The sequence below is a fragment of the Balaenoptera acutorostrata genome, chromosome 12 (assembly GCF_949987535.1).
Source record: "Balaenoptera acutorostrata chromosome 12, mBalAcu1.1, whole genome shotgun sequence".
In the NCBI taxonomy this organism is placed as follows: Eukaryota; Metazoa; Chordata; class Mammalia; order Artiodactyla; family Balaenopteridae; genus Balaenoptera; species Balaenoptera acutorostrata.
This window is the reverse complement of record NC_080075.1, coordinates 12,360,670-12,472,982: the sequence shown is the minus strand read 5'-3', so window position 1 is coordinate 12,472,982 and position 112,313 is coordinate 12,360,670. Positions and strand designations below refer to the sequence as shown.

Below are 112,313 nucleotides of genomic sequence, written 5' to 3'. Positions count from 1 at the left end.
ACAGCTCCCCAGCCACTCTTTATCCAACCTTGTGGAGTTTCACTCCACAAATTCACATTTTAGTGTTCAACAAAGACTCAAGGGGACCCCTACGTGTATTTCTGGAATTCTGTTTCTGCTAGCTCTCTCCTCTCCAGAACTCTGCCACACAGCTGCCTCTGCCTCCTGCTTCCATCTTTGCCTCCATTTAGTGAGACTGCTGTGCACTGCCTGGGATCCTCCTCCCTACTCTGTGGTCCAGAATGTAATGACAGGCAAAGAGCTGGGGTGATTGCAGGGCTTCCTTAGTTGTTTTTCTTCTCTTAAATATCAATGTCTTTCATGGACTATGGTCCAATGTCTAATAGAGTAATTTCATATATTTTTGTCCAGTTTTCTAGTTGTTTAAAGGAGGAGGATAAATCCAGTCCCTGTTACAACATTATGACCAGAAGCAGAAGTCATGTTCAGTAGTTTTCACTGGAGGGATATAGCACACATGTAGGTGAAGTTGCTGCCATACAGAGACTGAACAGAGAAGGGATGCCTGGAAAAGCAAATCCTTAGGGGAAGGAGGAGACAAATCAAGATTTGAAACTGGGAGGTAGGATGGACAATCCCTTCTCTAAAACAAAATGAAGTAAAAACTGGTAAAAACCTAGGTATGGCTGGAGATCAAAAAACAGAAGAGGGCAGGAGGAGGGGACTTAGAAGGAGTGGACCGGCAGGCCAGTCTTCCTCCTCCTCACAACCCTGCACACTGAAACTGGAACACGCAGGAACTTGTATGTTGAGGAGACAGAAAACATTCTTTCCCTTCTACATTTCTTAACATTATCATGGGACTTAGTAGCCTCCTGAGATAATTTACACTTAATTCACAGAAGAATATTAGGGTGCTTCTCTTAACTTCCTACATTTAACTCTGGACTGAGCTGGTACCTTGTCCTGCTTATCTGGACCTAATAGGCAACTGGCACCGATTCCAAAACTAAACTAAACACTGGGACATCTGGTATGTCAGCACAACACACACACACACACACACACACACACAAACAAAAAATGGACACAGAGATCCAGAAACATACATATTTATAATTTTGAATCTGGAACAAGAAATTTCGTTCCTCAAATTAAATGCATTATTTTACTGAGGAGACAACCAAATCCCATAGACGGGGCCTTGATATAATACCAACTTAAGATTCCCAAACCAGTCTTAGAGCAGTTGTAAAAACGAATGCAAACCTTTGTGAGGCTGTCTCACTGCTTCCGAGGTCAACTATGTCCATTTTAGTTGTACTTAAACTTGTATTCAGGGCTTCCCTGGTGGTGCAGTGGTTCAGAATCTGCCTGCCAAGGCAGGGGACACGGGTTCGAGCCCTGGTCTGGGAAGATCCCACATGCCGCGGAGCAACTAGGCCCGTGAGCCACAACTACTGAAGTAGCGCGTCTGGAGCCTGTGCTCCGCACCAAGAGAGGCCGCGACAGTGAGAGGCCCGCGCACCGCGATGAAGAGTGGCCCCCGCTTGCCACAACTAGAGAAAGCCCTCGCGCAGAAACGAAGACCCAACACAGCCACAAATAAATAAATTAATTTTTAAAAAAAACAAAAAACTTGTATTCAGTTCATTAAATGAAACCACAGTTTAGCCTTATTCATAGCCTTTATTTTTCCTCTGAGACTCATTTAATTTTCTATCTAACCTATCTTACAACTATGCTTGCTTGGCCTCACCCATGACACTCTCTTCCTTTCTATGTATACTGAAGCCCTCTTGAACAACACATTGCCAAATTTCAGGGTCTGCTGCCTTCCTGGAAATGGATGGCAGTAACTAAACTGCCAACACCGCCTCCTGGAACATGTAATGAGATATTGTCTCAGTAAACTCTTGGGCTCTGTGTAAGAATTGTACACCTGGTGAACTCTCTCTGAGCCAGTGTTCAATGGAAATAGTGGACGAGGCCTCAGACTAAACACTGAACTTCTGTTGCCCCGTCTGCTGCTGTGAGCTTGGGGGAACTACAAACTCCAGATGCTTGATGGAAAGTAAGCTGCTCTTCAGTAAGTATCTCTTGGGTTGCAGATTTTAGCTCACACAACTCAGATATGGAAAGGTTTTTCGTTTGCTTATTTTGTCTATAACCTGTCTGGCCTTTCTCCTGAGCTCACACCCAATGATCAGCAGGAGAAAATTAGATGTCCAAGCTGGTTTAAAAGCTTAGTAGGATTCAGTCTCTCCTAAGATGGCATCTAGGGTGTGTGTGTGTGTGTGTGTGTGTGTGTGTGTGTGTGTATGTGTGTGTGTGTGTGGCGCGGAGGGGGGGAGGTGGGGGGGTTCGGTAGTGAGCCCTGTAGCTTTGCTCATACATGTTTTGGCTTGGGGGTGGGGTAGTGAGCCCTGTAGCTTTGCTCATACATGTTTTGGCTTGGGGATGGGGTAGTGAGCCCTGTAGCTTTGCTCATACGTGTTTTGGTTTGGGGGTGGGGTAGTGAGCCCTGTAGCTTTGCTCATACATGTTGTGGCTTGGGGGTGGGGTAGTGAGCCCTGTAGCTTTGCTCATACATGTTTTGGCTTGGGGGTAGGGGTAGTGAGCCCTGTAGCTTTGCTCATACATGTTTTGGCTTGGGGGTGGGGTAGTGAGCCCTGTAGCTTTGCTCATACATTTTTTGGCTCGGGGGTAGGGGTAGTGAGCCCTGCAGCTTTGTGCTGACCCTGGAGTGGCCACTGGTTGAAATCCATTGCTCTGATCTCTGTCCACAACACCTGCTGGCCTCTCATGCCACATCTACAGCTGGGTAAACTGTGGCCCTTTCTTCGGCTTGGGAAGTGCTCCCAGGGAGCATAAAACCACTGCCCTCACAGCCTTTGCTTCTCCTTGGCTCCTAATGGCTTAAGCTCTTAATGACCCCTTCCTTGGCTTCTGCTGTGTGGTCACCACATCTTATCACAGAGGGCACCCATGGACACACAGGTTTGAGAGTGCCCCAGGAGAATCAGGACATCCTGAGCAAATACTTCCATGTAACCTTGGCTGCCCCACATCAGTGATGGGACCTCTGCACTACAGTCTCCTCCCAGAATCTCAGACAGAAATCAAAGCTCTCGATACCCACAACCCCCAAGAAAACGATTCTGGACATCCATCTGATCAATCCCCTCTTCTCCTTTCCTCTTATGCTTTTTCTTAGAATTTTCCAGGCACAGAAAGAAAAAGGCTTCCTTCCTCCACCACATTTCTCTTTTGCTTGCCCCTTTTTTAAGCAAAACTCTGGTCATTGATATATTGAAGGGGTGATAAAGGAATTCAGACAATTATTTCAAACCAGGTTATGATATTGCTGCAAAATCCCATTTTTGAGTGTTAAAGCTGAATATTACCTTCATTCTCTTTGTATTCCTTGTAACAAGCCATAATGGTCTCTTCTCTTTCACTCCACTATCCCAGTTGGATGGCTGTCACAAGCCAATGAGGCAAGAGTTTGCAAACTCCAAAAGACAAAAGAGAAAGTCCATTAATAATTTGAAAAGTGACACATCTTTTAATGACTGTTTCTGATGCTACTTAGGGGGAGGAGGTAGATATCAGGGATGTAGAGAGGCTTGGCTCACTTTTGGGAAAAGAGCTTCTAAGGATAATTAAAGACACTTAGGGATCCTTGAGAGACCTGCCGGGTTACATGCCTGTAAGATCAATGGAAACATGTGCTCGTCTGTGGTTATGGCTAATAAATCCTATGTTGGAATTTTGCTTTGTTTTATAGGAACACTTTGGTCTTTTCACTTCCTTGGATGCCATCAATATGACAGTGGTGACCATATTGCACTGGTCTAATTCCAGCTTCAGCAGCTGATTGGAGATCTGAGAACAAGACCAATCTGCATTCTTTCTCACTCACTAGGTACTCCACATACAGTAGAAGATAACTGCAAGTGTGTGAGTCTTTCCAAAGCTTTTCTAAGTTGAAATTAGTCTATTCAGTCAATAAATATTTATCGGCCATCAACAAAATGAAAAGGCAGCCTGCAGAATGGGAAAAAATACTCGCAAACCATCCATCTGATAAGGGGTTAATATTTAAAATATATAAAGAACTCATGCAACTGAATAGCAAAAGAAAAAAAAACAATCTGATTAAAATATGGGCAGAAGATCTGAATAGACATTCTTCCAAAGAAGACGTACAGATGGCCAACAGGTACATGATAAGGTGCTCAATATCGCTAACCATCAGAGAAGCGCAAATCCAACCCACAAGATAGCACCTCACCCCTGTCGGAATGGCTATTGTCAAAAATACAAGAAATAACAAGTGTTAGTGGAAATGTGGAGAAAAAAGAATCATTGTGCACTACTGGTGGGAAAGTAAATTGCTTCAACCACTACGGAAAACAGTATGGAGGTTCTTTAAAGAATTAAAAATAGAACTACCAATGGTCCAGCAATTCCACTTCTGGATATCTATCTGAAGGAAACAAACAAACAAAACTAACAGGAAAAGGTCTATGCGCCTTGATGTTCACTGCAGCATTATTTGCAATAGCTGAGACATGGAAGCAACTTAAGTGTTCATCAATGGATGAATGGATAAAGAAAATGTGGTCCATATGCATAATGTGAAATATTATTCAGCCATAAAAAAAGGAAATCCTGCTATTTGTGACAACACGGATGGACTTTGAGGGCATTATGCTAAGTGAGGTTAAGACAGACAAAGACAAATACTGAATGATCTCACTTATATGTGGAATTTAAAAAACAAAAACAAAAAGCCAACTCAGAGATACAGAGAACATATTAGTGGTTACCAGAGGCAGGCCGGGGCAGGGAGGGGTGGGGTGCAAAGCTGGTGAAGGGGGTCAAAAGGGACAAACTTCCAGTTATAAAATAAATAAGTCCTGGGATGTAATATACAGCATGGTGACTATAGTTAATAACACTGTATTGTATATCTGAAAGTTGTTGAGAGTAGATAAAAAATTTGTAACTGCGGGGTGATGGATGTTAGCTAGACTTACTGTGGTGATCATTTTACAATACATACATAAACTGAATCATTATGTTATACACCTGAAACTAATAGAATGTTCTATGTCAATTATATCTCAATAAAAATATTTGTTGGTTATTTTATTGATGGGGTATCCAAGAATATATTGTAGTAAAAAAAAAGTCACCAGCATGTTTGTCACATGGTGAATAGTTAATTAATCCCCAAGCACACTGCCCATCACTAAACTAGCATGTACTGAGGTTTTACTGTAATTATCATAAACACTTTTAGGCTCTAAAATGCTGGGCAGACGAATGTGCCATTGTGGAGGAGGAAGTCAAAGGGGCAGAGCCACCACCAATGTGAGGATGTTAGAGACGGGCATGGTTTGCTTTGAAAGAATTATGTAACATTATGTCCACCATACTTTGTTTTGTTCCTTATAATTTTCCAAAATATATCCTTGTGCACTTGACCCTTTGATATTAGCCGCAAAGCACTGTGCCTTCACTCACTTTGTAGTAAGTCTGATTTAAAAAGCAGTCTATCTTACCTATCTCTGCACTCAAAAACATAATAGCAAATGCTAAGTGCTCAAACAATCTTTCTTAAATAAGTGATGAGTCCCCATTTTGTCCATGAGGAAAGTGATACTCACTGAAGTCCTAACTTGCCCCGCGTTGCACAGCTCAGGAGAGACTGCACCAGGATCAGATCATGCTAGCTCTCAAGGAAGAAGTTTCTGATCATCTGAGTTGCTCTGTAATTAAATCCAGTAATCTACTAGGTTCCCTTATTTGAGACAGGGTGCCCTTGGCCATTGAACATACTAGAACAGAAGTCAGAAAACACCTTTTAATGATACTTCCTGACCTTTGAGGGAAGCATGACTAGCCACTTCTTCTTTGTTGCTCCTGATCTTGGAGGGAAGAATGACCAGTTGCTCTCTGAGAGGCTTTCCTGCAATGAGATCCTATTTTGACCCTGAAGAGCTCTTGTTCTACTACTCTAAGCATTACATTTGCTAGCAACCTCTCAGATTCAGATCTTTTAACAGAAAATTAATTTAAGCTAATGTAAGAGATACTTTCTTACGCAGGATAGGGCCTTAAATGCTGTTAATCTCTGTGGTTAAGTGAAGCACACTCTCTGTGCACTAAGGATAACCTGAAGGACAGTTTACTGCTGTCCCCTTCTTTCAGGAAGACCTGGAGGTGTTCCATTTACAAACTCTCATACGAGTACACGGCTCCCCAGTGCTCTATCTTTAACTACTGAAGATTTATTAAAGCAAAGCAATGCACTGCCAGACAGATATTATTAGAAACATTTTTATTTAAAGTCAGACAATAGAAAGATGTCACAGAAGAAAACTACAGAAACTTGCAACAACAGAATGCAACTTGGAAAAGTTTTTAGTAAATGAGAAGGGGGAAAAAAAGATATTCCTGATGTTACCAAGGGATCTGTTAGTCCTCATGTAGAATAATTTATCAATTCAGCAAAGTATACCCTTTGCTGGTGTCTTTCGAACAGACAGTAGATTAATAATTTAGTTAATCTACTAAATTGGTATCTATTAAAACCCTCCAAAGTGAAACAGTCAAGGCAGCATTTCCCCACCATTTGAGATACAATGTGGGGAACTGAAATAATAACAGTAGGAAGTTTAAAAAAAAAACACTACTTCATACTGCATAGGTTTAATCTGGATTTCAGCCTACCCTACAGATGGTGCTTGTAAATCTGAGAGAAAGTGGGCGACCAGGAATCTGGACACAACACCACCTCCTACCAAACACACAAACACATGACGTCCTAGGACACAAGTGCCATCAATGCCCTTACCATGTGCAAGCATAGCAGCCCTGGACTAAAAACAAAATGGCCTAGAATCCTGGATTTATACTGAGCCCTTTCTGAATCCTTGGTGGAGGAGTACTGGGTTTACGCTAAGACACATAAAATTTTTAAAAACTTTGGCAAGGAAGTATAGAAATGACTATTTCTTGATTGTCACTTTTAAAGGAAATTTCATTCTACTTCAGGAAAAGATATTCTCCTATCTTATTTGACTTCTCTCTCAAACATTTGGAGGGCAAATTCCTATAAAATAGAGGTGGATTAAAACCTCTTATCTGTAATACTAGTTAATTATTTTTCACCTTCTCTATTTAAAAAGCACATAAAATGTATAGTCTATCACTGACAACAAACCCCAAGATCTTGCTTGTAATGGAAGTTTGGGAACAACATGACTAATTTTCAAAAACTGGGTCTGTATGTATTTAATTCCTTTACAATAACCTACATATCACATCACTGACAAAATAATATTATCTAACACAAATTTCGCCATTCCTCTCAACCTTAATGCCCTCACAGAGGTATTAAAATCAGTGGAGTAATGAGCCAAGGAGCATGGAGCCTGATAATTCACAGAGTTGATTTTTTTCTAAAATGCTATAACAAGCTATATATTAACTTTTTTCTCATAAATTCTAAGTTTAAAAAACAAGAGATTCAGTGATAACCCAAGCTACAAGTTATTATTCCAAGAACTCGTAGTTGTTTGAAAAAACAGATTTCCTTTATGCTCACAACTGTAGCACATGACTGTTCTATTCTAAAGGGTAATGAAGGGTGTTTAAGGACAAGACACAAGACCCAGATTTAGAGTCCAATTCATGACTTGAAAGGGTAAGTTAATGTTAATGGTCTTAGGAAAAAAATGCTATTTGAAATTCACTAGGTTAGGCATATTTTCATAATTTTGGTTGAATTTTGAGGAGAATAGGAAGGGGGAAATTAGAGAAATATATTTTAAAATAAAAACATAAGATTCTAGCATGTAGTTCTTTCAGATTACAGAAAGAATCCTTCAGAGATCTATGGGGATAAGTTATTGATCTATTCAAACTTCCACAATGAAGTAGTAAAATTATCTTGTAAGTCTGGAGGACTCTTAGAATTACAAACTATTGTAGAAACATATAACTCCTAAGTAAAGCTGCCATAACCCTACTTTCACATTGTTTGGGTGGGAGGTGGGGAGGGGAGACAAAAAAAGAGAAGGCTGGTGCCCTGTGTCTACTGAAGGAGGTATAATTTATGATTGTACTCTTTCTAATACGATCATGGAATGGTTCTGTCGCACCTACTCTAACAGATGACAGCACCTGTAAAATCTAAACTTGGATGGACGTTGGGAACAAAGCACCCACTGTGTGCATAGAAGTAGGCTTGCTGCAATGGGAAAACAGGAAAGCAAGGAGACACATATGGGTTCTGCCTCCAAAAGCATAAAATACAGTTTAAAATGTGCTTTTTATTTCTTATTTTAAAATGAGAAATTCTGAATGTTATGTTGACATTATAACTTAAAGTCCTTTCTTAGGTATGTATCCTTTCCAAGAAAGGCAGGTTAATTTGGATTTTGTTACAACTGGCAGATACTGCTAATAAATAACATACTCGAAAACATAACGCCAGCAATAACAGTGATTGGTAGCTACTGGCGCTGGTTCTGCAAATCACATAAGCTACTTCGGGAAAAGACATTACATAAACACTAAGTCCTAACACATAAGTGAGAAAAGCAGCTTTAAACACTCAGACCCTGTTTGGTTACATTTTGTCAAAGCTTAAATTTCCTAACTCAGCCTTATTTAAACTAATTAAATTTACTAATGACCACTAAATTTTGAACATAACATTATCAAGTGCTGCCAAACCATTTCTGAAAAGATAATTACAACTCTTCATTCTAGAAATTCACAGAAAGCCCAATATTGAAGGTTGCAGGCACCCTATCAGTGGACTGCTTGACTGCAGACCACCTTGCCGAGGTACAGCCTTTAGCACAGACAACCCCTCTGAGGTGCAGCCCTCAGCCCAGAAGGGTGAACTCAGGGAGAACATCTCCACCGTAAGACTCTGTCCTGTGCAAATGGAAATACATTGACAAGCCCTCACATCTAGATCCCTAGGAACTTCCGAATGTCAAGATGCCATTAACCAAAGGAAAATGTACCTTTATCAATATCAAGCAAATGGTCACTAAGAAAGACGTCAAGGTCACATGCTTGCAGAAATATATATTAAGAGGTGGGAGTAAATATCCCTAGTGTTTCTAAAAGCCAACAGCCCTTATACTGACTGAGTTGGCCACTTCGCCCACAACACACATGCTATGATTCAAGCAAATACGTCATACAACACTGATTATCAGAGGATTTTCACCCTCCATCAATATCCAACTTGTATAAAATGGGCAGAGCGGTCGGATCTTGAATAGACACTACAAGTCCATAGAGTTCTAAAATAGGAAAGTCCTGTGTTTTACTGATACACAAAATGTTTAAGGAAATTGCCAACTTGATGGGTTAATATTCTCTGGAACAACTTCTCAGGCAATTCTACTGTGTCTTGAATGTGTATCATCTGAAACTTCATAGAACTGGTGAACCACACAAACCATATCATGTTATTCTGAAATCTGTACAACTTAATGCAAACCCAGTGGGAACGTAATGATTATGTTTGTGAAAGTCATAAAGCAATTTTATATTTACAAATACTTAAAAATGATAATTACTTCGCTCCTTACATCAAATCTGTGAACAGTCAAAATTATACCCATTTCACAGAAAATGAACTAGACATTAAGATAAAACACCTATAAATCAATTCAGAACAAGAATATGAATCCATTGTCATAAACCTCTAGCCCTCATAAGTTCTCCTTTCCTCCCTCTCTCTCTTCTAATTAATTTAGCCAAGTAGCTTATACGAACACTCATACAGGATTTTTTTTTTTACTAATCTACTATTCTTCTACTCTTAAAGTAAGTACGACTAGCAAGGAAAACAACGAAACTCCTACGGCAAGTTAAAAGACAAACAAACCTAAGCAAACATCATTTCATAATTAGGCTACTTTGGTTGCAACCTAATTCTGGGGTTCAGTGCATATGGCTGGGTAACACAGAGGGTCTGTACAGCAATAGACCTAACTGCTGAGGCAGAGTTTGAAATCACTCCAATATCTGGTTCATTTTCAAGATTCAGAATGAGGTCCTAACTAGGAAAGCTCCAGAGATAGGAGTTGGGAGCAAACTAAACAAGACATGGGAAAGTAACTGCTCAATCTAAATTATGATTATCTGGGTATCCCAATTCAACACCCTGATATATCCCACTCTATTCAACATCAAAGGGAACAGGTATAAAACTCTCACACACCAGTATGAATAGTTAAGTTACATCTCAACCAATGAGTCTAGCAGACTCTTTAAAGACACAGTTATTTCTGTTATCTGTAAATGTTTGGCTTCTAAGAATAGGGACATAATGTATTTTTCAGTGTAATAGTGTAAATCAAATTAGATGGATTCTAAAAACACCAATTCACCTTACGAGGACCTTATTAATTAGAGAGAATGGCTACTTATTAAATTTTGGTAAGAAAATGGGAAAAAAAGAATATTAAGATAATCCAGGTTGATAGGATATAATAGAATATTCCCTAAAGTTATGTCAATTAAAAAGCATTACAAATAAAAATCATTATTTTAATCATAAATAAAACATTTTCATAAAAAATATATTGTTAAATTTGAAGGTAAGTTTAAACTTTCTTGTAAAATAGCCTCTAGGCCACTAGCCGATGTAATAGGGGCTCAAGAATACTAAGTAAATGAACTTACTTAGTAAGTAAGTATTAATGGTTTTTAAACCTTACTTTTAAATTAATCTTTTAATATCTCTCTTAGTAAAAAGGATTTTCTGTTAAGAATCTGGAAAAAAATCTGGATTCCATTTTGATCTTTAACAAGCCAAATTATCTTTTTTGTGTGTGATATTTTAAATGTAAACAGCATCACTTACAATAATTATAAAATCATGAATTAAAGATTTGCTAAAATTATCGATTTAATTACTAAAATTCAGCAATTTTACTGATTTTATGCTGATAAAGGAATATTATTCTTAGGAATATAGATGTGTCTATATATTTTTTTCTGTCAGTTTTATCCATTTTATTGACTTTTCAATTAACAATAAAGTTCGTTTGGACAGTAAGTCAGAAAATTCTTTCTATAATGGCTTTAAACTGCATTTTTTAACCCAAAAATATTATCCAGAACCATTTTAGGCTACAATGTAACCAAAGTATAAATAGTAGGAACTCACATTCCCTTGAACAACTGTCCTTCCACTTAGAACACAATGAACTTCTTAGGTAGGCAGGCAGAATTCTTGTTCACTTAACTGCAACCTCATTTAAGCATGGAATCAGAGCAAAACAAGTAAAAAGTGAAGAAGGGAATAGAAAGGATATACATTAGTATTAAACCATATGCTATCTGAGTGTTAGGTTCCCACATAAATATTTTGCTGTATATTTAAAAAATCACTTCTCAAGGACTGATTTCCTCTACTTCCATTATCTTTTATAATGAAATACTCCTTTTCAAGTTACTTATTAGAGTTGTTACTAGCAAATACTGTCACATACCTCTAGTTCAAGATATTAATACATACACTTAGCCTGAAACTAAGCGTACTACTTAGTTTTAGTTATAAATAATATATGTATAAAACAGGTAGGGTTGCCATTATTTATATACTGCAATAAATATACAAGAATGAGTACAAATTATTTTTCATAAAAATACAACCTCTAATCAATTCAGGAGGTTTCCGAACTATGAAGACATTGAATACATTAAAACACCAGGCAGTCTCCTCTGTTATAGAATGCCAGTCAGGTGAGATCTGAAAGAGATTCTTTATTGGTAGCCATATACAGTTGACTATACCATCTCTGTGTGTTCTTGCTATTTAAGAAAAAATATAGAACCTGGACATTTAAAACATTATCAATGCAATAATCACCACAGACTCACTGATCTTTTAAAATTTTGTTAAAAATTGCCAAAGTCATGATGAATACAATTATTGCAGCTACATCATTTGAAAAAGTAATATAAATTATGCTGCTAAAGACAAAAAACATCGAAACGCATAAACATCATAACGTATAACACAGCAGTAACTCATAACTATTAATATGAAAAATTAAATTTAAAAAGTTATGTTAGAGAACTCGGAAATTTTTCACTTTAGCAAAACATTCTATTTATATATCTCCAACTTCTATGATACAGTATACCATAAAATACTTTTAAAAGGTACAACATTCAAATGCTCCATTTACACAAATAATATTGCCAGTACTAACAAAAGTGATGCCCTTAAACATGAACTGCTCTGCTAATTATGATTTTAAAAATGTTTTACTTCATTTTACATTTTAGCTAGCAGTTAGCATTACATATTAATCAGTTCTGTGTTGACAAATAGGATCCTAGTCAAAATACTGTTTCTGAAAAGTAATGTACATTATATTGCTTGAAACTAATAACCATATAAAAGTGGTAATCATTTATCTAAACACTGATTATGAAAGACAACTGGCATATATTCAGGCAGAGTGTTGAGTTCATGACGGTTTATTTACAATAAGAGTATTTTTACTGAAGCTAACTTGATATATAGGTTTCTATGTCAATTACTACAGTCTCTTAAAATTATAAAAATATTATATAAAATACCACAGGCTTTAGAGGATATAACTTCATGTGGTTCTGATACTAGCAGCTGAAAAGTGTTTATAATTTAAAAATAAATAAACTATAGAGGTAAACCAGTTACAAAACAGCAGGGGACTGCAATAGTCACAAGAGTGAAAAGAACTGCTTAATTACACAATAGCTAACAAAACGGTGAAGCAGTTGGATCAAAAGTTTTAAAAACCTCTTTCAGAGATTTGTCATCTGTTGCTCTACGAGGATCATCATCTGGGGTGGGGCTCACCTGACCCGGCTGCTTTGACTGTCTTGGATCGCTGTACTGGGGTCTAATTAAGCCTGTTAATGCCTGAATCGGAAGACTGTGCACTGCTGGGACCTGAACGGTACCGGAACTCCCAAGAATATCTGCCTGTGGGTCAGCTGGCCCATCAACAGTGACGTCCACGTTTGGAGCGATTTTCTGTGGTAGGACTGCTTCTCCAGGAGGCGGCTCGTTTTTATCACTACTTTTTAAACCACCACTTTTTTTCTGGTTCTCTGCATTTTCTGTTGCTAGCTCTGATGTAGATGATGAACTATGCTCCCTAGGGTCATACAAACTAATACCACTAAGAACTGAACCTGGAGTTCCCAGGGGAAGGCCAGCTGAAGATGAGAGTTTAGGGGCATATGGAGGCAAAGCCCCGGGACCAGAATTGCTAGATACTGCCCCTAAGGGCTGTGATGAACCAGAGTTTGATCTGGCTAAATGAGGGGCACCCTTTGATGTATGTGAATCCTTCATAACTGCTTGATGAGACTCTGTATTATGCAGTCTGTGAAGTCTAGGATCAAAATTTTTTTGCAGCCTAGGATCTCCTAATTTACTTCCTGAACTATGTAAGTCTCCAAATTGTTCTAGGTAGCCTTCTCTGTTTGCTGTGTTAATTTTGGCCTTGGCTGCTAGTTTTGCATCAGTGGCCACTGTGCTTTGACGAAGATCACTTTTTGTGTTCCATAACCTACTGAGCCTCTGATCAGCTATAAGAGGGGGCAGAGGTAAATTGATTGAAGATACTGGGTCAGGTTTAGGTAAAGGGACTGGAAGTAAGTCTTCTGGAGCCCACACGATGTGTTTTGCAAAGTTGGGTTTGGTTAGGGTAATATCCATTTTAATGTGACTAAACTGTCTCAGTTGTGACCTTGGATCCTGGAGCGTTATACCAGGGGGAGAATCCAAAGGTATTAGGAAAGCTTTTTCTCTCAGTTCTCTTTCTGTATCTTCATCATCATCGTCTCCTCTTTTGTGTTTGACATTAGGGCCAGCATTTCCATGATGTAAATCAAACTTTGCTCCACCAACAGAAGAACCTACATGACCACTTCCATTCCCTCTTAATTTCCTGGGATCCCATGCAAGTCTAAGATCCAGCGGGGTAGACTCAGAAGATTTTCTAACGTCTTGCCTTGAGATAGTCCTAAGTCTAGGGTCAACAACTTGGCTTCCTTTATTTTTCTCTTTAGCAAGTCTTGGATCAGTAGGAGTGCTGAGTTCTGTGGAAGGTTGTTGTTGACTCCTTAAAGTTTCTGTTTGTTTCTGCAATGTTTTCAGTATTGACTTGACACTGCTTCCTTCCTCCTCTTCACTACTGGAATACCAGTTAACGGTATCATCTAAATGCAGACAAAAACTATGGTAAAGAATGAAGCATTCATATTTGGCCTTAATTAAGATGAAAAAAAACACATATACTATTTCTGAAATAAGTGTAGTCTAACTTCAAGAAAACGCATCATAGAAATGACAGAGTTTCAACACTGGAACAAGATAAGATGTGGTATAACAATTAACAATTCAGTCACTATACTTTATAAAGAAAGAAGTATGATATTAGAACATGTGTAATGTCCTTCTAGTCAGAGAACAGTCTGAACCTTTCATTCCAACTGGCCAAAGGGAGCTCAGAAATGTGTGGTAAGACAGAGCTGGGGGAGAAGGGAAAACACTCTTGAAAAGGAATACCCAAATGTTTTGGCTCTCTTTAATTCAAGCAATCCCTTAAACTTCATAGCTCTGGATTTATCGGGATAACAAGGGAGAGCTATAAGAAAAAATACCTGGAAAGAAAACAAAACACTAACAATGATGGTTAAGGAAGCAAAGGGAACTGAGCAAGTGTGGGCTCAGGTGGGGACTTTTCACTCATACTATATTTTTAGATGTTTGACCTGTGTGAATATATTAATTATTCAAACATTAAGTTAAAAGCAACAAAGAAAACTAACAGCCTAAAATTTATATGCTTTAACTTTACGAGAACACTTTGGGCCTTACTCTTAAAGCCTATGTAACCCTAGTGTATTAGGCACAATGTTAAGACACTTAACCATCAGAGGTCTTCTCTCTAGTAGAGAAGGGAATAAAAACTGATGCTTCAGGAGGGCGAGTCTCCTTCCTCTCCATTAAAACACACATAGGTTATCTCTGAATTGGCCATATATATATATGTGTGTGTGTATATATATATATATATATATACACACACACATATATATATACCAATACAGGAACATATGTACACACACATATTCATACACATCCTAGAATATCTTGGATCAATAGAATAGCATATATATTCTCACTTTTACCTCATCTCACTGCTCACTAATGTGTTTCCACAGCATCGAACTTTAGTGTTACACACTTAGTTTGAACAGAACAGTGCTGACAAAACAAGCACTCGGTAAAGCAGTTATACTCCAATAAAGATGTTAAAAAAAAAAAAAAATACATAGAACAGATCCTTCCCTCACAGCCCTCAGAAGGAATCCACCCTGCCGACACCTAGATCTCAGACTTCTGGCCCCCAGAACTGTGAGACAATAAATATCTGTTGTTGAAGCCAAAACCACCACCACCACCACCACCACCACCACCACAAGCACTCGTATTTAGGGCGGGGATGTGGCTTAAAATAGTGTATGTCAATATTATAATCACAACGGCAAAAAGTTTTACTCCCATCTCAGTGTCTGAAAAAACTACTTCTAGACGCCGGATCTCTTTTTTTTTTTTTCTTTGACTTCCAGGAAGTCTCGAGCAGGCTAGACTTGTGATTCACTTTCAGCTGTTGTAGTTATTTTAAATATTTCTGTGTAGGAGTTTCACTCCTCATAGAATTTGGTACTTGACCCAGACAGGTAAGACAATCCAAATCTGATCCAAGTAGGTAAGATGCTATTTTATTTTCACTTTCATATCAATATATTTTATAAGCCGTCTTAAATTCTTTCTGGAATAAGAATGAACATAGAGCAGAAAGAAAGTAGAACAGTAGAGAAAGGCCAGTGGAAAGCAGATATTAGATAGAAAATGATAGTTGAGAGATTTGTATCAGCATTTTATCAAAGGACAAACAAAATTTATAAAGGCAATAAAATTTCTAACAATGAACAAAAACACAAAAAAACCTAGCCGTTTAAGACGTTTTCTGTATTCCGAGAAAACCAGCCTCATAAAACATTACCAATTTTATAGTATTATAGTATAGAATTTTATATCATGTAGAAAAGTTTTAATTTTCTTATTTATGAAAACATAAAGCTTTGTTACACTTTAAAGAAAGATTACCATTAAAATGGTTGTGTATTAAAATTAGCACCTAAAAGAGTACACATAAATTTTACAGGAAATTAACTTATTAGAAATTCCTCATTTCCCTCTCATGCTAAATAAATGAAGAGTTAATAACACCTTTTTTGAAAACATAACAAACAATGTTTATATAATAGCTTGTAGCTACCTAGTGTTATCTAGTTTTACACAGTTATTCATAAATTTCATGGGGTTTTTTGGGGGTTTTTTTTTTGGCTGCACCTCGAGGTATGCGAAACTTCCCAGACCAGGGATCAAACCCATCTCCCCTGCAGTGGAAGTGCAGGGTCTTAACCACTGGACTGCCAGGCAAGCCCTAAATTTCATGTTTAAGAGTGGCCAAACACATCAATTTCGTAATTCATAAGAAGAACTGGGTGATTTAAAGTTCTCTGCCCTTAACTGAGTTAACTAATTGCTGTACACTTATCAATATCAAAAATACTAAGGGAAACTTAGTGTCCCCACGTAGTCTTTTACATTAAAAATAATATTCCTTAATAACATAGCAGAACCTGAAGTATACAGCCTCTGCCCCTAAAAATAATATTCCCTAATAACATAGCAGAACCTGAAGTATACAGCCTCTGCCCATGAATATCTAATAATCAAATAACTTTGAGCTTGAGTTACAAGTTAAAATTCCTGAACTGGAAGGTATCTTGTTCCTGTTCTATTTCTTTTCTTTAAAAAAAAAAAGAAAAGAAAAAAGGCTTAATAGCAAGTCTGCTTGCCCAGGCCTCACACTCCAGCTTCAGATCTCTTTATTGCTTCAAATCAAAACCTTTGCAATTAACTACTAATTCATCAATGGCACTGGAAACTACAATCAATCCCAAGAAGATAGGAGCTATGAGATAAATTGGAAATAGAATAGATAGTTCCCACGAACTCATTTTTCAAATTTTAACTTATTCAAGACCATTTCAGGAACTGAGTGATCCAAATAGGTAAGATGCTATCATACCACCTGACACACCTTCTTCCTTGCTTGGTGCCCTCTGAGGTTGGGTGCTGCCTGGCTCTTCATCTTCTTGGTATTTCTGAGTAAGTCTAACAAAAAGAGCTCTCTGCACTGCAGGGAGGAGACCTGGTGCAGGCAGGGGGCCATGGCCTGTCACATTACCGCTGCTGTCCGACCCACTCCCACGGGTAGGTGAGTCTTGAACGATAGGAGGCTGATGCTGGGCAAATTCACCATGCCACGTCCCATCTACATACATAACACGGAAAGAGACACTGATTTAGCATAAAACTCCACTAGACAAGTACCACTGTGAGTTGTAAGAAATTGAGTTACAATAATATCACATTTGATTATCAGATTATTATGTGATTGTAAGCACTTTTTAAGGTTATCTAAAGGTCTATTGTTACAAATATTTGGTTAAATTTAAATCATATTTTAATGTTTCAATTTCATCACATTTTACGTTGCTTTATTTAAAACATGCATTCTTTTCATGCTTTTAAAGAAAAATAGGACTCCAGATATTTTAAATTAGAAATGAGTTATTTCAAAAGGTAAGCTTACCACCAGAGTTACTGGGAGGCTGAAAATTATGTACAGCATGCTGTGAATAGTAATTATCATAAAACTCAGCTGGGTTTTGTAAGGACTCATAATTAGTACTGAGCTGCATTTCACCAGGACTTTGCAGGTGTGATGAACCTGGAGAACAGTGATTCTCTCTAGGTACTTTCATCATGTGTTCTGGAAAGCCAGGGCAATGGTAAGCGCCACTCATATTTGGTGGTGTCAAAGGTGTATCCGGTTGAACAAGTACTCCCGCTTGACTGTGAGGGCCTACAATTCCAGGTGGACCAGGTGGCAAAGGTGGGCTCTGCGGCATTGGTAGACCAGGAGGTCCTGCGCATGGATGATGTCCAGGGGAGCCTGGGTGCATCACAGGACTATTGTGTCCCTGAGACATATTAGGTCCGGGACATGGACTTGACCCCGAACTATACATATGTTGAGTATGTGGGCTGCTTTCCTGAAATTGTGGTCCTGGTGGTGAGGCACTGTTATAAAATGCTGGTGGCCTGTAGACAAAAGAATAATATTTCTTAGTTCAAAGAAAAGAGGCAAACAAGAATGTTACATTTCTAAATAGATAGATATTGGTTGAATGTTTTACGGTACCAGAAGAGAAAACTATATTTTTAAGAAGCAATTTATTCCATATTATCTATAAGCAGAAATACCAACATATGTATCTTGCCTTCATTTCAGCCCACAGTTTTCTTAATTGCTGCTTACTATTATCCGTTCTAAAACTTAATATTGATGTTTTGAAAAATATAGAAAAATACAAAGATAAATAAGATTCATCTCTAATCCTATCACCCAGAGATAAAATTTTTGATTGGTTCTCTTCTTATCCTTTTTCTAGGCGCACACAGACCTTTTTATAACAAAATTAGAATTATACTCTATAAACGTACCGCTTGTATTACAATTTCTAATTGGTTATTGCTTGCATATAAAAAGATTTTAGTTTTTGAATGTTGCTCTTCTTTCTGGGCATCTTACTAATTTAATTACAGTTGGCCCTCCATATCAGCAGGTTCTGCATCCACAGATTCAACCAACTGCAGACCGAAAATATTCAGAAGAAAAAAATTGCAAAAAGTTCCGAAAGCAAAACTTGATTTGCTGTACTCCAGCAACTATTTACATAGTATCTACAGTGTATTTACAACTATTTACATAACATTTGCATTGTATTAGGTATTATAGATAATCCAGAGATTATTTAAAGTATACGGGAGTATGTATGAAGGTTATATGCAAATACTTCACCAGTTTAATATAAAGGACTTGAGCATCTGTGGATTTTGGTATCCATGGAGTTCCTGGAACCAATCCTCCTCAGACACCCAGGAACAACTGTACAACTTCTAATAGTTTTGTCAGTGATTCCTTTGGGTTCACTAAGGGAAAATGCCCAAGTAATGAATCTGCCCCACCATTTCTAATCATATCTATTATCATATCAATTATATCTTTCTCTTTTTGCATTGACTAGGATCTAATCTATAATATTTAGCCAAGCAGTGGACAGACTTGTCTTCTTCTTGACTTTCATAGAAATACTTTTAATGGCTCACATTAACTGTGATATTTGCTACAGATTTCTTATTCCTCAATTGCTGAGATCTCATTACTTCCCTGAGTCTTCAGGATTAAAAGAATAATCAACAATGGGACTTAGAGCCCAGGTGCACAGACCCTGGAGGATGGGAAGCAAGACTGGAAAATGCAAACCTGGACGCAGCCTCATCCAGACGTTTCCCTCTAATAGCCCAAGGAACAACTTCTCTAAAAGAATGAATACACTGGAGACATATTACCCACTATTTGAAGATGTTATCAATGACAGTGCTGCCTCGTAACAAGGTGGTAGGAATGCCAGTTCCATCCACCTGGCAGTGCCCTTCAGGATTAGTGTGTGGAGAGGTTTCTGAAGCTGTGTTAAGGATTCTGTACAGAAAAGCACTGATGGCAGGCAGCAGAGGGTGGGGCAAAAAGGAAGCGGGAAGAAGCAGTTGGGGTGCATGCCAGATATCTGCTACCTCTACCTAAGTTTAATTATATGATTGACATGGAATACAAGTTAGTTTCTTAATAAGAATTTTTAGGGGGAAAATGCAGCCATTTTTTTGAAAAATTTAACTTACTTCTTCCCAATTTTATGTGCTAAATCCACAGTAGGTTTTACAACTATTTCAAAGAGAGATGGAATTTTCTTGAAATCATCAGAGAGATCTGTCTGAAAATCATCTTCGGGATCAGAAAAGGGAAAATGCTCTGGTGGGGTTGGCAGAAGCCCAACTCCTGGAGGCGGTTTGGGAAGAGGAGTTATGCCACGCTTTCTAAGTTCTTCTAACTCTCTTTCGTCTTCATTTGTAGCTTCTTCTTCAGTATTCAACACCTAAAAATAATTGGCAAGGATTACTATTTCAAACCAAGCTTTCTTCCTCACATTTAAAACTGTGAAGACTTGAGTAAACTAAACTAGCTTTGTTAATAGAAGAATACAATATTAAAGTTGAAATAGATCAGAGATAGCTAACTAATTTTTTATAAAGAATATGAGGTTCAAAGAGGTAAGGGATATTTCTTAAAGTAAATTAGCTTTTGTAGAAATCAAATTTTGTGGTTACCAAGGTAGTGGGAGGAAGAACTGGATGAAGGTACTAAAAAGGTACAAACTTTGAGCTATAAGATAAATAAGTACTAGGGATATAAAGTACAACATGGTAAATGTAATTAACAGTGCTGTATATTATATATAAAAGCCGTTAAGAGAGTAAATCCCAAGAGTTTTCATCACAAGGAAAAAAATCTTTTCTACTTCTTTAATTTTGTATCTATAGGAGATGATGGATGTTTACTAAACTCCCTGTGATCATCATTTCAAGATGTATGTAAGTCAGATCATTATGTTGTACACCTTGAATTTATACAGTGCTGCATGCCAATTATATCTCAATAAAACTGGAAAATAAATAAACTGCATTTGAACAGAAGTTCAACTGAGAGAAATAAAATTTATGAGGGACTGGTTGAAAAAATTAGGTTTTTTAATGGCAGAACAATGATAAGAACAAAAGATTCTGGTTTTTTTTAAGGTTAAGGCAATTATATTACTTACTATCATTAATAAGTAAAGGATACTATAATAGGTGCCACTATTGAGCATTTACTATTTACTAGGAGTGGTATGAAGTGTTTCATATACATCACATAATTTAATCTTTTAAGAACAAAAGATTCTTAATTCTTAGTCCAATATTCCTGCTTTTCTAGCACATTACGTTAATAGAATAAAACATAAACTAACAAGTCCTTGATCTCTCAGCAGAGTTTTATAAACTATGACTTATAAAAACATGATTCAAGTCAAATGAATCTGTAATCAAGGTGCAAAAATATTACTCACTTTGTCCAAAAGTTTCTTTGTTTCTTTAGTCAGATCATCATGTGAAAATTTACAGTTGTCTCCTTGGTAACATTTTGCTCCACTATGATAGAACTTGCATGGAAATTCATGTAAATAAAAATATTAAGGAATAGACCACGTAAAGTCAAACTCTCATATTTTTAAACCAAAAAAACATAACTGCTGAATCAATAAGACTTTATTACTATATATTGTACTAAATTTTCTATAATCACACAATTTATTTAATTTTTAATTTTAAGATTAAATATTTTAAATACATGGCAAAACATTCAAAAAATTTTAAGTCTCCTCTACTCTATTAAAACTAGAAAACATTTTTTTAAGAGCTTAACTTTTTATTTTAAAAAAACTTGACTGTACAAACTATATTACCTGTTATTTTTTTCTGTCAGTGATAGATGTTTATATCTTCTATCATAGCAGAGTTAGTAATGTAGGTAATTAACACAGACTTCCTTAGGAAGAGCTTTGGGTCAAGATTTCACAAATCATCTCCCAAATTACCATAATATAAATTATGCCAAAAATTCTGTGCAAAATCTAGATGCTTTCATCACTGATCAAAAGAGTCATGTTAAAGTTTCAATAGTTTGTTGAGAGTACCATGATACTGAAATGTTAAGTATAAATGTTAAGCTTGGATAATTAGCTAATTCCATTAATATTCTTTTTTCTCAATAACCATTTTTTAAATTGAAGTATAGTTAATTTACAATGTTGTGTAAGCTTCGGGTATACAGCAAAGTGATTCAGTTATACATATATATATCTATTCTTTTTCAAGAAAACAATTTTTTAAAGTAAAAATATTTATAATGGCTATAGCAAATATTATAGTGTAATTTAATTATGTAAACTCTGTTACTTTACTCAATAAAATAAAATATAGAACAAATAAATTTTGTAGCAAGAGCTCATATCTATGAAGAAAATAAAGGGGTCTGATATGTCAAATATCCCAAAAATGAAAACTACAGGCTAATCTTACTTAAAATTTTGGAGACAAACTTCTAAAGAAAATATTAAATCTAGAAGTATAGTGAAAAATATACCATTTTCAGGTAGTGTATGTTCTGGAAATTTCTGGGTAGTCTTAGGAAATTTATTACTGTAATCATCACATTGATAAGGTCAAGAGAGAAAAATCATGTGATCATCTTAGCAGATACAAAAGGCAACTGATAAAATTCAAGATCTTTTTTTGATATTAAAAACTCTTAGTAAAATAAGGATATACATACTTAACTTGATTTTTTTAAAAAATCAATCTTAAAACTATAGCCATAAGCCAAAGCAAAAGGGCATTATCTTTGAAACATATATTATGCTGCCACAATCACTATTATTTAACATTTTTCTGGAAGTATAGACAATACAGTTGAAACTGTCATGCCACAGATGGCATGACTATGGAGAAAAACATAAGAATAGATGGAAAGCTTTACGAAACAGTTCAGTAAGGTATCTGGTTTCTAAAGAAGTACGTCAAATCTGAAAAAAAATTTTCTTTGCTTGAATAAGACGAATTTATCATAACATTTTGGTAAAGAAAAAAGGAGTATGTGCCCTAGTAAATATCAAATATAATATTACAGAGGGGAATGGTCAAAGAGCACAATGTGTAATAGTAGTATAGAAGCAGAATTATGCACAGAGGAAAATTTAGAATATGGTTAAGGTGACCTTTTAAATCTGTGAAGAGGGGACAGTGAGCTAACCATTTGGAAAAAAATAAGGTCCTTACTGAAGGACAGTATATATATATATATATATATATTTTAAAGGACCATATATAGTGAAATGCCATAGGGGTAGAGGTAGGAATACAACTGGAATGTATAGATTTCCAAAGGGAGAAGTAGGGAAGAATATATAGTGCTTATCATTAGGTGGTAAGATTTGAGAAGACTTTGATTTTATAATTTCCAACAATGATAATTTATTACTTATGAACCTAAGTAAATAATCATTTAGTCACAGAATAACTATGTTGCGAACTACTCCTTCAGGAAGCACGGTCTCTTGAAATACTTATAAGCTGAATATATTAAATATAAAGTACATTTATTTCATAGATTTTTTTCCAAAGGGAAGTTATTTCATTTCCCTAAAGAAAACAACTCAGTTTGCCCTTTTGAAGTGCAAGGGCTGATTAGACCTGGTTTATATAACGTGCTATCTTAAATTTAAAACCAAACTAGGCTTTCCGGGTTGTACTTATGATTTTTAAAACCTCAGTGATGCTTGAAAACTGCAATATTTTGGTTAACATGTTTTTAATAAAGGATATTATGCATATAAATGCAGTTCTCGCCTTTGGTACAATATCCTTGTAAATAAAATTTGCAGATCTCTTTTCTCTTCTCCAACTCTGCATCATGATCAAATTTACATTGATCTCCCTGTTCACAAAAAAAGAAAAGAAGAAAGAGGAAAAAAAAAGAAACCACTGAATTGAATTTTCTCCGTGGTGTTTCATGGTAGGACTATGGTCATATCTCTAGTCTTTAAATAATGAGCTAATGATAATTCAAACAGTCCTTAGAATTCTTGCCCAAGACAGTGGATGTGGCTGTGTGCAGAGAGCCAGCACAGGCAGCATGCCCTCAGGATACTGCCTGGCTCCGCCAGCACTCCCCATTTCTAGCTGAGCTGCTCTGGGGACTTATTTAACCTCCTCGTTTGGCCATGTTAAAAACAAGCATAATAACATTAACTACAGTTCACTGTGTCACTGTAAAGACTAAAACATTTAATATTAGTAATCTACTTTGAACAGTGCTTGCCATACAGTCAGCATCATGTGTTTGTTAAATAAGATCTCAAGTTATATTACTGCCCCAGAATATAATTAAATGAGTTCTGATATACAGTATTCAACGCAAGATACATTTCGAAGAACCAGTTTTATTACAACTATATGAGAAATGAAAAAACTAACCACCCCCTAAAATGACTTTAAAGATTATTTCAGAAGTTAAAATGATTTATGATACCCCTATAAATTTACCTTAATACATCTCCCTTCCAGAAAGTATTTACAGATTTGTTTTCCTTTATGTTCCACTGTGTGCTGATTAATAAATTCCTGAGTCATAACCTTCCATTTTTTCCCTGGTTTACTATACTGCAAGAAAAAAAATTATTTAAATAAAACATATGCAGTAGTAAAAAGGTATTAAAATTTATAGTCAAATGAGTCTAGAAAGCAGTATACACTGATTATTAAAAGTAGTGAAGACTGGACATTCTGATGCTATTCATTTACTTGGAGAGAGAGATGCTTCTAGAAAGGTGCTTATTGCTACACTAGTAGTTGCAAAGAACCCTATTTCTAATTAAATGAGGACACACAACTACGTTTTTCAAAATAAAATTATGAAAATCTTGAAAATTAACAATATTTTGGCAAAGATACAATAAAATATTTACTCTCATGTACTGTTGATAGAAGACGTAAAATATCCATACTGTTTGACACAAAATTTGTACTTTTCAGGATTATTCTGAAGGAATTATCAGGAAGGCACACAAAGATTTATTCACAAAAATAACTACTGCAGAATTATTTACAAGTAAAACAAACAAACAAAACAAAATCTAGAAATACTGTACCCATCCAAAACTAGGAGACAAGTCAAACACATTATGATACATTTAGGTGGTAGAATATTATACTGTCATTAAAAAATCATGGGATGGAAAGACAATTTGGGGACATAAGAAAATGTTCACAATACCTTACCAAGTGAAAATGTGACCCCAGTTTATAATAATAAAGACAAAGAAAAAGACTAAAAGAATATACCCCAACCTTTAACAGTGTATGTCTCTAGATGTACCTCTAAAAAATTATAGATTGCTTGCGTGTGTGGTTATTTTGTACTTTCTATAGGAAAAAAATGGAGGATGTATTATCTTTAACTTTTAAATTAAAAAAATTAAGAAAAACTAGTATGTGGTAGAAAATCTCACAGCCCTACTTATTTTTCTTAGTTTTTCTCCTCAGTCCTCTATTCAACTTTTGCTACAAGTATAAGAGGGTTGAGTAGCAAGAGAGTATGATGCTTAGCCAAGCTAAGGACTTCCACTCATGAGCGCTATAAAACACCACTGTTTTTCAGGCTCTTAGCATGCATAGTGCCTTGAACATCGAGGAGCTTAATAACTATTGATATTTGCTCTTCTGATTTGATATCAGTTTTCCCTTTTCCCTCAATTTGTTAGAAGATGGAGAACAAAGCACCATCTACTGAAAACAGGAAACTGCCTCACAGCAAACACTTAAGGAAATAGATGGCTAAACTTAAATCTGATCCTCAGCACTCCCAACTGATGAAATATATATTTTACTAGAAGAATTCTGAAAAAAAGTATAAGAATACCAGGAAAATAGATAATCTTTGAGGTTCTTTTAAAAATATATATATATACCCAAATTGCCCAAGGAAAACGCAAAGAAACTGCTTATACTCTACTCTGATAGGATCATTTAAAATGTCTTAAATCTATGTAAATTTTACTTACAAACATTTTCTATTTCTAGGCTCACTTAGAACAAGTAGATATAAATGACCAGTTCACATATGCCTTCTGTACAAGGAATTGTGGCTGTAATAAAATAGGCAGTCAAAGAGAGTGCATTGTGCAAAGTCAATGAGCCAACTTGAGGAATATAACTCTGAAATTAAGAAGTAAATATATTAGGTAATCAACCTCCCCCTAAAAAAAACGCTGAAAAAATGTACCAAGTTGTACCTATGTTTCGTTAATAACTCACCCTTTCTGTCTATGTTACTTTCTAATGATACACCTCGTTGTCTTAACGGAGGACCGCGGGGGGGCTGTGTTTTTTTCCAGTTTAGTTCTGTTTAAACGAGTAGTAAGTATCGCAGTACCCATAACTATGGGAAACCTGACTATAATCAAGGTATTCTAGAACATCTAAAGCAACTTAAACAAAATTTCAGGATAAAATAAAGTGCCTAGAAGATCTGATCTTTTAAGCTTGAGCCTATAGAAGAACCACAATGTCCTCTATCCTTTTTTTTAATTTTTAATTTAATTTTTATTTTACATAGGAGTATAGTTGATTCACAATGTTGTGTTGTCCTCTATCCTTAAGATCTTTTATGAGCTATAAGAGCTGGAAGAACGACAGAAGTAATCTAGTTCATCACCCTCATCGGACAAATATGAAAACTGAAGATTAGTGAAGTTAGTGACTTGCCAAAGGTTACGTTTCATGTTAGTAGAATCAAGATAGAACTCTTTGCACTATATCACACTGTTTCAAAGAAAACACAATTCAAGAAAGAGGGAGAAGGAATTCCCTGGTGGTCCAGGGTCAGGACTCTGGGCTTCTACCGCAGTGGGGCATGGGTTTGATCCCTGGTCAGGGAACTAGGATCCCGCAAGCTGTGTGGTGTGGCCAGAAAAAAAAAAGAAAGAAAGAAAGAAAGAGGGAGAGAAGGAAAAGACAGAGAAAGGGAGGGAAAAACCAAACTACCCACTTGGTGATTTTAAAATTTATTTACTCTAGAGGATGTATTATATTGGTATAGGGAACAAGAGCATAAAAGATTTTTTAAATATACTAAAAGGAGGAGGAAATTAAGGATCTACTGGGAAAAGAATATGTATTTATAAAAAAATTTAATAGCTACTATAAAGACTAAAAAATTTTAGGAGTTTTATGGCCAAAAGAATGAATAAGGCTTTAAAATCCATCAAAAGTTTGCATGTTCTGTGACTATACTTGAGTTTTCAAGAAAATTAGTGTGAACATGCAGGTATTCCTAAATTTATCTGGCCTTTGGAGGATCTTAATACTCCTTGAAAAGGCAAGGGTAAAAATGGATCTATGTTGGCCACTCCAGGTATGTTCACTCTACCCTGGATGGGCCTCCGCCAAAGCACTCCTGAACATGAGCTGCTTCCTTGGACTCTGACACGCTCCTGCTTGTTTCTGGACCGTAAGAAGAAATCTCTCATGAAAGCCAATAAACTGACATAGTGTTGATAACATATTTTAATCTTGATAAAGAAAGGAAAAATATTCTAAATCTGATAAATGCAAAAGAAAGAATTTATTCTGATTTTCTACTACATGATAAATAAATCTTTTAGTTGCACCCCAGATCTGCAAACATCTAAAATGTTAGTGCTTAAAGAGGCCATTAGAGTTAATACTGTACTCTAATTTTACTGATTGAGCAAACTGAGGCTCAGAGATAGGCAGTAACATGATCAACACCATACTTTCTTGGAAGCTAATTTTTTTTCACATATAGGGTATAAGTACTGAATATAGGAGAAGGCTTACTTAGAAAACATTCATATTAATTTGGTCTAGTGAAAGCAGCACATCCTAGACATCTACACGTGTCTAGAAAGATGGACAGGCAGGTTATAGTCACCCAGAAATTCTAAGCTTGTTTCCATGGAACGGTGAGTTAAGAGTAAATGTTAGTAGGTGTGTAGGAAAAAAAGAGTTCACGGTCAAGTAAATTTTGAAAATGATGGGTTGAACAAAGTAAAACAGACTTCTTTATGCCTAACCTGCTCAGAGTGTTTAATACATTAATGTTGACTGAGAATCCCCAAGAGTAGCGTAGCATGTGCTGGGTTTCACAAATTCATTTGGGCCCAAACTTCTTTTTTCTGTTAACAACTCCCTAAGTAGTACATTAATGAGTACATATTAAGAAATCTTTGCCCATTATCTTTAAACCCAGAAATGAGAAAACTGAGCATTTTCCAATTACAATATGCTACTATCCCTTTCCTTTTTTTTTTAATTTTTAAAAAATTTTGGCCCCATTGGGGCTTCGTTGCTGTGCACAGGCTTTCTCTAGTTGTGGTGAGCGGGGGCTACTCTTCGTTGCAGTGCATGGGCTTCTCATCGCGGTGGCTTCTCTTGTTGCAGAGCACGGGTTCTAGGCGTGTGGGCTTCAATAGTTGTGGCACGTGGGCTTCAGTTGTTGTGGCACGTGGGCTCAGTAGTTGTGGCGCACGGGCTTAGTTGCTCTGCGGCATGTGGGATCTTCCCAGACCAGGGCTCGAACCCGTGTCCCCTGCATTGGCAAGCGGATTCTTAGCCACTGCACCACCAGGGAAGCCCCTACTATCCCTTTTCTATCAATCAAGGTTGCAGCTACTGATAACCCACCCTTGCTCTGTACAAGTCAATCAAATCTTACTGGAACAGTGGCAGAATACAGGAATTGGACCACTCTAATCCAGAAAGTCGCTACAAGGTTGAAATGTACTGTTCAGAGTTCAGTTCAATTCAACGTATATTTATTCAATATCTACTATACACATAGTTCATAAATTCATCTTTCCAACCATTTATACCTCCTTTCTTCTCTTTTAATGATTTCAACTGTAATAAGTAAGTGAATTTACCGCTATCTCCTTTCTTGGTCCTGCTACGTATTGAGCTATTAGCATTTTATTGCTATTTGCATCTAGGGACCATGACTCCTAGGAAAGGAAAGTACAACAGAGAACTAATAGAACAAAAGTGTTTGCTTTCAGACATATCAATTTTATTTTGAGGTGCTTTCCAACTTACCGATTTTATTTCGAGGGCACCAAAACGTTCATCTGTGTACTACTATCAAAACTAATTAAAACAATACTTCTTTTCTGGAATTCATCTATACTCATTTGATCTGAACTGGAAAATTTTCATTTACTAGGAAAGTAGCATTAAAATCACAATGCTGGGCTTCCCTGGTGGCACAGTCGTTAAGAATCCGCCTGCCAACGCAGGGGACATGGGTTCGAGCCCTGGGCCGGGAAGATCCCACATGCCGCGGAGCAACTAAGCCCGTGCACTACAACTACTGAGCCCATGTGCCACAACTACTGAGCCCGCGCACCTAGAGCCCGTGCTCCGCAACAAGAAGCCACCACAGTGAGAAGCCCGCACACCGCAACGAAGAGTAGCCCCCGCTCACCGCAACTAGAGAAAGCCCGCGCGCAGCAACGAAGACCCAGTACAGCCAAAAGTAAATAAATAAAATAAATAAATTTTAAAAAGAATCACAATGCTTTCTTTTGCAGCCAAATAAGTTACAAAATGGAAAAGCTCCTCTCCTCATTATATATAAATTCTCAGTACCTCTTGAAAGTCATCCGTTCCTGAAAACACATGAGGCCCTTTATTGGCCCTTCCTCCACGGTCTTTGCGTTTGATTTTCTTCGGTAAGCCGCGTCCACGAGCAACATTAAAACTTTTAACCCTCTGTTCAATACCTAAAAAAGTTAAAATGTACTTCAGATAGTTAAAAAAACAGCACACTAGACAATCTACTAGTTTACAGGGAATAGCATATTTTAAATAGTCTATAGCGTACAGTGTATTCTTTTTTTCCCTTTAGATTCAGTGAAAAAAATTAATTCAGTCTTTACATTTTACTTCGTGGGTACTGCTCCTTATTGTTTTGTTTCTTAAGGGATGTTAACAACATAAGGAAAGCAAGAAACAAGGATATATATACATGGCTGGAGAGGTCAAATCTAGTTTTATTCTCAATTTTCCTTAGAATAAGCAATTAACAAGGTTTTCTGTTTTTAAGAGAATTAAATATTACATTCATCTCTAAGGAAGACATTGTAGGTATTAGTGATTAATTTGTGGCAAATTGAGTTTCTATTGATAATGTTGAATAGACATCACATATATCTCCAAGCAAAATTTATACTTGTCTTTTACTTTTGAAAAACTTGATATTTAAAAGTCTCTAAAGAGATACTCAAATGACTAAAATTATATATCAGGGCAGTAAGTTACAATACAAAGTGATTTCTCATTATACCAGAGTCATATTGAACTAATAAGTTTTCTAATGATATTAAACCTACAAAATAGCCAATAGATATATAGAAAAAAGTTTCACTTCATGAAAGAAATCAAAGAAATTAAAAATTTAAAGATAACATGACTATTTTCACCTCAAAGAATAATGTTGGTAGGGATTTGGAGAAATTGGCATTTGCACACACTGGCAGGGGTGTTATAAATTGCTACATCACCTTTTTGGATATCAACTTGGTATATGGATCAAAAATCTTCAAATGTAGCTATGTTTTTTGACTCAATTCTACATTTTAGCATTTACTCTCAAAAAAAAAAATGTTTGCCAAGATATGTATAAATATGCAGGGTTAATCACAGAATTTTTAAAAATGGGTGCAACTTAGATCCCAAATAATTACTAACAAACAAACCTAACACTTTATTAGACAAATTATGGCATATCTATTTAATTGAATAGAATGTAGACATTAAAATCTACTCATTAACATAAGAATGACTGAGATACAATTCACAGTTAAGGGAAAAAACCAAGTTATAACAGTGTATAGTTTTTTGTTAAAAAGTAATTGTCAAAAAATTCTAGACGAATGTATACCGGGGAATTCCCTGGCAGTCCAGTGGTTAGGACTCCGTGCTTCTACTGCAGGGGGCCTGGGTTTGATCCCTGGTTGGGGAACTAAGATCCCACAAGCCGGGGCACAGCCAAAAACAAAAAAAAAGTATACCAAAAATATTAATAGTAATTGTCTCTGGGAGTAGGGATTCAAACTGCTTTTGTTTTATCTTTGATCTTTGCTGGGTTATCTTTTCTACACATAGAAAAAGTTTTCTACATTTGAGCATATATTATTTTCATAATTCTGGGGGAAAAAATGAAAGTCAAAATAAAATGCAATACTCAATTCTTTAACAGAACAAACAGAAAGAGTTTGAAAGGAAGAACCCCAGGTGGGAAAGGATAAACAAGGCCTCTACATTCCCCTTATTCCCCAAGTGGAATGATCCCTGACACCACTATGTCTGGACTCCAGGAACTAATTACTAATTACAATAGCATATGCATAGACAAATTCCTGTCTCTTTAGTTCAACAAAGCCTAGATCCACATTTTTCAAAGGAATTTTGCTTGGAAATCAAGAAAAAATAAAGCCATAAAAATAACCAAATTTACTCGTAACTGATTCCTTTTTTCAATGATAATTAAATGATAGTTACATAGGGCTTGGGTGCTCACTACTTCACCTCAGCCTCATCTCGCTCTAGTTTTCTTGAAGCAGACATATTGAATGGACAGTTCTTAAGGCTGATTTGACCCTGATGTGACCCATAATTTCTATGGCAATCTTGTACTGGTCTCTCCAGGGACGATGTACCTCAATATAGCAGATGAATAGGTTATCACTCCAGAAATTTCTTTAGATTATGTTCTTATTTCTCATCCTGAAGAATGTCTATAGTCCTGAGTACATTTACATAGAAAAGATGATCACTACATTTTACCCTCATTCTTTTTTTTTTTTTTTTTTAAAGAACAGCTTTATTTTTATTTTTTTTTTTATAGCTACTTTATTTATTTATTTATTTATTTTTGGCTGTGTTGGGTCTTCGGTTCGTGCGAGGGCTTTCTCCAGTTACGGCAAGTGGGGGCCACTCCTCATCGCGGTGCAGGGACCGCTCTTCATCGCGGTGCGCGGGCCTTTCACTATCGCGGCCCCTCCCGTTGCGGGGCACAGGCTCCAGACGCGCAGGCTCAGTAGTTGTGGCTCACGGGCCCAGCCGCTCCGCGGCATGTGGGATCTTCCCAGACCAGGGCTCGAACCCGTGTCCCCTGCATTAGCAGGCAGATTCTCAACCACTGCGCCACCAGGGAAGCCCAGATCACTACATTTTAAAGCCTAATAAAAGAATAGCTTCCCAGGATTCTGTCCTTACAGGTCTAAAACATAAAGTAATACAGAGTAACAGAGACAGCTGAAAAAGGTAGGTTATTTCTTTCAGTATACTGATACCATATAGAAGGGAGGGGAAAAACATAACAGGAAAGTTGTTTTACATTTTTATGCACTTTAAAAATATTAAGAAATCTTTTAAATTCAAATTTTAAGATATCATGCAGATTGAAATATTTGTAGATTTTTGTCCTCAAGGTCTACAAAATAAATAAAAACAAATTCAGGAAGCACAGGAATAAGCTGATCATGGGAAAGGACAAAGAAATTTAAGATTTTACTTCATATTTACCTGTTTTAATAAGGTTCTCATATTAAAAAACAGACAATTTCAAACTTACCTTGCTGAATTCCTTTCAATCTTTGTTTTTTCCCTGGTTCTTTAGAAAATGATGATCCTAAAGCAGTATTTGAGGTTTCTTTAGCTTGCCTGTATTGTTTCAGCTGACTGGCAAAATCTTCCTCTGTTTCCTGACTGTAGTTACCAAAGTTCTCATCACTGTAGTTACCAAAGTTCTCATCACTGTAGGTACTGTACTCATCATATTCTTTACTTTTAAATTTTCTGTTATGTTGACTCTTCTTTGATGCCATGTAGCTTCCTGATATATGTCCATGCTAAGTGAAAACGCACAACCATTATCAAGATTTTTCAGTTATATATAAGAATTGATAGTAACACAGGACAACTTTTTCCCCCCAGAAAGTTGGGAGAAAGAAGGGGAAAAGACAGTTATTAGTTCTGCCTCTTGGTTAGAACTTATCTATGGCACTGTTTAAAACTAAATTCAAAAAGCTAAATGCTACTCTGATGTTATTAAACATTATAATGTTCATAGAACATTGCTGGAGAGTGTGTCTTGTTCACCTTCTGTTTTCCATGTCCATGTCTTATGTTTCTCATGCTCCATGCCTCAATATTTATACACATAACAGAACTTTAAAATCCATACTGTCATACAGGAATTCCGTCTCCAAAAAAACTGAAGAGGTCTTTTTGAAAACAGAAAAAAAAAAATAGTAAAACAGCTTGGAGCAAGGGTAGAAAATATATAGAGTCTCCTAAGATTCAAAAATTCCCAAATGACACGTTTAAGCACATTATATTTAATTAAAAAACCATATGTAAAGTGAAATTTGTAAAAAGACAATATATTTGAGGTCTAATAGAAAAAACAGAGATTTCCCTAATTGTAAAAATCATCTAATGAATAAATTGCTCATTAGAAACTATTTATTGCACTTATACATTATTAATTTTAATGCTTTTTACTAAAGCATGTAAAAACAAAAAATACATTGTAGTCCTAGAAGTTCATTTAATGATAGTAATTCAAGTATATCTCTATTCACTGAAATATTTTTATTACTTCTATCATATCTATTGTCAATTTTTTTATAAGAAAGCAAGAAAAAATTGCACATAATTACAGCTTGAGGATCTAGAAAAAGTCAGACCATGACTCATTTTCAGTTTAGTACATTTTAAATGTGATATAAAAATACTGCCCTGGCAGAATACTAACATGAGACTGTGTTTTTAATAAAATGCAGAGAACATACAGAGTGAAGTAAGTCAGAAAGAGAAAAACAAATATCGTATATTAACTCATATATGTGGAACCTAGAAAAATGGTACAGATGAACCGGTTTGCAGGGCAGAAATAGAGACACAGATGTAGAGAACAAACGTATGGACACCATGGGGGGAAAGCGGGGCGGGGTGGTGGTGGTGGTGGTGGGATGAACTGGGAGATTGGTATTGACATATATACACTAATATGTATAAAATAGATAACTAATGAGAACCTGCTGTATAAAAAATAACAATAAAATAAAATTCAAAAATTCAAAAAAAATAAAAAGTAAAATTCAGAGAAATACTAAGTCCTTTTCAGCAATTATAAAATAGAGAAAAAGTATATAACTAAAGCAATCAAGAAAATCAATTAGCTCATCAATTTTAAATTTTGAAGACATTATATTAGATTTCCAAATTTTTTTAAGCAACATTTTTTTTTTTAAAACGTGATGATCCATTTATTTATTTATTTATTTATTTATTTATTTATTTATTTATTTATGGCTGTGTTGGGTCTTCGTTTCTGTGCGAGGGCTTTCTCTAGTTATGGCAAGTGGGGACCACTCTTCATCGCAGTGCGCCGGCCTCTCACTATCGCGGCCTCTCTTGTTGCGGAGCACAGGCTCCAGACGCGCAGCCTCAGTAGTTGTGACTCACAGGCCTAGTTGCTCCGTGGCATGTGGGATCTTCCCAGACCAGGGCTCGAACCCGTGTCCCCTGCATTGGCAGGCAGACTCTCAACCACTGCGCCACCAGGGAAGCCCTAAGCAACATTTTTAAAGTTTATAAACTGTTCTCAGTCTAGCACTTCAGAAATTCAGAAGGGGATTGATAACTGTAACCAAAAGGCAGTTTCTTACATTTAAAAAAAAGCCACTATGAAAATAAAACAAAAAATAATTGCTTTGATTAAGTTGAAGATTAATTAATTAGCTGAATGGTACTTACATTTCCTTTTATAAAAAATGTGATTACATTAATTCTTCAATGATATATTTCAACGCCTAATGAGCAAGGATTACTCTGTTAATGGCCAAGTATGAATTTTTCTCTAGAGATTAGATGCTTTTCACAAAAGCTTTAAGTCTTAATCCAATTCTCTGATTTTTCACAGCCTTTACAAAAATAATCTCCATAATTCCTACTTTTTCAAGCAGAATTATCCCTAAACTTTCAATTCATCCCTCGTTTTCCCAACTGCAAATAATCCTAATAGCCCTCTAATTATGCAAACCTCAGGGCTCCTTCTGCAGTGACAGACTCTAATGTGGCTTGCTGCAGTGCTTAGTGTTTGCATCAGGGCACCACCCATGCGGTGCAAGCTCTCCAGGAAGCGCTAAATGAATGAGGGGTTACAGAGCAGCCCCAGTTCTCTAGGAGAGTATCTCCTCGTGCTTCACATGTTCACCATTTGGAATGAACAAAATGAACTCACCAGCAAGGATCTAGCAAGTATTTTTAAAAGCCCTCCTAAAGATAAAAGAAATGAAAAAGACTATAAATTTTACTGAAGGATATAGTTTCTCCAATCACTCTGCTTATTGATTATTAGGCTATCTACCTGCTAGAATGTCTGTGGGGGCAGATTTGGTTTCTGTTACACAGGCTGTCACTCTAAGCATGAAATAAGAGAACAGGAGACCCTGAGCAAGGATGAGGAAAAAGGAGATATATTAAGTCCTCTAATTTAACAGCTAGACGCTGATACTATATTCTATTGTCGGCCTATACAGTAGATACTTGTTATCTAATTACATGAGATTTTTAGGATATACTTTCTAACCTCAATGAGTCAACCCTAAAGCATATGTGAAGGAAATGATCCTGAACTTTCTCTTCTAATGGCAGACTAGGTAATTTAATTCAGATCAGTCCTCCTCCTAAAAAAATGCAGCAAAGATAGACAAGATATTTTTTTCAGACCACTGTAGACATCAGAGAGCTAACAAATTAGTGAAGGATTACTGGACCATTACCCATGGAGTAGATGAAAATCCCCAGAAGTGAGCAGTATTTGGAGCTGTTTTTGCTGTGAAAGCATCAGCCCAGCATGAAAAATCATCTGAAAGGTTCAACAGCACTTTTGACTATCCTTTCAATCTTTGGGAACAAAAGGAGTCCAGAGTCTGGAAAAAGCGGAAGCCTTAGCGACCCCCACCCACCAGAACTCAGGAAGTCTGGGGTTTTTCAGATACATGCACACTGACCCGAATACTCCTCAGTGCTCCTGAAAGCATCAGGATTTTTCTAGCGCAAAATAATATTCAGATTGAAGATTCTGTTCATACAGTGCAACATATTTAAGGAAGACATAAAGTATATCATGTTGTTTTAAATTTTTTTTCTGTTTAAAACACATCAAATGATGTTTGCACTTGAAGAGGTAGGTGGCACAAAATTCATATACTGAAGCCCTAACCCCCAGTACCTCAAAATATGACAGTGTTTAGAGAAAGGGCCTTTAAAGAGGTGATTAAGTTGAAATGAGGATGTTAGGGTGGGCCCTCATCCAATTTGACTGCTGCCCTTAGAAGGGGAAATTTGGACACCCAGAGACACCAAGAGTCCACGTGCACAGAGGAGTGACCATGTGAGGACAAAGCAGCATGAAGGTGACCATCTACAAGCCAAGGAGAAAGGCCTAAACAGATCCTTCCCCTGTGGCCCTCAGAGGAAACCAAACCTGCCAGCACCTCGCTCTTGGACTCAGATCCAGCCTCCAGACAGTGAGAAAATAAATGTCTGTTGTTTAAGCCACCAGTCTGTGGTATGTTGTTATGGCAGCCCCAGCAAACAAATACATGGCATATTCTTTATTTTCAAAGATTTAGAATTTGTAGCATATGTCTTATAAAATATTTTTTTAAATATCAGAAAGCAAAGAAGGAAATTGAAAGTTTAATTTTTCTCTTTAAAAAGCAGTAACTCAAAACCACAGTGAGATACCATTTCACACCAATTAGGAAGGCTGTTATCCAAAACAAAACAAACAAACAAAAACAGAAAATAACAAGCTTGACAAGGATGTGGAGAAATCAGAAAAATCTCATGCATCGTTGGTGGAAATGTAAAATGGTGCAGCCTTTGTGGGAAACAGTTGGTAGTTCCTCAGAAAGTTAAATGTAGAAATAACATGTCATCAAGCAATTCCACTCCTAGGTCTATACTCCAAAGAATTGAGAGCAGAGTCTCAAAGAGATACCTATACACCCACGTTCATAGCAGCATTATTCACAATATGCAAAAGGTGGAAGCAGTCCAAGTATCTATTGACAAAATGTGGTATATACATATAATTGAATATTATCCAGCTTTGAAAAGGAAGGAAATTCTGATACGTACTACAACACAGATGAACCCTGAAAAAATTATGGTAAGTGAAATAAGCCAGGCACAAAAGGACAAATACGGCATGATTCCACCTATATGAAGTACCTAGAGCAGGCAAATTCATAGAGATGGAAAGTAGAATAGTGGTTACCAGGAGTGGAGGGAGGGGGAAATTAGGTATTATTGCTTGATAGGTACATGGCTTCTATTTAGGAAGATGAAAAAGTTCCGGAAATGGACAGAAGTGATGGTTGCACAACATCATAAATAAACTTAATGTCACTGAACTGTATATTTTAAAATGGTGAAAACAGTGAATTTTTCCAAAGACATACAAATGGCCAACAGACACATGAAAAGATGCTCAACATCACTAATCATCAGGGAAATGCAAATCAAAACCACAAGGATAGGGCTCCCCTGGTGGCGCAGTGGTTAAGAACCCGCCTGCCAATGCAGGGGACACGGGTTCGAGCCCTGGACCAGGAAGATCCCACATGCCGCAGAGCAACTAAGCCCATGCGCCACAACTACTGAGCCTGCACTGTAGAGTCCACAAGCCACAACTACTGAGCCCACGTGCCACAACTACTGAAGCCCGTGTGCCTAGAGCCCGTGCTCCACAACAAGAGAAGCCACCGCGCACCGCAACGAAGAGTAGCCCCCACTCCCTGCAACTAGAGAAAGCCGGCGCACAGCAACAAAGACCCAATGCAACCAAAAGTAATTAATTACTTAATTAAAAAAAAACACACAAGGATATATCTATCACCTCACACCTGGCAGAATGGCTATCATCAAAAAGACAAGAAATAACAAATGTTGGTGAAAATGTGGAGAAAAGGGAACACTTGTACACTGTTAGTGGGAATGTAAATTGGTGCAGCCACTGTGGAAAACAGTACGGAGGTTTCTCAAAATATTAAAAATAATTAAAATTATTTTCTCCCAGAGAAAATAAAAACACTAATTCGAAAAGATATATGTACCCCTATGTTCACTGCTGCATTGTTTATAATAGACAAGATATGGAAGCAACCTAAGTGTCCATTAATAGATGAACAGATAAAAAAGATGCAATATATATATATATATATATATATATATATGCAGTATATGCAGTATATATACAATGGAATATTACTCAGCCATAAAAAAGAATGAAATCTTGCCATTTGTGACAATAAGGACGGACTTAGAGGGCATTATGCTAAGTGAAATAAGGCAGATAGAGAAAGACAAATATCACTATTATTTCTCTTATACGTGGAATCTAAAAACCAAAACAAATGAGCAAACATAACAAAACAGGAACAGATTCACAGATAGAACAAACAAGTGGTTACCAGAGGGGAATGGGGATGAAATAGGTGAGGGAGATTAAGAGGTATAAACTTCCAGTTGCAAAATAAAGGAGTCACAGGGATGAAATGTACAGCATAGGGAAAACAGTTAATAATAATGTAATATCTTTGTATGGCGACAGATGGTAACCAAACTTATTGTGGTGATCGTTTTGTTATGTATAGAAATATTGAATCCTATGTTGTGCACCTGGAACTAACACAGTGTTATAGGTCAATTATACTCCAATTTAAAAAAAAAAAGAGAGAGAAAAAGAAATAGTTAAAATGGTAAATTTTATGTTAGGTATATTTTATGACAATAAAAATAAAGGCAATACCTGAGGAAATGGAATGTCATAATCCCTGTAGAAACCACTTCTTTTTCTGTGGGAACTTTCTGTATGTTCGACCTCTGAATCAAGGCTGTAGTCTGAACTATCATCACTGGATGGAGAATTATGCTAAAAGAAGGAAAAACCAAAAATGTTACATTTACAAAAGGAAGAAAATTTAACTAGTAACTAGATAAGCTTGTTTCAGCCAGAGGTGCCAACCAATAGATTATATTATCCTAGTAGGTTCTGAAGTATTAACTGGAAAATTCTTGCTCCAAAGACCACCTCCACCCCAACTTCTCTGAAATTTTCTGAGGAATAGTACATTTTCCTCTTTTCTCGGGGATTTTAATGGCAGCATTTTCCTCATCATCCCTTTGGCCCAAGGACTTCAAATAGAAAATACTGCACCTCTAGGCTCTAAAGTGGTCTTAACTTTAAGTTAATCTTTATTTTTAAAATTTTTTTAAATTTTTGGCTGCGTTGGGTCTTCGCTGCTGTGCGCGGGCTTTTAGTTGCTGCGAGCGGGGGCTACTCTTCGTTGCAGTGCACGGCTTCTCACTGCGGTGGCTTCTCTTGTTGTGGAGCATGGGCTCTAGGCACGTGGGCTTCAGTAGTTGTGGCACACGGGCTCTAGAGCGCAGGCTCAGTAGTTGTGGCTCACGGGCTTAGTTGCTCCGTGGCATGTGGGATCTTCCCGGACCAGGGCTCGAACCCGTGTCCCCTGCATTGGCAGGCGGATTCTTAACCACTGCACCACCAGGGAAGCCCCTAAGTTAACCTTAAAGGAAATAAAATTGGTTCCTCATCACCAAAAAGAGTCCTAGAACATGAATAGAGTATGAATTTATTTTTTACCTAAAACAGCTTTAGAGTTCTTAATCTATTACATAAGTACCCTAAATCTAAAAGATATCAAAACATTCCAAATTATAAATATAACATAAATCCAACCCACAAAATTGAACAAAGATGAAATGCAAACCACAAGTAATTGACAGTGATTGACAAATATAAGAATAAGCTTTTTCAAGTATGAATGCAATTTCAAAAAAAAAATCACTAAATATCCTCTATCTAGCCAAAATAATTACCTTCCCAGGTTAAGCACCCTCTTTAAAAAAATTTTTTGAAGTTCTTATCAACAAAGACACTGGCTCTGTATTTTATCATCCTTGCATTCCCAGCATCTAAGACTAGAACAAACTCAGTAAAAATGTGCTGAACTAAATTGACCTCTTGATACTTTCAGAGTAGAAGGATCCGTTTTCTTCTACTCCATTCTTAAATGCTGGTTTAAGAAGACAAACTTTTCCTCCACCTTGTTCTTAAATGTTCTGGGGTTTAGTTTTGGGGTGCTGTTAATTCTGCTTTTGTTGATTTGATAGGTGATATGAAGATCTTTTTATAATTATGCTATGAAATGCTTCAAGCTTAACTACCTAATCTTTTTGGTTAGGACTTGAAATAAATATTGTCCATTTAAAAGCCAAGTTTGCTCTGTTACTAGCAGAAGTCAGCTCTGGCTCAAAAGAAAACCTTTCACTTGAAGAACACTAAAGGGGTAAGGCTTGCTTAAGAAGAAGTTCAAACAAAGGCATTGCTTCAGGAAGAGCCATCAGAGAAGAGAAGATTCTGTTTAAGGGAGAAGATTCTTCAGGCTAGCCCCCAAAAATGAGTCTAGAACACAGACTTTAAGAAGTCATTAGGAAGGCTATTATAAAATAATACGTATGTGGCTCACCTACAGTAATAAGAAGTAGAGTAATTATTAACCCAAAATTAGCAATTGGACTACATTAAAAATAGCTGGAAGTAGTAGAGAGTAATTAAAAATTATTAAATTTTTAAATTTTTAAGTGAAAAGGATAGTATACTTTTTTTATTTCAGAATTTTTGAGTTTCTTTTTTTTGGTTATTGTTTGGTATCTGTTTAGTGTTTGAAAGTGTTCCTTTAATTTTGTTATTTTACCTATAATACACTGGTGGATTATTTCTTTCAATACACTTGGTTGGTAAGTACTAAAGTTCAAGTCTAGGGACTTCCCTGGTGGTCCAGTGGGTAAGACTCCATGCTCCCAATGCAGGGGGCCCTGGTTCGATCCCTGGTTGGGGAACTAGATCCCTCATGGCGCAACTAAGAGTCCGTATGCCACAACTAAGAAGTCTGCATGCCCCAACTAAGAAGTCCGCATGCCCCAACTAAAGATCCCACATGCTGCAACAAAGATCCTGCATGCCACAACTAAGACCCGGCCCAGCCAAATAAATAAATGTTTTAAAAATAAATAGGGCTTCCCTGGTGGTGCAGTGGTTGAGAATCTGCCTGCCAATGCAGGGATCACGGGTTCGAGCCCTGGTCTGGGAAGATCCCACATGCCGCGGAGTAACGAGGCCCGTGAGCCACAACTACTGAGCCTGTGCGTCTGGAGCCTGTGCTCTGCAACAAGAGAGGCCATGATAGTGAGAGGCCCGCGCACCGCGATGAAGAGTGGCCCCCACTTGCCGCAACTAGAGAAAGCCCTCGCGCAGAAACGAAGACCCAACACAGCCAAAAATAAATAAATAAAATAAAAGTCACGGCTTTAAAAATAAATAAAGTTCAAGTCTCAGTGATTATCCTTTCTATAGAACTCTTAACAAACATGACACCACAACGTGGTGAGTAAAGAGGGCAAAAGACATAGTCAAGAACTAATTAATAGGATAGCCATTTAGTGACCCCTTTAAATATTCAAACAGTAACAGAAAGAATTTAGGGACTTCAGTGACTTCCCCAAACCATGCCAGCCTTTTCACACCTTTTTGCTTTTGTATTCTCTGTGTCTCTTTGGTCAACGAGCTAATGCCTACCTGTCCTTCAAGATTTATCACAAAAAATCTCCATGTCCAATAATAAGAGAACGATACTAAAGTATAATACAATACAGAGGAATCAATTAAAATGGTATTTTAGAAGATTTTATAGAAACAACAAAATGTTTATCTGTACTATTAAGTGAAAATGGAAAATATAAAATCAATTAAATGGCATTTCTCTAATAATAACTGTCCACAAATTCATTAGTACTCCTACCCTCAAGAGGTGGAGATTAATTCCTCTCCCTTTGAGTGTGGACTAGACTTAGAAGCTTGCTTCTAGCAAACAGAATTTGTCAGAAGTGATTAGGTTATAAAAAAGACTGTAGCTTTCATACTGGGTGCTCTCTCTTGCTCTCTTGCTTTGGAGGAAGCCAGCCAAAGCACGAGGTCGAAGAAGTGGTGTGTAAAGGGGTCCACATGGTGAGGAACGGAGGCCTGCCAAGAGCCACATGACCGAACTTGGAAGAGGATCCTGCCTTAGTCAGGAGATGACTGCAACCTCGCGGGAAGCACTGAGCCAGAATACCAAGTTAAGCCGTGACCACGTTCCTGACCCACAGAAACTAGGACACAAAGCTTTGTTGCTTTAAGCTTCTAAGTTTGGGGTAATATGTTGCGCAGCAATAGTTAACTAATACAGATTTTGGTATCTGGAAATGCGGTGCTGCCAGTACAAATATCTAAAAGGTAGAACTGGTTTTGGAACCAGGCGGTGGATAGAAACTGGAATGATTTTATGAGGGCGCTAGTGAAAGCCTAGATCACCCTTAATGATTCTTAGTAAAATTGTGGACTTTGGGGCGACTTAAAGGAAAGTGACAGACATCTTATTAAAACTGGAAAAAGGGAGATCCTTGTTATGCAGTGGCAGAAATCTAGCAACACTGTTACCTTCAGCAATATGTAAAGTAGAAAATGTGTCTAATGAACTAGGTGATCTAGTTAAGATTTTCAAGCAAAATGTTGAAAGTACCTATCTATGAGGGAAGATAGATGAATTAAAGGAAGAACTGTTAAAAAGGAACCAGGACTTGATGGTTTTAGAAGTTCTTAGTCTCAAAATATCTAACTTTGTTTTTGCGCTTCCCTGTTTTTCTTAATTAGTTTGGCCAACCCGTGCTGCAGGGGGCACAGGTTCGATCCCTTATGGGAGAACTAAGATCCTGTGTGCCGTGCGGCATGGCCAAAAAAATAAAAAAAACTACTGACTTTTCATTCTAATTTGTTAAATTCTGCTTATAACTTTATTAAGCCCTTCCTTTTTGTTTCTGTCTTACTTTGCTGTTTTCTAGATTTTAATATTATAATAATTTTTCTTCTGATAATTTTTTAGCTATCTTCCATATGTCAAATTCTATTATTATTTTCTTGAAATTCGGCAGATTTAGTCTGCATTCAAAGGTGTTTCTGTTTTTTGACTTTGTTATTAATGTCTAGTTTTATTGCATTGTGGTTTGAGATTGCTCTTTGTACTATTTCTACTCTATCAAATTAATTGGAGTTTTCTTTGTTGCCTATGACATGGCCTGTTTTTATGAATATTCCAAGTATACTTGAGAGGAAGATATATTCTCAGGATTCAGAGCTTACTATATATTTATAATATTTCTTTAATATCCTTACCACCTTTTCATCCATTTGATTAATCTCTTTGGGTTAAGAGAGATATACTGGTGTATCTCCTGTTATTACTGTATTCCTGTCTATTTCTTTCATCGTTCCTATAGTTCCTGCTTTATGAAAACTGATGTTTAAGGGGATATTAAATATTAATAACAAATCGTCACTATGAATTATAACCTTAACTTTACAAAATGCCCTTCTTTGTTTCTTTCAATGCCTTTTTGACCTAAACTTGATTTTTCATATATCAACACTGTGATTTCTCCCTTCTCTTTCTTTGCATCTGCCTGGTATAGCTTTACCCACTTTTCATTATTTTATTTTTTATTTTTTTCACATCTTTATTGGAGTATAATTGTTTTACAATGGTTTTACCCACTTTTTAAATCTTTCTCTTTTACATAACTTAGAGTTGGATTTTGCATTGTTGGGAGGTATATCTTTTGGTATTAGAAAGATTATATTTTTGTTTCAGTTATTTCTTTCAAGTTGTCTTCTTCCAATAACCTTAGTCCCTATCCCTTCTTTGCATACTATTTGTTTACTAGTAGGACCAATATTGAAATTAGGCAGTAACCTCTTCTTCTACTTTCTCTCTTTCATTCCCAGGATAATAATTTGAAGTACATTTAAAAATTCTCAGTTAATAACTAAAAAACTACCAATAAGGTTATCCTGCTTACCATATATTCTTCTGCTTTCCCTGACATTTTTTACAGCTGTAATGTTTCGATACATAATATACTGCACCCCATGTCCATCATTTAGTCTTAGCTTTACAGACTAATATGTAGTGTATGTAGATCACTCTCACTTTTTCACCCAGTCATTTTGGTTATCTGAACATGTGCTCTAGGAGATTCTATGAGAAGTCTTATGATAATAAGTATTTCCTGACTTCTATTATATACAGTTTTCCTGAGGACTTTATATTTGAAGTTCGGTATTTAGCTGGATATAAAATGCTTGGCTTGCATTTTATTCAAATATGTTACTCCATTATCTTCTGGCATAAAATGTTGATATCAAAATTTTTTCTATAAATCTGACTTTCCTTTCTTAATAAGTGACTTGGTCTTTTTGCCTAAATGACCAAAGGATTCCCTTTTCCCCCACTTCTGCTGATGCTGTTTGATCATAGTCTGTATTATTTTCTTAATTTTTAAAAATCATTTTGAAATGTTAGGTTAAGTTTTTCATGTTTTGTGGGCATTCTTTCCTTTCTGGAAGAATATTATTCTCCCCATTTTCCTCTTTTTTTTAATAATAATAACTTATATGGAATGTGATCATGGTCCAATCTTGTTGCTCATGTGTCAAAGGAGGAATGAGCCAGGAAAACTTTCCTAGCTTCACTCTCTAGGGTTATTTCTTCTGTTGTTAGCACATGAAGTATTAAAAAACATGGCTGTGTATCTTCTGAGACATGCCACCCCTGCTCCCTTCCCCCAATTTCTTTCCTTGGCCCTAGTATTCTTGTCCTCTCAACTTAGATTCTACTCCTAGCAGTTATCTCCTCAGGGTGGGACTCTGTCCTAGAAGAGATTTAGTTGATTAGTATTCATCAGGCACAGACCATTGTAGCACCATCCAATTTTACGTGGTCACCTTATACTCATGTGGGAATTGGGAGCTAGTAAAGCCCCCTCTCAGTTTCCATTGCTGTTTCTCAGTTTAGCCGACAGGCTTTCCATGTTCACTGGGGACTCCTTCATTGAGATGAATACCGGTTGGTAATTTGTTTTCTGGAAGTTCTTTTTACCTTTCCTCTGCTTCATTTCACACAACTGCTGATCCTGCTCCGGTCTTGCTGCTGTCTGTGGTTTGGCCTTATCCATTTTTATTTTTGAGGTTTGTGAAGATAACTTGTTACTTCATTTTTTTGGTAGATGTTGCCAATGAATTTTTGGTTTTGCTATCCTAATTGCTCTGTTTTTATGGGGGAAATTCAGGGAGTTTCAAAAACTACCCCACCACTGCTGCCAACTTTTCTCTGAGTTCTCTGTCAGTATAGGTTTCCCTTCTTCTCAACCGCAATCCACATTATTCTGTATCCAGCACCCAACTGTTCTCTTGATAGCATTTGTTTTTCAATTGTTTACTGCCTCTCTCCTTCCCTTGTCAATGTAATCTCTATAACAGCAGAGACCATTTCATTCACTGCTATAACCCCCAGCATATAGCACAGAGATTTCCACAGCAAGCACGCAATAATACTTACAAATGAATAAATAAATGAATGGATGGACAATGCCAGTGCTGTTAATCTACATCTGTAGAGAATGAAACTTTCTTTCCTTAAGCTTTCAGTATTCTTGCATACAATCTTCCATCAATTTAAAAGATTTATTCTAATTTGCATTAAAAGTTACTTTATTTAATTTTTTTATTGGAGTAGAGTTGCTATACACTGTTGTGTTAGTTTCTGCTATACAGCAAAGTGAATCAGCCATACGTATACATATGTCCCCTCTTTTTTGGATTTCCTTCCCATTTAGGTCATCACAGAGAACCGAGTAGAGTTCCCTGTGCTATACAGTAAGGTTCTCATGAATATTTTTTAAATCTTTAAAATATTTCATATAATCTTTATGTTCAGAAAATTTCTTAAGCACATAAAAAGATCTAATCCATATATTTTATAAGAAAATAGGCAATGATTTATACTTTATAATTTTCAGTGTTTTATATTTTATAAAAGTTTACCAAAAGAATAAAAAATAGATTCTAACTAACCTTATGTTTCTCACGTTTTCTCCTTTTGGACTTTTTCTTCTCTTTTTCTTTCTTGTGTTTTTTCCTTGATTTTCTGTAGGCTTTCTCATTTTTCTGCTTTTCATCCTCTTTTGCTTCCTGTTCTTGAGTTTCTTCAAATCCTGCATCATCTATTTCACCATCTTCTAATTCACCATCTTCTCTGTAAAAGACAATGAAAATTTTAATTTTCAAATGTCAATTCTAAAGAGAATCTTACAGAAACAGTTCCAAAAGAAAAAAAAAGCATGAGCCAAGAATTTAAGTTATACTCATTTAGATCAGGGGTTGGCCAATTTTCTATAAAGGGCTAGATAGTAAACATTTTAAATTTGCAGGCCACATATGGTTTCTGTTGCAAAATCTCTCTTTTTTTAAAACACCCTTCAAGAATGTAAGAAGCAATTTCAGCAGCCATAGTTTGCCAACCTCTGATTTAGAGTAAGAGCATTGACTCTCACTCAATAAACGAATGAATGCATGAATGCAATACTATCCCAAGGTAATACTGCAATAGTTACCATCTATAATACTAAGCTATCATAAGAAAGAAAGAAAGAAGGAAAGAAAGAAGGAAAGAAAGAAAGAAGGAAAGAAAGAAAGAAAGAAAGAAAGGAAGGAAGGAAGGAAGGAAGGAAGGAAGGAAGGAAGGAAGAAAGAAAAAGAGGGAGAGAGGGAGGGAGGGAGGAAGAAAGGGAGGAAGAAAGAAATTAAAACACTTTAGGAAGCAAACATTCTAACTACAGGAAGGAATTTAACTTAGTGGCCTGTAGACAGCTATAAATAGCTTTAAAATAAAAGCAATGTAATATATTAATTCTCACCATAAGAGTAAACTTCAATAAGAAGACAAATTTCAATAGGTAGATAAGTAATCTACCTACTGAAACCTGAACCACAAAAGCAGAATAATAAATTCCTCAATTTGAATCTGTAAAAAATATTCATAGTAAAACCAAAAATCTACAAATCTTTATATTAATTATGACATTTTTATAGTTATAGAAGCCCAAATGTTCACTAATATTTTAAAATGCAAATTAACCAACTGATCTACATGGGAAGATAAATACATAAAATAATTTTAATATTTTAACCTGTTTCCATACAGTTTGAAAAAATGCAAACAACTACAAATATTACATGGTGATACAGAAAGATAAATGTCTTTTGTGACTGGAAGCAAATGAGAAGCACACAAACTATGGTGTGTGCATTTTAAAGATACTTTTAAATTACTAGAAATGTGTGATTTCTAAAATGCAAAACTGATCATGTAGCACTCTCCTGCTAAAAATCTTCAATGATGATGTGATGTCTCAAATTTGCTTCAAACAATCCACTGAGGAGGAAGGAAGTGGTCTCAACAACATTGGCCATGAGTTGGTAACTGCTGAAACTGTGGGATGTGTATATGAGGATTCATTCTACCATTCTATCAATATGTGTTTGAAGTTTTCCATAATAAAAAAGACAATATCAGTGATTCCCTTCTGACCTGAGGATGATGTCAAAACTCCTTGACTCCAAAATGCCCTTTATAATTGAGTCCCTGATTAACCAGCTAATTTCAATTCCTCAAGTCCCCAAGCCTTAAACATTGCCTTAAAAACTCATTGCCCTGCTCCTCTCAACATCCACCCTCTCACCTCCTTCACCTGGCTAAGTCCAATTCAATCTTTAGGACCCGGTTTAGATGTCCCTTCCTACAAGATGCCTCCACTGACTACTCAGGATTAGGTGAGCTGCTCCATCCTAAGCACTCCCCTAATAATTCTCATTTCTTTATCTCTGCACTCTACACGTTATGTTTGAATGACTTGCTTATTGGTTGGTGAAAGCGGGGTATGTGACTGTGTCTTTCATAGCTGTATCTCTAACCCCTAGCACGGTGCCCTGCTTTTTACTGAATGACTGAATGTAAAATATCCATAACCCTTGCCATTATAGAACAGGCACATAATATCACCCTGTATTGACTGTGAAGTCAATGTTGTTTTTCTCCAGTTTCCATCATAAAATCAGAAGTATATGTCTATTTAGGTGGACATGAAAATTTCATGTGAGGCAGGTTCAGCATACTGGCTGTTTTAATTTAAAAAGTTTTGAGCTTTCATAACACTATAATACCTATGGCCCAAGAAAAATGAGTGCATATATTCACCCAAGGACAAGTATAAGAAAGTTTTTTAACAGCTTTAGTCATGATGGTAAAAAACTGTAAACAACCCAAATCTCCATGAACAAGTGAATGGATAAATAGTGTTTTATTTATATAATGGAATACTATAAAGCCAAAACAAAATTAACTACTGTACTGCTACACACAATACGATGAATGTTATAGACATAAGCAAAAGAAGCCAGACACAAGGGACTATTGTCTGACTCCATTTATATGCACTTCAAGAACAGGCAAAACTAATCTATGGTGATGTGAGTTAGAACAGCGATTACCTCTTGGAGGGTTATAGCTGACAAAAAAGGAGTACTAAGAAGCCTCCTAGGATGTTAAAATATTCTCTATAGATGGGTATGGTGATTACTACACATACATATGTGTAAAAATTCATCAATTCTTAAAAATTCATTTAAGAATTGTGCATTTTGGGCTTCCCTGGTGGCGCAGTGGTTGGGAGTCTGCCTGCCAATGCAGGGGACACGGGTTCGAGCCTTGGTCTGGGAAGATCCCACATGCCGCGGAGCAACTGGCCCGTGAGCCACAACTACTGAGCCTGCACGTCTGGAGCCTGTGCTCCGCAACAAGAGAGGCCGCGACAGTGAGAGGCCCGCGCACCGCGATGAAGAGTGGCCCCCACTTGCCACAACTAGAGAAAGCCCTCGCACAGAAACGAAGACCCAACACAGCCAAAAAATAAAGTAAATAAATAAATAAATAAGTCAGGAGCTCTTTAAAAAAAAAAAAAAGAATTGTGCATTTTACTGTCTATATGTAAAATCTAAATGCAAACAACAACAAAATCTACAGGTGTTCATCCTTTCTTTTACCACCATTCTCCTCCAGCTTGAGCTCCTTAAAGCATACCTTAAAACCACTAATTCATAATTAGCATTTTTGACTAGAGCTATTTAAATAAAGTACTCAAGCTGAAAATGCTGCACATGATTATGTTCTACTTAAATTCTTTACCTGTGACATACGGGAATTTATATTTGTTATTAAACATAAAACACTGAAAGTTTTTAAATTTTTCTTTCTTTTCCTTTAGCCTCTTTATCATTTCAACATTCATACAATAACACATTTAAATTTGTAAATTTATGTTTGGTTACAAAAAAAAAGGAGAGTAAAAGGAAATGAAGAACAATGATCCACACTTCTATGAGCTGCTTCCAACGCTTTAAAAAATCACCTTTGGGCACATATGGAAAGCATGTGTGGCATAATGGAAAGAGGAGACTTAGTAGGAGGAAACCTGGATTCTAATTCTAGCTCTGTCACCAAAATAAAATAAAGCTTTCTTGATTGAGCACCTACCAATGTATCAGATACTAATCCAGCTCTGTGAAAAATCAAAAATAGAAGAGATAATAGAAGTAATTAAGAGTGCTTGGGGCTTCCCTGGTGGCGCAGTGGTTGAGAATCCGCCTGCCAATGCAGGAGACGCGGGTTCGAGCCCTGGTCTGGGAAGGTCCCACATGCCGCGGAGCAACTAGGCCCGTGCGCCACAACTACTGAGCCTGCGCGTCTGGAGCCTGTGCTCTACGACAAGAGAGGCCGCGACAGTGAGAGGCCCGCGCACCGCGATGAAGAGTGGCCCCCGCTTGCCGCAACTGGAGAAAGCCTTCACACAGAAATGAAGACCCAACACAGCCAAAAATAAATAAATAAATAAATAAATTTAAAAAAAAAAAAAAAAAAAAAAGAGTGCTTGGCAGTCTCTAGATTTTGAATTAACACTATTATGAAAGCTGTTGTGGTTACTAAACCCAAGATAATTTTTTTAAATTTAATAAATAAAAAATAAAAGTTCCTAAGTCAACCATATATGGGTGACTTTTTATTAATGTAAAAATAATAGAATGATTATGTCCTTTTTAGAAGGAGTCATATTCATGTCACAGACATGTACATAACTGTCCAGTTAATAAACAAAATTATTTTTAAAAGAATTTCTCTCAGGCAAATCCATAAAGACAGACTAGAGGGAAGAATGGGGAATGATTGTCAATAGGTACAGAGTTTTTTTTAGGAGTGATGAAAGTGTTCTAAAATTAGATAGTGGTAGCAGTTGCACAACTCTGGAACATCCTAAAGATCAGTGAATTGTATACTTTAAAAGGCGAATTCTATCTCAATAAAGCTGTCATTTTAAAAAATAATAAAATAAAATTGTAAAAGATTTTATCTCTAGATTTAAATATCCAGACTGGAGACAACTAGAGAAAATCATAATACACTGTAGTATAAATTAAAGACTCTGAAACTGGTCAATGCCCTCACTGTTCTTATTCTGAGGTAACTAGTCACTAAATCCTTACAAATTGATATGCCTCAACAGAGAATTCTACTTTTCTCCATTTTGATATTGTTGGCTATTAAAATAAATTAACCTGAACCATTCAGTCTTACCTCCACAGGTAGTGTCTGCTTTTTCTTTATGCTTGCCTAAAGGCTCCTATTACAAGCTACAGATCAGAAACTGAGTCTTCTGGAAGAAACACAAAAGCCTCAATAAAAGACTATACAAGTGCTCCTGATGGATGATATTACAAAGATATTACTCATGAACACAGGTTTCCTGGGATAAGCTGATACGATCACTACAAAAAAGGTATTTTTCAGAGTAGACAAGTTTATAGAAGTAGACTGCTTATCCTAAAACCAAGAGAACACAAATTTTCTAGATGCTTGAAGATTATTGCTTGTAGCACTTTTCATGCTTTGTTCTAATTCATCCTGTCATTTCTCCCTTACCATGGATAATGTAGGGGAACTGCTCTGTACCAGCGCCCTGGCAGCCCTACATGTCTCCACAGAGGCCACACAGGCAAGGCTCAACCACAGGCTGACCTAAACCTTAGCAGACGCCCTGTGGTCCCCCCAAAGTATGGAAAGATAGGTGCTGCTGCAAGGCTATTTCTCACCCACCTCCTTATTTCGTGGGAGGCTGCTATAAGGCAATTTCTCATCCACCTTCCCTGCTTCTGGTGAGGACTCAGATTTTCCACCTTGCCCACTCCTAAGTGTACAGCTGCAGGCTAAAAAAACTGCGTAGCTGCAGTATGGAAACTGTTCCTCAGCAACAAGAGTGCCCTACCACTCACATTACCTATGATCCTCTGGCCTCTTTGATTTCAGTGTTATCCTGTAGGACAAGGGACACAAGAAGCTGACCCCATGCTGATGTTTAATTTGTCGTCTATGTATGAAATAAACTCTCTGAATCTTACACGCTGAACCTGTAAGCAGGTGTCACAAAAAACTTGCTTGGGTCTAGGATTTGCCCATGCCTACTCTGATTGTTTCCCTCAATCTGTATAGCTTATGTATGATCCTCTTGATTAAGCCTTAACCTAACTCCCTACCTTATACCTCCAAAACTAGGTATTTCCCCTCAAGGAAAACACTGGCTGGCCATATTGGGGTCATGGAAGAGCTACCTAACTTGAGTTTTTATGCTTTTATGTTTATCCCAAACTGGACCTTGAACATTTACATCCTAGATGGTTTATCACCATTTGTTTCAGAAAAAGTTTGTCTTTACAAATTACCAGTGGTAAAATCTGGATACCTACCAGCCTTCAAATCACTTTTATCCTTATCCTTTACCCAAATACATTCTTATACCCTCTGGAATGTATTGGTATTGGTTTGCAGAAACTCAGCTTATCCCTTTATGACTATCTACAGCCATGGCAATTTTCACTTGGTTTGTTTTACTCCCCAAGCCAGTCTTAGAACTTAGTCAAAGTCTCAACCCAAATACAAATTCCTTCAGGAATGGGATTTTGTACAAATATAGGGGCAAAATTATATATTTTAATTAGCCTAATAGCCTTCATAGTCCTATGACAACCTTTGCAAATTTTAATTCTATGTGTTATCTGTACCCCAGAGATAACTGAGAATTCCTTTGTTACTTTTGTTACAAGTAATTGCTCTTTTGTTTTTAAAACTATATGTGGCCCTCTAATCTCTATTTCCTGAATCAACAACATGCTTTCTCATATTTACTTCATCAAAACCTAACTTGCATATATAAATAAAAAGTATATATAACAATGTAATAATTAGACATTTTTAGATATTTCCTTCCTATCTCCTTCAGGAGACCATGCTTCTCTGGGAGTGTCTGAAGGGACACTGATCTCCCTAGAGAAAACAAACAAACAAAAAAACTGTTACTCCCTTAAAGCTAGAATCCTTAGGGCTCTATCTTCAACTAAGGGGGTCATATAACTTGAAAAATATATCAAAAATGTGTTATTAACATTGACTGAAAGAATAAATAATACTGTAAAGCCCTAAAAGTACAACAAACTAAAGTCATTGATCCAAGTGGTTGTAGGTAACAGCATAGCCCTGGACTTCTTCCTGGCAAGCCAAGAAAAATATACAATATGGCTGATACTTCCTGCTTCTTATGCAATAATTCCATAAGGAAAGTTGACCAATCTATACTCAAACTAAAAGACAACTTGGCTATCAAATGTGGACTCAGCAGGCGCCTTAACATCTGCCCTCCTGGTCAAGTGAGGAATCTTTGGTCATCGTTCTCAAGTGCCTTCCAGTTTCTCCTTTTAACAGTCAGGGCTACTCTTACTTTTCTTTCAATGCCTGGTCTCCAGAGTCAGATATGCTACTGCACAGCTGTTATTTCATGAGATGGTACAAAAATTTATTTTTATAACAGAAGGAAAACAAAGGGACTCAGTTAAGCCAAGGCCTTTAATCAGGTTCCTACAAGATCGTAGCGTACATGTTAACTTGCTGTTTATGTGAGTAGGACAAGGGGCGACTGTTAAAACTCTGCAAAGTTCCCAACATGCGCATACAAAAAAAGTGCTGACTGTGTGTCCTTGAGCCTAACACTTTCATATCCCTCCTCAGACATCGTCATAAAGCAATGCCTGTGCTTTTGTGACAGAAGCAGAAAAAAATCAAAAGGAAGAATTTCTATTTCCCAAATGAACCAATCAGAACTTAATACCTAGAATTCCTCCCAATATGTAATAAACATTTTACATTCCTCTTTATCCCTTCCACTTTCAGCATGGAGAGACACACTGAACTTGTTTCTTAGCCAGCAAGCAGATTAACAGATTAATTTTGCCTTTTTTTTTAAGGTTCTGATAGAGTTCTATTATTCCTTGGAAGCTATTTATAGACACTTTTATTGAACAAACTATAAAATATGTAAATAAATCACACTTAAAATTCTAAAGCTTAAAACAATGCTAAGACTAAGATTAGTTTACATAGTGGCATGCCAGAAATCCCTGACTAATTTCTAGATGTAAGCTGCAAATTTGACCCTGAGCTTTAGGAAACAGGATAAGGTATAATACAACAGTGCTTTTAGGACAAGAACAGATCCGTTGCTCAAGAGAAGCACAATTTTGTTTCTGGGAGTGAGAAGGGAGAGAAATTTCTCCTCTGAGTCCTTATAAAGACAATATTATCAGATACAATGGGCAGTACTTGATACAATGGACACTATCTTCAACAGTGTCCATACAACAGTTTATCACTTACAGCATACCCCAATTTGAACCAAGGGCATGATGCCAAAGTTCAATTGAGAAGAAGCAATTATATGAGGAAAACAAAGTAATATTGTCCAAGTACACAACTGTCTGTATGTTTGTAAGAATCTTCTGCCCTCCCAGCAAAAAAAAAAAAAAAAAGTGCCATTCATTCAACATATTTATTCACTACTGTCTAATTGGGGATACGATGGTAAACAAAAAAGAAAACGGCTTTCTTCTCTCATGAAGTTTTCAATCTAGTGATGGCGGAGACAGACATCAAAGAATCACACAAATAAATATAAAATAACAACCATATATGAAGGAGGTAAAAGTGCTATGAGTGTACACAATAGGGAAAAATCATCTGTCAGGGAAGTCTGGAAGGCTTTCCCTGAGGAAGTCATGAATGAACTGAGATGATGAGTTAGCCTAGGAGAACAGGGGTAGGGAAGGGCCTCTGGCAGACAGAGAAAATAGGATGAGCAAAATTTCTTTGCATGAGAAGTGAGACAGGAACGGAGACAAGGCCAGTGTCACGGATCACAGAGGAAAGAGGAGAAGCTGGTTCGTAATTATACTGGAGTGATGGGTAGCACTAGATCATGCAGGGCTTCGGGCATGTTTGGAGCTTATCCTAGAGAAATGAAAAAACACTGGAAGTGTTTCCAGGAAAGGAGGCATTGTAATTAGATCTCCATTTTGAAATACAAATTTAATTGAACGTGAAAAACAGATCTATAGGAGAGACAAAACAGACAGGGAAAAGCAGGATGCCACTGCAACAATCCAACGTGAGTCCAAAAGAAGAATGGAACAGATATGGAGATGCTGATACTAGATGCACTCCACTCGAATACAGTCACTCTGTTACTGATAGGAATGTTTTTTCTCCAACAGTCTTGAGGCAAAAAAAAAAAAAAAAAAAAAAAAAAAATTAGCTGAAAGCTACTAATATCGAGAAATGAATAGACTATTATCCTTCAGGCAGTCCTCTGTGAATATTACAAACATTCCCATGATTTATACCTTTAAAATGTCACCTCATTATTGCTGAGACCATTCCTTTGAATAGGGTCAAGATTTCCCTTAAAAATAGTAAGGATATGAATGAATAATATGTTAATCTTCTCTATCATAGCAGCACGTAATCCCAATCATTTAAGCCTCAAATTATTCAAAGAAGGCATTATTATAATTATCTGATGCAGTAATGAATGTATCAGTAGCATAATAAAGAAACATCTAAATTCAAGCAATGTAACTTCCTGGTGAACTTCCCAGTATAAATTTGGTGCAGAGTACACCATGAAGTTATTAAATTAAAAACCTTTTGAACAAAGAAAAGGAGTCCTTAGAGGGAGATTTATGCTTTTATTTAAACACATTTTCAGGAAATAACAAAGATTAAAAACAAATGATCTATACATTCAACTAAAGCACTTGGAAATGGGTAAACTGAAAAGAAGAGTGAAAATAATACATGTGAGGACATACATCAACAAAATAGAGAAAAACAATAGAGAATACAAATAAAACTAAAGGTTATCTTTTAAAGAAGCATTACAAGTCCCCATTCACTACAGTACCAGGTTGTCTTAGTCCTGCAAGCATTCAAATCTAGATATGAACAAACAGAAAGTGTAAATGATTCCATTTTAGCTGTAATAAGTTAACTTTGTTTCCCCATAAAGGCCAAAATATTGCCTGGAACAGAATCTTTCAAAAGCTTGGGGCCATCAGAGGATTATGGATATATGACTTCTATTCCTCAGCAATTTTTCATCTATACTTTTTGTCATCTAATTATTTCACTATTTGTCTATCTTCAATTCCAGCTAATGTGTTCATGATAAACTAATATTAATTCTGAAGTAAAATAACACCTCAATCCAAATTTGTAGTGAAAAAATAAAATTATTTTTACATCATCATATAATACGATTGTTAACAATTACTGAGCACTTACTAGGGTGCCAGGCATGTTGGGTCAGTTCATTTTACCCTCATGTTAACTCTATGAAATACAGTTGACCCTTGAACAACATGTGGGTTAGGGGTGCCGACCCTCCACACGTAATTTATAGTCGGCCCTCTATATCAGAGTTCCTCAAAACCATGGTTCCGTATCTGCAGATTCAACCAACCCAGGTTCGTGTAATACATAGTCTTTCCTATTGGAAAAAAAAATCCAAGTGGAAGTGGACCCACGCAGTTCAAACCAGTGTTGTTCAAGAGTCAAGTGTAACTATTATTATCCCCATTAAACTGGTGACGAAAGGAGACAAAAAGCTTAACTAACTCTGCTAGTAGATGACAGAGCTAGAACCCAGCCTAGGCCGTCTGATTCCCAGGCCCATCTTTCTTAACCCTGTTGCTGTAATAGTCAACATGTGTTTGGTCTTAGGAAGAAACTGCAAATAGCTAAACCCCTTAATAGTAGCTGATACAGAGATTAAGAACCGTACCAAACGGTGGATAGCACATGAGGGTGTTTACTGTAAAAATTTTTTCAACATTTTTGTATGTTTAAAGTAATAAAATTTGGGGAAAAAGAAACTTCATCAACACAAGATTTGGGTGGTATTTTAAGAGATAATACAGAGAAACTGTTGCGGTCTGGAAGTTGCATTTCTGACATGTAAAGTAAATGTGCTATACTCCAATACAAATTAACTAAAAAAAGAGTAAATGTGAGTTACTTCAATTCCACAGGAGTTATTTTAATGTTTGTCAGGAAACAGAGCCACCAGGCTAGACCAGTTGGACTGATGCTATAGGGTTTTCTTTTTATTGAATAGTATGTTTTTAACTGCTCAAAGGAAAATTTTTTTATTGAACAGATTAAAAAAAAGAAGTAAAAAGTTTTGATCAAATCATGAGAGCTGGAAAATGGGTCTCCCTATTTCATTTCAGGGTTCCAAGCAAGATGATAAAAAGGGGTGCAGTTCAGGTAACCGCCTACCAAATGAAATTCTCTACATCAAAGTCAGAGAGGGGAAGAAAAGAGAGGAATGTTGGAAGAAACGAAAATTGCTATGTTATTACTAAGGTTTGCCATTCAATTAAAACAAGACAGGGCTAAGAACCAACATCCAGAAAAGATAATACTTAATAAGGTAGTTGGCTTTGACCCAAACCAAAATCAAACAGACAAAAAACCTCTCTTATTTAATGAGGACCCAGGGCTCTGGCAAAGTGAGGTCACCTGAACCTGGAAATTAAAGTAGGAGTGTTAAACAAGAAAAGTAACCAACAACAGATTTCTTAAAAGGACTATTTAATGCTTTAAACTTGTGATATGTTAAAACTGAATACTTAAAAAAAATCATAGTAGGGCAGAAGAAGAAAGGTTCTAGAGCCAGAAGGATGTGGGTTCAAATTCTGCTTCTAGGTATATGAGCTTGAACAAATGATCTCAATCTCTAATATTCAGTTTCCTCATCTACAAAATGTAATGAATCAATTTACCAGCACAGAGTTAAGGACTAAGTGAGATAAAGTTAAGTAATTACTTCGCACTGTACCTAGTAGACAGCCCTCAACAAGTTTCCTTTCTTCTTGTGATCTACTTGAAATACATGCATTTGAATAAAATGGGTATGCTAGACTACAGGTACTTCCACAGAAATTGGGAAAGGTTATAAATCCAAGGAGCATGGATTCTAAGGGGAAATTTCTCTTATTTTCCTTCAGAGAATAACAATGAAAAACTATCTGAAACAAGTAGAAGCAGAAAGGAATCTGGGGTAGACTAAGTTTGGAGTCTGTTCCTGAGGGTATTTCTACTTATCCTATCATTAAGCAACACCTAGCAACGACAGTCTGTGTGAAAGCTTCCATATTTCCAAAGTCTCCGGAATGCAGCAAGACACAAGATGGAGTATAATACCTAGTATTCAGAGCGATTATAATGACAATACATATTCATGATGATCCTAAGTAACTAAGAAAAAGCTAAATCAGTAACTGTCTATTTAGTAAGACAGGAAGGCATGCCATGTTTTTTAAGAGTTCCTTCAAAACAATTCACAAATTTGGTTTCTGATAAAATCTTTGTTAATGCTTCATTCCCAGCCCCCATCCAATACCAGCCAGAATAGGTACTGTTGTGTATTAATTTATGAAATTAAATTTTTTTAACACATCCTTAAACTTGTATGTTTAACATCATGAAGGAAAACCATATCATTCCTCAAACATCCTTTATGCCATGAGCAGAGACTATAACATAATTAAAACTGAATTAGCTTGCCATAGTTTTGAGACTACATTTAAAAAATTCCTTTTTTTGGCCCTGCCATGTGGCTTGCACGATCTTGGTTCCCCGACAAGGGACTGAACCCAGACCACGGCAGTGAAAGCCCGGAATCCTAACCACTAGGCAACACGCTAAAATTCTTTTTTATATTTCATTCACTATCTTTGCTATCTCACTAAGCTAAAATTCATTTACTTTCATTCCCTTTCAATTTATCCTTTTGATTTAGGTCCTCTGATATTGACCAGAGAAGCTAGAAATCCAACAGAAATGAATCTCAGCAAATAAAATACCTTTAGAATTTGAAAGCCAGAAAACAATCTTCTAGGCATCATGGTATCAAAACAGAAGTTGAAGAAGTCTTGTTGAATGAATCTATAATGAGCTGGGTAAAACTGCCTGTGACCCAATAATATCCAAAAAGGATACTTGGTATATAAGTGTCCAATACCCCAAATTAACTCATAATCAGATTAACTGTAATATGAGGAACTGGGGCTCCAGGATTTGGGGAGTGTGGTGGGAGTATATATATATTTTAAATCCAAAATAGGCTTTGCCTGAAGTATCCAACTAAAGTACCTTTCTTCGTTCTGCCTTGGCCTCCTTCAAGTCAGCTCTGGTATCCCTGAATGTGACATGATCAGGGATTGTGTGATCATTAGTTTAGTGTAACAAGGTCATATATTAAAAGGCCATGTCAAGTGAATTTACTGTTAGTATCTGAATATTCATTTTCCAAGTTAAGAAGGTATTTTAGGTACAACTTAGAACTAGAATCTCCTTGTGTGCTTTATATATTGACATTTTATGAATTAGATGAAGTATAAATGTACATTAATGCAAGAGAAAAATGTCACAATTGATTATGAAAGCTATTTTACGTACAAATTAATTTTCAAATAGTCAAATAGAAAAATAGAGTAATAATACTGCAAGAGTGAGTTAGCTGATGACTTTAGAAAGAATATTATATCCTTTTTGAACTGACAAATAATTATAAAAATTTAAATAAAAAATGCAAAGCAGAATAATAGAAATTATATGTCATAATTCTAACTTTGTTCAATTATTTGGCATACTAATATTCATAACATTCAACAAAATAACTTCTAAAGACTATGTTTAGTTTTTAATTATTTAATTCCATAAATCTTTCAAGAAAAAAAAATCCCATTTGGGAATTCACATCTTTTGTGGATAAATGAAAAACAGAATGTTAACTTTGCTACCTCAAAACTTCATGAGGAGAAAAAACTTCAGTTATGTGCAACATAATCAATCATGTTTGCCCCAGAGAGTTAAAAAATATATAAAAAAGAAAATGTTAGAGGAAAAAAAAGTTCTCTCAACTATCTTGAATTCCACTAATCTCAGTTGAAAATGACCCTCCATTCACTATCATGTACATTACAGTGATCACAGGAGTACCTAACAAGAGGCAGTGCTGAAAATTGTTACTGTACTGTAATGTCCTATTTTAAAAATTAGATCACTAAAATTTCTAATAATAAACTGTAATAATTTGAGGGACAATATTTCAGATTTATTCATATATTCCAAAAGTTTAATCTATGGCTTCAGCCCTAGCTTTGGTCAAATATTGGTTTTCACACTTGGACATTTGGCATTTGGAAAAAAAAAAAAAAAAAAAAAAATATATATATATATATATATATGTAATATATATAAAGTCAAATATGTAGGTATTTCTAACTTAGATGCGTTATTCTATTTCATTTTCATTTGCTTGCACAAAACATAATTTTAAAACAGACTCCTATGTACTCCAAGGGTGTAGAAAAGAAATCAACCCACAATCTCCTTTATAGGCCAAAGAGTAGAGGTTATAAAGAACTTAACCCCACACACAAGTACTAGTGATCTAACATTTTATTGTCAGCTGCAAGTATTCAAGGAAAATCCAAGCAAAGAGGTAACGGTTCTGAGGCTTCCCTGGTGGCACAGTGGTTGAGAATCTGCCTGCCAATGCAGGGGACACGGGTTCGAGCCTTGGTCTGGGAAGATCCCACATGCCGCGGAGCAACTAGGCCCGTGAGCCACAACTACTGAGCCTGCACGTCTAGAGCCTGTGCCCCGCAACACGAGAGGCCGCGACAGTGAAAGGCCCGCGCACCGCGATGAAGAGTGGACCCCGCTCGCCGCAACTAGAGAAAGCCCTCGCACAGAAACGAAGACCCAACACAGGCAAAAAAAAAAAAAAAAAAAGAGGTATCGGTTCTTCTGACCTCTTACGAATTTTCAATGAATTCCCTTAATAGTTTGAAACGTGTTTTCTATAGTTAAAAATCTGTAGATTTAAGTTAGTTAATTTAATTGATTTCATAATCCCTTTTAAAATAATGTGAAAAAGTAATATTCTTCATAAATTCAATTTTTAATGTTTTAAGATTTAGAAAAACCCTTTGTCATATAAGATGAATTTATAATGAACTAGGATGAAATTGCCTGTGATCAAGTAATACCTTAAAAAAAAAAAAAACCAAAAAAAAAAACTTTCAAGTGTTCCAAATCCAACCTAGCATCTGATATCAGATTTCCTATCTTTATGACAAAATGGAGGCAACATAAAATGAAGACATTAATATCTGTTCTTTCTATATGGACCAAATGAATTCAAGTACGTTAATTATAAACAGCAACATATGTATATTATTGAATATCATGAGTTCTAAATCTAGGTTCTTTATTTTTGTACCACTTTTATAAACAGATTGTTATTTTTATGTGGTTTTATAATTTTAATAATTAACTTAGGACACCTTAAAAACTCGTTTTACATGACTAAATTGGCATTCTGATATGTATATATACATTCTCATGTGATGAAGATGTCTATTCTACCATAAAAGTGTGGGCTCTGGAGTCAGATTATTTGAGTTCCCACTGATTTACTCTGTGAATTTGAGAAATTTACCAATCTCTTGTTTACTGGAGTCAATGCCTTCCCTCACTAGGCAATTAGTTAATTTATTCATTCTTCCAGTTTCATTGAGATATAATTGACATACAGCACTGTGTAAGTTTAAGGTGTACAGCATAATGATTTGACTGGTTGTTTGTAAAACCAGACATTGTGTAGGACATCAAAGTGAACTCTGATGTAAGAAAAGGCATCTGCAACTTTTCAAATGAAAATTATTGACTTCTTAAAGTAGGAAGGGAGATTGGAAGTGATCTAGTTCAACTACCTTATTTCACAAATAAGAAAAATAATCATGAAAAAGAAGAGAGCATTAACCAAGCTAGAGGAAAAACTAGGATCAGAACCAAGGTTTCATTCAGAAAACGGAGCTCTCTTAAATATACCACATTTCATCCCAAACAATTCAAGAAGTAAAGGCTAGAACTTACTGGATTACTTCCCCATGCAAACTTAATGAAGAGTTAAAAATAACACTGCAGGTAGGAGTTTGCATTCTGGATTCTTACCTAGGCTCTATCTGTGGGATCTCAGAGAAATTACTGAACATTGCAATACTATATTACCTCATGGAATTAATGTGCGAGCCAAAGGAAAGCCCTGTTACAAATGGAAAGTGTAATCATCTTCTTCACCCTCACCTCTTCATACTCTCCGGTGTAAGGTTTCAATCGCTATGTGGGGGAGGGAAAGGAAGGGGAAATATAAACTACTACAATTCTGACTAGCTGGAGTTTTGGTGATCTCGGTTTACATGAGGAAGGAAAGCGGGGAGAGGAGGGAAAGAAGGTGGGAAGGTTGTTCATCGTGGGCAAAGAATAACTTCCTCCCAAAGGAAAGTATTACCCATACCTCCTATCAATTAGACTCAGAATCACAAGCTCTCATACTGATCATGTTAAAATTATCCTTTTCCCCAGTGTAGGCCCTTAAAACTTTTTACCTTTAGCCTATTTCAAAAAATGTAACAATTACTTGGGCATATATTTATCTTTCCTTCTCAACTGTAGATGTGTCCAGAACAGGGCCTCATAGTATTTAGCCTTTAAGAGTTATCTGTGAGTTGTTTTAATTAGGTCAACATCCAGCTGAAATATAAAGCTAGGTGGCTGGAGCTGTGCCTAAGAGAACTGGATGAAAGGGAAGAACTGAATGCAAAGAGAGACAAGAACTTTATCTCCCTCTGACTTGCTCCAACTCCTTCTCCACCTCTATTAATTAATTCTAAAGATCTATGCAGAAGTCCTCTTCTAACAGTCTACGCAGTCACAAGTTCATTTATAGGTATTTTTATATTAATAACACTTTATAAAAATACAATGTTTTCACTCCAGGCATGAAAATATTTAAAGGAAAGTACAAATGGGTATTTTTTTTTTAAAGTTAACTCATTTGGCAAACAAATCTTATGCGATATGTTCACCATATAAAACATGTACAAGAAAACACTTTTTTAAAAGAAAAAATTGTGCATTCTGTGAATTTCCATTTATATGTAGAATCTAATTCTCATGTAAACCATCATAGTAATATTTTAATTTGTATAATTATACCAGTTGTAAATAAAAATCATAGATTTAACTTTTTTCCTGCACTCACGCAATATCTTAATTTTCAAAAATGACAAAAAAAGAATATCCTTGAGACAATGCCAAGCTCCAAATACCAGAATTCATATATCTTCTCCATCTAATTCACGGAAACTTTTATTACAGTATAAAATAACTATAATATGAAAGCACAGAATATTTTGGGATTCCACAGATTAGTCCATTTTTTCCCAAATTTCTTAAGAATTACCCAGGGAGCCCATTAAAAATACAGATAACCACAATCCTCCCCTAGAGATTTTTTTTTTTTTTCCCCTAGAGATTTTGATTCAGTTGCTCTGGACAGGACAAAAATCTTTATTCCTCAAAGTGATTCTGATGATTAGCTAATATTGATCTAGAATAGTGGTTCTCAATTTGATACATGTTAGAATTACCTGAGGAGCTTTAAAAAATCTTAAAGCTCAGACCAATGGAAACGATTTCAACATTTTTTAAAAAGCTCCCCAGAGAAGGTTGAGAACCACTGATCCTGTAGAACTCGAAAAATTCTTACACAACCCTCTTAACAATTAAGAAACTAAGCCTGCTCAAGTTCACAAAGCTAAGTGGTAGCAAAGTTGGAGCTAGAACCACTTCTCCTGAATCCTAGTTCACTTTGTTTTTAGATATAGTTGTTTTGTTTTTCATGTAGGTTGACTAAAAAAGGTGTAAAAAAGATAAACCTTCTTGCCTCAGAATAATACTGCCACTTAACAAATGGATAAATTAAAACATAGTTAATCTTTTTGCTTCAGAAATCACTAGAAAATAGTTTTCTTAATCCTAATATAAAACAAAAAAAGACTAAATACACTACTGCTTAATCCCTACTTCCTACCACCAAGCTGGTTATATATCTTACAAAGAATTATTTAAAATGTTATTTTTAATTTCTAATTCAGTGTTTTAAAATTTCAAATTTTTTTTAAAGTTTGGCATCACAGTTCCTTACTAGAAAATTAATTCGGTATCTGAATTTGGCAACATGGTTGCTTCCTTATGTATAATACATAATTCTACATATTGACGTTGCTCTGTGAACTAACAGAGGAGAACAGATTTCCTTCTTTCACACAAAAGAATGAATTTTAGGTTGCATTAGCAAAACCCCATCACTGGTTTGTCCACAGATAGAGTGGGAAACTTCGCAGGTTATTAGTTAACCCATTCCAAGAATTTTCTCATTTTAATAACAGGATAATGTAAAATAATCATGAAAAATGTGTCAAGTGCAAGCGTACGTACCCATAATTTTTTTTAAGAGCATTTTTGACTTTCTAAAAATTACGACACGTTTAATTAACTTGCCTTCTGGCCGTCTACATTTATTATTACGGTACCAAGATTGTTAAAATAACATTTTTATCCCTCTCAAAGTTGCCAGATATTTCGATATTTTAAATTTCAGTAATGTTTGTGATTTCTGCTTTTGGATTAAAAAAAAAAAAAAAAGTGTTTGGTATACTTTACCAAAACAGGTCACATTACTCCACAGGTAAAACTTAAGCAATTTGTATACAGCCTAGAGTACAATGTATACTTTTGATTAATGCTATTCACAAGGGAGTAACTGCCGGGTTCTGGATCTTTCAAATTTTCTAAATAAGAATCAGATGCAATGGATTTTGTTCCAGCAATTTTAATGAATGAAAGCCCACCCTTTCTTTTTTAACGGTTAAGATGGATATCAATATGTATTCAAAACCTAACCTTAACTTAAGGATGCTACTTGCGCTATTTAAAATAGTAAATATCCGCAAACCGTTAAACGGAACGAAAAATGGGCCTCTTAAGCCACAGTAAAGATAAAAAATCAGAATCTCAGTTAAATGTTCAAATGATACATCACAGTATTTAGAAAATCGGGCTAGACTGGACGATCCATGGAGTTTTTACTTTAGGAGAGATCTGTGCTACACTCAGGTTTGCAAAGTCTAACTATTTTGTGTTAACATTTGAAACTTGCCATTTCAAATTGCGAGGGGTAAGCCTGTACAGATACACGGCCTTTAGGAGCTGCTTAAAATTTTCCTAGAAAAAGACCAAAAAACCACACATGTTTATTTTTAGGAGTGTACTAGGGTAGTAGTCAAATAAATCACCAGTTATTGACAATTCTTGGCGGGTCCTCGTAGGACGGGGACGCCGGGCCCCGCACCGGGAACCGCTTCCTCCGAGCGCGGGCTGGACCGCAGCCCCGAGCCGGCGCGCGGGAGCCGCCCGGCGCCGCCGAGCCCGCCCGGGGGCGGGGGGCTCGCACGTGCGGCCGGGGGCGGGGCCGGCCGGGAAGGACCCCGCGCGGGGAGGCGGGCGCGGCCGGGCCGGCCTCCCCGCGGCCGCGGGCCCCGGGCTCTCCATCCGGGCGCACGTCATGGGACGGACGGAGCCACACAGAGACGTCTAAGTCATGCAGGAGGCGCGCGGCCCCGGCCCGCTCCCGCCGCCCCAGACCCCTCCTCTCAGCCGACAGAAAGACAGACAAGAAGGGTTCCCGACCTGTCGTGCCCTGCATGTTCAGAGTCTGTCATGTTTGGTCAAGAACGGGGCGGGGCTGGAGGGCAGGTCTGCGAGGCCGGCGGCGGCGGGGCGCGGGGAGGATCCCTGCGCCGCCTGCGGGTACCTGCTCCCGGCCGCCGCCGGGAGGTGACGAAGTGGTAAAAACTCACGGTTACTAGTGAGCGACACAGACACAGACTTTCCAGTCTATTAACAACCACGCCACAGAGGTGGGGCTCTAACTGCAAACACTGGGCCACGGCCCCGCGCTGCCGGCGCTGCCGCTTTAGTCTCTATTCGCCGCCGGTGGCTGAGGCTTGGGAGCGGGCGGGCGGCGCGCAGCGACGCGGGGATTTGGACAGTGGCCGTAACGGTGATTTCTCCTCACCAACATGGCGGCACCCGCGACAGGCGACTCGGTAAAATGGCGCCTGCCGCAACACCTAGCCCGGGACTAAAGGGCAGGAGAGATTCCTCCGCGTGCCGCGGCCCTTGCCCAGCCCGCCGGGGCCGAGCGCGCCGCCCATTGGAGGAGACGCCCCGTCAATCACCGCCGGGGGCGAGCTCTCACGCTTCCCCTGCGAAGCGGCGGAGGAGGCAGTCTATGATGGCGGTGCCGGGCGGCGCCTGGAGTAGTTCAGGGAGGGGGTGGCGTCCCGCGGGACCTGCAGTCCTTCCGCGCCTCCAGGGCTGGTCCGCGGCGGTCCGCGGTTTTCCCTGCAAGACGCCGCCTCCCAGTGATGGGGAGTTTCAGACGTGCCCTAACAAACGGGCCCTTAAAGCCATGAGCGGGTGTGAGCCCGGGTGGGGTAATAACTCGCGGCTGCTGAGTCGTCATTAAAAAAAAAAAACAAAACAAAAACCTTGGTTGCTGAAATAATGGGGAAATGTACTTTCTCGTTCAAGGTTGTAGCGAATGTCTCTTTTTGTAATGTTTAATACTCAGAATCACGTTGTGAGGAAAACTTGGCATGTAACTTTTTCTGATATTTAATACTAAATTTACCTACCCGGTTCTTAGTTAATAATGACAGAAAAATCGTTAAAAGAATCATATAGGTTTTGAATTATTTCATAAAAACGTTGATATTTTATATGCAAAATACATACGAATATTTTATAAATAAAAACAACTAGCTGTTACATTTCTTTACACTTATGAACGTGATCTTTAGAAAAAGAATTTTTAATGACAACATGTTGGCCTGTTTAGTGTGCTACTTAGTTTTGAAGGAAGGTCCTTGTTTTTTATTAACGTGATGGATTGATTAATCCTCTCAAATATCTTACTTCTTTTGAGTAAATGTGTTTTGCTGATGCATAAGTGCAGTGCATTTAGAAGCAATTGCAATTAGATTAAATTTTCAATTAAAAAATGTGGATATGTGTATTGGAAAAAAAATCGCACTTTTTTCTTTTTTTCTAAGTTGAATGCAGCCGTTGACAGGAGATGTACACTGATGGATAATTCTGGAGGCACTTGCCACGTTTGGACATAATACATTTCTAGGAAACTTTCAAAGGCAGCTATATGAGCGTTTGGAGTTACATTAGAATCTCTACTTTGTCTCTATTGTAGCTATGTTACTTAGATCTTACTGTAGCTAATTAGGAGAGACATTTCTTTGCAGTTTTCCGAGGACGTCTGAGGTAAACAGTTGCTGTTCCTTCTTTGCATTTCAGTTTTTCCTCTCCCCTATATCTGGGGGCATCAGGATCTCTTTCGAACTTTCTTTAGGGTCTTTGGTTTGCCGTGGTGTGGAACAATGAATACAGTTCTCACTAGATGAAAAGCCTCCTTCCTAACCCTTTATGCACACCACTTAGTAGGGCGTCAGGCCCTGGTCTTTTCCCTTGGGTAACTGAAAGGGAGTGACAATGTGGGTGGTATGGAGGGCAGGAGGTGGTGTTCCTTTGAAGCTATGTGCTTCGAATCTAAAAGTGCTCAGAGATGTTAGATAAAATATATTTAAGTTGAGGGCTAATCCAAACTCAGCATTCCTCACCTTTTCTTTAACTGCCTAAATTAAGAAGGCATGCATTCATCACAGAGATTAAATGAGATCATTAGTTTTCAACCTCGTAAATGTTACCTAACATTGAAAGATGGACCATAAGAACTGCAGAACTCTCTGCACATAACAACTCCAGGGAAACCTCTGCCCCAAGAGACAGCTATATTCTAGCATGACTTCTAGCAGCATAAGACCAGACCCTTAGGAGGACTCCCACCTCCCATTAAAACGCCCGTCTGAGAAAGCTCAATGCTGCCAGGAGAATTACTGTTTGTTCTAGCCAACACCTGACACAGGCCCCTAACCCCCCTGTACCTTTGTATCTCCTACAATTCAGGAGTGTCTTTCTCAAGGACCTAAAAGCCATTCCTTTGAAATGTAATCATCAGGAAGATAAGCCCCTGTCTCCCAGTCTCTGGCGGGGGGCTTTACAAATAAATACCTGTTTTAATCACATTCTTTGGAAATTTTCCAAAGAAAAACAAGCACCTGGATATTAGCCCAGGCTTTGCAAAAATGCTTTCAAAATGTTGCCTCCCAATGAGATTAAGATACTGACACAGATGGGCGGTGGTCCCTTCTCTAGCTCATGCTCTCTGATAGCCTCAGATGGAAAAGGTCAGGATTCGTCCGTAGTACACTTCAGGTGTCTGTCTCAAACGTAGAATTCAGAGGTCAATAAATCATATCAGGGGAATTCCCTGGCCGTCCAGTGGTTAGGACTCCCAGCTTTCACTGCTAAGAGCGAGGGTTCAATCCCTGGTGGGGGGACTAAGATCCCCAAGCTTCACAGTGCGGCCAAAAAAAAAAAAAAAAGGTCATCAGAACTTCCTTAAGCCTGTTTCTTAAATACTTTCCTCCAAATTCTTTATTATTCTTCCCCAAAGATATTGAACTCAGAGGCAGCTCTCAGCAGTTGTGAAAGCATTTTCTGATGCAAAAAACAAAAAACAAAAAACAAAAAATAGTCTTTATTTTAGGATATCACTTATGTACACCTGCAGTAGAAATGTGGGTTTGTTTGTTTTTTCCATTAGTAGGAATGGGATGTGCTGAGCTCTATATATCCCTGACCCCCACCTTTTAATCTTAGGAGAATTGATTCACTGATTTGTTTATTCAGCAAGGATTTATTGATCATGTCACTATGCTTTAGATATTGTGCTATTTTCTGAGCACAGGGCTGTGGATAAACTACTTGGGATGTCTGTTCTCATGGAGCTTAGAGTCTAATAATTTGCACTTGTGAAGTTTGCATTTATCAAAATACTAATTGGGGTCAAGGGTGCTTACTCAGTTAAAATTGAACTTGACTGCATATAATGAAAACTCAGCTATATGGCTTAACTAAAAACAGGTTTTAAGTTTCTTTAATAACAAGATATCTGGAGGTAGGAGTCCAAGACTGATGCAAGTGCTTACAAAAGTCATTATAAACACAGGCTCCTGTTGGCTTCTTGCTCTGAAATTCATAGCCCAAAGCTTTCATCCTTAACTTCTAGCTCAACTATCATGTGTTCTAGGGCATGGTCTATATAATATCTATTCTTTAAAATGTATTGATGCTTTATGTACATGATTAATTTTTATAAATATTCCATGCTTGCTTAAGAAAATATAAATTCTCTCAAATGTCCGTGATTCTGTTTCAAAAAAGTTTATTTTTTATTTTCTCCTCCCACGAACCTCCCAAGCTGCCCCCATCCCAAGCCCAAGACACCCACCATGGACAACATTTCAAAGTAGCACCTCCTCCCGCAAACTCCACCATTACCCTTGGATCCCCAGTGGTTTCTTACAATTTTCTGTTTCTTGTTACTTTGTTAATATTTTACTCTATTTGCTTTAGTGTACTACTAGTTATCTATATTTCCCTCTATCCATCCATCAATCCATCTAACTTTTTGACACATTTACTTGTTTTTTCTGTGGCTGATTTAAAATATTTCTCTGCTTTTCTGCAGTTCCACTATGATGTGTCGAGGCGTAAATTTCATTTAATTGTTTTGCTTGGTATTTGTTGAGTGTCTTGATGTGTGCATTGGTATGTTTCATCAATTCTGGAAAATCTTAGCCTTTTCTCTTCAAGCATTTCCTCTGCCTTGTTCTCTTTCTCTTCTCGTGATTAAAGTTAATTATATTTAGACATTCTTATTTATTATTGCTATTTCTAATAGTCTCTTTTGTAGATTCTTTTTTTAAAGAGGGGGGTCTCTCTGGATAGTTTCTTCTGACTTGTCTTCCAGTTCACTAATTTCCTCTTCCACCCTGTCTAGTTTTCTATTAAAGACTGTCTTATTAATCAAGGTTCAGTCAGAGAAGCAGAATCACTATGAGATAGATAGATTTACAGGCAGTTGGTCTTATGCAATTGTGGGAACTGTTTAAAATAATCTCTGTAAAGTTTTTGTCTGAGTCTAGAACTTAAGATCTTCAAGGCAAGGGTTCAGGAAGGGAAGGTGGATGTAAAGAAGGAGAGTAGAAATGAATCGGAATCCTTAAGGACAAACTAGAACCTGTATTAGTCTCTCACCACATCCAACTTTTATAATGTGGGTGCTTTGAAGGAGAATCTTGTGCCTTTCAACATGGAGCTAAACATACCTTGCCCAGAATTTGGAGAAGCTGAAGGAAGATCTGTGGGAAGGTGTGTCAGCTGAAGGTCTGATTGTTGCCCCATTTCAGCAAGGTGAACTAGCAGATAAATGATAATGTGCATGTGCTGCACCAGCATCTGTCACCCCTGCAGTAACTTCCTGAGTATAAAAACAATATGACTGCTGTTTCACTTCCACCTTCCAAATTTTGTGCAAAAATCTCTCTGATAGCCCATTCTAACTGGAAAGATGCAAGGATAGGAATCCTGCAAAACGTAGAGCAGCCCAGCTGAGGTGACACACTAGAAAACCACCAATTATACACTTTTCAACTAGGCACCCATGTGTACCACTTTAACTCATACTTAACTTCCATCCAGAATAAAAACAATGGCAAAGTCATGCCTTTGCCTATTATGATGCAGCTACATGATGTTCAGCCAAAAACATGTTAACCCTTTCCCCTAAAAAGGATAAAAACTCTCTTTTCCATCTTTGGGTGATGTTTATTCTTCTAGTTTTTCCTTTAGCTCAGTCACACTCCTTTCATATCAAATAACTTGAGTAATGAGCTATAAAGGTAACTGCTATTAATATATCATGTGTTAGTAGGAGAATGGGAGAGGGGAAGATTTCATATATTATATAAAATATACATATTTACATTTCACACACATGTATGTGTACACATACACATTTATATCAAATTGAGGATGAAATATTCATAACCACTACAATCATTTTTGCTACTGGCCATTTGGGAATCAATCTACCACAAACATATGTATAGCTTTTTATAGTCTTTATCTGAAAAGGCTAGTATCTGATGCCTTTGCAGGTCAGTTTTTCTTGCTTGCTGATTTTGCTGTGCTTTTTTTTTTTTTTTAACCTATCACTTTAATTTCCTTTGGTTGCCGGGTTATCTTTTGCTGTATGCTGGACATTTTAAGTGAAAAAGTATGTATGGTAATAATTTTTTTTTTAACTTGGGATCTTAGCTCCCCGACTGGGGATGGAACTCACACCCCGTGCAGTGGAAGTGTGGAGTCTCAACCGCTGGACCGCCAGGAAGTCCTATAATGTGAGTTTTGAAATACAGCACTTTCCTCCAATGAAAGGATACTAAAGGTAGCTTAATTCAATTTTCCTCTTAATTTTTAGTAATGATTCATGTACAAAGGAAGGTGACTGCCAATAATATAAACAACAGGGGAAAGTACAACTTCTCTGGGGAAGATGTCTGGCTTCAAAGAACTTCCCTTGTCTTGTCTGTGAAGTGGACCCTGATTCCTGCCAGGAGTCAAACAGTCCTTCACTAAGAGAAGCAAGTCAGGCTCTCTATCATTGGTCCAACCTACCTTTTGAGGTTTTTTTCCCACGATTCCCTTATACTGGCATTATATTAAGCAAAACTAAATAATTCCCCATTTTTCAAACGTGTACTTTATTTTCCTGCCTTGATACGTTTCTCTCCACGTGTGATGCCCATTTAACTTCATCTCTTCTAATGGAAATTACCTCAAGACCAAGCTCAAATATACCCCTTTTAAGAAGCCTTCCCAACCAATGTGCTTTTTTCTCTTCTGAATCCTCTTGGCACTTAGTACCCACCCTCTTTTCCCCCAACTAACCTTGGGCATCTTCATTTCACAAAAGCCCCCTATCAACTCTTTTTTAATAGACTTTGTTTTAGAGCAGTTTTAGGTTTATACAAAAATTGAGAAGTACAAAGTTTCCTTGCCCCCCCAAAACACAGTTTCCCCTATTATTTACACCTTATGTTAGTTTGGTATATTTGTTACAATTGATGAACCAATATTGATACATTAACATCCATAGTTTACATTGGATTCACTCTGTGTTGTACATTCTATGGGTTTTGACAAATATATAATAACACGTGTCCCTAATTACTGTATACAGAATAGTTTCATTGCTCCAAAGATCTGCTGTGCTCTACCTGTTCGTTCCTCCTTCCCTACCCTACCCCCAACCCAACATTTGGCAACTGCTGATTCCAAATAACTGACCAAAAATCCTGGAACTAACAAGAAATTAAAGCAAGGTTAATATACAAAAGTCAATTGCTTTCCTACATACTAGCCATGAACAACTGAAATGTGAACTTAATATCAGTTACATTGGCACCAAAAAAACAAAAACACAAAACCCTCAAGTGTAACTCTAACAAAATATGTACATAATCTATATGAGGAAAACTACAAACCTCTGATGAAAGAAATGAAAGAAAATCTAAATAAATGGATATTCCTTCATTGAATTTTAAAAGCAAACTCTCCACTCAGTGAGAATCAGTGACCGGCAGGGCAGAGGGGCAACCACTCATTACAGCCCTTTATTGGCTTGGGCTGGCTACACAGGACCCACCTCTTAAATCAGAGATTTAGAAATGCCTTCCTTCACAATGATGGTTAACAAAAAAAATCCCCCAAACAAAGGTAGCCCCGCAGGTCTGCAGCTTCCAGTGAAAAGCCCAGGGCCCTCACCCTGTTGCAGCAGGGAAAGAGGCAACAAGATAAAATACAAACAAGCGTTTCGTATTTATGTATAAGTCCTAAATATTGCCTGGAACGTACTCATACTAAAATGTAACAAAGAATTTTGTAGCTTAGCCAAAATTCAAATGTAACTGTGTCTCCGGTATTTTTATTTGTGATATCTGGCAACCCTACTCCAAGGCCTCACTGTGGCAGAGACTTAGAAGGAGGAAAAACAACAAATATCTTAGGTGTATTCTGTGCTTGACATTTTTCAAAGCCTTTCAACTCTTTTCTCTCAGGATCTTACTACAAGTCTGAGAGGAAAGCAGAACAAGCATTTCCATTCTCATTAACCAGATGGGAAAAAAACCCCAGACACCATCCCACCCCCCCCACCCCCCCACAAAAAAAAACACACAGCAAAAAAAAACAAAACAGGGAACAAGAAATGGAGGGACGCTTACCCAGGTCAGGAACACAGCTGGCTCTGATCATTCTTAAGCCCACCTGTTGAATTAGCCCAGGTTCAACCTTGGAATCACCTAGGGAACTGCCCAAAACCCGCTGATGCCCGGACCCCACTCCTAAAGTCTGGACGTCTTTTAAAAACATTTTACCTATCTACTTATTTATTAATTTAAATCATTTTTTTTTTTAACCTTTGGACCCCCTTCACCCATTTCTCTTGCACGTGGTACTTTCAGTGGACTTTTCGGCCTTAAAGTCATTTTTATTTTAATCTCATTAGATTGTAAAGAGTCTGCAAGTCGCAAAATCAGTCCACCGCTCTGGTTACTTATCTGAAAATGTGGGAGGTAACAGTGTATTTCTTAAAGGGCTGTTGTTAAGATTAGGTGAGCGAAAATGTGAAATGATGCCTGGTACAAAGTGAGCGCTCAAATAAACGTCAGCTACCATGCCTTAGAAACACTGTGACTTCGATCGAAGAGTTTTCACTAAAGGGAAATAAAGGAGGACTAAGTTTTACAATTCTACTAGATACTTGAGATAACGTGTCGAGAAGTATACACGCAAACGGCCGGAAAGAGAACGGCGCCTGCGCAGGGCCGCGGGGGCGGGGGCGAGAGCGGGCGTGCGCAGAGCCGGGGACGGAAAAGCGCATGCGCGGGGCGCCCTGCCCGGGGTGCGCGGCGTCCTCCTCGTGGTGCGCGGCGCTCTCCTCACGCCGTGCCTGTTCGTCGGTAGCTGCTGGGCTCTGACGAGAATGATGGATTTTGAGAATCTTTTTTCCAAACCCCCCAACCCGGCTCTCGGCAAGAAGTCCGCCACGGACTCTGACCAAAGGTGACCCCCGGTCTTTTCATGCTTTGAACGCAGGGGATGCAGTTAGGTTCCGCCCCTTTGTTCCTTCGGGAGGCTGCGCGGGCAGGGCTGCCAGGTCCCAAGGGGAGCGCGTCGGGCCGGCCGGGCCGGTGCGACGGCCGGGCGTCCACAGGTCGTTCCGGGGCAGGGGTTAGAAGCCGGGGATGGGGCCCGGTTCTTAGGCCGCCGGAGCCAGCGGTGCCGGGAGCCTGGGTCGGGGGGAGCGGCGGGGCCCAGGCGGCGAGGGAGGCCCGGGATGCTCCCCTTTCTCTGCGCCCCGGCCCCTCCGGCCGGGTGGGAACCCGCCTGCGGCCCCATAGCGCTTTGCACTTGCAGGCAGTCAGCTCCTAGGGGACGGAGATCATTTGTCATTCTCACTGCACGTGTTAGGCGCTTTTGGGTAGAAAAGACGTGCGGTGAAGGATAAGGAGTCTCCTGATTTACATCGGAAGATCCTACAGACCATAATAGAGCAGCGAACTCCATTGGGATATACTATTTCCTTTAGGTTGAAAAAGGCACTGAGACTGCCACGGAGAAAATGGAAGCAGGTTAGGGAGGGAAGAGAGGATGGGATGGTAGGGAGGAGGTAGATCTTTTAAGGACGGGAGGTAAGGAAAGCCTCACTAATAACATGGATAATTAATATTTGAGTAGGGACCTGAAGGAGGTGAGAGAGGTCGATTATCTAGTGGGAAGAGTATTCCATGTAAAGGTCCTGAGGTGGAGTGAGCTAGCTGTGATGGGGTGTTGGGAGCGAAGTGGCCAGAAGGACAATTGGCGTGGAGTAAGAATAGTGGGGCTGGAAGAGAGGAACTCGAGAGGTATTGGGATGGGGGGCGGAGGGCGAGGCAGCTTGTGTAGGGACTTGTAGGTGCCGTAGTAAGGACCCTGGCTCCTACCCTGAGTGAGGTGAGAGGTCTTGGAGGGTTTTTAGCCGAGAGTGACATATTAGCAGGACCATCTGGTTATGTGGAGAGTAGAACGGAGGGGGGGCCAGAGTAGCTTGGATCGTAGTTTTAGCAACAAGAAGTGGTCAGGTAAGGATATATTTGGAAGATAAACTATTTCCTCACAGATTGGATGGGCAATCTGAGAGAGGAGTTAAGGTCAACTTCAAGGTTTTTGGTCTGTATCATTAGAAGGTTGGAGTTGCTGTTTCAGATTGCAGGAGGATTAGATCAAGAGTTCAGTTTTGGGGAGTTGCCTGGCGGTCCAGTGGTTAGGACTCGGCGCTTTCATTGCCGTGGTGCAGGTTCAATCCCTGGTCTGGGAACTAAGATCCCGCAAGCTGTGCAGCGCGTCCAAAAAATAAGTTCAGTTTTGGATATATTAAGATTTTGTCCAGTTGATATCCAGGTGCATATTTTGAATAGGAAGTTGGCTCTGCCTGCCTGGACTCATCTCAGCTCCACCATTTGCTAGGTTTGAAGCAGGTTACATAAGCCTTCCGTATTCCGTTTTCTCATCTGTAAAATGGGCTTTTAAACCATAGTGTATATGTCATAGGGCTGTTGTGATGTGTGTAATGTGCATGGAACAGCGCCTGGCGCAGAGTCAGCGTAATGCAAGAGTCAGCTGCTGCTGTTACTGCTGCTGTGGTCATTATTGCTCTGCCTAAGGAGAGGTTGCTTCCTGCTCCATAAGATGATTCATTACTGCAAACCAGAACAGTGAAAGTCACAGCATTTGGTTTATTGGCTCTTGTAACGCTGGCCTCTGTAGAAGGCGCACACCTTGGTCTCCCGTCTGATGGACGTGACTGAAGCTCCGACTAGGGACAGATCGGCGTAGTAAACTGTTGGATTGGACGAGGCTGTGAAGCCTGAGCTCCTCCTGTAACTTTGAAAGAAGCACGAAACCACTCTTCACATTCCAGTGCTGGCAGTGCCTTTCCACTTGCAATGTGTTCTTCTGAGAACATACACGTTGCCTAGTCCTTGCCTTTATCTGGCGTGCCACTCAGATCTTAAGCTTTTATCTCTTGGTCACTACTTGCTGAGACACAGTTGTCTTCAGACTTCTGTGTCTATAGCATCAACCATTATTTAGATTTACCTGTACAGTTTATTGACTTGTTTGTTTCTTTTATTTCCCATCTTCATCTTTCTTAGGTTTATTTTTAGTTTTGCTGGAATAACCTCAAGTAGTCATCTCAGATGGTATCTATGCATGTTGAGCTTCTCAGTCCTAATGACCCTGAAAACAACTTTTCTTATTCATCTTCCCACTTGAATATAAGTTTAGTTCTCTCCTGACCTCGGAAGGCACCCTGCATTCTACCTGAAATACTCTTCTCCCTGACATTCCTCTTTGTTTTTAATTCTTACATATCTTTTAGGTTAGGAAAACTTTTGGCCCCCAAATCTAGGTTAAGTGTTCCTCATGTATGCACTGATACTTAGCACACCATACTGAAGTTGCTTTCTTTTTTTCTCCCAAGTAGATAGAAAGTTCTTAGAAGGCAGGAACAAGGTCTTTTTCATTGTTGTATTCCAGGATTTAAGGTCCAGAGCCTGGTGTATGGTGGATACTCAGTATTTGTTGAATGAATGGATGATTTATATAGCTGCTAATAGTTGAACATTAAGGTTATGTAATATAAAGTTTCAGCTTTGCGGTTTACTCATAAACATATGTTGACCTTTACTACACATCATAATTTTGTACCTTATTTCTCTGGAATATTCGGGGTAGATTTTGAATTTTGAATTTCTTTGAGGGCAAGTTGAAGGTAAACCAAAGCAGTGAATTTTAATGTTGTGGTATGAACCCTTCTCAGATTGAAAAACCCTTTTGTGTTATTTGATATTTTTGCTGCAGAATCGATGGTGAAATAGATGATACAGAAGTTGAAGAAACACGGGAAGAGAAAATAAAATGGAAAGTAAAACTGAAGTGTGAGCAAATTTCCAAAAAAGTAAGATTAAGTTGGTGTATTGAAAAAACAGACAGAAATGGATGTGAGAAGTTGATTAGGGATCCTATTTGTCTCCTTTTAGTTAGCATTTGAGACCAGGTTACTTATATCAAAGGAAACCTTGTTGTTATACTTTTAAAAAAATTTATCATTTAAGAACTTTGTTGTTGTTTAACATGACCTGTTTTTAGTGCATTGTCTTTATTTTGGTTTCCCCTATCTTTGAAATGGTTGTTAACGGTTTCAAAAACTTCTTTCTTTTAAAATTAGATTAAAAATTTTGATTTGCTAACTTAACCTTAGTGATTTATAGCTTGAAGCTTGTATTCAGTTGCTAGGACTGCCATAGCAAAGTACCTCATACTGGGTGATTTAAACAACAGAAATTTATTGTCTTGTGTTTCTTGAGGCTAGAAGTCCAAGAGCAAGCTGTCAGGAGGGTTGGTTCCTTCTGACAGCTGTGAGGAAGAATCTGTTCCATGCCTCTCTACCCTAGCTTCTGGTTGGTTTGCTGGCAATCTTTGGTCTTCCTTGGCTTGGGTTCCAGAAGCATCATCTTGATCTTTACCTTCATGTTTGAAGGGCATTCTCCCTGCGTGAATACATCTGTGTCTAAATTTCCCACTTCTATAAGGACACCAGCCATATTGGATTAAAGACCACCCTAATGACCTCATCTTAACTAATTATACATATAATGGCCTTATTTCCAAATGAGGTCACATTTTAAGGTACTAGGGGTTAGGACTTCAACATAAGAATTTGGGGAGGACACAGTCAACCCACAGCAAAGCCAATATCTGCTCCTTTCTTGCTTTTTCTCTTTTTTTGAACTTTTTTTATTGTGAATTTTAACGCACTGCAAAAGAATGGGTTCAAATTGGCAATGAGACTCACAAGACACACATGGGCTTTAATATGATATTCTTATACTCAGCTTTATAAAAGGATACAGGACAGGGGCTTCCCTGGTGGCGCAGTGGTTGAGAATCTGCCTGCTAATGCAGGGGACACGGGTTCGAGCCCTGGTCTGGGAAGATCCCACATGCCACGGAGCAGCTGGGCCCGTGAGCCACAATTGCTGAGCCTGCGCGTCTGGAGCCTGTGCCCCGCGACGGGAGGGGCCGCGATAGAGAAAGGCCCGCGCACCGCGATGAAGAGCGGTCCCCGCACCGCGATGAAGAGTGGCCCCCGCTTGCCGCAACTGGAGAAAGCCCTCGCACGAACTGAAGACCCAACACAGCCAAAAATAAATAAATAAATAAATAAATAAATAAGAAAATCCTTAAAAAAAAAAAAAAAAAAAAAGGATACAGGACAGAAAATCCAGCAGGTGCAGCATCTTTTTTTTTTTTTTTTTAATTAATTAATTAATTTATTTATTTTTGGCTGTGTTGGGTCTTCGTTGCTGCATGCGGGCTTTCTCCAGTTGCGGCGAGTGGGGGCTACTCTTCCTTGCAGTGCGCGGGCTTCTCATTGCAGTGGCTTCTCTTGTTGTGGAGCACGGGCTCTAGGCACACGGGCTTCAGTAGTTGTGGCACGCGGGCTCAGTAGTTGTGGCTCGTGGGCTCTAGAGTGCAGGCTCAGTAGTTGTGGCACATGGGCTTAATTGCTCCACGGCATGTGGGATCTTCCCGGGCCAGGGCTCGAACCTGTGTCTCCTGCATTGGCAGGCGGATTCTTAACCACTGTGCCACCAGGGAAGCCCCCAGGTGCAGCATCTTCATCTCCTCAGGAAACCTCTCAGCTACCCAAGTACATAACTTCTTTTGCCCTTTGGGGCATATATGGCTGCTGTGGACGAGAGCTGTGGTTGACACCAAGAAACTGCAGTTTGGGTTTCCCACACCTTTTTTATGCTATTTTAGTCATGTAGGTCCCAGTCTTTCATGCCCACTTAATGTTCCCTAGTCCATGTGTAACACCATACAGGAGATGGGCAGGTACAACCTTCTATGATTATCTTAAGGAGTTTCCCAGAAACAATACTGTGAGAAGATGGATACCTAGATTATTTCTAAGTAGGCTTACTCCAAGCCAGGCTCTTTACTTATGAGTGTGTAAAACATAAATGTATAGTATCACAGCTAATTAAAAAGAGAACACCCAAGTAAACACTATGCAAGTCAAGAAAGCTTTACCCACAGTGCCTCTGATGCCTCCTTTTTCAGTTGTATTCCCTTTTCTCCTCCTGGAGGTAACTACTATCCGAACTTGTGTACTGATCACTTCCTTGTTCTTTACAGTTTTACTACTAATGCTGTCACCCTTCAGAATGCAGTTTTCTCTTGCCTGTTTTTGCACTTTATAGAAATAGAGTAGTGTCGTATGTGCTCTTTGCTGTCTTCTTTTTCTCACCGTTACATTTATAAGATTCATAGTATACACGACATATACATGTAGTATATACATAGTATACACAAGTGGCGTATACTGATTTGTTCATTTTCTTAGCTGCATAGCATTCCATTATTTGAATATACTAGGTTCTGGTGTTGGTAGACATTTGGTCTCATGTCCGGTTTTGGGGGCTATGGGCAATGCTGCTACGTCTCTTACTTGTATCCTGCTGCACATCTACTGTACACTTACCTAGGAGTGGAGCTGCTGGGTCTGAGAGGACAAGCATCTTTCCCTTTACCATGATGCCAAACTGTATTCCAGAGTGGTTCTACTGATTTTTATTCCCAAAGGCAGCGTATGAGAGGCTGTATTTCTACTGCTGCTCACTTGATATTTGTTACCTTTCTTATTTTCTGCCATCTGGTGAGATATCTTCATTGTCATTTAGTTTGCATTTTCTTGATTACTGTTGAGCATCTTTTCATGTTTGTCCAACTTGGATTTGCCTTTTTTGTGTGCCACTTTTAAGTCTTCTTTTCATTTTTTTCTTTATTCTGGATATAGGGGATTTTTTCCCCTTCTTTGTGGATTATGTGTTGCAAGTATCTGCTCATTTTGCGGCTTTCTTTCCAGTCAATGGCAGTTTTTGATAAAAGGTTTATAATTTTAATGTATTCAAGTTTATTAATCTGTTCCTTTATAGTTAATGTTTTATCTGTTTTATTTAAATATCCTGAGGTAATAAAAATATTTCCCTACAGTGTCTTCTAAAAGTTTTGTTGTTTTTCTTTCCCATTTATGTTTATAATCACCCAGAATTGATTTTTGTGTATACTATGAGGTATAGGGGACAAATTTCGTTTTACTTTTTTTTCATTATCATACCCAGTTGTTCCAGCACCATTCATTGGGGGGAAAACACTTTCTTTTCCCCCGTGAGTCTGCAGTGTCACTGTTGTCAAAAATCAAGTGTTTGTGTTCGGATGGGTCTGTTTCTGGACTCTCTTCTCGTCTGCTGGTTTATTTGTCTGTCCCTTCCCCCAAGACCTCACTGTGTTGATTATTACAGTTTTATTATAATAAGTTTGGATATCAAATAAGCAAGTCCTCTCACGTTGTTTTTCTTCTTTAACTGTCTCAGCTATTCTTAGCCCTTTGCATTGCCATATAAACTTTAGAAAGAGTTCGTCAAGTTCCACAAAAAATCCTGTTGGGATTTTCAGTTTGGAATGCATTGAATTGTTAGGTCATTTGGGAGAGAATTGACATCTTTAGAATATTGGATTGTCCAGTCTTTAACTCCTCTTTAATTTATCTCAGTAGTGTTTTATAATTTTCTTTGTAGATGTCTTCCATCTTATATACCTTTTGTTAGATTTATTGCTAGGTGTCTGATGAGGCTATTGTGAATTACATCCTTTCCTTTTTCTTTTTTTTTAAGCACCATTTTCTAACTTGTTTTCTCATTTAGCTGGCATACATTGTTACATAGGAATGCATGTAATTAAACTTTTGAGTTCTTGTAACATTTCTGAAAATATCTTGACTTTATTCTCATAGCTGATAGGTAATTTGGCTGAAATAGAATTAGGCTTGAGCTTATTGCCCCATTTTCTTCTACTGTCCAGTGTTGCTAGTGTGAAGTCTTGGCAATCTAATTCTAGTTACTTTGTTAAGTATCCTGTTCTCCCTGGAAGCTTTAGAGTCTTCTCTTTATTCTTGGTGTTGTTAGAGACTGTGAATCTTTTTTCATTCATTGTGCTTAAGTGTTTGGTGAGACTGTTTACTCATACCCTTCATGTACAAGGAATATCTTTTATTTTTATTCTCTTTGCCTTTTTTCTTTATATTCTAAGACATTTCCTCTATTTCTGTTTATCTTCATTTCATAAATCATAATTATCAAGAGCTCCTTCTTGTTCTGTTTTGTTGTTATAGCTTTCTATCATTTTTAAAAAATATAATACCATCTTGATACCTTTGTGTATTTATTTAAAAATTTTTGTGCTCTTTTCTTTTCCTTGAATTGTATTTGCTTCTTCTGGATCAGGTTTTCTCTTTCTCCTGCTTTTTTGTTTTATTCTCTAGATTGGGAGTCAGTAAATATTTTCTGTAAAGGATAGGCTTTGCAAGCCAAAAGCAAAATTGAGGGTAGAATGTAGCTACTGATATAACAAGTGGGAGAAAACAAATTTCCACAGCATTTTTATTGACAAAATTTAACATATAATAATAATTGAGTTTTTTGTTGTACAGGTTTACTAGTGAGAATGAGGGGATTCTTCTTTTGGGGATAATAATTTGTTTAACTGGAGTTCAAAGTTAGTGTTCCCTATCAAAATGGATTGCAAAGATTCATCTGTTAGTGCTGATCTGTAATTAGACTCTATACATTTCATCTTTAAAGATGTCTTTTTACTGCAGGTACTGCAGAAAACTCTTATCAGTTCACTAGCATGATTGTTATTGAGTATATTCATTGCTTGGAAGGCATTTTTAAAACTTCATTAGATTTTTCTCTTGAGATTTGTCTTTTAGCATGTCATTACATTGCAGATTAATTACTTCCAATTGAAGGTTAGGTGATAACTCCTCAGTTGCACAGTTAAATGGATTTTGAAATAGCGATTTCATTTGCATATACATTAAAATCTGAAAAGCACTACTGGAACTGTAGTTTGGGCCTGGGAGATAAATCTACTGCAAATCTGCGTGACAATGGAGATCTTGCTTCTTGTTTTAACTTTGGACAGCACAGTGATATGAGCGATGTCAGTAACATCTGTCAGTTCATCAAGAGCCAAGGAAAACCACTTGATATCGTTTGTCTTATTTTTTTAGTTGTCAGAGTTTCTCCCAGTTTCCTCACGTCTTTGAGAAACCTGTTGCCAAAAGGCCAATTTTCTTAAACAACTTTTTCTCTGGACAGTTCTTCATCGCTGCAATCAAACATGATTTAATTAACTCACCATCAGCTTTCTTTGGCTAACAAATGAACCACTCAGAAACTTACTTTGATTGCAGCCTCATTTTCATTTTTGATTTTTGTGAGGAAATAATTTTGTGATGAGATATTTTGCTTAAATTTTCTAATTTTTCTCACCATGGCTTTCCTGTGAGTTGGGATTATTGTGATGAATGCTTAATATTGTCAATAATGTCAACATATATTGTGTTCCTTCAGCACTGATGTAGTATCATTGTATAATAACCATAATGCTTTGCCACCTAATTTGACAGTAAAATAATCCACACTTTACTGTGTCTTAAATGCATGGCATTCAAAGTCTACTTTTCATGTTTTGACATGGTGGGTGTGCACTGGTAATGAAACAAAAAAGTATCATGACTTGGTGATATGTGACGTATTCAACATGCTGTCAAGTTATAACTGTCAGGGCTTCCCTGGTGGCGCAGTGGTTAAGAATCCACCTGCCAGTGCAGGGGACATGGGTTCGAGCCCTGGTCCGGGAATATCCCGCATGCCGCGGAGCAACTAAGCCTGTGCGCCACAACTACTGAGCCTGTGCTCTAGAGCCCGCGAGCCACAACTCCTGAAGCCCGCGTGCCACAACTCCTGAAGCCCGCGTGCCTAGAGCCCGTGGTCCACAACAAGAGAAGCCACCGCAATGAGAAGCCCACGCACCGCAACAAAGAGTAGCCCCTGCTCGCAGCAACTAGAGAAAGCCCGCGCGCAGCAACGAAGACCCAACGCAGCCAAAATAAAATAAATAAATAAATAAATAAATAAATAAATAAATAAATTTATTTTTAAAAAAAAGTTATACCTGTCACTGAAATTCATGGTATGCTGAGCATGAGTGTAAAGTGATGAGAGAGCCACAGCCACTTATGGTCTCTTTTGCATCTGCTCAGCTCTGTGAAAGCAGCCAGTGTAATACGTAAATGAATGAGCATGGCTGTATTCTGATAAAACTTTATGGCTGCCGAAATTAGAATTGTATATAATTCTCATGTGTCATGAAATGTTATTTCATTTTTTTCCCCCCAACCATTTAAAAAACGTAAAGACCATTCTTAGCTTGCTGACCATTACAAAAACAGGTGGCAGGACAGATTTGGCCCTTGGTTATATTTTAATGACCACTGCTCTAGATTTCATCACTTGCTTTTGTTTTTCTTTATGTCTCTTGATTGAAGAAAGGCCTGGAGAGCTGATGGATGTTCTTTGCTGGTCTGTTGGTAGGTCTATGTCTCCATAGGCCTTTCTTCTAAATGGGAAGCCTGCTCGGGCATTCAGTACGTGAGTGGGCTGTGTGCATCTGTAGGTTTCCAGCAGCATAGTAGTTCTTAACCTTCTTTGTGCCATGCACCCCCTTTGGCAGTCTGGTGAAGCCCATGGGCCCCTCCTCATAATAATGTTTTTAAGTGTATAAAATACGTTGGATTATAATGGAAATTGATCTTATTGAAACACAGTTATCAATATATTAAAGAACAAATGTGGTAAGAGTAATATGCTCTTTATAAATGCACTAAATAGTAAGACCCAGCGTTAGGTCTAATTATTGTAATTTTGACATAGTGATGAATATAAAAGATATTTTGAGGTCTGCAATAACTGTAATATATGAAAGTGCCTGTGATTTCTAGTGGTGACAGTCGCAGCTGCTGCTAATGCTACTGTGGTTTGTTGCTGGTGTTCAAAACAGAAGAAAATGCCAAATGTCAATTTAGAGGTTGATGAAAATAATGTGTGATTTTTATTACTATCCAAGTTCATTGAATTCTGTTTGTAGACCCTTGGCCATGGGCAGGGCGGGGTGGGGCCATCTCTGGACAGCAGGTTAAGAACCCTGATATAGGGTGAGTGGATAGAGTGTTTTTCTGGTGGGAGTTGCTCCCAAATGTCAGAATATGGAGGACTTCACTCTGGGGTCTTAGTACCCATACAAGAAGACTTGGCGTTCATCAGACATTTTAATACATTTCTTTAGCGAATAGCTCTCTTTTTGCCCAGGGTAAATTTTTTTTTTTTTTAATAAAGTTTTAAAATTTATTTATGGCTGCGTTGGGTCTTTGTTGCTGCGTGCGGGCTTTGTCTAGTTGTGGCGAGCGGGGGCTACTCTTTGTTGCGGTGCACGGGCTTCTCATCGCGGTGGCTTCTCTTGCTGCGGAGCATGGGCTCTAGGCACGCGGGCTCAGTAGTTGTGGCACGTGGGCTCAGTAGTTGTGGCTCGCAGGCTCAGTAGTTGTGGAGCACGGGCCTAGTTGCGCCGCGGCACGTGAGATCTTCCCAGACCAGGGCTCGAACCCTTGTCCCCTGCATTGGCAGGCAGGTTCTCAACCAGTGTGCCACCAGGGAAGCCCAGCAGGCAGGTTCTTAACCACTGCGCCACCAGGGAAGTCCCCTGCCCAGGGTAAATTTTTGTTTGATTGTATTCTGGGTTGGGGGTGGGTGGGCAGAGATAATTTGTTACAATAGCTTTGTTTGTTTTTATGTAGAATTTTAATCCATTCTCATTTATAGCCCTATTTCTCACACTGCACCCTAAGCCCAGCCTCCAAATTATAACTTGCTTTTTGTTTATCAAAAATTTGCCAGGAATTTGTTGAACTTTTCTTAATTCCTAATGAGTGTACTTCATTCCCCGTCTCCTATACACACACTATTTTAGGACTATTAATTTTTATATTTCTGTACTTTTATTTCTGTGGAATTTCAGGAGGCCATATGAGTGCTATATACTATCCTGAATCAAATGCAAGAAAATCTTTTACTTAAAAAAGAAGAAAAGTACTTGATGTAGACTCCTTTATAAAACATAAAAAAGTTGTAATATCGTGTTCTTATACTTTCCAAATTATATAGAGAACAACAGACATCAAAGCAATGAGTTTATAGTTAGCTACATGAAGAAAAGTATTTAAGCAGTCATTTGTATCCTGTGTATTTTGTTGCCCTCTGAAAAGAATCATATCAATTAGGAATACTTCTCTATAGTAAAACAACATAGTTGATGATTGTCCTGGTTTTATAATGTTGCCAAGTCATCTCATCTCTTCATTTAATACAAATAAGTCAGTTTTGTTACTACTTGTAGTAAAAGGGGTCTGCTTCAGTACTGCAGGCTTCCGCATCTTGTGCGGGGGAGGGAGAACACGTAATCACTCATTTGGATCCTCATAATATTTTGATTCAGATGCACTGAATAGAATCTCACGTTTAATTGAGCTAAACTTCTTGTGAACTGTTGCATATTGAATGATTTTTTGGTTCTCCCTGTGCCTACTAAACAAAATTAAAGGCCAGACCAAGGTAAACATAATAATTATCACAGGAGTCAGCCAACTTTTTCATAAAGGACCAGATAAGTGCATCTTTTTGACTTTGTGAGCCATATCGTCTCTGTCACAGCTAAGCAGCCATAGATAAATGAATGAATGAGTGTGACTCTTCCAGCAAAACGTTATTTATAAAAGCAGGAGGCCAGGCCTAACCCCTGACCCGAAGCTGTTTACAAGTTCTATGGTATGTTGGAAAAGGGTGCTCTTTTCTTGAGGACTCGGAGATGAGAAAGTTGGAGGCTTGAAGACTGGATTGGTTGGTAGTCTTGTCTGGTGTAATGAAGATAAGATGTACAGTGAAGCCCTTGTCAGGTTAGGCAACCTTCTCAGCTTGTTCGGATTCTTTAATCAGGGGGCAAATTCATTTTCTAGGCCACAGTCAACCCTCCAGTGGTGCAGCTCCTAGCTTGGAAGTTAACCATCAAAGGTAAACCATTAAACTGGACCACCTAGTATATTTTGTGATTCTCCTTTGCTGCCTTCATCAGTTATGTGAGGGTAGATGAGACCAGGCCCAAAAGCTCTGGAGCAGGGTAATTGGCCAATTTAATGATAGACATATCATCTCTTCCTGAGATCAGAATAGGAGCCCTTTGGCAGTTGGGCTTTTTAAAAATAAACTTTTTAATTGAAATGTACTGGTTGTAATTATACAGCTTGATACACCTGTGTCACCAAGTATAGACACCTGTGTAACCAGTACTTGGAAATTTTTATATGCAAAGTGCTTTAAGTTGTCTGCTTTGATCACCTCGGACTGTTTCAGGGTCAGCTGCCGTACCTGAGTTCCTGTTCCAGTGGATGCCTGAGTTTGTAGCTGTCACCTTGGGGCAGCTCCAACAACAGAGTTAGAAGACTATTTCTGAAAGTAAAATTAACTTAATTACAGAGAATGGGGCAGTTCTTCCTTACTTCTCATCATTGCTGCCACATCCTGTGCCACCAGTGCTGTGAGTTACAGGGAAAAAATAGGCTTTGGTATCTGTGATGTATCTTACTTAGTATAGCGGATTTTCGATTGGGCCATTACAGTGTACTTGTTCTTTTATGAAATGACGAGCTATTGAATTAAACCGTTTAAAAGTATAGTCTATGCAAAGGGAGAAATAAAATGTGAACTATAATTCTGTAGTTCCTTTACATCAAATAATTAAGATATGGGGCTTTAGTCTTTCTTTTTTCTTTTCTTTTTTTCTTTTATTGGGGTATAGTTGTTTTACAATGTTGTGTTAGTTTCTACCGTACAACGAAGTGGAGTTCCCTGTGCTATGCAGCAGGTTCTCATTAGTTACCTATTTTATACAGATTAGTGTATATATGTCAATCCCAATCTCCCAATTCATCCCACCCCCCCACGGCTTTAGTCTTTCAATTCAGTAAAGTATACACAGTGTACAAATTCAGAATCTTCCCTCAAACCATCTTTAAGGAGATATATATATATATATTTTTTAAATTCTGGAAAATTTCATATACATAAGAATGGAAAGAATAGCATATGAAACCCCTGTGTACCCATCTCCCAACCTCAACAATGATCAATTCATGGCCAGTCTTTGCTGCTTCTTTATAACCAGATTGTTTTGAATCATGCTGGGTTTTAAAAATTGAAAATGTAATTTTCACTTAGTTTAGGCACTTTGGAAACTCTACATCACGGAAGAATTTGCAACGTAGAAAATCAAGAAGTAAGGACTATGATGTATATAGTGATAATGATATCTGCAGTCAGGAATCAGAAGATAATTTTGCTAAAGAGCTTCAACAATATATACAAGCTAAAGAGATGGCAAATGTTACTCAATCCTTACCGCTTCCTGAAGAATCTGTGAAGAAAGAGGGAGCAAAGGATACCCAGAAAGGTAAAGGTAAGAGTCCAATTATTTTATCATTTAAAGTTATCTAGAGAAGCAGTCACATTTGTCCATATATGGATGGGGGGAGGGTTTCACTTGCATTTTATCTCATGATAAGATCACGTTTTCCTGGATCTTTACACCAAATGTGAGCTGGTCACTTGGTGTACAAACGCTCAGTTTGCGGGAGGAGCGGAGAGTGCAGGAGGGTTTTCAAAGGACATGACTACTTTGAAAGGGAGAATGCTAAATCCCTGGCCTCAGCATGTGTGAAGGACAGGAAATACCTGTTTGCTGTCCTCTAAAGAAGGATGGGTTTAATTAATGTCTGGGATGGTAGTGTATCAGACTAAACTCAGAAATATATTCTTTTAGATTACTAAAATGAAATTAAGCCACAGATAAGAGAATAAATGACAATTGTAAATGAAATTCTTAATCTTCTCATTTTTTTTCTCCTCTTTAAATGTTCTTCTATTTAAAATGGATCTATAGATAAACTTAATATATATAAAATGTTTTCAGTGAGTAATCTGACAGCCATATATGAGGTCATTTAAAACATTTGAAGGTTTTACTGTTACAGTGCTATAGCAGTTCCTACTTAGATCCATTGTACTCTGAACACTTCAAAAGGATCTGGCTGATGGCTAGCAAGATTGATTTCATGAATTATCTTGTTTTTTTCCCCAATAATACCTTATATATTTTCACAAAGAATTAATTTGGGATCCGGAATATATTAATCCAAGAGCTTCTAGAAAGACAGGTCGGCATCATCCTAGTTATTACTCTTTGAGCAGTGGAGAAGTTTTCCTGGATTATTATAGAATATACTTCTTTTATTTATTTATTTATTTATTTATTTATTTATGGTTGTGTTGGGTCTTCGTTTCTGTGCGAGGGCTTTCTCTAGTTGTGGCAAGTGGGGGCCACTCTTCATCACAGTGCGCGGGCCTCTCACTATCGCGGCCTCTCTTGTTGCGGAGCACAGGCTCCAGACGCGCAGGCTCAGTAATTGTGGCTCACGGGCCCAGTTGCTCCGCGGCATGTGGGATCTTCCCAGACCAGGGCTCGAACCCGTGTCCCCTGCATTAGCAGGCAGATTCTCAACCACTGCGCCACCAGGGAAGCCCTATAGAATATACTTCTTAAGGGTAAACTGCTATTGTACTTTTATATCATCTTTAAATTTAACTTTCTTGCTTTTAGCTGTTAAACGAAAAAATAAAAATAAAAACCTTAAAGCTGTGCACAAGAATGGTAAACAGAAGAAAATGAAGCGAAAATGGCCTGGCACTGGAGACAAAGGATCAAACGCTTCCCTGAGGAACAATGGCTCACAGGAACAGGTATGAGAATATATGCCTGTCGGAGGGCACTGCCTGCCCTTGGATTTTTATCTTGCACCCCAATGGGATCTCCTCTTACCTCCAGTGGACTCCGTGGGTTCTTTCTCACTGTTGGGCTGCCTTCCCTCACACTCGTTACCTGCCAGCGCCCACTCAAGCCTTAGTGTCATACCTGTTGCCCCTGTATACATGCACACAAGCCCCCTGATTTCTGAGGGCTGTGCAAAAACAGATTTGGGAGGCAGGGAGAATATAAGATAGCCATGAGGGCATTCCAAAGGCTACAGAGTCTTACAGAGTTTCTACTGTTTTTTTTTTTTTTTTCAGAGCTAAGGGTCTGGCTATCTATCTATCTATCTATCTATCTATTTATTTATTTACTTATGGCTGTGTTGGGTCTTCGTTTCTGTGCGAGGGCTTTCTCTAGTTGCGACAAGTGGGGGCCACTCTTCATCGCGGTGCGCGGGCCTCTCACTATCGTGGCCTCTCTGCTGTGGAGCACAGGCTCAGTAATTGTGGCTCACGGGCCCAGTTGCTCCGCGGCATGTGGGATCCCCCCAGACCAGGGCTCGAACCCGTGCCCCCCGCATCGGCAGGCAGATTCTCAACCACTGCGCCACCAGGGAAGCCCCAGAGTTTCTACTATTAAAGTCCCTGGTCTGTTGGTTTTTGACTCCCTCTGGAAATTAAAAATGAATATTTTTGAGCTTTGACCTTATCAGACACTCCCTACCCTCCTGGAATTTTGATTTTGCTTTGAATTTTGATTTTGCTTTGTAGAAGTTCCTCTTCCTTGGTCTGCAGATGTAATCATGGTAGAACAATAAGTGACTCCTCTGGACTCTGCTTTTCTGAGGGCTTCTAAGCTGGATGGCCACCTTTTTTTTGTTAGGCTTGGTTCAGGAGGCAAGAGTTGAGGGTGGTAAAATATTAGAAATACCAAATATTATAGATTGAAATGTATTTATATAAAATCTATTTTACAAGGGAGGAATCCGAAGCCCTAGGGTTTCGGTAATTGCCTGTAGTCACAAGGGCCAAGGTAGGGCTAGACCCAGGCAGTTTCCCTTTCCTTTGTTTGTTTGTTTGTTTGTTTTAATATATATTTATTTACGTATTTATTTATTTATTTGGCTGCGCCAGGTCTTAGTTGCTTCATGCGGGATCTTTAGTTGCGGCATGTGGGCTCTAGTTGCCTGACAACCTGGGCCCCCTGCACTGGGTGCGTGGAGTCTTAACCACTGGACCACAAGGGAAGTCCCCCCCTTGCGTTTGGTTTAGATTGACTCAAATGATTATTCAGCCAAAGCTGACAACCCTGCTACATGAGGAACAAATTGTAAACATATATGTTAGAATTTAATAACAATCAAAATAAAACCCAGAGTTAAAACTGACATATTTATTAGACACATAATTTTGATCGTGCTAAGTGGAAGTCTGACACTATTGCAAAGCAGATCACATAAATATACAGCCAGCTCCCTTCTTTGTACTTAACTGAATTCCTAAGACTGTATGCGGGTATATGGTACATAGAAGCTGTAAGTTGTACCACAAGTTAACACACTAAAAGTGATTTATGTTTCTAAAGACCTAAAATGAAATTCCCCTTTTGTTTTCATACCTTTATTGCCATTTTTGAGGGTATATTTCTAATTATGTTTGTTAATTTGAGCTCATCAGTACACTCAGCTCACACGTAGTGAGCATCTCATTGAAATGAAAGATCACACTACTTTCGGTTTACCTTATGATTTTGCGGTTTGTCCCCATTGTTCTAAAGAGCCTTGTTCTTAGGCTTCACTTTTTAATCAGAAGTAGTGGTACTTTCCTTTTAAAATTTTTAAATTAATTTTTTAAAACGAGGGCAAGGTACAATAAAATATTCATAATGTTCAGTGATGGAATGCTGTTGAAACTGACAAAACATTCATTTTTTTCAACTGATGTACAAAAGCCCACATCTTACCTGCAGGCCAATTCAGAAGAGTTACTTTTTAATGTTTTTAAAAGTGGTTTAAAATAATTTTGTACGGCCTTCCCTGGTGGCGCAGTGGATAAGAATCTGCCTGCCAATGCAGGGGACACAGATTTGATCCCTGGTCTGGGAAGATCCCACATGCCGTGGAGCAACTAAGCCCATGCGCCACAACTACTGAGCCTGCGCTCTAGAGCCCGTGAGCTGCAACTGCTGAAGCCCGTGTGCCACAACTACTGAAGCCCATGTGCCTAGGGCCTGTGCTGCACAACAAGAGAAGGCACCGCAATGAGAAGCCCGTGCACTGCAATAGAGAGTAGCCCCCGCTCGGCGCAACTAGAGAAAGCCTGCACACAGCAACGAAGACCCAATGCAGCCAAAAATAAATAAATAATTAATTAATTTTAAAAACACATTTTTTTTGTACAATGGAGTAAAATATTTAACTTTTTATTTCTCACATTTAGTTTTTTGTTTTTGTTTTCAAAGGATGGTAAACCTAAAGAGAAGCAGCAGCCTGTGAGAATGAGTCAGGGATTCATCAACCAACATACGGTGCAACGCCAGGGAAAACAAATTTGTAAATATTTTCTTGAAAGGAAATGTATTAAGGTATAAAAAATGTGTAAGCAAAAATATACTAAAATGTAAGATATAGCAAAAATGTACTAAAACCAACTCCTCTTTCCATTAGACACTCCAAAAGCATACCTGTACAATTCTAGAACCGTTTCCTTCTGGGAAAGTTTCAATTAGAAAATTTTACTGAAAGATTCTTTTACGTTTAGGAAAGTAGATAATTTTTTTAAAATGCTTTGTGTTAAAAATATTAAGGACTTGACAGATTTTTAAGCAGATATATATACGTGATGTGGTTATGATAGCTCGTTAAGAATTAGACTGTACTGCTTCTAAGACTTTGTTTTCTTCTAGAATCATTGAGTTAAGTAGGAATTGTAATGACTTAACTATGAGGAATAATGGTTTTTCCTTGTTCCTTCTTTTGGCCCAGGGAGACCAGTGTAAATTTGATCATGCTGCAGAGATAGAGAAGAAGAAGGAAATGTGTAAGTTTTATGTACAAGGATATTGTACCAGAGGTGAAAACTGTCTATATTTGCATAATATCCTTTATCACAGGTACAGTAACTTTAATTTTCATAAACATTTACATGAATGTAAAATTTTGAGTGAAACCAGTGTTTTAGCCATGGCAAAATCACATTATCCAAGCTCAACTCAGTATTGAAGTGATTAAATTGTACAGAGATTTTTTTCTTTTTCCCCCAAGCAAGAGTCTTTAGAAATTCTCTCAAATGCACATCCTCTCAACCTGGGTAGTGTAACTGGTTCGTGAGATCTATTCAGGTCCCAGAAAAACTTTTTCTGAATTTCTGCTGTGACATCCACTAATTGAATCTATATTCATGTAATTTACTTCATAAAAGAGGCAGGAATTGCACTGTTTGGGAGTACTCGTTTTCTGCACATTCTGTACTGTATAGAGGTTAATTGTCCCTTAATTTGAAGAATAACCCTAACTCTTCAGTGTAAATGGTCTAGACATGTTGTAAAAATACGAACATAAACATTTTAGGGTAACTGGATATTTGATCAACACAAAAGTTGTTTTCCTTCAGTCATTCAATACAAGAAATCGCAAATTCTAACTTGAGAAATTTTTCCTAGAAAACAATTTCGAAGCTGTATAAATTGATCCTATTTTATACAAGCCTAATATATGAAGGATCCAGATTTGTAAGACATATCATTGTCATTGACTTTAATCCCCCCACTGCAAAAGAATGCTTTAAAAATAATCCCATTTCTCAAAGTATTTAAAATACACATCCCTCTCTTATATCAGTGAAATATACCTGTAGTTTATTTTAAGAATGGATATGAAGGAAAAAAGTGTCCTGTGATAGGCAATAAACTTCATAATCATCCTAAAATTAGATTTTTCTTATAACCCAGTTAATAATTTACTGTTTCATATTTTAAATAGAGAATTTGTTTCTACTAGTAGAAAAGAACTTTACGTAGGAAAAATAAAGTTACTAAATTAATAACAAATTATTTTAGTTGGATTACAGTTGTTCTTTTCCTTAACGTTTGGGTTAACATGAGTATCCTTGCAAGTTTTACCATACAGGAGCAAAATGTTATCAGGGAGAATATTGCAAGTTTTCACATGATCCACTGACTGCTGAAACACAAGAACTGTTGGCTAAAGTAAGTACAATTTTAATATTTGTTTTTCTTTTTTAAAGAATACGTTTGAACTAAGGGTGGAATTTGAAAAGACACTCACAGTTCCTTAAGGAGAGTGCCTCATAGGGTAGCATATGGGTTATATTAGGACTGATAATCTAAGGATTTACTTCAGTTTAGAAAATTCATTTGTATATTTTTCCTTATAGCTTAAAGGAAAATTTATACTTACTGCTGGTGTAAATTGGACTGTTCTTAAAACCTTCAGTGTAGTTAGCAACCTTAGTGGCTAAGTTAACCAAAGGAAAACAAAGCAAATAGAAATAGTACTCCTGTTATACTCTTAGAAGGAAAGTTAAGGATCATTGGTTGATAAATATTTTAGGGTTACATCAAAACATACTTAAGTAGTTATTTCAAAGTTTTCTTCAAATATTGTTTCAGATGTAAGAAAAGATAATTGAAAAATAATAGTCGTTTATGATCTTTCATTTCCCATGTGTTAGTTGGAGCTAGTCTCTTCAAAATTAAACTGAAATATAAGTGAAAATAAAAGATTCTTTTAAACCAAACCATTCCTTCTTGCGGCAGAAGTTCCCTTGACTATATGCAAATATTTGGAAGTCAAAGGTCCTTGTTTCTGGATATTTTTAATGGTGAAATATGAAGGGTTACCCTGGAATTAGAAATTATACCGAATATTTGGTTGTTTATTAGCATGAATGTATGTGGAAAAAATGATAAATATAAAAGTCATTTTCCAGTTCCCCTTATAGTAAATATTATTAGATGATTACTAGGATGAATACTATTGGAATCTTTAGAAAATTACAAGAGTATGATGATGTACCTGAATTTAATGCATACAAATGATTGTGTGATTTTCTTTCCCCCGTATTAGGTTTTGAATCCTGAAAAGAAGTCATCATGAAAATAAGATACATAAAAAGGTAAAATTAATGATTTAACACTTTTTTCCCCCTCTGAAATGTCTCTAGAAATTGGCATGGGGACATAGGCCTTTTTACATTTCTCAAATAGAAGTCTTTTTCTCTCCTACCCCACTAAAAACTTATAAAGTATTTGATACATATAAATAGATACATATGTGGATCTCCATGGGCCTGCTTCCCTTTCTGGATTTGTCACTGTCTTTTTGTATTTTTATTCTTCTGTTTTGTTTCATTGTAAATTTACCAAATGTGTATGATTCACCAAATATTATATTTAGTTTTGCTTGGGTTTGGATATTAAACAGTATCATATTCTATACTTACTGGTGACTTGTTATTTTCACTCAGCCTTATGCTTGTAAGATTCATTCATGTATATGCATGCAGCTGTCATTCATTTTTACTCTTGTATAGCATTTATTCTATGAATATGTTACAAATTATTTAGTCATTCTACTATTGACGGACATTGAGGTTATTTTCAATTTTTAAAATATAAACTGTTACTATAAATAACTGTTTTACATGTCTTCTGATGAAAATGTGTGTGAGTTGTCCTGAGTGTACCAAGGAGTAGAATTGTTGTATCATCTTAAAACTTAAGATAATACCAATCTTTACTGAAGTACTTACAACAGTTTTTATTGCCATCAACTGTGTAAAAGAATTTCTGTTGCTCCCCACTCACTAATGCTTTATATTGTCGTGACTTTAAATGTTTTGGCCAATTTAGTGGGTGTAAAAATGGTGCCGCATAGCTTTATTTTCATAAAGTTCAGCATTTTTTCTTATACTTACTGGCTTTTGAGCTTCATCTCCGGTGAAATGCCATTAATGTCTTTTGCCTATGTTTCTACTGGGCTGATTGTCCTTTATAAATTGATTTTTATATATAAATTGTTTGTGACATATGTGTGACAAGTCTTCTCCCATTTTGTGGGCTGTCTTTTCACTTTTTTAAAGGCGTTTCAGTGAGCAGAATTACTTGTTTTGGCAATCTTTTTCTTTATGGTAGGTTTTGTGTTTTTTGTGTCTTGCTTAAGAAATCCTTCCCTATCATGAGGCTGTAAAGTACTTAAATTTTTTTTAGGTTTTTGTAGTTTTGCTTTTTACATTTATATTTTAATCCTTTGGAAATTCTATCAGTTAACAGTTGTCACAATAATGGTGTTTAAAACCAACCACAAGACTCTCAGTAGCATATAAAAATAAACATTTCTTTTTCCATGCATCTGCAGATTGGCTGGGAATAGGCTGATACAGGCTGCCTCTGGCTGGGTTGGTTGTGCTTCATAAAGCAGAACCACTGGGATGGTTCTGCCCCACATTTGTCTCACTGTCCTCCTGGGACCAAGGGGCTAGCTGGGGCATGTTTTTCTCATGGCATTGGCAGAAGGACAAGAGGGCAAGGTCCTGTTTGTATCACATCACGTTTACTTACAACCCATTGACCAAAGTAAGTCACATAGCCAAGCCCAAAGTCAGGGAGTAGGAAAGTATACTCTACTTTCTGTACTTTCCATGTGGGAGGAATTGCTAAATTACATGAAAATTTTTCTGAAGGGAACTTGAGGGAATTACGCTAAGCAGAATAAGTCAGAGAAAGACAAATACCGTTATGATTTCACTTATGTCTAAAAAACAAAACAAATGGACAAATAAAACCAAACCAAAATCACAGATACAGAGAACAGAGAGTGGTGGTTACCAGAGGGGATGGGGATTGGGCAGTGGGTGAAACAGGTGAAGAAAGGGGTCAAGAGGTACAGACTTCCAGCAATAAAATAAATAGGTCATGGGGCTGTAGTGTACGGCATGGTGACTATAGTCAGTAATGTTGTAGAGCATACTTGAAAGTTGCTGAGAGAGTAAATCCTAAAAGTTAAGTATGTATGGTGTTAGGTGGTAACTAGTCTTATTGTAACAGTCATTTCTCAGTCTATACAAATACTGAGTTATGTTGTACACCTAAAGCCAATGTAATGTTATATGTCAATAATACCTCAATAAAACAAATTTTTAATTACACAAAAAAGAGGGCAGCTGTGGGTATAGGGAAAAGGAAAGAATTAAGACTAATTGATTTTTTTTTTTTTTTTTAAACAGGGTGCTATAGGGACTTGATTTTCTTTTTTTTCCCCATATGGATAACCAATCTCCCAGAACCATTCAACTGAAAAGACTGCCCTTTCCCCACTGATTTGTAATGCCCCCTCTGGTATATATCGAGTTTCCTTCAAACAGAGGTCTATTTCTGGGGTCTCTGTTCTGTTCCTTTTGTCTTTCGCTCTAGTACTCTGCTGCCTTAATTACTGGAGCTTTGTTGGATTTTGATATAGTTTGATAATTTTTCTAATGTTCTTCAGGAGCGAGCACCTTGACTATTTTGGACCCTTTTACTTTGTTAGTTTTTTTAAAAATAGCTTTATTGAGGTATGATTTATATATCACTTGTTTTAAGTGTATAATTCAATATTATTTGGTAAATTTACAGAGTTGCATAGCATCACAAAATCTAGTTTTAGAAGGTTTTTGACACCCCCAAAAGATTCCTTTTACCCATTTGCGGTCACTTCCCAATCCCACTGATGAATTTTCTAGATTTGCCTTTTCTGGGTATTTCATATAAATTTCAACATGTGGTCTTTTTTTGTTTTTGGTTTTGTTTTGTTTTTTTTATTTTTGGCTGAGTTGGGTCTTCTTTGCTGCGCGTGGGCTCTCTATAGTTGCGGTGCGCGGGCTTCTCGTTGCAGTGGCTTCTCTTGTTGCGGAGCATGGTCTCTAGGTGTGTGGGCTTCAGTAGTTGTGGCACACAGGCTCAGTAGTTGTGGCTCACGGGCTTAGTTGATCTGCGGCACGTGGGATCTTCCCGGACCAGGGCTCAAACCCGTGTCCCCTGCCTTGGCAGGTGGATTCTCAACCACTGCGCCACCAGGGAAGCCCCAGCATGTGGTCTTTTGCTTCTGGCTGTTTTCATATAGTATAATGGTTTTGAGATTCATCAATGCTTTAGCATATATCAGTGATTTTTAAAAAAAATAATTGCTCCATTATTCCATTGTATGGATATACCACTTTTTTTTTATCCTTTCACCAATTGATAGATATTTGTGTTATTTCCAATTTTTAGTTATTATGAATAATTCTGCTGTGAGCATTTGTGTGTGAATCTTTGTGTTGTGGACATACTTTTTTTTTTTTTGGGAAAATGAGAATTCTAATACATTGTCAAAATATGCCTTGGGGATATCACAGAAAATCAATGTTACGAAGCTACCAAATGCATAAATGAATATTCTCTTGAGGAACTTCTCATCTAAGGACTTTTTTCCCTTTTGGTGGTACAATTAGGAACAAGTGGGTTTTGTGGAACTTTTTGGTGCTGGTGGGGTGGCTGTCAATTCAGGGTAGATTTGGACCTGTGTTAATTTGAAGTACTTTTTCATTTCCTCAAGCAGGGATGACTTATTTCTAGGTCATGGGATCAAGAGGTGACTACTTGAGATCACAGAAAACCTTAGGTTGCATCAAGGAAGTATTGGTAAGAGGAAGAATCAGGATGAGCTTATTATTAGCTGTGCGGACATACATTTTTATTTATCTTGAGTAGGTTACTACTTTAGTGGAATTTCTGGGTCTGACAGTAAATACATGTTTAACTTTTTAAGAACTGCCATATTGTTTTACAAAGTGGCTGCATCATTTTACATTCCAGACAGCAATGTAGGAGGATTTTAGTTTCTTCACATCCTCACCAATGCTTGTTATTGTCAGCTGTTTTGATTATAGCTTTTCTGTTAGGGGTGAGCTGGAATCTCATTGTAGTTGTAATTTGCATTTTTCTAATGACTAACGGTGTTGAGCATCTTTTCATGTGCTGTTAGTGGATTCAGATCTTTGTCCATTTTTTAATTGGGTTGTAAGCTTATAATTGAGTTGTAAGTGTTCTTTATATATGTTGGATACAAATCCTTTATCAGATATATAATTTGCAAATATTTTGCCTCAATCTGTGGCTTTGTCTTTTTGTCCCAATTTGTGCTTGCCTTTTAAAAAGTGTCTATTGAAGCATGAACGTTTTCATTTTGTCGTAGTACACTTTATCAGTTTTTTTTGTCATGGATCATGCTTTTGGTGTTTCATCTAAAAATTCTTTGTCCAATCCAAGGCCACAAGATTCACTTTTATGTTTTCTTCTAAATTTTTTTAAATAGTTTTAGCTCTTATATTTACGTCTGTGATTCATTTTGAGTTAATTTTTGGGAATGGTGTGAGTTAGGATCCAAATTTTTGTTTTGCATATAGATATCCAATTGTTCCAGCAAGCATTTTAAAAAACTACCCTTTCCCCACTGAGTTGCCTTGGCACCTTTGTCAAAAATCAGTTGAACTAAATGTAAGGATTTATTTCTGGGCTCTCAGTTGTGTTCTCTTTTTTTTTTTTTTAATAATTTTTTTTAAAATTTATTTTTATTTATTTATGGCTGTGTTGGGTCTTCGTTTCTGTGCGAGGGCTTTCTCTAGTTGTGGCAAGCGGGGGCCACTCTTCATCGCAGTGCGCGGGCCTCTCACTATCGTGGCCTCTCTTGTTGCGGAGCATAGGCTCCAGACGCGCAGGCTCAGTAGTTGTGGCTCACGGGCCTAGTTGCTCCGCGGCATGGGGGATCTTCCCAGACCAGGGCTCGAACCCGTGTCCCCTGCATTGGCAGGCAGATTCTCAACCACTGTGTCACCAGGGAAGCCCTCCCCTACAATTTTAAATAAAAGTAGCGATAGTGCACTTTTGTCCTAGATGTTAAAGGGACTGCTGTTAATACTTCCTCAATTGACTGCAATCTTTGCTGTGATTTTCTGGTAGATGCTCTTTATCAGATTAAGGAAATTCTCTTCAAATTGTAGTTTGATAAAAGTTTTAGAGATTTTTGTTTCTTTGTTTTATAATCGTGAATAGATGTAGATGTTGGATTTTTTGGAATTCTTTTGAGATGAGCACGAGTTTTTCTATTCTGCTGTGACGAATTATATCTATGGATTTAGAAATGTTAAGCTACCCTTGCATTCCTGAGATAAACAAAATTTTCTAATTTAAATTAAAAATTTTTGAATGTTTTGGCATAATCATGATATTCTCTTTTCTTCTTAATATCTGTAGCATCTGAAATTATAGCTGCCTTTTTATTCCTTATATTGATTATTTGTGCCTTTTATTCTTTTTTTAAATAAATTTATTTTATTTATTTACTTTTGGCTGCCTTTGTTTCTTTGTTGCTGTGCGCGGGCTTTCTCTAGTTGTGGCAAGTGGGGGCCACTCTATGTTGCAGTGCGCGGGCTTCTTATTGCAGTGGCTTCTCTTGTTGCGGAGCATGGGCTCTAGGCACAAGGGCTTCAGTAGTTGTGGCACACGGGCTCAATAGCTGTGGCTCGCAGGCTCTAGAGGGCAGGTTCAGCAGTTGTGGCACACAGGCTTAGTTGCTCCGCAGCATGTGGGATCTTCCTGAACCAGGGATCAAACCTGTGTCCCCTGCATTGGCAGGCGGATTCTTAACCACTGCACCACCAGGGAAGCCCCTTTTGTTCTTCTTGATCAACTTTTCTGGAGGTTTAACAGTTCTGTTATCCTTTATAAAGAACCAACTTTGCTTTTGTTAATTCTGTTTTATATTAATCTTCCATTTCATTAATTTCTGTTCTTTATTATAGCATTGATTTTACATTCTTCGAGCTTATTTTGCCCAAAAATTGATTGTTTCCTTTTCTAATACATACATCTAAACCTATAAATTTCTCTCAATGTACTATTTGATTTATATCTTAGAAGTTTGTTTCATTAAATATTTTTTATCAAGGTAGTATATTTAGATAGTTTTAAAAGTCATGTAGTTTTACAAGGATTATCATGGAAAAACAGCAAAATGGTAGTCTTTCATTTCATGATTATTTCTGTAGATGCTGAAAAGACTTCCTCCAAAATTCAATGCTTGTTTCTTATTTGAAAATAAATACTTGAGAAGATAGGAATGGATGCATGCTTTTTTTTTTCTAAATTGTGGTAAAGTACACATAACATATTTACCATCGTAACCATTTTTAAGTGTATGATTCACTGGTATTTGAGTACAGGCATATTGTTGTGCAGCCATCGCCACCATGCATCTTGCAAAACTGAAACTTCATACCCATTGAAGAAGAACTCCCCATTTCACCCTTCCCCAGGCCCTTGGCAATCACCATTTTACTTTCTGTCTTTATGATTTTTGACTACTCAAGGTAACTCTTGTAAGTGGAATCATACAGTATTTATCTTTTCGTGACTGACTTATTTCACTTAATGTGTATCTTCAAGGTTCATCCACGTTGTAGCATATTTCAGAATTTCAATCCTTTCTTAAGGCTGAATAATATTCCATTGTATTGGGACTTGCCTGGCGATCCCGTGGTTAAGACTCTGCACTCCCAACGCAGGGGGTGCGGGTTCGATTCCTGGTTGGGGAACTGAGATCTCACATGCTGCATGGCGCAGCCAAAAAATTAAAAAAAAAAAAATTCCATTGTATGTATCTACCACATTTTGCTTAACCACCCATCTGTCAATGGTTACTTGGGTTGCTTCCATTTTTTAACTATTGTGAATAATGCTGCTGTGACCATGGATGTGCAGATATCTTTTTGAAACCTTGCTTTCAATTCTGAGTATATAACCAGAAGTGAAATTGCTGGATCCGTTAGAATAGAATAGAATAGAATGTGATAATTCTATCTAGATAATTCTATCTAGATAATTCTATCTAGAATAGAATGTGATAATTGAATTTTTTGAGGAACCGCCATACTGTTTCCCAAGAGGCTGTACCATTTTTACATTTCCACCAACAGTACACAGGGTTCCAATTTCTCCCATTCTCATCAACACTTGTTATTTTCAGTTGTTTTGATAGTAGCCTACCTAATGGGTATAAAAGGTGGTTATCTCATTGTAGTTTTGATCTGCATTTCCCTAATTAGTGATGTTGAACACCTTTTCATGAATACTCTTTTACGTGAAAGAATAACTCAGGGACAGGGACTTCCCTGGTGGTACAGTGGTTAGGAATCCACCTGCCAGTGCAGAGGACACGGGTTTGATCCCTGGTCTGGGAAGATCCCACATGCCGTGGAGCAACTAAGCCCGTGCGCCACAACTACTGAGCCTGTGCTCTAGAGCCCACGAGCCGCAACTACTGAGCCCGCACACCTGGAGCCTGTGCTCTGCAACAAGAGAAGCCACTGGAATGAGAAGCCCGCACACCACAGTGAAGAGTGGCCCCCGCTCAACAGAACTAGAGGAAGCCCGCGTGCAGCAACGAAGACCCAACACAACCAAAAAAAGAAAAAAGAAAAAAAAAAAACTGAGGGGCAAACTGGTTTTTTCAGATGTGGATGTTTGGCAGGTAGATTTTCACAAATGAATGGAGTGACCCTGTCTTTTCAAGAAAAACAACTGAAAGTATATGTTATTGATGATAAAGTTCTGGCTTTTGAGCAAAAATTACAGTTTAGCAACATTTGATCTGCCTCTGTGAGCTTGAAAGCTTTCCTGTACTTAAAGACTTTTTGGTAAGATTGATTGGTGATGATATTAAAGAATGTGATTCTTAAAATGGTATAGAATGAAGCATTCGAAAGATCTGCATAAATTAGTAAGGTAATATTTTCCAAATAAATAATGCATGATATTATAAAATATGCTTGTGTAAAATATACATCCAACCTACAATGTATATTAATAGATTTTAATGTAACAGTACAGAAAATTTCTTGATGTGGTTTCAGATTCTACATTGCAGCCAGAGATTTGTTTGCATTTGCTTTTAATATTCATTTGCCCATCATTTTATTTTTAGCTTTTCTGAGTCAGTTTTAGGTTTGTTTCTTTAATAGTGCATATAGTTGGGTTTTGCTCTGTGAGCCAAACCAGAAATCCATTTTTTTCTTTTGGTAAGTGAATTAATCCGTTCACATTTATTGAAATGACGGAATGTTTGATTTATAGTTATTATGTATATTATGTTATCTCTGTGATGGTTTTTCTATTTTTGGTCTTTGTTTTACTTTCTTCATCTAATTTTTATTCTTTTTCTTTTTCCACTTTTGTCCAATTACCCTTATTAAGTTTCCATTCAAATCTGGTCTGTATTATAGTCTTCATTTTTGATGTGATTACTATTTCTTCTGTCATTTCTGGGGTCAGTCAACTCTTGTTTCATTACTTCCTTTTTTTTTTTTATCTTTATTGGAGTATAATTGCTTTACAATGGTGTGTTAGTTTCTGCTTTATAACAAAGTGAATCAGCTATACATACACATATATCCCCATATCTCCTCCCTCTTGTGTCTCCCTCCCATCCTCCCTATCCTGCCCCCTAGGTGGTCACAAAGCACGGAACAGATCTCCCTGTGCTATGCGGCTGCTTCGCACTAGCTAGCTATTTTACATTTGGTAGTGTATATATGTCCATGCCAGTCTCTCACTTCGTCCCAGCTTACCCTTCCCTCTCCCCATGTTCTCAAGTCCATTCTCTATGTATGTCTGTGTCTTTATTCCTGTCCTGCCCCTAGGTTCTTCAGAACCTTTTTTTTTTTTTTTTTTAGATTCCATATATATGTGTTAGTGTACGGTATTTGTTTTTCCCTTTCTGACTTCCACAGACCCTAGGTCCATCCACCTCACTACAAATAACTCAATTTCGTTCTTTTTTTTATGGCTACTTCCATTTTTTTTGTTCAGTTTTGGACTTAGGTTTTTTGTTTTTTTTTTTTAGCTACTTTTTATTTATTTATTTATTTATTATTTATTTTTGGCTGTGTTGGGTCTTCGGTTCATGCGAGGGCTTTCTCTAGTTGCGGCAAGCGGGGGCCACTCTTCATCGCGGTGCGGGGACCGCTCTTCATCGCGGTGCGCGGGCCTTTCACTATTGCGGCCCCTCCCATTGCGGGGCACAGGCTCCAGACGCGCAGGCTCAGTAGTTGTGGCTCACGGGCCCAGCTGCTCCGCGGCACGTGGGATCTTCCCAGACCAGGGCTCAAACCCGTGTCCCCTGCATTAGCAGGCAGATTCTCAACCACTGCGCCACCAGGGAAGCCCTGGACTTAGTTTTTGAATTTCAATTCAAGTTGGGTTTTCTTTTTCATATACCTAAATTGGGATATTTAATTCAGTTTGGATTTTTGTGTTAGTTTTCTTCTGTGCATGTTTTTTTTTGGTGGAGTCGGTAGCGAAGTTGGTAATTTTTACCAGCTCATGTGTTTCTGTTTTCTCTTTTCTTCTGTAGCTTTGTATGGATGAAGAGTGCTTGTGTCTGCCTGTTCAAGACTATTCAAGACTTGATTTGGAGTGGTTTACAAGATTCCTCATTTAAAGCGCCCTCTTGTGTCATTACAGTAATGTGCAACTCTTCAGTGGGTGGCGCCGAGGGACAGAATGTAGTGTCTAAGTGAAGGGTTGGTCTTCACCAAGATGGTTCCAGCCATTGAAACATATGTGAAACATATGGGAGGAGCATATGTGACAGAGATGCTGGCTGGTGCGTAAATGTTGTGGTAGTAGATTGCAGAAGTCTCTTCTGATTGATTGCGTTTTCTCAATAAAATAGGAGAAAGGTTAGGCTGAGTGAGGATGGAAGAGAGAAAACTACTAGGTTCCACTAGGAAGACATTGGGATAATAGACAATGAATATACAGCTAGATCTTTTCATGTCATTAAATACATTCACAACATATTTTTATTGTTTGCTCACAGTTCTGTTTTATGGCTTAAATTATGGTTCTGTGATTTTTTAAAACCAGTTTCCTATTGTTGAACAAAAAAGTTGTTTCTGATTTCTTACTGTTATAAATAAAATGGAACAGTGTCTCTTGCTATACCATTCCTAAACCTGGAGTTCTTAAGTTTTTGTTTTTGTTTTTTTAATTTTATTTATTTATGGCTGTGTTGGGTCTTCGTTTCCGTGCGAGGGCCCTCTCCAGCTGTGGCAAGCGGGGGCCACTCTTCACTGTGGTGCGCGGGCCTCCCACCATCGCGGCCTCTCTTGTTGTGGAGCACAGGCTCCAGACGCGCAGGCTCAGCAATTGTGGCTCACGGGCCCAGTTGCCCCGTGGCACGCGGGATCCTCCCAGACCAGGGCTCGAACCCGTGTCCCCTGCATTGGCAGGCAGACTCTCAACCACTGCGCCACCAGGGAAGCCTGAGTTCTTAAGTTTTTTGTCGTTAAAATATAAGAATGGTTATCTTTCTCATTGGTTCATAAACTATAGTCAGATTATACACTTGTAGAACATAAATTTTAGGAGTGTGGTGATATCTTTAATATAATATTCCAATACAAAATTTTCCAAGCATGAATAATAAGATTCTAAATATGTACTTTTATATAGTGGTATGATTATTATTAGGAAAATGAAATTGAAACTATTATCATAATATTGTTTTATTGCTGGGAAAAATAATAGCATCACTAACTTGCTGTATACATTAGAGTCCTCCAGAGTTAGTGACTCTTCTTAGCAAAGTCTTGTCTGAAAATATGAGTCAGAATTATTTTGGTTGTAACCTAATCCCACAAAAGCAAGAAAGGGAATTGCTTATACTCAAGCAAAGGTATATCAGACAAGACCTGGGAAAGGAAGAAACAACGATGGATCCTGGGCCCTTAGCATCAGGAGTGTGTGAGCTGAGAGTGAGTCATCTCTCAGCGCCCATTGCAGTCTTCCATGTTCACTCCATGGCTGTGATAGGAAGGAGGGAAAGGTAATGCACTAGAATCGTCCAGAGGAAGTCCCAGGGTAGAGGGGCTGAGTTGATGCTTTAAAAGGGTTCATTACAAGAAGCTTCAATAATTTAATGAAATTGTGCAAGGGAGTGGTTATCCTACCTGTAGAATTGATACTTCATGTCTTCTTTAAAGATCACATACAGTTTAAAGGAATTCAAGATCTTGTCATAGGGCACAATTGTAGAAGGTACATTTTATGGCCAACCTGTACGTAAGCTAACATTGGCTGACATAAAGTTTATGTATAAGAAAAAAGTAATTCTTATATTCCAAGAGGCAGTACCCATCTCACCTGTAAACTTGAAAGACCAAGTAGAGATTTGAGGGAGTGAGAATCAGAGAAGTTTAAATAGCTACAACTATCATTATTTTGAAGAGGCAAACATCGCTGTGTCGGTGAAATCTCTTAACTTGTGTTAAATCAAGTTGAGGGAGAGACGTTTTCCCTCAGGTGTGCCCTGTGCACCTAAAGCAGCTATCAGGCTGTGGGTCTCTAGTCTGTGGGTTATTACAGCCCTTTCCAACTGGACTCCAGCCTCCAATTTCCACTTTCTTCTCTACAATTCTCTAAAGAGAGCTTTTCCTCAGACAGAGCAGATTTCCCAATGTCCTGCTTCAGTCATGCCTCCACTGTGTTGTACCTTGAATCAGGATCTGTTTGTCTGCCTGGTTGTAAGTGCTCTGAAGTCTGGCCATCTCGGCCGTACAAGGCTGTAGTGCCCATTGGCCTCTGCTCCTCTCTGCTCCCTTGGGTTTCCTCTTGTGAAGTAAATCTCACTGACCCTTGATGCAGCTCCAAGCAAGTATGAGTATAATAATACCATAGTTAAAAAAAAATCTGAACCAGAGGAAATATAAACAGGAAAGTTGTAATGGGGAAAGCTGTACATGGATTTACATGTCATCTGGTCGGCATGGTTCTCATGGCTGTATTAAATTTATCTCCGATCTTTTTTAAAATTCTTTTGGCTGCACTGCGTGGCATGCAGGATCTTAGTTCCCCGACCAGGGATTGAACCCATGCTCCCTGCAGTGGGGGCATGGAGTCTTAACCACTGGACCACCAGGGAAACCCTATCTCTGATCTTTTTTGGAGCCAAAACAAAAAGGATGAAGTGGGTATCTATTTACCTCTCATTTTCAGAAAAGAGGGAGGGTGCAAAGCCTAACTCTTCTAATAATACTTTCATAAAAACGGTTCTTACGTAGGTCTTCATTATGGAAATCACTGAGTAGAATGGAGAGAATTCTTATTTCTAAGATTCTTTGTGACAGGTTTCATATAACTTTTTTACGGTCAGTTACTGAAAGCCACGTGACAGCAAAACTCAATTTTTGTCATTTGGTAAGAGAATATAAGTCAAGTATGTAGTCTTCCAGTGTGTTAACTTGATCTAGTTGTAGACGTCAGGAATTCAGGCGCAGAGGTATTGAATGACCTGCTCCCTGTCTTAATAGGATTCCTGACTTCCAGCACAGGTACCTCAGTTCACTGACTAGTTTTAATAAACATAACCATTGAGAGGTTAAAAAAATATTGATGCCTGAGGCCCAGAAATTGTGATTTTGGGGAGTTTGGGGGGAAGTCTGGGTTGCGGACATGAGATTTTTCAGTAGTTCCCAGATGATTCTACATACGGCTGTTGAAAACCACTGGTGTCAACAACTAATGGAAGTGCCATTCTTCTTGCCAGTGATTGGTTTAAGCTTGAAATACGAATTCGTGTCCTCTGGTGTGCTTCTGGAAAAGCTAACATCTCTTGAGATAAACGGGAAGAGGTTAGACGTTGCCATGTCTAAATAGACTCCCAGAACTGATGCAGCTGTCTTAGGGACCTCAAGGGGAGCCAGCTAAGCAGCTGAAGATGACAGAGAAAAGAGATGGGAAGAAGCTGGGTCCGTGAGAACAACTGAACCATGGAATTCACCACTCTTAGGAGGTAGCCAACCTTCAGATCTCATGTTATGCCACGTGAAATCATATATTCTCCTTACTGTTTAAGCCATTTTGATTTGGGCTTTATGTTACTTGCAGCCAAAGGCAGGCTAATACATGTGAGCCAAGAATAAGCTACTTTTGTCCATCCAAAGGCCATGGGTCCCCACTCACTGCCCTCTTCACCGGAGGCTGTATTCACCTTCTGGGCTCCTGCAGGCAGCACACAGTAAGAAACGAGTGTATTTATTTTTGTGGTCGACATCTCTGAAATTGGGACGTACTTTACGGTTGATAGAATATCACATTTTATTGGCAGGTTATTTTTTCTTATTGGTACATTAAAAATGGTGGCTCTTATTAAGCTACTGACATTTAGATTTGGTTGAATGTAATTTTTTTAAAGTATTTTTTAAAATATTTTATTTATTTATTTATTTATTTATTTATTTATGGCTGTGTTGGGTCTTCGTTTCTGTGTGAGGGCCTTCTCCAGTTGCGGCAAGTGGGGGCCACTCTTCATCGCAGTGCGCGGGCCTCTCACCATCGTGGCCTCTCCCGTTGCGGAGCACAGGCTCCAGACGCGCAGGCTCAGTAATTGTGGCTCACGGGCCCAGTCGCTCCGCGGCATGTGGGATCCTCCCAGACCAGGGCTCGAACCCGTATCCCCTGCATTGGCAGGCAGACTCCCAACCACTGCGCCACCAGGGAAGCCCTGAATGTAATTTTTAAATGAAATTATATATATAGGCAAAAATTTACTGTGAAATAAAATTTGTTATGGGATTTATTTTGGATTAATGAATTATGAAAACATAAAGAGGTTTTTAATGAAAACGAGTGATTCCCTGTATCCTCCCTTTTCCCACCCCCTCTGTGGGAGGTAGAATTCTAAGATGGCTCCCAAGATTCCTCGTCCCCAGTGAACACAGCCTGTATAACCTGCTCCCTTTGAGTGTGAGCATTACTGTGAGTAGGATGGACTTCACTCCCATGGTTAACTTACATTATATGCCAAAGATGAAGTGGTTTTTACCTTTGGTGTAACTAAGATCTCAAATCAGTTGATTCTGAGTTAATCAAAAGGGAGATGATCCCAGGTGGACCCTAACTAATCAGATGAATCCTTAGAAAGACTGAGCTCTTCCTGAAGTCGAAGATTGGAAGTGTCAGATTCCCCTACTAGCCTTGAAGTAAGCTGCCGTGTTTCGAGAGGGCCGTGTATCCAGAATGACAGGGAAGAAACGGGAGCTTCGGTCTAAAAACCACAAATTACTGAATCCTGCCAACAGCTTTAAGAACTTGGAAGAGGTGCTCCAGGCTTGTTTTGTATGTTCCTACCTCGGCCCTCGAATGGGCCGTTTCTCTAAGGAGCCCAGATTCCTTTTAATTGAGAAGACAGTCCCCAACTTAAAATGGTTCCACTTAGTGATTTTCACACACGATGGTGTGAAAGTGATATGCATTCAGTAGAAACCATGCTTGGGTTTTTGAGTTATGATCTTTTCCCTGGGCTAGTGGTATGTGGTAGGACGCTCTCTCATGATGCTGGGCAGCCCTGCAATCATGAGAGTAAACAACCAAGAACTTAACGACCATTCTGTACCCAGACAACCTCTTGTTTTTCACTTTAAGTACAGTATTCAGTATATTACATGAGATAGTCAACACTTGATTATAAATTAGGCTTTATGTTAGATGATTTTGCCCAACTAACTATAGGCTAATGTCTGAGACATTTCAGGTAAACTAGGCTAAGCTATGATGTTCAGTAGGTTAGGTGTATTAAATGCATTTTCAGCTTATGATATTTTCAACTTAGAGTGGGTTTATTGAGACGGAACCCCATCGTAAGTTGAGGAAAATCTGTAGTAGTTACAATCCAAGATCTGGATGCTGGATGTGCTTATTGCTTTTGAGTCTGGTCAGCTGAAGACAGGCCCTGAGAATGTCGTGTGAACTGTCATACAAATCAAAGACAATTTAGGGAGGAGTGGATTCGGCTTTTGAGGAGCTCCCCATATCTTTTGCCTGGTCTGGGGACTATGGGTACTGGTTTTCAGTTGTCATTTTGGGGCTCTTGATTTTCAAGGTTGCTGTGGAGCTGGGAAGAGGAGAATGAGATTAGGGCAAGTCATTGTCACGAGGCATTTTACCCAGATGCAGCTGTTTTTCTTGAGTAAATTCTCTTTGAATTGTTGTAAGGCTTTAATTTCCAGAATTCTGAAAAAGTTGATTTTCACTGTTTTTGCCAGTGTTCTCTCATGCCTTTTATGGAGTAGTAGGTTTCAGAGATTCTTAGTCTGTCATTCCGGAAGTGGTAACAACAGTTCACTTTTAAGTATTTGCCTTTTTTTTTTTTTTTTCATGCCTGTACTTTAGAAATATTTATCTTTGATGTGAAGACTGAACGTGTGCCATTTTCGTAGTCCTTTTATTTCAGAATCCCCCTTTCCTGCCTGGCGGTCCAGGAACTCCTCTTCCTGGCAGGATGCTCTTCATTCCTGAGTATTTAGGGCCTTCGCTCCTGCTCCAAATGTTTAAACTGCCTTTTTCAGGGGTTCCACAGAAGTGGCTTTATTTACCGTTCACACAAGTCTTAAATAAATACGAGTTTTGTATCCCAGCTGTATCCTGTGCAAAAATATTTCCAATTTATTTGCCTGGATGTGTTGCTTGGCAGGTAAGTTTGTTACATAATAATATAAACTGGACTTTAATCTTGGACTTCCTGAACAGATTTGTGATTCAGCCCATATCTGCTGACACACGAGCTCTTTCAGCCTTCTGTGTGCCTGAGAACTGCAAGCCAACTTCAACTTCCTCGTGGAGCTGAGCTCAGTTAGGTGAACCCAGAATCAACAGAAATGCTCCTTATTTCAGCCAGAGGCACATAAGACAGTCATTTCAGTCCATGAAGAAGGAAAACCTGGTCCCGGTGAATTCCTGATTGTCTCGGGGGCTGAATGGCTGTCCTTGTGCAGCTGTGAAGGGTTCTATGTTCTTCCCAAGCTGGGGAGGTGATGCGAGCCGCCCCTCAGGAAACAGAAGCCGCCCAGCCTCCCGCAAGACCGCCAGCAGCTCTGCAGGGCTGTGCTCTTGGGGATGCGCCTTCCAGCTAGATCTGCACCAGAAAAAAGAAGGGGGAAAATGACCTTGACTTTTGAATGGGATGTGCAGGCCCCTCCGGCTGGGGGGCCAGAAGGCAAGAGGGGAAGGAGGAACAGATGGGGAGACACTGCTCCTGCCCTCGGCCTTTGTTCTGTCGAATTTCAGCAAGATACCGTGGCTGAGGTGCTGGAGCTGCATGAAGGACCATGGAGCCGGCCTTGTGGGCCCACCCACAAATTAGCGAGGGTCTGTTCAGAACCGTCCAGGTCAAATTGCAGGAGTGGGAAATGGGGGTTCAGGCCAGCACTTGTGTCCATGGCTTCAGGCCCTCACTGGCCTTCCCTCTTTCCTCTGAGGCCTCACCCACATTTTCCCTGTGTCGGGGGCAGCTTTCGCGAACCTTAAGGCAAGGGCATCCCTCGCCCTCCACCCTCCATTGGGCTCAGCAGCCCTCACACCCCTTAAATTGCCCTCCCTGATATTCTGGAACTGTTACAAGGGATGTGCAGTGTCTGTCTTGTTGAAGGCTGTATTCCCTGCAAGGATCAGGCACATAAAAGGCCCTCACTCACTAGTCATTAATCATTAAAATATTAATTTCCCCCAACCATAGGAAGAAGGGTGGCCCTTTAGGTGAAAAGAATGAAAGTGATTTCTTAAAATGTTTAAGACTTGAAGTGGTAGAGGCCAAACCATGAAACAACGCCGATGGGGATGATGGGTCCTGCTCAAGTAATTCCCCAGACAGGCAGAAAGGAAGGAGGGTGGCTGACAGCAGGGTTCCCCTGTGTGTCAGCCCGGCGCGCACACCTCCCTCTGTGTGACGTTCGCATGTGCGTGTGCACGGATGAGGGGCCCTCCGGGCTTGGCACGGTTCCTTCTCATTTCCACACTTGGGCCTCTTAACTAGTACCAGTCGCCAGCTACCTAGCACGCGCCTCCCAGCTGGTCACCGCCTACCAGTGTGTGCGGATCTGGGGAGCAGAGGATCCCTGGTTGCTCACGTTGGAGGTTGGTGCCCATCAGTCAGAGACCACCCGGCACCCCCTTAGGGTCCACAAAGCAGGTTTATAACTTGCTGCATCAAGGCAGAGACTGCATTTCTGGGGACTGGGGGCAGCTCAACAGGAGGGAGTTAGGGAAAGATAAACACAGTTTTTGAGTCAGTCCTGGGATGGCCTTGGCGGGAGTGGGGCAGAATTTGTCAGGTACAGAGTTGCTGGAAGAGCCGGTGGTCTTGTCCCTGCTAGTGAGCAGGTGCTAGGAGTTTACACTTAAGAGTTTGCGATGCTCATGCTCTGGATGGGTGCAGTTTCTGGGTGGTGTGAGTCCCAGAGCAGCCTGTTCTGAAAAGCTGTGGCTTCTGTTTCAATTCTCGGTTTCCCCCTAAGGCTGGCTGGCAGCCGAGCAGTTTTTCGCTCTTATCAAAGTGTGGCAAGTAAGAGATGGAGGGATGCTGGGAAATGACCTTCCTGTCCAGCAGTGGGAGGGCGTTGCGTGCATGATGCCCGAGGACACGGCAGGGTGGTTTCTCAGATTCAGGGAAGGCCCTGACTCTGAAGGAACTTCTGCGGAATTCCTGTCTTTTTTTTATTTTTATAAATTTATTTTATATATATATTTTTTATTTTTGGCTGTGTTGGGTCTTTGTTGCTGTGTGTGGGCTTTCTCTATTTCCAGCAAGCGGGGGCTACTCTTTTTTTTGGGGGGGGTGTATACTATTTTCTTAACATTTAAATTTCACCAAGAGTTCAAGCATATGCTAGCCATTTGTTCAGATTTTTGAAATGAAGACAAAATGGGCAAACAGCTTTGAGGGTGCGATGTGTTTAACACTGCACAATATATTCACCAACTCGACAATCGAAGGGGTGGGATAACTGTACACTTAGGAGCACCAAGTATAGGAACAAGCCCCGGAATTGGAGGAAAAACCCGCCATTCAGGACTGCACAGAGGTCCTTGGTTGCCGATAGAATCTCCCCTTGACTTCAGACTTGAGACAAATCGAGGGAGTCTGACAGTATACAAAAACCACTGCCTTCAGTAACAGGATGGACTGGCCAGAGCCAATTCAGATTGTGGGGGCCAGTCTGAAGCGAGCAGGGTTGGCTGGAGGCTGGAAATGCTGCAGCTGAAGTCCAGTCCAGCATCGGCAGATGAGAGCAGCCATGTTCTAAAAAATCGCTGATTTCTACACAAGTCGGGGCGGGGGTGCTGCTCTTTGTTGCGGTGCGCGGGCTTCTCATTGTGGTGGCTCCTCTTGTTGCGGAGCACGGGCTCTAGGCGCGCGGGCTTCAGTAGTTGTGGCGCACAGGCTCAGTAGTTGTGGCGCACAGGCTCAGTAGTTGTGGCTCGTGGGCTCTAGAGCGCAGGCTCAGTTGTTGTGGCACACGGGCTTAGTTGCTCTGCGGCATGTGGGATCTTCCCGGACCAGGCATCGAACCCGTGTCCCCTGCATTGGCAGGTGGATTCTCAACCACTGCGCCACCAGGAAGTCCCCTGTCCATTTCTTTTGACTCAATTTTTTTTTTTATTTTGGCCGCGCCCCACCATATGGGAGATCTTAGTTCCCCCACCAGGGATGGAACCAGTGCTCTCTGCAGTGGAAGTGCAGAGTCCTGACCACTGGACCGGCAGGGAAGTCCCTCGACTCACTTTTGATCTAGCTTATAAATTGTGTTCCCCTTCTGTGTGTGTCAGAGGAAAAGGAAATGCAGGCCTTGCATTCCGGTTTTTAGGGCAGAACCTGACTTTATCTGGTACTTCACTTGCTCCACGATGTCCCCTGCTGTGAAGGACAGCAGTTTCATTCACTGTAGACCATGGGGGAGGGGACTTCTGAGGCTGCACTGCGGTGGTGGGTGGAGGGGGGAGAGCCGCATCTCCTGCTGCTGCAGGAATCTTGCTGGAGAGGTGGTAAGGGTGCGGGGGACCCAGGGTAGGGGCTGTGGGGAGGGGAGGAGCGCTGCGAGAGGAAGCTTTTGATCCTGCAGACCCTGAGGGGAGAATGGTTTTGATTTCGTGTCCAGTCTTCTAGGCTCATAATCCAGGGTTGGGATTAAGAGTCCAAATTCCTTCTTTATCCCTGGACTCAGTGAATCTCTTTATGAAATATGCTGATTGAGCCCCTTGTTTCAGCTCTTACTGCTGAAATAAGTAGAATTATGTCACTGCTGGTTATAAAATTAGTCAACTTCTCTTTCAAAAAAAAAAGAAAAAAGCCCACAGTGTTTGAAAATCAGCCTCCTGAATGTCCCCAACATGACTCTGCACTCATTGCAAAATGG

The 112,313-nt window shown here is 38.3% G+C and overlaps 2 protein-coding genes across 6 annotated transcripts; one reads left to right on the top strand and one right to left on the bottom strand.

Annotated features, from left to right (window-relative positions):
* Positions 1-11,755: 11,755 nt before the first annotated feature.
* On the bottom strand, positions 11,756-65,244 carry ZC3H6 (zinc finger CCCH-type containing 6). 2 transcript variants are annotated; one of them, XM_057558495.1, is made up of 12 exons: positions 64,804-65,244; positions 45,780-45,960; positions 38,562-38,684; positions 32,307-32,583; positions 29,318-29,451; positions 24,197-24,313; positions 23,477-23,588; positions 21,163-21,272; positions 19,898-20,151; positions 17,748-18,259; positions 17,181-17,426; positions 11,756-14,232 (listed from the first exon to the last, which is right to left on the bottom strand). In XM_057558495.1, the coding sequence occupies exons 1-12, from the start codon at positions 64,833-64,835 to the stop codon at positions 12,761-12,763; spliced, it is 3,570 nt and encodes a 1,189-aa protein (XP_057414478.1). In that variant the 5' UTR covers positions 64,836-65,244; the 3' UTR covers positions 11,756-12,760. The 2 variants fall into 2 exon arrangements, with proteins under 2 accessions (XP_057414478.1, XP_007197448.2); XM_007197386.3 differs by having other exon boundaries at positions 17,193-17,426.
* Positions 65,245-73,041: 7,797 nt separating this feature from the next.
* On the top strand, positions 73,042-103,065 carry ZC3H8 (zinc finger CCCH-type containing 8). Of its 4 annotated transcripts, none has more exons than XM_057558600.1 (9): positions 73,042-73,221; positions 76,063-76,159; positions 86,442-86,673; positions 87,880-88,019; positions 90,490-90,612; positions 91,013-91,126; positions 92,128-92,235; positions 93,116-93,164; positions 102,476-103,065. In XM_057558600.1, the coding sequence occupies exons 1-8, from the start codon at positions 73,142-73,144 to the stop codon at positions 93,143-93,145; spliced, it is 924 nt and encodes a 307-aa protein (XP_057414583.1). In that variant the 5' UTR covers positions 73,042-73,141; the 3' UTR covers positions 93,146-93,164; positions 102,476-103,065. The 4 variants fall into 4 exon arrangements, with proteins under 4 accessions (XP_057414583.1, XP_057414582.1, XP_057414581.1 ...); XM_057558599.1 differs by having other exon boundaries at positions 86,442-86,679; positions 102,586-103,065; XM_057558598.1 differs by having other exon boundaries at positions 86,442-86,679.
* Positions 103,066-112,313: the final 9,248 nt, after the last annotated feature.

Coding starts and splice junctions, on each gene's coding strand:
- ZC3H8 (XM_057558599.1), top strand. CDS start 73,142: ATGATGGATTTTGAGAATCTTTTTTCCAAACCCCCCAACCCGGCTCTC. Junction 88,020..90,489: donor ACAATGGCTCACAGGAACAG/GTATGAGAATAT, acceptor TTGTTTTCAAAG/GATGGTAAACCTAAAGAGAA. Junction 92,236..93,115: donor CACAAGAACTGTTGGCTAAA/GTAAGTACAATT, acceptor CCCCCGTATTAG/GTTTTGAATCCTGAAAAGAA.
- ZC3H6 (XM_057558495.1), bottom strand. CDS start 64,835: ATGACAGACTCTGAACATGCAGGGCACGACAG. Junction 21,273..23,476: donor GAACTGCATTTATATGCATA/ATATCCTTTATT, acceptor ATTTTTATTTAC/ATGAATTTCCATGCAAGTTC. Junction 17,427..17,747: donor GCCTCCCAGTAACTCTGGTG/GTAAGCTTACCT, acceptor TTATGTATGTAG/ATGGGACGTGGCATGGTGAA.